The sequence below is a fragment of the Labeo rohita genome, chromosome 14 (assembly GCF_022985175.1).
Source record: "Labeo rohita strain BAU-BD-2019 chromosome 14, IGBB_LRoh.1.0, whole genome shotgun sequence".
In the NCBI taxonomy this organism is placed as follows: domain Eukaryota; kingdom Metazoa; phylum Chordata; class Actinopteri; order Cypriniformes; family Cyprinidae; genus Labeo; species Labeo rohita.
In genome coordinates this window covers 24774766-24918944 of record NC_066882.1, presented here as the reverse complement: position 1 = coordinate 24918944, position 144179 = coordinate 24774766, and the positions used below count along the sequence as shown (strand labels likewise).

The window sequence follows — 144179 nt, the reverse complement described above, 5'->3', positions numbered from 1 at the left end:
ACAAAATAATAAAGTGTGGTGATACCATTTTATTTTAAAATAAAAAGGCAGTATTAAATACGAATATGATTATTGTATAGAAAACATACAAATAAAATTATATTTCCTTTTTTAAATGAATTTTCATCATTTTCAAACCTAAAATTAGCAAGCTTTTATTTTGGCGGGTTGCCGGCAAATAAGTGCAGGTGCTTGGTTTAGTGCTGCCGATTGAAAAGCGATCAGTGAAGAGCTTCAGTGAATGAAATGTATTTTTTTTGCATTGTGCTTTGAAAACGGCAGCCAATAGCCTAGAATTATGCTTTCAGTTTGATTCAAAATCTTATACAAATTGTGCATTAACAGCCGTCAAACATGACGGTACGCGAATGCGTGCTTTGAACTTATTTATACAGCACATTTCTTATTTTGGTCGCGTATACGGACCTGCGGACTACTTATGTGCACCCCTGGTTATTGCATATAGAAAACAGTATCAACGCACCTTCGCTATTGCATGTGAGTGTTTTGACAACCTTATCAAAATAAAACTAATCATTTACTTACAGTTTGTGATGCAGCTGCAGTCATAGCTAGTACCGCTTCATCTTTCAACAAAATGTTGAAATTCAAAAAGTTAGGAGCACCAAATAAAATGTAGGAGCACCCAATGAATATTAAGGAGCACCACAACTGGCTTGGGAGAGGAACGGCAAGCAGGGATGTAAGTTAGACAAGAATATCTTCGACTGAGCGATTGAGGTGTTGTGTTGTTGGATGTAATAATGAACGCAGTGGTCGTCATTTACTCCCGACATCTGAGCCGCTGAAGATGCAGTAGATTAAGTTTGTTTGTGAAGGGAATGCACCTCCCGATCTACATATATCCATCTATGTTCGCACAAATCATTCATGATCCAGCTTCACTTACAGCAGAACTGAGTATAAGGGTTTTTTATGAATCTTTGCGATCGCCTTTCCTAATAATGTGCTAGTTAGCAAGTTTACCGGCTAAACGCGGCTAAAGTAAACAGGCTCGTCACTCCACAGAGAGAAGAGAGGGGCGGGGTGAGCAGAGCTCCTTTGCATTTAAAGCAGCCTCGACCAGAATGAGATGATTTTTGCAGAGCTTATTTTGGCAAGGTAAAAAGGGTGTTGTTTTACACTACCATTGAGAATTTTTAACCAAAGTATATTATAGACTTTTCATTAAGACCCTAAAAAATCATATCAACTTGTGGAAAATGGGCATCCGATGACCCCTTTAAGAAAGGGACAAGAATGAATGAAAATATGAGTACATGAACAAGATTTATTTTCTCTATTACAGGTCAAACTGTCTGTAGCCATTTAAATTAGAGGCAACCACTGCATTTTTAAACTTAATCCACACAAAGAAGCTGCACGCATGAGCCGTTTCTGATTTAAATTAGATTAAATTTCAATATCTGAAGCAAAAACAGAATGGTCTGACAGACTTTAGCTTTGTGAAATTATGCTACATAAAACACCTGGGCCAAACCACACATAAAAGATAACTTACACCAGCAATCAGGCGCTTTCTGATGGGCTTTTTATTTATTTATTTATTTATTTATTTATTTTTGAGTGCGCACGCTTCGAATGTAAGCGCATGTCAGAACAGCACCAGAATGAAATGTTTAAGTGGCAAGGTTTAAATACATGCAATTACTATTCAACGATGTGTTGTTCTGGAGGCAGTATTGCAAATGACTGCGCCCAGCTGACGTCACCTTGCACCTCACATCCAAATGAGACATTTTTGAAGCTTGGTTAAATAAATGCATTGTTTAATTGGGGCGAAATATGTCCGATTTTGCACTGTTTCACACGAACACAGTCTGCTCCACTTTGACTACTGTCCAGAGACACGAAAATACAGAGCTGTAAAACATATAAGACCCATTTGAATTTTTGAAATCCAAAGAATGCTATAATTTGCAACGATATGGATGAGATGGTAACTGTCTTATGCTGTCAATTGCGGCTTTCCTGAGTTCAACGGCTCTGGCCCAAGCTGTTACATAAACAGGACTGCTTGATATGTCCCACCTTGTCTTCCTGTTTCAGTCATGAAACACCCTAGCAACCACCTAAACATCCCCAAAAAACCCCTAGCAACTGCTTAACAGTGTCCTATACAAACTCTGAACAAACATTGTGATGGCAAGTTTTGCAATAGCAAGCACTAGAAATGTTAGCTTTTGCGGACCGTTTAGTGCTGCAACATCTTTTGTTTTCCACCCAATAATGTTCAGTCAACAGAAAATAAAGAGCTTCTGCCGTTCGGAACGACACATTTAGTGCCGCAAGATCATTAATTTGTTTTGCAATAATGTTCAGTCAACCGTTCTTCTTCACAGTCTCTCTCTCTCTCTCTGTGTATGTGTGTGAGTGTGTTTCACATATTTTCTCTCTCTTGCACATTTAGCAGCACAGCCAAACAAACTGCGGTGTTTTTGCTGAGGTGTGTAGTTTATCCAGTAACACACCTTCTCTCCCAAAACGGCAATAAATGACAGCAATAAACCAGCGTACGCTGCTGGATCTGCCTGAACCAAGGCCAATACTTCCCGCGTGTGTGTGAGAGGCAGTAAACAACAAAATCCGATTTCCAAGCTATGTGGAGCGCCAACACTGAATTTACTGTCATCATAGTGTCAATCCAATTTTAATATGAGTTGTAACACATTAATCTTCAATTAAACTTCCGGTACAGTGCACACAGAGGGGGGTCAGTGTTTAACAGCACAATTAAAATCTGATTAACTTCATGGAAGACCGTGTCAGCCTCTGGAGAAAATAGCTGGAGATACGCTGCCATCTACTGCTGCTACACAGATATAACAGAGACCTGAATTAGTCAATGCAAAATAAGGCTTTTTACAAATGCAGTATTCATATTAACATTAGGTTCATATATGGTCGGATTTAACAGTGTTACTGTGTTAATATTTTTTGTTTTGTTAGTATTTTGAATTATATATTCTGTTTTCATTATAATTATTTTTGATGTGTTGTCATTTTTATTAGATTTAGTTTTTTTTAATATCTATATAGTTTTTATTTATTTTTACTATTTATTTTAGTCATTTGTTTTTTAGGTTTATTTCAGTTAATGTTTATTTTATTTCAAATAACACAATTTTTTATGGTTTTAGTTTTATTTAATAATAATAACCCTGCTGATGGGTTAATTCAATGCATATGAGCATACAAAATCAAAACATAGATTTTTCAAGATATTTTTAAAGATTGGGCCATTCTACAGAATTGGCACAAACTGCTGTCCCACAATCAAAAAACACATTTAAAAAGCATTTAAGTATTCAAATCTTAGCTGTTTACTCAGATCCTTTTTTATTTCTTGAAACCCACAATAATATTTAAAACATTAGTAAGATAGTAATATATATAAAATCATCATTTACTGGGTATTTTCAATTTGGAGGTGGCTGTCCCAAACACTAACCCTTAAATTTCAACTTCTGAAAATGATATTGAAATATTTTTTTTTCCATTGTTGTTTTTAAAAGTATCTTTTTGATTATTTTAACAAGTTAAGTTAAAAAATATTTATTTTATATTTTCTCTGTAAATTAACAGAACTTCGCGTAAAAACAAAAAAGTGTCCTGCATTTTCAAGTATGAAAAATCTGTGTGTAACCCTAAGGAACGTCACTACCGAACACCTTTTTTCTGCAATTAAACTCACATTTTTTGGAGTTATTACATAACATTTCGTTTTTATATGTGTACAACTGTTCAGAACGTAAATTAATGGTGGTTAGTTATAATGTCCCTAAATTAGCTATGTTTTGTGAAAGACTAAGTGCCATTCATGTTGACTGTCTCATTCTCTCTCTGTGACACACAGAAAGTTAGTCAATATCAAACGAAGAGTGCCTCAGCATGAGTACAAATGTGATACTAAAAGACACATTTTTTCCAAGATGTTTCCAACTCTAATTACAATTTGACAACCTCAGCTAACCTTAACATGTCAACAACATGAAAACGATTTGATATTTTGCCAGTTACCTCAATTTAATTGTCTCGCAATCAGACCTGGTTTACAATCAAATAATCAAATTCAAATGATTCCATAAAATAATACTGCATGGATGTTAAAAAGCACTTCAACCAGATAAAGAACTGCAGAAATAGAAAAAGTAATTCAGATGTAAAAGCACAAATATCTGTCAGCCTGAAACTGGGTCTTGAAATCATTTTCCGTGTGAATCATTAGCTTATGCAACTGTTTGTTTAACACGTGCAGTGGTTTAAATAGCACAGGGACGTGGCAATTGAATAATCTGTTCAAATCCCAGAGGAAAAACACTGGAGGAGACTATGATCCAACATCACACCACAGTCCAGTGCTGAGAGTCTAGGTCAGGCCACCCTGATCGCTGAACTATGAACCCATGTTTTCACTCAGGTGCGTGTTGGACCGATGACAAATGTGAACAAGAAGCCTGATACTAGTAGTAGTTTACTGCCATATGAGAAAGTACAATGGAACTCTTACACATAAAAACAGACCAGCACTGCAGCGTAACAATAATAGCACAATAAAACGCATATAAAACCTCACAGCACAATAAATACAGTACATAGTAGAGTATAAAACAAACATATAAAAATACAATTATACTGCCCAAATGTTTATTTGTGTGTGTATTTTTCTTACGTAAAACATTACCCTTTTAAGTATTTTAATAAGGACTTTTATTTTAGTAATGATGAATTTTTAATGAAACATTTGGGGCATTCTGGGTGTTTGTGCCCTGTGGTGGGTTAATGAACAGCATGACTCGCTCTTACATCATCCGTCCCTTGCTGAACCCTGTTTTATCTCCGGTATCTTGATAAAAAGTGCTAGATGACATGACATGTGTAGCACTACTATATTGTTAAGTAGGCCAAGTGGATTTATAGTACTGTACTGAAAATCACAGACTTACACTATTGCTTAATATATTGTGGTTGGTTTTGAAAGAAGTCTGTTCTTCTCACTAGTTCTGCATTTATTTGATCAAAAATACAGTAAAAACAGTAATATTATGAAATATTATTATAATTCAAATAACTGTTTTCTGTAAAATGTCAAAGCTGAACTTTCAGCATCATTACTTGAGTCTTCAGAGTCACATGATCCTTCAGAAATCATTCTCAAGAAACATTTCTCACTTAAGTTGAAAATTCATATTTTTCTGAAAGTTATTTGAAATAGAAATCTTTTGTAACATTATAACACCTTTACTGCCACTTTTATTTAATGCATTTTTGCTGAACGAAAGTAAACTTTTTTTTTTTTTCTATTTTTGTCACATACCTATCATAAGGGTGTTTTTATAAATTTTGCTCAGGGCAAGACATATTTTTACTCTGAGTATGTTTTATACACTGTAATATTCTAATAGTAAATTCTGCTAAACATGAGATTGATATGTCTGTGTGGTAATGTCCAATACCTTTCATTTAATTTTGTAAGACTCTATTGTTGTTGCTCTATAAATTCAAACTGCATGCAAAAAATTGCAAATAAATATATCTGCAAGCAGCGATAACCAGGGTTCAAGCGCTTTAAGGCATTTAAGCACATATGAAAAAAAAAACATTATTTAGCAAGCTTGTAAACACCTAAATCAATGATTTAAAAAAAAAAAAAAAAAAAAAAACATTTTTGGCCAATCCAGATAATTTACCATAGAAATATTATGTTTTTTAACAGTTATGACTGTTATAGCACCAGCTGTGGTCCGATCCCCTTAAAACTTTGCACGATTGTTTATAATCTCCTGTCACATGTGCTTAGCAGTTTTCATGAAGTTTTGTGTTTTTCTTTAGGCTTTATAGGATTTTGGGTAAAGTCAGAATGGCCCCTTTTCTAAGCGCCCCCGTTACAGCTTCCCAAAGGGTAAATTTCAACATTTTTTTGATAATTATTGGCTTAGAGAGTCCAGAGAATTGTACTGCAGTGGTTTTTTTGTGAAAGTGAAAAACATCTTCTCTATTATTTAACAAATGATTTGCTTGACAGCAGTGGTTCTAGAGGCAAAGTTGTCTGGAATTAAGAGTTTTATCGTAAGATACAAATATTGTGTGGACGTGCGAAAAAAGCACAACGTACAATCATTTACGCCTCTTGATTGGCCCCCCAGTGGCCAATTTCTTCACAATTTCTCCAAGACCTTTGGGACTGTGAGTCGAACAGGCAGGTGCTCAAAATTTGTCGGCCAATGACGACTATGTTTTTTGAGATACACAAAAATGTTTTTTGAGTCACTTGTGGCACTTCAGACTGTGCACACCGATTTTCATGTTGTTAGGATGAATGCTTGTGTAGTTATAGCCATTTTCCTGTTTTTTTCCCTTTTATAGCACCACTAAGTGGCCAACCTCCGCAATTTTTTCCTGTGACCTCAGTTTCAAGTCTCTGCGACTTACAGTTTGGTCTGCACGATCAGTTTTATGTGAAGATCACTGAGCCGTGACCATTCTAACAATAACAATAGGGTTTCAGTGCTACGCGCTTGAACCCCTAACCATGCAAATAGATATGAGATGTTGTAGTTTTTATTAACATTTTGAAATAATACATTTTCTAAAATAATATATTTTCTGTTTACATACAGGTTTAGTATCTTAGTCAAGTAGCTTAACTTTAGTAGTGCTGTCAAATCGCTATTAAGAAATAGGGGAGAGCGGGGCACAACCTAACACTTTTTGAACTTCTCAGTTTGTGTAAATCCACGTGTGGTTCTGAGTATAATTTTTTATCCAAGTTAATTTCACACTTGTCTTGTACAAATATGTCGCTTTGTTTCATAATTACAGTGCATACGTTTTTCGTTATTTACCTCAAAAAAAAAGGAAGTGAAAAGTGACAACATGCCCCGCAGGTGGGGTACATTGTAACATGTGAGGGGCACGTTGTAACATGACCATATGACAGCTTAAAATGTTATCTGATCGAATGAAAAAAATATATACACGACAAGCTAAAATATTTTGTCAATAAAATAAAATGATTAACTTTTTCAAATAAAATAATGGCGTTTTTTAAGAATTTAAAAATATCTAATTTTTGAGGTTCACAATGAACACATCGCAACCACGCGTGGGACGGCCCTGATCGCAAAAGACAGCTATACAGTATAGTTAAAAACAATGTGCAAAAATACATGAAACACACACAGACATTCAAAAAAAACACTCCCCTCCCTCCAAACACAGCTCTCATAGAACACGAGACATATAAACGAGCCAAAATGCTTTACATTTCTTAAAAAAAAAAAAAATTCTCAACATTAAACATGGATTGCCAGTCTTTATTCACCTGTTTCTTTTTAAAATCAATAAACGTAAATAGTGAAAATTACATGGCTAATGTCATAGAATAGCATAGTGTAATATAGCGGGCAGATTGTAACGCAGTGTTACAACGTTCCCCACCAGCGCGACTGGAATATAAAAGTGATTAGTGTCTTCTGCTGACTTACCAAGCATTACAGTTTTTCTCAGTCACTTTGGTGCATTTCTCAAATCTGAAATGAAATTCTCAAAACTACTTGTTCAACCTCCACATCATCTAGTCACTTGTGCACATCATAATAGCAGTTTCTCATTCTTTTGAACAAGTTGCGATTGCTTTGGTACATTCATGCAATTGATTATGTACATTTGTCTGCGTTTTCCTACATTATCAGTTGCTAATGTCATGTTGCTCAAAATGTATTATATAGTTCTCTGTGCAATAGTCTTACCCCTCAAAACATCTAGTCATTAGTTCATCATATAAGTAATTAAATGCAAAATGGTTGATATAGTTGTCATAAACTGTCAAGTATATTTTCTACACATTCCTGTTAGTCTACTTGTAAATTTGCCATGCATTGTGCAGGTAAATCTTGACTTTCACTAATAAGGGAATGTAGATTAACCAATAACAAACCAGTTCTCTGAAATTCCTCATACAAAAGCAAAGTTCTGCCTAAGGGGTGATTCCTGTGTTTGCCTTTCTAATTTTGTATTTTCGCTTTTGTGCATCTGTCATGTACGAACAGCTGACAGAGACAGACATCTGTAAGATGTCAGTTTCACATACACTCTAAATCATAAACATCTTACAGTAAAGACATCTAATAAAAGTCTATTCGACACCTGGTAGGACACGTGCAGATGAGCGAACACTCTAAAAAATAAATCTTGCAGATGTAAATGTAGATGTAAAATAGACATCTTAGTGATGTACGTGTACTATCAGGGATATTTCTTTTTCTTGTCTATCACAATGACTCTGTAATGTGTTTTTTTTTCTTTTCTTTTTTCCTATCTAGTCTCTTTCACTCAATATCTCACATACAGTAATGTGTACATTTGTACTTTTGAAATAGATGTATGGCACACTTGCAGCCTTCTGCATTTCAATACAGTAACTGTCATGCAAACTATTGCTATAGTTTACATCAGGTAATGCTAATAGAGTACACTGCTTGATTGACAACATGACTAAACATTTTGACATCTTGTTTGTCAACAATGACACAAGGACTTTTCATTCTGATGGCACTGATATGTTCATTGACATGCATACTTTTGATAGATGAACTAAAGATTTTGAATAAGTTACAGGCTTTTGCAGGTAATCCATTGTGTTGTGCTGTTTGTACGAATTGTTTTGAGAAATGCACATACTTCTTTGCAAATGTTAAGGATGATTTGAGAAATTCACCAAAGCGACTGAGAAAAACTGTAACTTTTGTGCCCATCCCACATAGCACATGTCTGCAAGATGTCTGTTAAAGATCGCTTGATCTGGAAAACATCTGCCATGTACAAACATATAATAGACGTCTGTAAAATGTCAGTTATACATACACTCTAAATCATAAACATCTTACAGTAAAGACATCTAATAAATGTCTATTTGACACCTGACAGGAAACGTCCTATAGATGTATTGCAGTAAACACTAAAAAATACATCTTGCAGATGTAAATACAGATGTCAAATTGACGTCTCAGTGATGTACTGTTTGATTGACAACATGACTAAGCATTTTGACTATCTTGTTTGTGAACAATGACACAAGGACTTTTCATTCTGATGGAACTGATATGTTAACTGACATAAACACTTTTGATTGGTGAACTAAAGATTTTGAATACGTTACAAGCCTTTGCAGGTAATCCACTGTGTTGTGCTGTTTTGAGAAATGCACATACTTCTTTGGAAATATTAACGATGAATTGAGAAATGCACCAAAGCGACTGAGAAAAACTGTAATTGTCATCAAAACTTTAGCCATAGTTTACATCAGAACATCCCTCCAGAATACACTGTTATATTGACGACATGACTAAGCAATTTGACTGTCTTATCCGTACACAATGACACAAGGACTTGTCATTCTGATGGCACTGACATGTTCATTGACAGATATTTATTTTTGAGAGATGAACTAAGGATTTTGAGCAAGAAACTGGCTTTTGCAGGTAATCCATGGTGTTTTGCTATTTGTACGAATTGTTTTGAGAAATGCACTTACTGTTTTGCAAATGTCAAGAATGATTTGAGAAATGTACCAAAGCGACTGAGAAAAACTGTAATAAACTATCTAAACTAATAAGTAAGAGATTGGCGATTAAAATAATAGCAGATTTGTCTCATTTTAAATGAATACTGTAACTGAGAAGAAAAATGTACTTTAGTCATTACTGGTTCCATTTACTTCACTTTTTTCTCTGTAAAGTATTGCAACTAGTAAATACTGTAAATTTGGTTATGCTAGCATGTGTGGAAATATCTAAACCACGTGTGTTACAATTAACCCCACCTTAGTATACACCCTATATGTAATATTTATATTTCTGTATGATATAAATCATATATAGGCCTAAACATGAATATGCATGTAGATATTTCTTAAATGAATTAAATGAATGAATGAATTCATTCATTTATATATGCGTTCGTTCGTTCTTTTTTAATATAGACAGTGATAAATCTTTCAAAAACGTTTTATATTAATAATATATTAATATATAACTCATATATTGATATATTGAGAGTGGCGTGGTATCTAGACCTCTTCTTTGGTTTTCAGCTGTAATTGGATGCATGACAATATGTAAAGACTTTTTCTGCCATATGAATTATATATATTCTGCTATATGGAATGCTTTCAACGTTAAACGGATAAAATATAACACAAAACAACACAACACAGCTACAACACAGTGCAATAAGGAATTGAATTTTCAAATGAATTATCGTATTAACCGGTGGCTGAAACGTTTCTCTCTTCACTACAGCAGCTTGTGGCTCTGGCATGCATGAGGCAATATTGCGCAATTCGCACGCATTCCTGTCTAGAGCGCGCATGCGACGCGTCAGCACTTTTTCAGCAGAAGCCGGTGCGCGTGTAGAGCTGAAATTACACGTTACGTTTTCCGCTTGTTTTATAATTCCGTATCACCATTAATAAGTCCAAGGAGGGGCATACCGGCGTAGCTCTTTCTTCACAATTTCACCAATCAGAAAGTGCAAGGATATGGTCCCATTCAGCTCTGACGCCTCCCTCTCCAAACCTCTGTGAACGAAGCCTGACGAAACACCATCCAGTCCAGACGTAAGGTAAGACTGAGGTGGGGAATCCCGTTCCATCATTGCGTATCGTAACCCCAACCCCCCAGTATTTCATTAGCATTATTATTTATGAAAATGCTGGTCTCCTCCCCTCGCCCTAGTGGTCAGCGGAATTTATGAGTCCTGAGCAATATAGACCTGGACAGGACAGCGCGCATGAGTGTTTAAAGAGACTCACAGGCTGACTGAACAAGCTGTTCCGGTGTAAAAGAGTTTGATCAATATCTGTATATTACATTTGTCATTTTATTTTTGATTTTTTTATTTCACTGATCATGGAAAAAGGTAAGACAAAAACACATGAATCTTTTTCCCAATGCCAATATTTTGTCTTATTGCAATATTTTGTCATATTGCTTGTATGAGATGATGCAATTAAACTTGAACATGATCTCTATTTTCAAGCATCTCTCAGTTTAGTCTAACATCTACTCAGGTAATTTTTGGATTTCAATTACAAATGTAGATACATTCTGCAATTTGCATTTTGGTATTTAGGGGATTTTTTTGTAATATAACCAAATGACATAATTTAACTTAAATGTAACTTATTTTACATAATAATTACTCTTAATCTACAAAACCACTCAAACTATGCACTACAATAAAAGATTACTGGAGTACATTTTACAAGAAAATATTAAGAAAATATTTTGTTCTGAAATTAAGAATTTCATATTTAATTCAATGGGTTACTTGCCATTTCTTTGTTTTTTTTTTTTTTTTTTTTTTTTTTTGTGAAACTAGCAATTTATAAATAAAAAATACTTTATAATATTTAAAATGTATTGGCATCACTGGTTCCATGAAGAATCTTGAACATCCATGGAATTTCTGTTCCACAAACTGTTCTTTTTAGTGGAAAAAAAAAATAATAATTTTAAAATGTTCTTCACAGTTCTTTTGGAATGTTCATTGAAAAGTGCTTTGAGAAACCCAAAATGGATTTTCAATGGCAGTGGCCAAAAAAAAAAAAAAAAACTTCTGGAACCTTAATTTTTAAGAGTTTAGTCAATTTTTTTCTATGGAAATAGAAATATCCTCAGTGTCCTTTCTTGATGGGGTTTGTCTCCACAGAAACTGAGCGAAACATGATGACAGAGTTCTGGAAGGAACATTCCAAGTTCGCTACAGTAGAAGAGATGATGCTGGACTCAAATGCTCAGGAACTGACCCAACATGAGCTGCCCGAGATTCTCTCCATGCTCCCGTCTCTGGCTGGTTCTGATGTGCTGGAACTTGGTGCTGGAATTGGGTCAGTGATTACACTATCTTTGATTCCAATGAGACCTGCACATCTTTGATGTTTGGGTCAATCATCCTAAAATGAAAAGACATAATAGCAGTTAATGTTTGCATTAACCTTTTTCCCATGACAAATTTTCCCAAGTTTTAATTACTGTGATTAGGGTTTGGCAGTATACCAGCAGACACGATTAACCAGTAGAAATTTGTCAGTAGCACTTTATTTTACAATCCTGTTCTGTCTGTACTTTCTTAGGTAAATACACACCCAAGTGCAACCAATTTGTCTAGAGATTTTGGACTCTCTACTCTATCACAGTTATACAAGCCCATGTGTGTATCATTTGCACACGTTTTTAGGCATTGCAGTTTAAAAACAGGTGAAACAGCAGCAAAAGAGAACTCATTTCACTATATGTGCACACTGTCTGAGTGCTGTCAGAGAGGCTCGTGCACATAAAGACGTTGCTTAGATTTTATTTTTGGAGCTTTATAGGTCATAAATTGTTAAATACACATTTTATGTGTCAACATTCCCATCTTACCTTGTAAACACAGTAATTTATGTCTTAAGTAAAAGCAAACAGCTGATGATCTGGGCAGCTTTTAAAGTGACTGCAGTCAAATTCATGCTGTCTGTTATTTATGTTAATCAAACAACAAAAGAGAGAAAATCTCATACCATGCCGTATGAGCACTTTAAAATGTGCACTTTTGAGTTATAGCACCTGTGAGATTTAGCAAGAGAGAATTAAAAAAAATATATATATACATATATATATATATATATATATATATATATATATATATTCTTTATTTGAAGGAAATGTAAGGAACAAACAAGGAACATTAAATGCAACAATAGTCATTGTATATAAGTATACAATTGCAGCAATACAATTAGATCCCCCAATTAAAACATGTCATATGAAAATGATTAAAATCTGGTGGAAATCTAATCAAAAGGTTACATAATCTGTTTCTTGGGCTGTACTGAGCTTTTAAGCATGGTTTATTTGCTGCATTGTTATCATGACCTTTGCTCTTTCCAGCCGGTACACACGCCACCTCATTGGCAAGGCTCGTCACGTGACCGCAGTGGACTTCATGGAGAAGTTTGTGGAAAAGAACAGATTGGACAACAGTCACCTGGGCAGTGCTGAATTCATCCAAGCTGATGTCACAAAGCTAGACTTCCCTAAACACAGGTGATAGAAAACATCAACATGTTCAGCCCTGTAAACACAGCTACAGTGCATGCAGAATTATTAAGCCAGATCATACTCTTAATAACTACTATTCATTTTGTGTATAATAATTTATATGCAATATATAATTGTTAACAGTTTTACTGGTAGAATGGGCCAAAAAGATATTTAACACACTGAAAAGTCAAAAATTATTAAATACCCACAAGGAGGATGCAATAATGTAGGCACAAGCACTGGACAAGAAAGCAGCAGAGTCACAAAAAGATATTAACAGCAAAAGACTTAGGTGTTAAACCAAGAATGAAATCATAAGCAAACCTTTATTCTCTAGTGCCATCATTTTCCAAAACCACAAACTACATGGTGTCTCCAGCAGTAGCCTACAAGGTGTCAGGTTCACAGAGACTTTCACAAACTTAAGTGTTATGAAATAGATGAAGACTAATTTTTTTTTTAAAGACTTTCTAGGCAGATTCTAGGTTAAGGTTAAGAGTGCCATTGCTACGATTTAGGTCTGCCATTAACGACTATTTTTATGTTGATTAATCTATCGACTAATTTATTGATTAATCGATTAAGCTAAACGATTAATTTTTCCACAAAAAAAACAACAGTTTTACTTAAGAACATTTTATTTTTAATAAAATAAATTAATTGGAGATGCTTTTATTATTACAGTTTAATGGAACCATTAAAATGGAATCCAGAAAGTAATGGAAAATGCAGAATTTGGTAAAAATGAAACTTTAAAACTCAATTAATTAGACAGGCTTTTTGATTAATAAAATGTAACTCCCCACATTTACTTTGAAAATGCACGTAAAGAACAGCTTCTCCCGGATCCTAATGCTCGTCCAGTAAGGGGGCGCTGTTTGCCTGCTTGTCATAAAATGATGTAACATAAACACCACTCTTAAATATAATGGTGCTTTAAAAGGTTCTTCACAGCAATGCCATAGAAGAACCATTTTTAGTTCCACAAAGAACCATTCAGTCAAAGGTTCTTTAAAGAACCATCTCTTTCTTACCTTTTTATAATCTGAAGAACCTTCTTTCACCACAAAAAATCCTTTTGTGAAACAGAAAGGTTCTTCAGATGTTAAAGGTTCTTTATGGAACCATTTAGACAAAAAAGGTTCTTCTATGGCATCGTGAAGCACCTTTATTTTTTAAGACTGAAAATTAAGATTAAATTTAAATTCAAGCGTTCCTTTTTTAAAAAGCTGTAACTGATGTCATAAAATCTAGAGTATGCTTTGATTTAAAGGCCAGAGGCTATAGCTTACATGAATAAAAATCACAAACATGACACTTGTAAATTAAATAATTTTATATATACAGATTTATCCATTAATGTGTAGTATGTTTTTTTTTCAAATGGGTTGTAACAGTTAAATACAGGGAGCTCTAAAAGATTTTCAGAATTTTTTCAACTCTTTTGCTGTCTACAAATGTTAAAATGTTAGGCAAAAATCCAACTTTGTGCATCCCTATTAGAAAGCATTGGCTGGACAAACTTTTGGATACACCCCTAAAGAGTCATCAGTGTTTTTGGTCCATTTTCCTAGAAAAGAAGGACAGTAAATTGTAAATGTGTATACGGTATGACAACTGTTAGTGTACAAGAGATCACAGCTTCACTCTTATAAAGCTTCTTTGTTGGCATTGATGGTACTATGAAGAACATTTAACATCCATGAAATCTTTGCATTCCACTGAAGTTTCTTTACAGCAGAAAAAAAGTTCTTTAGATTATTATTATTCAAATTTAATTTTGAAGTATAAAAAGATTTGAGAAGAATCCCATCTCATTTGATATCTTTCTCCATCCTCCACTTCATCCCTCTGTCACTTTCTGTTTCAGTTTTGATGTGGTCTTCTCTAATTGGCTGCTGATGTATCTGAGTGATCAAGAGCTGAAGTCACTGGCTGAGAAGTTCCTCATGTGGCTCCGTCCAGGCGGCTACCTCTTCTTCAGAGAGTCCTGCTTCCACCAATCAGGTTAGAGAAACAATGTAATTTGACATGTAATAGCATTTTTTATTTTTGAAGAATGTAATCTTGTTTTCTGATTGGTAACAAATCAATGTGATAAATAAATAGCACTTTATGTGAAAAACTATATATTTGTCCTCCCTATAGTGTAGTATTATTTTAGTATAACTGAGATGCTGTTATATTATTATTAATATTTTGAATTAGTTCTTATATTTTATATAAATGTTTTCAGTTTTTGTTTTACTTTCAAAGTTATTTTGTTGCATGTTTGTTTTTATTTTTATTTTATTTTTTATGTTTATTGTTTGTTTTTTTGACCTCCACAGGTGACAGAAAGCGTGATTTTAACCCCACACACTACAGAAGCCCTGCTTACTACAACCACTTGATGACCTCACTCCTGCTGGATGAATCAGAGAAGACAGAAAAGAAATGCTACGGGTTTGACATGGTGCTTAATAAGACAGTTCATACCTATGTAAAGGTAAACCAGTGGGTTAGCAAACTATTATAAGGACATGAACTCTGTATTAAAAAACTGAAATGAGTTTTTTTTTTTTTTTTGTTTTGTTTTAGATGAAGAACAACCAGAACCAGTTGTGTTGGCTCATGCAGAAAGTTCACCGTGATGTGGTACAGCAGCATCAGGGTGGCTTTTCCACATTTCAGGAGTTTCTAGATAACCAGCAGTACACCAGAACGGGAATCTTGCGTTATGAGAAGATGTTCGGATCAGGATACGTCAGCACAGGCGGAATCAGCACAACCAAGGTCAGGGATGCAGAATATGTAGGGTCATACATCTTCAAAAGTGAACTTAATTCAAAAATACAAAAAAACAAAATTTATTATTAAATACATACCTTTTTGAAAGGTACTTTTTGTACTTTATTTACCCTTAAAAGATGCATCTTTGTACAGTAAAGTTACATAATACCTAAGGAGTACATATTAGCACATAAATGGTACATATTAGTACTTTTGAAAAAGTCCTTCCCCAGTGATAGCTTTTGAGAGTGTATGAATATAAGTTAGCAGTTCAATAAACAACATGTTTATTAATTTTTGCTTAAAGTATATTTAGATACAATATTACCACTTACTTTGTTTATTAGCTTTTGCTCTGCCAGTAAAAACAGATCCAAACAACAGCACAGCAGAACCGTTGCAAAGCAGAGCAATTTATTGGTCCTGAATAAATGATTCAGTCAGACAGTCACTTTGTTCAAAATGCCATACTATCATATTACCTGTATTTTCCAGGAATCTGCTAAATAACTCAAGTATTTTCCAGGAATCTGCTAAATAACTCAAGTACACCGTAATTAATACATAAGCTGTGTTTGGAATGTCATCCTACTACTATACACCTCCTTCTACATTGCAGTATGAAATGTGTGTATACTTTGACACTGAATGGGATACTTTTTCCTTTAATGCAACACGCTTCCTGTGACGTTTCATAATCACATGCGTGAGTGAACTGTATGTATACAGAACATACCTGTATATATGTACATATTCTATATGTACATATATACATGTTACATATATACATTGTTAGTAGGACATAAGTTGTATCTCCTACGACACATTTCCAATCAAGGCAGATGACATCACCTTTATCTCTATAGCACTTTATACAGTACAGATGGTTTCCAAAAAATTAAATAATAATAATAATATTGCAGTAATATAATATATAAATAACATAATATATGAATAAAACTTATGCAGACAAAACAATTCCACTCTAAAGCAGCTCTAAAAAGAAAAGGAGTGTGTATATTTACTTTAAGTGAAAATAGCCCGATTTGTTGGCAGACAAGGTTGCCAGGTTTTCACAAAACCCACTCAACTGCTACACAAAACTAGCCCAGTCGCGTTTCGGAGGGGGTCCGCCAATAAAAATCACGTTCCGGGAGGTAAAATATTTTTTGGCAAGGTTCCTCTAATAAAATTTGCATTCCAGCGGCTAAATATCACATTATTGGGGTCGCTTTAACCTGCATACAGGTTGCAAGCGACTCGCAACAACAGTGTAAAAATAATTGCAAAAGACACGTTTATTGGAAGTGTGAGTGGCGTACCGAGAAACGACCAAAGCATTTGCTCTTGACGAGTTCGAATCCACCTTTTGCCAAACTCGTTTTCTTCTTTTCCCACCACATATGAGATTGGAAAAGCATTTATTTACAGTAAAAATAAAGGGAATATTTGAAAAGCAGAAATAAAATGCCTCATTAATAATACAGTGGTAGGTGAGGGATAAGATTGCATTCATTTAATAATTTTAATACATATGATAATTTACAGACAGTTTGTTACTGCATACTGGTTTTATAATGTACTACAGCAGTGATGTATAAATATCTGCCACCTAACTACTATTTACACTTAGCCTATTGCTAAAGAAAACACTGCTATTTTAGTGTTAACAGAATTTATCATTATTTCCACTTAGTGTAACTAGAAATATTGCTTTTTCCACTTAGTGTACCTGCCAAAAAGAAAATAATATCATTGTTCAGTTAAAGACAGCTCAGTAGTGATTCAGTTCTGTTCAACATGTAAAGTTCATTAATTATAAAATGATTTCAACTGGGCGATATAGCACTGTTTTTGTAGTAACCCTTACAAACAAATCTTTGTAAAAAAAAAAAAAAAAAATGTTTAGCACATTTATTTTAAAGGTAAAAACCTCGACAGCTGTGCTGAATTAATGTGTTTGTCATGTGACAACACTAGCATGCTACTCTGAAACATTATTTGTTGCTTATTGTATTGTTTCACACATTATTTTCAAAAATAGTAGGCAGTATGCACTGTGTACTGGGCAGTAAGAAGTAAGATAGTGTGCTATTTCAAGCACAGCCTCATTTCCATCCTGAAGTAATAGGCGTTTTTTTAATGATTAAGTTGAATGAATGATGTAAAAGTTAATAAACGTTCATAAAAACAGCCACCCGTTTCGTTCCGAGTGAGTATACTTTTGAACAAATCTGATGGATAAATGATTCAGTGACTCATTTATAAAGATAACAGCTTGTTTTGTTTCAAAATGAATCAGCATTTTAAAACGAACCATGGTTGAATGAATTATTCAAAGATTTGTTTGTTAAGACAGCCGTTTGTTTTTCGTGAATTAATGTTTTACACAAATCTGTTGAATAAATGATTCATTAGCTTATTCATAAAGATAGCCACTTCTATTCCTGAAGTAATGATTATGTTTCTTAACTTATTTGAATGAATCATTAATTGACTCCCTTATATGGACACTTGTTGCCACCTACTGGAATATCTATGTAACTTTCAGAAAGGTCACTGAATTAGTATTGCATCATGACTTAGATTTAACTTTGAACATCAAGCGGCAACAAATAAAGTACCAAAATTGTCTAGCAGACTAAAGTGTTCGCAATACAATATGCAATTTGAGTATTTCTCATTTTTGGCTCATGGCACAACAGTGGAGAACTACTGCTCTCTCTGTTATCTCATCATTTTAGTGAATAATTAATGATTTGTTTTCTGTTAATCTGATTGATACATTAATCTGTAACCTATTAGGAGTTTGTTGATATGCTGAACTTGAAGGCCGGACAAAAGGTTCTTGATGTTGGCTGTGGGATTGGAGGTGGAGATTTCTACATGGCCAAGGTGAGCCAAAGATTGACATATGTCGGATATGTGTTGCCCTAAAACATATTTTACTCTCCTAAAGTCTGCTTTCCTCAGGACCTTTAAAGATCAAACTGTAATTAAATATTATAAAATATAAATTCAGTTTCATCTATATTTTAGTGTAAATCTTTTATTCACAGCTGTAGTTTCTGATTACTGTGATTATAAATAATTACTAATTTACTGAATTATCTTTTTTAATGACAGACCTTTGGGGTGGAGGTTCTGGGCATGGACCTGTCATCAAACATGGTGGAGATCGCCATGGAGAGAGCTGTCAAGGAGAAAGTCCCACTAGTAAGTTGATTTTTTTTTTCAGCAAATACCTGGCAACCACTTACAACATCCTAGCATCCAGCTTCACAACTGCATAGAAACACTGTGATAACCACCCAAACACACTTGTAACCCCATAGCAAAGGCAACTCAAAGAGCAGCTTTGCATCTGCATAGCAACACCTTGGCAACCACATGCAACACTGCATAGCACCCAACATAGCACAACCAACCAGACCACCCTAGCCAATTCATAGTAAATCACATACTACTCATAACAGCTTACCAACTGCATAGCAACACCCTGGCAATCACCAAAATCAGTTTAACAACCCCAAAGCAAATCACACAGTGCTAAGAACAGCATTTTTAACTGCATAGCAACACCCTGGCAACTGTCCATAAAATGCTAGTAACCAACCAGCTATAACAACCTAGTAACTGCATAGTAACATCCTGGCAACCACATAGCAAAACCTAATCAAACTACTGAAAACAGCTTAGTAACTACAAAGCAACACTCTAAAAACCACATACAACAACATAACAACCACACAGAAACTCCCTGATAATTCCTGACAACCAGCCAGAAAACCCTAGCAACTACATAGCAAAGCGGAACAAACTAGTAGCTTCACAACTGGTTTTGAAGCACCCTGGTAGCCACACACAACACCCTGGCAACCAACTATTACAACTAGGTTGTTACTAAGTAGCATAAACCTGGTAACCACCCGTAACAACACAGCAACAGCATAGCAACACCCAGATAACCACACACAACACTCTAGTAACCACCTATTACAACTAGATTGTTACTACATAGGAAGACCCTGGTAATCACCCGTAACACCACAGTATCTGCATAGAACACCCTGGTAACCACACGTAAAAATCAAGCAACCACCTATTACAACTAGGTTCTTACTACATAGAAACACCCTAACACCCTGGTAGCCATTCTAGTAACAGCATATTACAACCAGGTTGTAACCACACACAATACCCTGGTAACCACCTATTACAACTAGGTTGCATAGCAACACCCTGGTAACCACACACAACACTCTAGCAACCACCTATTACAACTAGGTTGTTACTACACAGCAACACCCTGGTAACCCACTCGTAACACTCATAGCAACAGCATAGCAACACCCTGGTAACCACACACAATACTCTAGCAACCACCTATTACAACTAGGTTGTTACTACACAGCAAAACCCTGGTAACCACTCATAACAGCATGGCAACAGCATAGCAACACACTGGTAACCACATACAACACTCTAGCAACCACATATTACAAGTTGTTTTTATTACGTAGCAGCACCCTGGTAACCACACACAACACTCTAGCATCCACCTATTAAAACTGGGTTGTGGCTAAGTAGCAACACCCTGGTAACCACACACAACACTCTAGCAACCACCTATTACAACTAGGTTGTTACTACTTAGCAACACCATGGTAACCACAAACAGCACTCTAGCAACCACATATTACAACTAGTTTGTTACTACGTAGCAACACCCTGGTAACCACACACAACACTCTAGCATCCACCTATTAAAACTGGGTTGTTGCTATGTAGCAACACCCTGGTAACCACAGACAACACTCTAGCATCCACCTATTACAACTGAGTTGTTACTATGTAGCAACACCCATTCAACCACACACAACACTCTAGCATCCACCTATTAACCACAGACAAAACTCTAGCATCCACCTATTGAAACTGGGTTGCTATGTAGCAACACCCTGGTAAACAGACAACACTCTAGCATCCACCTTTTACAACTGGGTTGTTACTACGTAGCAACACCCTGGCAACCACTTTAACACCATAGCAACTGCATTGCAATGCCCTGGTAAGCACCCTTAACACCATAGCAGCCACCTACAACAAACTAGCATAGCAAAACCCTAGCATCTGGCACCGGGTTTTTCCACTTTTTATTTTGTTTAGAATAAAAAGAGAACATTTTGAATATGTACAGCTTTGAGAATGAACAGAGCTGCATTCGTTCTGCACTTCCTGATAGTAGGGTAACTGTCTGTCCTTCCTCTGCAGGTGCAGTTTGAGGTTTCAGATGCCACAAAAAGAATGTTTCCTGACACCACATTTGATGTGGTCTACAGCAGAGATATGATTTTGCACATCAGTGACAAACTTGACCTCTTCAGAAAATTTTATGTGAGTGTTTACACAGGTAAAAACACCTGCAAGTGTGCATGTGACTTCATGTGACATCAGTATACTGTGTATTTGTGTGTGTGTGTGTGTGTGTAGGAAGATATGCAAATAATTATCTGTGTGCTGTAGATGTAAATACACTGTCAGTGGGTTGCAGGTGTTCCAGTGAATATATGTGTAGGTTTTTGTGTTTGTGGTTTTAACAGTTAACTTCACCTTGTGCCTTCTTTATTTTTTACTAAGACTCAAATGAGATGACACATTTTGTATGGCTTATAAAAACAAGCCTTTGCATTTGTATTGAACTATTGGGAATACAATCCAAACAGGCAAATGCAATGACGTACAGTAAGCAAATGCTGACGTGGAAAATAAATCTCATGAAATAAGAGCACAGGTCTGCCCTCTACTGGAAAAATTAGATATTGTCATAGAAGTACATGATGAAAGAATGTATATTTGGAGGTAAACTATTTTTAATGTGTTTTTCAGTCATGGCTGAAGTCGGGTGGGAAACTTCTGATTAGTGACTACTGCTGTGGAGAGAAGCCTTGGTCTCCAGCGTTTGAGGATTATGTTAACCAGCGGGGATATATACTCTACACACCTCAGAGATATGGACAAGTACATGGCTCATAAAATCATAGTTTACTATTAAAGCTTGTTTGGATTGAGACTTAGTATTGATCAGTTATGTAATGCTGATATTGGTCACTACAGTGTTGTATGTGCCAAAAAAGCTGGTGCAGGAAAAAAGTGCTTGTTTACGCTCATGCTGAGCGTGTTTGTGTGTGTTCTTCAGTTCCTGAGCGAGGTGGGATTCAGTAATGTTCACGCTGAGGACAGAACAGAACAATTTATTCAGGTCATAAAGGCTGAACTGCAGAGAGCTGGGGAGATGAAAGAGGAGTTTATACAGGTAAACACACAGTTATGCTCATGCAACGTCTACATTACATTTACAACCACACATTTGCATGCTGTAGGAGGAAATATTTTTCCCTTATCCCCCCCTCCACTTTTTTAAGCCTTATTTGGAATCAGTGAAAACGTGTTTTACTTTCATTTAAGGAATTGTTCAACCAAAAATGCAAATGTACTCATCCTCAGGCCATCCGAGATGTAGATGAGTTTGTTTGTTCATAGGAACAGATCTAGAGATCTGTAGCCTAACATCACTTGCTGTCCAATGGAACCTCTGCAGTGAATGGGTGCCGTCAGAATAAGAGTCCAAACAGCTGATGAAACATCACAATAATCCACCTAACTCCAGTCCATAAATTAACATCTTGTAGATTACTTGTGGAATATTGTGATGTTTTTGTCTGCTGTCTGAACTCTCATTCTGACAGCACCCATTCACTACAAAAAAATCCATTGGTGAGTAATCACATACTGTGAAATCTCTTGTAATCTTTGTCTCCTTCACAGGAGTTCTCCCAGGAAGCCTATGATGCCATTGTAAATGGATGGACAGAAAAACTGCAGCGCTGTGAGACTGGAGACCAACGCTGGGGGCTTTTCTATGCCACCAAAGAATGAGAGAGAGGAGCAATCCAACTACCGATCAAATTCAAATCAATACATTTTAGATGCTGTATTAAACTCACTGTTCTGTCTGATTCTGTGAATTGCACAACAGTGCCGCAAGATATGAGTATTTTCAGAGCTGTAAGAACAACATACTGTTATGCAGCATAAATTAATAAAATTCAACTTTTCTTTATTATTTCTGTTTGTTCTTTTGATTTTATATGCTTGTGCTGGATAAAATCCTCACAATCCCATGTGCAATGAGAGTCTATTACTTATAATAACAGCTGTTATAATACACAATGAACATTATAAATTATTAAAGGGTTACTCCACCCCAAAATGCACATTTTGTCATTAATCACTTACTCCCATGTTGTTCCAAACCCGTGAAAGCTTAGTTCGTCTTCGGAACACAATTTTCAATATTTTGGATGAAAACCCGGAAGTTTGTGTCTGTCCCATTGACTGCCAGGTAAATACCGCTGTCAAGACCCAGAAAAATATGAAAGACATCATCAAAATAGTCAATCTGCCATTAGTGGTTCATTTCTGAATTTTATGAAGTGACGAGAATACAGAGTGGTATTTACCTGGCAGTCAATGGGACGGTCACAAACCTCCGGGTTTTCATCCAGAATATCTTAAATTGTGTTTCTGAAGATGAACGATGCTTTTACAGGTTTGAAATGACATGGGGGTAAGTGATTAATGACATTTTTTCCATTTTGGGGTGGAGTAACCCTTTAAAGGGATAGTTCACCCAAAAATAAACATTTTGTTATCATTTACTCACCCTCATTTCTTTCCAAACATGAGTTTCTTATGTTGAACACAAAAGAAGATATTTTGAAGAATTTTGAAGAAAAACAGCTTTTGGTCCCCATTGACTTTCATAATAGGGAAAGAAATACTATGGAACTATCCTTTTAATAACTAGAAATAAACACAGAAATAACTAAAAAAAAAAAAATAAAAAAATCTAACTATAAAATGAAAACATGAAACAATAGTATCTGCAATTTTCTTCTAACTTCGGTTAGCTTAACACAACAAAAATTATTATATAAAATAAAAATAATAATATAAATACAAATAATAAAAACAAAAACAATCATACATAGACACACACGCCCTTGACCTAAACGTACCAGTCACAAGAAACTTTTCTGCATTTTTACTTTCTCAGAAAAACTTATTCTGTATGATTTATAAGCTTTTGTACCCATGAGGACCTCAGTTTAGGTCTCCACCGTGACACGAGTCCCCATGAATGTGTGTGTGGACTGTTGCTCAGTGGTCCAAAGTCCTCTTTTTTTTTTTAGATAAAAGTAAATTTTGCATTTCATGATGAAATCATGATCCCAGAGTCTGAGGGACGACTGGAGAGGCACAGAATCCAAGCTGCTTGAAGTCCAGTGTGATTTTTTCCACAGTCAGTGATGATTTGGGGTGTCGTGACGTCTGCTGGTGTTGGTCCACCGTATTTTATCAAGTCCAAAGTCAATGCAGCCGTCTACCAGGAGATTTTGGAGCACTTTATGCTTCCATCCGCTGACAAGCTTTATGGAGATGCTGATTTCCTTTTCCAGCAGGACTTTAGCACTTGCCCACAGTGTCAAAACCACTTATAAGTGGTTTGCTGACCATGATATTACTGTGCTTTATTAGCCAGCCAACATACCTGACCTGAACCCCATAGAGAATCTATGGGATATTTTCAAGAGAAAGATGAGAAACAGTCGATCCAACAATATACAGATGAGCTGAAGGCTCAATAGTGCCTCAGCAGTGCCACAGGCTGATCGCTTCCATGCCACACCTCACTGAGGATGTAATTTGTGCTAGGAGCAAGTCATTTGCTGTAATTTGAGCTGTAGTGCATAAATGAACATACTTTAAAGAACTTGAACTTTTCTGTTTTGCAAATCCTTTTTCTGATTGATCTTAGGAAATATTCTAATATTTTGAGATATTGTATTTTTGAGTTGTAAGCTCTAATCATCGAAATTAAAACAAAACAACTTTAGAAATGTTTTACTTTACATGTTATGAATCTAGATTATTTGAAAGTCTCAGTTTTTGAAAGAAATTACGAACAAAAAATTAACTTTTTCAGGATATTCACATTTTTTGTGCATTCCAATTAATCTCAATCAAACTGCAGTTGAGTTATTTTAAGTAAAAATAACAATATATATATATATATATATGAAGAGTTCAGAAGCAAAACCAGCTAAAAGCCATCTCGGTCAAAAATGAGATAATGATACTGAGATAATGAGATAATGATACTGATACGTCCATCAAATACTTTTACTTCAAACCCAGCTTCAGCCCAATCAGAAGTACCAGTACTTACATAGAAACCTATACAAAGTAGCCAGAAAGAAATGCAAATTTGAAAGAAATACGTCAGATGGATTTAGGGGCTTTTGCATCTGAACTCTTCATATATATACAGCTAACACAATAAAACACAATAAAAACATGATAGCATAATTAAAACATGATCTTCAAAAATTAATTACTTTTTTGCAAATGAACTCTTCACAGAGAGAGAGAGAGAGAGAGAGAGAGAGAGAAAGAGATAGTATATGTATATATATAAATATGTTTTTATTTCTTTCAATAAATGTTTCTTTAATAATCATTTTACTCTTAAAATTAAAATGTATTTATTATTACATTGTTTTATAATATTAATACTATTTTCTTTTATGATTAAATAAATAAATCTAATGCTAAAATATAGAATACAGTATTACAGAATACAGTATTCAAATAAATACATTTTATTTTGTTTTATTTGTGTAGCAACCAGTATATACAGTATTATACAGTATGGAAAATAAGATCATTTATAAAAAAAAAAAAAAAAAAATGTGATAATGTGTAAAAAAAAAAAACACTTAAAATCATAATAATAAAAACTAAATTCTAAAAAAGTACTAAAATATTTACAAAATGTTTTCAAATTTTTAAAGTTAAGTCTATGATGAGAAAGAAACTACGAAATAGGAAGCACAACTCAAAAAAAAAAAAAAAAACTGTGCAGATGAGATGTGCTCTGTGGAGCTCTGGGTGGGAGTGTCACGTCACACACAATCACACATACACAGACACACACACGCAGACAGACACTGAAGGAGGAAGAATGAACCATCTGCGTCTCTTCTCATCTGACGTGTGTTTTAACCCTCATGATGGCGAGACTGAGCGAACACGGGATCCGGCTGAGCTCTGTGTGTAGCAACTCTTTCTTTTCTTCTCTAAAGTGGTTTCTCGCGCACTACGATGTACTTTACGATGATTATATTGCGTAATTTTGTTTTTATAGATGAGCCCGTCGTACCTGGAGAGCAACTCCACCAGTCACACATGGCCCTTCAGTGCGGTCGCGGAACTCATCGGTGAGCAAAACACAAATGCATTCATCTATTCGGAGGAAAAACTCAGGAACTGGCGATACTTTCGGTTTAAACTTCCTGCTAGTCTCATAGACAATAAATACTCGCATCACTTGCGCACCTGTTGCAGCTCTTTTAAGACAAACTACTGTACCTTACAAACAATGCTGTAATGATAATTAAGGGCGTAAAGTTAAAACGCAAGATGCATGATACATTTTTCGCGGTATATTGTTGTTTTGTATCAAACGGATAGTGACTTTATACCTGATTACTTAAAATGTCTAAATGTCATTGCATTTCATAATAAAATACAGCATAGAGCAACATTAAGATTATGGCTTCGTGTCCCAGTGAATGCATAAACTGATTCAAACATAAGCAAATGCACAAAAGCAAAAAGAGTTGCATTTGATGCACATAAAGACGCGTGTACACTTTACTGTTACTAAAACTGTAGACGCAGTGTTCAGAAGAAGACAAAATGAAAGCATCGTTTCGCATGTGTTTCGTCATTAGCACCTGCGGTTTTTCTGCTAGGATAGATAGATGGTTTATGGTAAAGGCTGATGGAAATATGTAAAGCTTTCAGGATCGGATCTCAGTACAGTTAGAGACAGGAAACTGCGTTCGTGAAATACAGCATTGAGATGATGGTGGAAATATTTCTAAAGGTGTGTGCTTTTGATCACTTATTGATCAAGATTTGAGGTTTAACAAAATCCGTCTTAATATTTCTGCAATTTCCTCTTGACATCCTGTTGAACGGTTTGCATGTCTGTTTTTAGCTTGTAGGTTATAAGTTATATTTAGAGTTCTGGCTTTTTGCAACTGCTTGAAATGAGAAAACAGAAAGTGTTGCACATGATTTGCAATGTAAATAATGCAATTGGATTATATGCATGCGTGTGTGTGTGTGTGTGTGTCATAGATAATGCATCTGACCCGGGCGTCACAGCCAAGAACATCTGGATCGATGTTGTGACGGTCAGAGATCAGTTGTGCCTCAGTTTTATGGACAACGGGAGTGGTATGACGCCTAACAAACTGCACAAAATGCTCAGGTGTGTGAAAACAGACACAAATGATGCCTCAAGTCTGAGTAGAGAGACATTTTGTGAAGAGGAATCTCTCATTTTCTTCACAGCTTTGGATTCACAGAGAAAGGCTCCAGTAAAAGCAGTCATCAACCTATTGGTGTATACGGAAACGGGTTTAAATCAGGTTCAATGCGCCTGGGCCGAGATGCTCTGATCTTCACAAAAAATGGCGGCTGTCAGAGCGTGGGCATGTTGTCTCAAAGCTTCTTACAGGCTATTAAAGCACAGGCTGTGATCGTACCCATCGCACCGTTCAACCAGCAGACCAATATCCTTCTGTTCAGTAGAAATACAGATCTTTCAACTCAAGATTTACATATTTTTTAGTTTGATCAACCCTCCTGTTGTGTACACTTTGCCAAAAATCACTAAAGATTCATGTAGAAACAGAACACATCTATTCTAGCTCGTCAGAGACTACAAAATATTTTTGTTGTCTTTGTCTTGTGGTGTAAACTGGTTTTCTCACACTTCTTTTCAGCGTTGCAACAGTTTTGTAATTGAGCTTACAAAAACTAACAACTAAAAACCACCTTTGACAGATGGGAGTCACTGTGACCCCAACACATCCTAACAATTTTTGTACAGCCTTTTCAAAACACATCTATGTTGATTTGCATGCACATTCTTTACCATAAAAGAGAAATATTCACTGCAATTCAAGAAGCAATTTTCTGAGCAGTTTAAAAAACCAAGTGTGAGTCAAATACACAACAGGAGGATTAAAGAAAAAATAAGATGTATTTGTTTTGCATGCATATGCTTGTACTCTATGCATATAGACTGTAAACTATATGCATAGACTATATACATACAGAAAAAATAGGATGCATGTATATGTTTTGCATGCATATGCATGTACTCTATGCATACAGACTGTAGACTATATACATACAGAAAAAATAGGATGCATGTATATGTTTTGCATGCATATGCATGTACTCTATGCATATAGACTGTAAACTATATGCATAGACTATATACATACAGAAAAAATAGGATGCATGTATATGTTTTGCATGCATATGCATGTACTCTATGCATATAGACTGTAAACTATATGCATAGACTATATACATACAGAAAAAATAGGATGCATGTATATGTTTTGCATGCATATGCATGTACTCTATGCATACAGACTGTAAACAGATGTCTCAGTGGGACAGAACATTGCCTTTAACTCCTGTCTCACAGACGCTGGTGGTAACAGAGGATTCAGAGGCGAGTCTGAGAGCCATCCTGAAATATTCTCTCTTCCAGAGCGTTTCTGAGTTACAAGAGCAGTTGGACACCATTCAGGGCAAAAAAGGAACCAAGATAATCATCTGGAACATCCGCAGGTCTGTCTGCTGCTTTCTCACATGCCAGTTTTCAAACTACTTTGCCAGAGTTGCATGGATGCGGTCAGTCGTAGTGCAAGATGATGTTACAGAGCAAAAGCAGACAGGAGAACCATTATGTTCAGTGCCATCATTAATTTGCATGTGATTTAAATGTTGCACGCAGGTGAGTGTACAGAGACTGTCATAACAACAGACTCCTGATTTGTGTTTGTTTTGAATATAACCCTGAACTGCTTAGTTTAACAAATCAAGTCATTTTAATCACCCTAAAAGCATGCGATTCTCTCTACTCGAACGAACAGCATATTAAGCAATCCGATATGCATCTGGCAATTTTGGAATCATATTTTTGTGTTTATTTGTATGGCTTTTATCTCAGATATGTATGGAAGCCCATTTACTGTCTGAAATAAAAAATAAATTAGGTAATTACGACTTTTTATTTCAAAATTTGGACTTTTTTCGTGCAATTCTGAGTTTATCTCACACTTTAGACTTCTGTCACACAGTTCTGAGAAAAAAGGTTGAATTGCGAGATATACCCTCAGAATCACAAGGGAAAATGTCAGAATTGAGAGATAAGTCACAATTACAAAAAAAAACCCTGCAAGATGCAAATTTGGAATTAAAGAAAAAAGGTAAAAATTCTAAGTTTATCTCTTACAATTCTAAGTTTTTATCTTGCAATTCTGACTTGTTTCTCTGAAGTGCAAGAAATAAAAACATAAAAATTAGCAAAGTTTTTATCCTATCTTTCCACAGATAGACTTTTACAGGACTTTTACAGTGTTTATTTAATGGACATTTTTTGGTTTGAATGGTAGATTTTGTGATAGATGTTTATTAGCCACTTCCTTGCTAGATTAAATGCAATGTGCAACTAGGTTTTTATCTGAAACGTTCTAGATTTTTTCTCCAAAAGCAAAGATTTTTCTCTTTCTGACCTGAATGCAAAAATACTGAAGGACTTTGAATAATTTTTGTCTTTAAGTCAATTTCTTCCTATCGTCTCTGACAGAAATAAGGATGGAAAGCCGGAGTTTGACTTTGACACGGATGCAGAGGACATCCGTCTGCCGGAGATCCAATCGGAGGAGACACAGGGAAAATGGAGGAGAGATTATTACAAGCACCGCAGAGACAGTAACAGTGTCCCTGAGATGGAGTTTTCTCTCAGAGTGAGTGAGAGAGAGAGAGAGAGAGAGAGAGAGAGAGAGACGGCCAACAGAGCAAGAAACTTCCTGATATTTATGGCCTGTGGTTGTTTTACAGTGTGAATGCAAATGTGTGTGTGTGAATTTTAGGTGGAGCTAAGACAATGTTAATGTAGTGTCACTGTGTGAACTTGTGAATTTGAGACTCTAAAGAAACTTTGACAGTTTTTGATCATTATCTCTGCACCACAGAGATAAAGTATTCAAATCATAGACTTTTTTAATCATTTACTTTTAGCACTGAGGTAAAAAAATGTTATTATTCTGTATTTAAAATGTAATTTCTATATATTTATACATTTAAAATAATCAAAAATCATGTTTTTTTATTGTGCTTTCTAATTAATCGCTATCAAACTGCAGTTGGGATACTTTAATATAAAGTAAAAATAACTAAAAAATACAGATAACTAGCACAATAAAACACATTAAAAACATGATAACATGTTTTTTGCAAATAAACTCTTCATATATATATGCAGTATATATATATAGTTATTTTTACTCAAATGTAAACAGTCTTCACATGTGAAATGAGATTACAGTTCATCTTTTTTCCTCATAGAGCGCTTCACCCTGAAGTATTAGTATTAGCATTCCCTTAACAAAAACCCAGTATGAGACCAACAAAAGTTTGATTCATTATGATAATCTTCACAATTTACCACAACTATAATTAAAAAGCTAAACAAAAGCGAATTACACCACAGTCATATGACTTCGATGTCACGATCATTAGCTCTTTTAGGCTACTTAAAAACAATTTTGAGGCAGAATTGTTTGCAAGAGTGTGACTGTAAACGCAATGAGGCTGTAAAACCACTGTACCTGTTTGGTGATGTTTAGTGTTCCCTGACACACTCTGTAGGCCTAAAAATCCCAAATTAACCGTCTTTTTCAAGAAAAGTTCAAGTTTAAAACAAGTGGTTTTACAAGTGGTTTAACTTGTGTTCACCACAGACCTTATTTAAGGCATTTAACCTAAAACTCAGGATGATGGAACCGAAAGAGCTAAAATTGACAGGTTTTGGCCTACAAAAATACATCATATACTAAGTATTTTGGAGGATGCAATTTAGTGATAGCACAGTGGTGGTCATTGGCATCTACACTGTAAAAAAAAAAACTGTTGAGTCAACTTAAAATAATTGTAACCTGGCTGCCTTAAAATTTTAAGTTCAGTCAACTCAAAAAAAAGTTTATTCAACTTGAAATGTTAAATTATACTAAGAGACAACTTAGATATTTGAGTTGAATCAACTTAAAATTTTAAGGCAGCTGGGTTACTTACCCATCTGTTAAGTTTAGCAAACACAAATATCTAAGTTGTTACTTAGTACGACTTAACATTTCAAGTTGACTAAACTTGGTTTCTATAAATGCTATTTTATGGACCTGGAGAAACTTTTAAATATGTTTTACCTCAAAAGATCATGGACCACTTGATATGTGTCCTTCATATCATTGGAGTTGAGAATTGAATGGAAAAATAAACACCAACCCAAATCCAGAGTTCTGTCATGAAACTGACCATCTACAGGTGCAGATTGAGGTTCTCAATCTGATAATGACATCATTATCACATGGCACAGCTGATTGGTCCTTATTGTATGAGCAGCCAATGAGCTGCTGCTTAACATTCAAAATATATGACTAGTGTTTGCTGTAGCAGTTGCAACGAACTTAAGAAACCCTCCACCTTCCCCAGCTCCACCTGTAGAGATCAGCAGCGTAGCAGATCTGTTCCGCCTAGAACACATTAACATTATCACGTACTGTACATTTTGATGCTAAACCCTCCGGGAATTGTCATGTTGGAAATATAATTCCACTGTCTGTCATTCCAGGCGTATCTCAGTATCCTTTACCTGAAGCCCAGGATTCAGATCATTTTGAGACAGAAGAAAGTTCAGACTAAGCTGATTGCCAAGAGTCTGTCCATGATCGAGAACGACGTCTATAAACCCCAGTTTATCGTATCCTTCCACTTACCTCAAAACCTGAATTTATCAACCTGAAATCAGTGTTGTTTTAGTATAACTGAGATACTGTTATAGTTATAATTATTTTGAATTAGAATTTTTATTTTTGTATTTTTATTTATTTTTTTATTTATTTTTTTAAGAATGTAATTCTGGTTTTGTCATTTTTTTTAGTTTTTAAATATGCATTTATTAACATTTTTAAATTTGCATTTTCAGATTATTTTTTCATTTTAATTTAATTACATTTTTAGTAATTTGTGGGTTTTTTTTATTAAAAAAAGGCATTTATTAATGTTTTGTATTCTTTTTATTTTTATATTTTTCCATTAACAGTTAACATTTTAGTAGTTTTTTTATTTAAAATTTCAGTTTTAGTTTTAGTTATTCAAGTGCATTCAGGTTAAACTAAATAAAAATATGAAGATTGAATTTTGAAATTTTGGTTTTAATTTTTAATATTTGAGTTTTATATGATTCATTTTAAATACCATTTTTTATGCTTTTTAATGAACTAAAATAACTTCCTGTTTCTGTGTTTGAAATCCACAGCAGGTTTTTTAAATTAACTGATGGATTTGTTTTCATTTGTTTTCCCCATCAACCCCAGTCAAACTAATTTTAACTCAAGAGTGTTTTCTTTAAACGCTGCCGCTCAGAATGAGAGAGTGAAGATAACTTTTGGATTCAATCGAAAAAATAAGGAGCACTTTGGAATTATGATGTACCATAAAAACAGACTGATAAAGGCCCATGAGAAAGTTGGCTGCCAAATCAAGGTACTGGATCCATTCATGTAGAGAAACAAGATGTAAACAAGTCCATATATAATATGCACATGCATTTCATGTTATTATTAGCTGTTCCTCAGAAATCTCCTCAAAATCTCCCCAGCACAGAAAATGCTGAAAACTTTAATAGATTGTGTCTGGGCCTGGCTATAACTTTCTCCAGATAACTGTGCATTTTGATTCTGTTTGACTCACCACTTCCTGTGTCTCTCCTTCAGTCATCAGGTCAAAGGTCAGGTGTGGGAGTCATCGGAGTGATCGAGTGTAACTTCCTCAAGCCTGCTCATAACAAGCAGGATTTTGAGTACACCAAAGAGTACAGGTGCATTTAAGCAACTTACCACAAATTTTACCCTACAGCGCTACAGCAGCGTCGACCGGCTTCGATAGAAACTCATTTGAATGCCAGACTGATGCTAAATTCAAATCTGCTGCCCAAAAGAAACAAGCTTTGGTGAAACTGAATATTTTGTTGTACAGCTGATCAAAAATGAATGGGTTAAATGAGTTAACATTACAAGTCAAAGAAATGTAACAAAGTTTTTCTTTTTAAGTATTTATTTATTTTATAATAATTTTATATAATTTTTATAAAATATTTTTTTGATCAACTATACAATATTACACGTAAAATATACAAAAATTAATTAATTTTTATTTAATTTATATAAAATATATATATATATATAAAACACTGTATTGTCCAATTGATCACAACAGAACAGTACAAAAAGAGAATTATTTTATTATTATTTATTATTTGTACAGTGATTATCTTTTCTACTGTAAGTGCATACAAATCTTGAGATATATATTCATTTTATATAAATTAATTAAAATACCTATGGGATTTTATGTATCATTTCCATTTTTAACTTTATTTTTTTTGCTGCTTCTCTCATAGACTTACACCTAGCTGCTCTTGGTCTCAAACTGAATGACTACTGGCGTGAAAAGAAAGAAAAGAAAGCAAAAGAGAGAGCGTTTCAAGCTTTGGAGAGGAAAAGCAAAGAAGGAGATACTGAGGAAACAGAGGAAGAGGATGATGGAGAGGAAGAGGAGGAGGAAGAAGAAGAAGTGTATGATTATTTTCCTCCAAAACTTTTGTTGGTGATCTGTTAGTCAGATGGCCAGAATAGTACTGTGGGTTTATAGGTAAAAAAAAAAAAAAAAGAAGAAAGATGGTGCAACCTAACTTGCTAAAAACGGACTATTTGTCTGTTAGACCACAAACCTCGCACATACATACTCAAAAAGAATTTTGTGATGGCAGAGGTCGAGTTGAGCTGTTAAATGCAGGTGGGCGGCGCTGAGAAACGTGAAATCTCACGGGTAAAGCAGTAGCGTGGTTTATATCTCCGATGTTTGTGAGGAAACCATGCAGCACCTAAAACATGCACTGCACATGGCTGATCACAATCTGACAATTAAATTTAATGACTGAGGTTTTTATTAGCTTTACAAAAACATAACATCAGAATACAAGGATAATTTTCAGTCACTGTCAAAGGAAAAACAGGCTTTTTGAACAGACTGCTGCAGTGAAGACATTTTTTAGGTAGATATTAAGCTCTGTGACCAACAAACGTTGGATTTTTACATGTGTTTTTTTTCATCATAATAATCTTCACAGCTTTTGAAGCCTAAATACAATTGGCAAAAGTAAAAAGCTAAATGTAGGCTATAAGTGAACTACACATTAAAGGGGTCAAAGTTCAGTTTTACATGTTGTTTAAACATTAATGTGTGTTGGCAGTGTATGTACAAATCCCTATAATGATAAAAATCCATGCAGTCGTTTTTAATTAATCTGTAAAAATAATATTCCCTTTTTCAAATTGAAAATCAACTGTAAATCAGCTTAAATCAGCTGTAACAGTCCGACCGCCATTGTTTCGATGCTGGAGCACGGAAGTAAGTTAGACAAGAATATCTTCAATTGAGGTGTTGTGTTGCTGGATGTAATAATGAACGTCATTTACTCCCGACATCTGAGCCACTGAAGATGCAGTGAATTACGTTTGTTTGTGAATTTTTTTATGCATCTCTGCAATCACCTTTCCTAATAACGTGCTAGTTAGCAAGTTTCACAGCTAAACACGCTAAATGCGGCTAAAGTAAACAGGCTCGTCACTCCACAGAGAGAAGAGGGGGGGCGGGGTGAGCAGAGCTCTTTTGCATTTAAAGGTACAATTCCTCAGAATGGGATGATTTTTGCAGAGCTCATTTTGACAAGGTAATTGAGAGTTTTTAACAAAAGTATATTATAGACATTTCATTAAGACCCTAAAGAATCATATCAACTTGTGGAAAATGGACAAATGGTTGTGTAGTTTTGTATAGTTATCTCATTCCGTTAAACAGTTACAGCTGTTTTAATAAAAGCGGCCCTGCCCCTTTTGGACATTTTGTTGTCCCTTTGCAAAATTTTTTGATAATTACTGATATTCACTTTCCAGAGAATCTTTCTCTGGTTTGAGTCTGATCAGGCAAAAAACCTTGGACTATTGCGCAAAAGTAGGTTTTTCAAAAAAAACTAAATACCCGGAACTTTTGCCACAGTGATGGATTTCAACGACGTTAGACACTTGAGCCAGCGATAAACAGTTTAGGAGTTATGAACGATTTCGTACTTTGCATTGTTGTGGAAACTAACTAGCTAGTCACAACTGTTTCCCGAACAAGGTCGCATCTCCGTCGTTTGAACCACATTAGTTCAGCAATGTAGGGCCATTGTTAATGACGTCACCGAGTAATAATTTATGCTATTTAACTTATTAGAGATCTCTAAAATGCAGCTATATTAAACATGGCACCTGGTGACTAATTTACCATTTTTTGTTCCGTGTCACTTCGCTTTATTTGATGTTTGATTCATCGTGGGTTCCCTCTTACGTCATACTCCGGGGTTCCCGTAGGCATTTATGCGCATGCGCACTATGCAAAAACGTCGCTTGCAGAGGAATCTTAAAAATACATAGATTAAAATGCATTTATATTTAGACCGAGTGAAAGATATAGATTGTACTGCATGTTAGCTTGCTTTTTGTGTCCAAGAGCATAATTTATTGAGCCCATATGTCTTACTAACAAGGAACTATGCTTCTAACCACAGGTCGAGAGCTGTAGTTCCAACCACTTAAGTTTGTGACGCTGTTTGCAAATGTTCGTTTGAACTATGGTATTGGGAAACACCGAATCGTTGAACTATGTTGGTAACGACGGAACTTGCGACCATAGTTGGCTAACGATGCTTTTCGGAAACACACCCCTGATCAGCTTTACGTGGCGATTGCTGATCCTTGGCCACAATTATAATAGGGTTTCACCGCTACATGCTTGAACCCCTAATTAAAGAAAAATAAAAACCAACTCTTCACTGATTGGCTTCTGCGACAATACATTATGCAGATTTTCGGCTTGAGTTGAAATTTTAACACTAAGTGAAAATAGCGGTATTTTTTGTGATATGCTATTTACACTAAGTGTTATTTAGACTATGTTGAAATAGCAAAATTTATACTAATTGCAAATAGTGGCAATTACATTTCATACAGTACATTTCGAGGGGTGAGAACCAGAAAGGCGGAGGTGACATTTTAAAACAAAAATTTACCATAGTTTGGTCTTTGACTTTGTGTACTGATTTCAGTCCTTTATTTAAGTTTTTATTGAAAAGAGATACAATCCAATACATCTGTTTATGACTTTTGTCATGTTTACATCATTTATAGCTTATATATTATCAAAAAGCTCTTCATGGCATAAAACAGGTCAATATATCTCTTTGGGTTATCTCCCAATTATACAAAAAACTATTTACAAAAGAAAGGGGATGTATAGACAGTACCTATACATAAAACATAGATTCTATAACAAAAAAAACATTTGGTTCAATAGGAGTTATATATTCGATCCACTTGGACCAAAAATCCACAAACATATCTTTTTGGTTATTTATACAGAAAGTAATTTTCTCCATTATAAACATATTTTTAACTGATTTCAGTCCTTTATAATAAAATTTTGATCAAATTTACAGTCGTCAACACATACAATCATTAATGTATGTTATGTCCTAGAATAAAACATAAAAAATATCTTAAGCTTGTGTTAAACTCTGACCTTTTTCAGCCATTTAACCAAACTGACTCATTTAACCCACTGACTTCAGAATGATGGAAGTAGAAGTGCTAAAAAGCTAATTTGACCTACAAAAATACGTCCTTACTGCGGCAATCTATACTACCTGCCTCTGACAAGCAATAGTAAGTAGTAGATCATGGATTTAAATCTGACCTCAAAGCTAGTGGCTAGTCCTAACTTCCTGTTTTTGATTAAAATACATCAACATATTAACAAAAAACAGCTCCCGTCAAGCCATTTCATGGGCATAAATGAGTTTTTATCTTGCAGTTCTGACTTTTTTCCTATCAATTGCAAGCTTACATCTCACAATTCTGACTTTTTTTCTGAGAACTGTGAAATATAAATTAGCAGTTGTAAGTTATAAAGTCGGAATTGCGAGATATAAACTTTTTTTTTATATAAATTTGTGAGTTATATATAACTTGCAGTTCTAAATTTTTCTTGCTAATACAAGTTTATATCTTGCAATTCTGTTGTGTTTGAATTGTGAGATACAAAATTGCAAATGTAAGTTATAAAGTCAGAATTGCATGATATAAATTTACAATTACGAGTTATAAAAACTAGCAATTCTGACTTTTTTCTTTTTTCTTGTAAATGCGAGTTAATCTCGCAATTCTGACTTATTTCTCAGAATTGTGAGATATGAACTCACAGTTGTACGTTAAAAAGTCAGTATTACATATAAACTTGCAATTGTGAGAAAGAATTACGAGATTAAACTTTTTGCAAGTTTTATGTAAAATTGCGAGTTACATATAAAAACGTGCAGTTCTGACTTTTTTTCTTGCAAATGCAAGTTTATATCGTGCATTCTGACTTGTTTTCTCAGAATTGTGAGATGCAAACTTGCAAATGTAAGTTATAAGTCATAATTGCATGATATAAACTTGCAATTGTGAGTTACAAAGTCACAATTGTGAGATAAAAATTCACAATTTTTCACAAATGCGATAAAAACTTTTTTTTAGAATTGTGAGATATAAACTTACAATTGCAAGTTATAAGTTCCAACTCTGAGGGGGGGAAAAGACAGATACGCTCTCAGAATTGTAAGTTTTATATCGGACTATTCTGATTTAATAACTCGCTGTTGCATAAAGTCAGAATTGCGAGTTTGTATCATGCAATTCAGAGAAAAAAAGTCAGAATTGTGAGATATAAACTCGCAATTACCTTTTTAAATTTTATATTCAGTGGCGGATACATGCTTCCATATTAAATGTCTTCCTAAAATATATATATTAAAAAGAAAACTCTGCACACAAGAAGTTGAGCTGGTGTGTTAATGGCTTTTTTGTATCTGAAGGGATGTGACGTGGATCCAGTGTGAGGACTGTTTGAAATGGAGAGGAATCAGCACTCTCCTGTTTGCTGGAAACATTCCTGATCCGTTCAAATGCTGCATGCACCCAATACCACGTTTACGGTGAGTCTGTGCCCATCTGATTACCTTCAAATAAACAGGTATGTTCAGAATGCAGTACTAGTATACTACACATGCACTACAGTCTGTATACTGTGTGCATTTAGCAAGTTTTCTGTGTGAATAAGAAATCCATAATGAACCAATCAAATGCTAAATGTTTCAGAGTTACCTGAATTGCTTGCTGTATTAACATGCAGCATGATGAGACCATGTGATAAACAAAGTAAGGTCATGTGACCGCATAGTACATAGTAGACAGCATGCAGTAAAGACATTTACATAAAATGACTTAAACATAGACATTAACTGTAAGGAAAAGATAACTGAACGGCTGAAATGCAAATATGCTAAAATGTGTATATTGCATAGTATGCTGTAAACCGCACACTCGTATTAAATTTCATAGCGTGCCTTATTTATTCTTATGTTTTTGTTTTTGCGTAGGAGCTGTTTGTTACCAGAGGATACTGAGGAAAATGCTGAAGTCACAACACCCAGCTATGAAAAAACACTCAAAAAACAGTTAAGACAGTAAAATTGTCTCTAAATTTCACAAATGATTGTAAAGAAGTGGCAAGTTAAACATTAAATTGAACATGAACTTTTGAAGCGGAGCGACAATAATCTTTGTTTTATTTACAACTTACGAGCACAAACTGTAAACTAGTGGCGTGATTCCATGTTCTGATATGTGAAATTTGAGTATGAATGCATGTGGTGTTAATGTGTGTTTTGCTGTCCGCAGGGAACATGCCTCAATCAAGAGAAGAGGAAGATCTCTGGAGGTATTCACCTCTATTTGTGTCAGATAAGGAAGTACTCGTGTCTCAGGACAGGAACTTGGGTTTCTGACTCTCACGAGTGTCAGGGTGTGATCTCACCCTCTGTGGGCTTGTTGACTCAGTCGTGTGTGTTTGGTCTGTATAAATGTTTTCTGTAGGTCTGCATGTGGCTGCCTTCTTTTGCATATGGCAGACATGATAAATAATGTGTACGAGTATGAATGTCAGAGCTTTGCCTATGCAAACATAAATTGTTGGTGTGTGTTAGTGTCGGGGAAGCTGCAGTATTTTGATACTGTAGTTTGCCAAGTGACCCAATAATTCATACTAATTCAGACTACAGTCAGTCTGTCCTTAGTGGCTCATTTGTAGTTGATGCATCTAGAAATCACATTTTTTTATCCAAAAAAGTATTATTTTATATAAGAAACTGTGTTTTAGTAGTTGGTTTTCATGACTGCAGTTTGTTCTTTGTAGCTATACAGAGTCGTTTATAAAAATAACCTATGATAATGTGAAATATCACTTCTCATTTTGGTTTTGACACATTGATCTCACTTCGGACTATAATAACTGTGTGTGTGTGTGTTGTAGATGAGTAAAAGCCCAGTGCGTCCTCTCTGTCGAGGACTATCTGAACCTGCATCAGAGAGCAAACAGGATGAGGTCACCGTTACCATGATGACAGATACACAAGATACAGATGAGGATGAAGTCAGCGCCACTGTCATTGAAGAAGAAGAGTCTTCGCCTTCCCCGAGGTCTGAAGTCAGCCATTTACACGCATTAGAGATTCACTTTTGCATTCACTCATCATTAGGGCGGAAGCAAGTACACAAATGCAGATGCAAATCCTTTGGATGCATTATCTCAAGTTTATATCTCACAATTCTTACTTTATAACTCACAATTGCAAGTTTATATATACAGTCATGGCCAAAAATATCGGCACCCTTGCAATTCTTTTAGAAAATGCAACCCTTCTCTCAGAAAATTGTTGCAGTTGCAAATGTTTGTTTATTTTTATTTTATTTATTTATTTTTTTTGCATTGGAACAACATAGAAGAAAAGTCAAATCTGATATAATTCCACACAGAACCCAAAAAATGCACTGGACAAAATTATTGGCACCCTTAACTTAATATTTGGTAGCACCCCCTTTGGAAAAAGTAACTGAAATCAATCTTTTCCTGTAACCATGAATGAGATTCTTAAACCTCTCTGCTGGAATTTTGGACCACTCTTCATTTGCAAACTGCTCCAGGTCATTCAGATTTGAAGATGCCTTCTCCCAACTGCTGTTTTGAGATCTCTCCACAGGTGTTCTAGGGGATTCAGATCTGGACTCATTGCTGGCCATTTCAGAACTCTCCAGCACTTTGTTTGTAACCATTTCTGAGTGCATGTTTTGCAAAGTAACCCCCAAAACATACCATGTTTGACTGTAGAGACTGTATTCTTTAAACTTTGTTTTTCTTTAAAGGATTCATTTTCTTTTCTGTAAACAGTGCCATGATGTCCTTTACAAAAAAGCTCTACTTTTGTCTCATCTGACCACAGTATGTTCTCCCAGAAGGATTGTGGTTTTGTCACATAAGTTTTGGCAAACTCCAATCTTGCTTTTTTATACCTTTGTGTCAGCAGTGGTCTCCTACCATAGCGTCTCTTTTCTTTTTTCGGATAGTGCGAGCTGACACTGTTGTACCCTGTGTCTGCAGATCAGCTTGAATTTGTTTGGAAGTTAATCAGGGTTCTTTATCCACCATTCGAACAATCCTTTGTTGTAATTTTTCCTTAATTTTGCTCTTTCATCCACGTCCAGAGAGGTTAGCTACAGTGCCATGGGCTGTAAACCTCTTGATGATATTGCGCACAGTGGACACAGGAACATTAAAATCTCTGGAGATGGACTTGTAGCCTTTAGATTGACCATGTTTTTCCACAATTTTTTTTCTCAAATCCACAGACAACTCTTTACACTTCTTTCTTTTCTCAATGCTCAGTGTGACACACAACACAAAGCTTGAGTCAATTTTTCTCCATTTGAACTGGTTGCAAGTGTGATTACTATAGTGCCCACACCTGTTACTTGCCACAGGTGTGTCTACATACAAATTACAGGAGCATTTATATATATGTATATGCTCAAAAGTTTGAAGGAATATTAGCTAATATAAAAAATTATAGAACAGTACCCACTGTAATGATGATTACAACTAAAATTTTGAAGAGTTACAGCTGTCAGAAATTAGTAGGAAGTGTAGAGGCCCTTGCTTTGAATGACTTCAGCACATCTGCGGCTGCAGGACATCACTAGTTTCTCACACTGTGCTGGTGTGATCTTGGTCCACTCTTCCTCAACTCTTTCATCATTAGGTAACTGTAGTGGGTTTCGTAGCCATACCTTTTGTCACTTTTCCAGAGATTTTCAATCAGGTATAGATCAAGACTCTGGGCCAGCCATTTCATTATTTCAGTGTTTTATTATGTCAGCTTTAAGGACCTGCTTTACCCATTTTGCAGTGTGACAGAGGCATTGTCTTGCGTGAAAATTGCAGGCTGATCGGGACATGCTTGCAGGGAAGGCAATGCTTGTTGCTAAAGGCGGTTCTGATAAACAGTTGTATTCACCTGTCATCTAACTGTATAAGAGTCCCAACTTCTGCTGCGGAAAACATCCCCCAAACCATGATGTTTTCTCATCTACCATTCATTGACTTTTTTACACACTCAGTCTTTCTTCAGTCTGATGCTGAACAAAATGTTTCCCATCAGACCCAAATAAATTAAACTTGCTCTTATCACTAAAGTGAACTTTGGACCAGTTCTCCTCTCTCCACACAACATGATCCTCAGCAAAAGTGAGTCTAGACCTTTACATCTTTCTGCTAATGAGAGGTTTGGTCACTCCATAGTGCATTTTCATTCCGACATCTCTTAAACATGCCGAGACAGATCCTTACCCTGTTCAGCACTAAACTGGCAAGCAATTCCGGCTGTAGCGTTAAACCAGTTCTCTATTGAGTCTCTGCATTATCCCATCTTCTTATGCATTTGTCTTACGTGGACGACCAGCATTTTTGGGGGACTAGAATTAATTAGTGTCACTGTAAACCTGCTCTATTTGAGAAATCATTGATTTGGAATGACCAGCTTCTCTTGGAATGGCTGAAAGGATGGTCCCATGGCCAACGTCTGGACAACCTTCTGTCGCAGGGTTTGAGTCACCTTAGAGTGGCCCGCCATCTTGCAGTCTTAGTAAAAATGGGAGCAATGCTACCAGTCAAATAGGGTTTGTCATATAATTAAGCTTGTCACATAATTAAATACATTTAAGTTTTTTATACTCTGTTTCAGAATGCAATTATATATATATATATATATAATATTATTATATTATTATATTATAATAATATAATATTTTACACAAACTTCAAAGATTTTTTTACAGTATAACTCGGTCTTTGTACTTCACTGGGTGCCCCATTGGAAATCATTATATTTTAGCTTCCATGGCATCAAGACGTTTACAACCCCCAGATTTAACTAACTTTTAACTAACTTTGCTCACTTATTTTCTAGAAAAAAAAGGAAAGAAACATGTTCAGACACTGAAAAGGACAGTAATTCCCCAAACCATTCTGAAGCTCCAGACGTCCCATCTGAGGGAGAGACAGAAACAACGGACAAAACGCATGAAGAATCAGAAACAAACACCAACACATCACCGACGGCAGATATGGTGGCTCAGGAGGACAGTATTCAGCCAGAGACCACTGTACTTGAGAGCCCTGTTGAGCCCCAGGTGCCTCAGGGGCCGCAGATGCCCAAAGATCAGCCCAGGATCCCCCCTCATCCGCTCTCACCACACTCCTCCACAACCATGACTCAGACGGTAGTCGTCACGCCTCTCAGCCGGCCAGGATTTCAGCCCGTGTCACCATTACCAACAGACAGTTCAGACCGTGCAGCTCTTAATCAGAGACTCGCTCAGCTGGAGCGGGAAGCCAAGCGGCTAAAAAGAATCCTGGGAATCCGTGAGCCGGAGGTTGCCATGGTGACAGAGGCGGAAGGGGGCGGGCCTTCTGATGTCACCTTGGGTGATTCAGTGTCCTGTGACCAAAATGCGGAAAGATTGAACCCAATGTCAAACGAGTCTAGGAGAGAGGAACTATCTATTTGTCAGGTAAGAACGCCAACAGCCAATCAAATTTCAGTGGCTAATGCCAAATCTGAGTGGCCGACTGTTATAAAAATTAATGTATTTGTAAATCTTGTGAAAATGAGTATGTGTACCAATTTTTGTGAAAATCAGCCACAAGGTGGTGCTATAATAAGCAACTTTGCATTTTCACAAAAATCTGATTCTTCTGAATCATTGCTTTAAGCCATGACTAGTGCATATTATGTTTTATTTTATAAAATGTATTATGTGGGGGATACAGTCTTATACAACTCACATCGGGCTGCTGATAAATCTGTCAGGCTTTATTCTGCAATAACAACCTGTTGGATGTACATTATCCCGCTTATTACACGGCTACATGCCACAAAACTACATAGACACTAAATATTCAAACTAGAGGGCGTTTCACCACGTATAATTATGGCAATAAAAGACATTGATTTAAGATGAAAATGTTTTAAAATCTGACCAGTTTTTAGTTATTTTGCAGTCCATTACAGTCATCACAAAATGGCATTAGCTGCGTTTGTATAAAACAAGAGAAAGCAGGTCAACGATACCAGGATGACATTATTAAATAAATGTACACAGTATATTGACTTAAGTTTTAATATTTTAATAGCCAACCAAACGGAAAGTTTCCATGAACAAAAAATATTTTTAGCAAGCAAATAGCGCCGACTGCAGTTACCTGGATAAGCCTGTGTTAAAAAATATTAGCCGTGTAATAAATATTTATAATATATATCCAATATGGATGTAATAAAAATCCATCTTGTTGTGTGATAATATAGTCATATTTTGTGACAATATAAATAATGATGCAGCCAATATTTGCTATGTATGTATGGCTTTGCGTGATTATACTGTAAAGTGAGATGTAATATATATATCAAAGCATCTTTTGCAGAAAATCATGATATCAGTATCTTAATATCTTCATGCTTTATAGTCACATTTAGCAGAGTAGAGCTGGACAATATTATAGTTACATTTTGCGATAATACAAACAGTTCAGATTTTGTCAGGAACCATATAAAATTATGAATGTCATGAATGTTATGAAAATGTTATGCTTGGCCATGAGGTGGCGCTATAATAAGCAACTTTGCGTTTTCGCAAAAAACTGATAAAATCAGAATACTCCTTTCTTCTCAATTCTTGCTTTAAGCTATAACAAGTGTATTTCTTATTATGTTTTTTAAGATTTTTTTTGTATATTTATAATATACATCCAACTTAGATGTGTGAAAAATAGTTATATAGAAAATAGATTTTGTGACAATGTAAGCAATTACACAGCGAAGATTTGCTATAGTATATATTGCTTTGGATGATTATACTTTATGTGGATAAAGTGAGATGTAATATATATCAAAGCAGATTTGCAGAAAATTTTGATATCAGTATCTTTATATCTTCATGCCTACATATTGCATTTAGCAGATTAGAGCTGGGCGATAATATAGTATTATTATATAATATAATATTTTGCGACAATACAAACAGTTCAGATTTGGCTCATGTAAAATCTAAATGGCATACTGTTATGAAAATTAATATTTTTCTATACCATGTAAAAAATGAGTATGTGTACCAAGTTTTGTGAAGATCGGCCTCAAGCCGGCGCTATAACAAGCAAATTTTTTTGCGTTTTTGTATATAATTCCACAATAGTACCGGAAGTCTAAGTGTATCTTCTAATATATATCCAATATTGACATAATGTATATTGAACTTCATATAGCCTTTCAGTAATACTGATCTCATGACGACATAAACAATTGAGCAACCGAGATTTGCTTTAGTATTCATTGCTTTATGTGATTATAATATAGAATGTACTATAAATCAATCTTTTAATATATTGCATGGGCAATATTATAGTTTACATTTTCAATATAACGATAAAGAAGGTGAGAGTTGATATAGAGTTGCCAGTGAGAGTTGAGAGTTGCCAAATCGATTAATCACGATCACTTGCATCCAAAATAAAATTTGTGTCCATAACATATATACTTGTATGTGTATATTTATAGTAAGTATTTACATGTATGTATTTATATTTATATATGATTTATAATGCATATATATATATATTTGTTATTAATTGTTAATACATTTGAGTTATTAATTAGTGAAGAACCCTATTTTGAAACCCCCCAAAAAATTGGTTACAGTGATTTGAAAAATCATACATTTAACATCAGTAAGGCATGATGTGTAGTTTTTAAAGTGGCCACATATTTAATTTATAGTACAAAACATTAAACAAACTAATCATTTTAAATCTGTTTTGTATACCTTCAATCTGTAGAAATCAGAGGAACAGGCCAACAGGCCTCCATCAAGTTCGTCCCCCATCCAGCAGGAGGCAGAAACGAGTCCAAGAGACGAGCTGTACTGGAGTAAGACCTTAGCCAAACTCCAGAGCGAGAACCAGACGCTGTTAACTGATCTGAACGAGCTGAGAACAGAGAGAGACCAACTGCTGAACCGAGTGAGACAGACAGAGAGAGACACACAAGACAGGAGAGACCAGAGCACCAACACACCCAACCACACTTACAATAGGTGTGTAAGACAGCTCAGTACAGATGGAAAAAAGTGCTAAGATAGAAGTCATATCTTATTTATTAATATGTTTTTTATTAACATGTCTCTGTCATTCCTCCCTGACAGCAGTGTGACGCTGGAGAGGTTGCGGTCTGTCCGTCGGAATGTGGTTGCATTATTGTCTTCCATCCTCCCGAACCTGGATATGCAGGGAATCAGCTATGACACAAATGATGTTGACAGCATCCTACAGCAGATCATACAGGCCAACAACCTGTGATTTTTCTACTGGATTACAGAGCATTGGCTGCCTTATAATTCATTTGAAACCTAACAGAAGGCAGAGGTTTAAAGGACAGATTGGCCACTGCTAAATCGGTGCATGGAGAAAAACAGCATTAAAAGGTCTTTTTTTATATATATATATAAACATAACTTATATTGCAGGTTGAAGCTACTGTACATTTCACACATTCAAATAATTCTTCTTCAAGCTCGCATACATAACTTGGATTGTGCATGCATTGATCTGACCAGAACGCTCGCTGTTTCTTCAGCGCTGCAAGTTAAACTACTTTCACAATCGTGTCACGAACATTTGAGGTTTCACACAGACACTTCATGGCTTTTTATCTCAGCTGCATTGCTCTTCTAGTGCTTAAATGCATGCATCTGCAGGCAGCTTTTTGATTATATTTAAACTTGCTGTTTTTAAAGGAATACTTCATCTCAAAAATAAATATTGCTTCATTTACTCACCCTCAGGACATCAAAGATGTAGACGAGTTTGTTTGTTCATGAGAACAGATTTGGAGAAATGTAGAATTATCAGTTGCTCACCAACGGATCCTTTGCAGTGAATGGGTGCCGTCAGAATGAGAGTCAGAACAGCTGACAATAAACATCACAATAATCCACAAGTAATATTATGGAGAGAGAACTAGGGCCCTATGAAATCAGTTTAATTTTTTTCCAATTTTTTTTCCATTTATTTTTTTTGGATTGGTTGTAATTTTCCAGACTCTGTTTTAATGGTCGAAGTAAAAAATATAAACTGAAAAGCATATTTAATTAATATCTAGTTCCAATTAATGTCTAATTAATTGGAATCATGAAACCTACACAATTTAACAGCAATTTATTATTAGTAGTATTACTATCATTTACATTACATAATATATTTCTGTTACAGTTTCTTCAAGTTAAACCGAACTTTTATTTTGACGGGTTGCTGTGAAGACCTTTAAGATTCTGTTTGTAAATAATATGACGATAGTTTCTCACAAAAAGTTAGAGATTATGTTTATGCCTTCATGTTAGGGCTGCACGACTTGGGAAAATTTTGATATTGCGATTATTGAGGTTAATGCGATATGCAATTGCGATTATAATAAATGGTATAGTGAGTCAACTTGATGGGTTTTTAAGGAAAATGCACACACAGACCAGTGATAATGCTGAAATGTGTATTTGTAAAACTAGAAATGCTTTCAAAATAAATTATTTTTACAAAATGAAATAGCATTTGCATAATTAACTTATTTTCTCAAAAGTATAGCTAAATTAAATAAACAAAAAACAAAAATAAGATATTTTAAACATGGGGGGGGTCTATAAAGTATGTAAGATGATACATTTTACATGCTAGTCTACATTTTAATATAAAAACAATTTTAATAGTATAGTTATTAGTTATAATTTTTTTGTTAACTTTATAAATGAGTCCGTTTATAAATGTCTGAAATGTTCTAAATGAGTCCGAGCTTAATTTTCACGTCATAGTTAAGAGGGGTCGGGCTTCGGGCCTGTTTTAGGCTTCTCCTTATTTTTTTTATTACATTATTACATACAGCAATTATGGTGATGAAAATGAGGCATTAGAAAGTGTTTCATGTTTGTTTTCTTTATTTAAATAAAGCACCGTTTGCAACGTTTTGTAGGTATTGTGAGTGCACACAAATAAAAGTAGACCCTTAACAGTTCTGAATGATGTATTACTTTTACCTTTATGAGTAAAAATGACAGCATATTTTAAATTGTTTCCTAATAGCCTGCTAGCACACATTTATCTAAGTTTAACGTTGAAACTAACATTGCACTGTAAAAAATTACCGTGTATTTAACGATAAAAATGCTACAGTAAAAACCTGTTAAATGGTTAACGGTAAAAGGCTGTAAAATTTACAGTGAACAGTGAAATGTCAGTGAAATTGACATTCCTAGAATTCCCTGTGTTACATTTTTGTTTTTAAATTTGATGGGGTTTTTTTGTTTAAATAACCCTTTCTTCTTAGTGTTTTCTTAGCTGTTTTGTACATTAGGGTTCTCTGTTACATCTAATGTTGTAAAATTAATGTTTATGCATTATTTCAGTTTCATGTGTGTTACCATGATGGTGTTTAGTGTTTGTGTGAATGACACTTTGCACCTTCTATATGTTAATATTTAAAAGCTGTTTGTAATGAGCTGTGGTTCATCATTTGACTTTCTCATCACCACCTGTTTTTGGTGGTTATCAGTGTATTACAAAGGTACAAAACAGATTTCAGTACTTCAGTAGGTTGGTACATTAACATTATATCAGTTAATGACATTACGGTATTTCCCTGTAAATTTAAGTGAAAACTGTAAAACATAAAATGTTGCTACCGTATTTTTTACGGTAAAATTCCGGCAACCACATCTGCCGTTTTTTTTACCGTAAATTTTACGGAATATTTTTTACAGTGTGTTTTATACTGTTTATACTCTTTTAGGCTTATATCTATAGATTTTATGTTAGGCAAGTCGTGATAATTTGAGAAGGCAAAATTTATCAAACAGACTGTGTCTGCTATATGCTAAATAAAATCACTTTGCCATTACATGTAGCTAGTATAAGCTGTTTTGGGAGAAGGGGGGAAAAAGACGGGCTCGGGTCGAACTCGGGCCGATAATTCTGATAAGCTGTCAGACAAGGGCCGGGCTAGGGCATATATATGAGGCCCGTGCAGGGCTTTTATAAACATTTATCCCAGTACTTTAGTTAATGTTTGCAACTCAGAAATGTAGCCTATTCCGTGTATTCTGCTCGTGAAGCTTGTTCAAACATAAATCTTAACTTACATGACCAGAGCTCTCTCTGGATCAGCGGTTGCGCGAAAGCAGGTTTAAATATTCGATGTGATTGCGATTTCAAAGGTTTTATAGACGTGGCGAAATTATCATCATATAGCAATAAGATTACGTGTCTTTGAATCGAGATCGCAATCTTTTAATGATTGATCCATATGAATCTATAGCCTATGTATTTTTGTATGTAATAATTTGTACTAGACCTCAAAAGTTACCCGGGCCCAGGCCCGGGCGCCCCCCCCCCCGGTTCCGCAATCCATGAACATCAGTATGTGTAGTACACGAAATAGCGCATATGCGCCATTCGTTCACACAGAACATCCAGGATTCCTATTTAAATAGTATTTCTCTGGCTTAATATTCATAGACACTAGTCCATATCGTGTTTTCACTTCAGTGTACTGATATACCTTTGATTTATTCATCCAAAGTTTGGCAAATTCTGTAACAACCCGCGTTATACAGCAAATCCTCGATTTTGCAGGCGTTTTCAACCATTTAAAGTTAAATATGTCTTGATGATTTAGTTTTTTACAGACATGCAGCTTTCACAAGATGTTAAATACTGGACTTTGAGTTGTGATGTTTTTATCAGCTGTTCAGACTCTCGTTCTGACGGCACCCATTCACTGCAAAGGATCCATTGGTAAGCAAGTGATGTAATGCTACATTTCTACAAATCTACTAAACAAGCTCATTTACATCTTGGATAGCCTGAAGGTGAGTAGATGTTAAGCAAATTTTAATTTTTGGTTGAACTATTCCTTTAAGAGTGTTTAATACAAAGATTTTTTAGTATTATTATTTTTCTATAATTATTAATTTTCTATAATCTTTTTTTAAACAACTTAATCCATAAATTTAACCACTGATGGTCTAATTTTGCAAACGATACTAATACTTTCACCTTGAGTCATTTTTCCTTTGTTAATTACATAATAAAAGTCATCAGTGCTTTATTTTGGAAGAGGTTTCTTGGCACATTTCTTTTAGTCATGACTGCAACGTTTGTTGTGCTTTGGATAACTGTACAGAATGTGCATAAAAGAGTAAATAAGCTCAGATTTTCCATAACTTGATCTTTATTACATAATATTACACAATACTGCTTTCATGACAATAGGTTTTAAAACAACTTTTAAATGAGTGGACATCAGGTGATAACTGCAGGTCACAGACAGAAGCCTACAGAAATAGAAACTCTCCAGCAAGAGAATAACAGATAAAGATTCACTCCTTTCACAAAATACAGATGAAAGTGGAAACAGTGTTTAACAGAGTTAATTAGAAACACAGTGAAGTGAAGCCAGTTATTTTCACAGTTAGACAGAGGTCACGTGGCAGGAGCGGGAGATTCGTTCACATTCAGATTCAAATGACAAAAGTGCGGTTCATAGCGGAGATGAACTGATGTTTTAAATCTATGTATCCACTTTTAAAAACATCTGCCATATTTTAATGCTGCATTAGTGATTTAAAATCTCATTTCTACTGGTTCAAATGTCGTCTTCTGAATTCTGCCCTATTTAAATCACGTTTTAAAGCTTTTTAAACATTAATACTGAAGTCTTTCAGGATTTAAATCCTGAACAGGCTTAATTTAAAGCTAATTTACTTACGTACAAAAAGCAACTGTTAAAAATCACAAATATAGAATAGAAATCAATTACAGGTGACGGGACGAACAAAAGCAGAGCGATACATGACTGAAAACAAACATTGCAAACAATCTGACGTTAAAATTTCTGATATTATAATGTGATATGCAACTATTTACACGTTAAGCAGCTCAACTACATCTGATTAAATGCAAGCATCCAGACTCTTTCAGTCATATGATTAAAGATCAAGATGAAAAGGCCAAGACTGTCCCTAAACAACAGGTTCTAAATTCATCTCAATGTACAGGCCTAGAATAAGTTCCTTTTAACGTTCTAGAACATCACGAGTTTCTCCAGACTAAAGGTTACTGAATTTTCTCTATCTTCATTTGATACAAAGGAAGCGTAGCAATCAAAAAAACAGAAATTTTACTTTTACTGCATGTTCCAAAATAAATGTAACAGGGCCTTTATAAAACACAAGCAAAACGAATTTCTGTAAATTATCGTAAGCCATTTTTAATGATTTTATAGAGAAAAAAAAAAAAAAAAAAAAAAATATATATATATATATATATATATATATATATATATATATATATATATATATATATATATATATATATATATATATATATATATATATATATATATATATGCAAACATCTAAAACTTTTGAAAATTAATTTAATGTTATGATTTATTTAAGAATGATTTAACCAAATTAAACATTTTTGTAAATATAATTTCATGTAATTTAATGCATAACTATTTAAACGCGGATGCACAAAAAAACAAAACAAAAAGAAAACGGTAAACTTCTGCAAATTGATGTGCTGAATTAAATTCAATAATTTACATAATGATTTTTAATTCCATTCATAAATCTAGTGCTGTCAATTAATCGCGTTTAAACGCTTCCAAAATAAAAGTTTGTTTACATAATATACATGTGTGTACTGTATATATTTAAAATGTATAAATAAAAACACACATGCTTGTATATTTAAGAAAAATATGTTGTGTATATATTTAAAAAAAAATATATATATATATATATATATATATATATGTATATGTATATATATATGTATATGTATATATATATATATATATATATATATATATATATATATATATATATATATATATATATATATATATATATATATATATATATATATATATATATATGAATATAAATATATACATGGAAATATTTTCAAAATGTGTACTGTATGTGTTTGTATTTATATATACATAATACATATATAGTATACACGCATGTAAACAAATCTTATTTTGGATGCGATTAATTGTTTGACAGCACTAAAATTTACATAATTGCAAATATATGATTTTTGTTTATTAATTCATGCTATTAGTTATAAGAATGGTTTATCTAAATTCAGATGTATATAATTTAAAAATATAATTTTTGTTTTTTATTCAATGCAACAATTTAACGCATACCAAATATTTGATTTTAATATAAAAGATAATGCATAAAAAACATTAGTAAAACAGTAAACTGATGCACCAAATTAAATTCAATAATTTACATGATTAATTCAACAGTTTACATGATTTCTTAAATGATTCATTTTAATTCAGAGCATCAATTGACATACGTTTACAAATGCTTTTTGTGCATTCAATCAAATTTATGAATGTTTAATTTTTTCAATTCATACACGAATGCCTTTACAAGTAATTTACACTAATTTGCCCTGCTTGAGTTTCACGAATGAAGCCCAGTGTTTGTACCTCCTTCTGGCCTGACAGCAAAAACATTTCTGAGAATAAACGAGAAACCAGTCCTACTTTACGTGGTAAAGGCCATTATAGTGTTAAATTAATCAGCTACATTTTTGACTGCATCTCTCATTATGGTTTGGACGACTAAGATAAGCCAGCGCTGTACCGCTCATGCAAGTAGCTTCTGGCAACCAAACATCTGACAGAACATAACTATAATGCCGTCCTCGCAAAACACCACAACAAACACGTGCAACGCTGTCCGCAACTGTACGCATCTGTTCTTTTAGTAAGGCAATGACCTACTTAAAGCTGATTTTTAGCACAGAAACACGGCTAAGAGTGAACAACTGTTTCCATCTGAGGGGTTAAGGTGGACTCTTCACCTAAAGGACACTTCTTACTGCCAAATACACAGGATATATCCAGCTATAGCACACGTGCAAGAAAGCATTAGTGACGTACATTTTGAGTGTGGGATATTTCACCCTGGGACTCGAGATGAGTGTGCAAATCAAATATTTTTAGTGTAAAGTTTCATTTGTTGATCTCTACGAGGCGTAGCAGATAAATATACAGATATATTTAGATTTAAATAGGCCGTATCCCATAATTCTCCATTGTAGACTTGCTAGTTGATGCGTTCAACCCATCCAAACACGGATAATAGAATGAAACGTGGTTATTACACGGATAGAAAGCTGCTGGGATGGATTTTAAACACTATTGGTTTGACTATGACACAGAAGTATCAAACTCCTATAGATAGTTTCCTGACATACATACACATATGCTTGTTTTGCATTTGTATGTGTGTGTTTATATGTTCATGCATGTTTTTATGAGTGCGTCAGTGTGTTCAGAGAGAAATCGTGATCGCTTGACGTACTTGTCTGTCTTTCCACCGCTCTCAGTGACTTACACGCTGTTATTTTGCTCTGGATGTCGTGTTTTTTCTCAAAGTAGTCGACTAGTGATGTTTCCGTTAGGAACGATGCTAAAACCTGCTCGAACGTGATCGACCAATCGGCATCCGGCGCACTGCCCCGCCTCCGATCCACTCCGTCTCCGCCTACGCAGCCGATCAGCACCGTGTCGTCTGCGATGTCCTCGCACTGCAGCGACCCGGCGCTCACTACGGAGTAGGACGAAACGGATGTGTCGTCTTTGGCCTCTTCGTCTGAGCCAGCCGCTGTTGGAGGTGGCGTTTCTAGCTGCGCCTCCGCCAGGGCCTTGGAGACCAGGGATTGGCCTGATCCTCCAGATGAGTCCTCCTTCTCTGGCTGCAGAGCGTCGACCGCTGAGGGCAGCTGGGGTTCAGTTTTCTTGCCGCCATTGTTGGTGAATTTCTTGCCTACTTCTCCGATGCGCAGCAGGAGACTCGCCACCGTGGCGATGCCGTGATACAACTCCTGCTCCATGGGATCTTCACTGAACATGTTGTAGAGAGTCTTACACATCTCTATGAACTGCTCCTGTTATTAAATAAACACAATGTGTTGTAGTTTTAATACTTCATAACTGCAGTTCCAGGCTGCTACCTAAAGGGTTAGTTCACCAAAAAATTAATTTACCCCATGATTTACTCACATTCAAGCCATTCTAGACAAATACAAAGTTATATATAAAAAGTCCTGGCTCTTCCAAGCTTTATAATGGCAGTGAATAGCTGTTAAGATTCAACAGTCCAATAAAGTGCATGCATCCATCATAAAAAGTGCTCAACACAGCTCCAGGGGTTAGCTTCCACTAACTGTTGTACATTCAGATGACGTGGAATGTAGGCCTAATGTAAGATCTGGTGAGAATATGCTAGTTTCTTGAGAACCAGCTTTTGTTTACAACAAAGGAAAACTAGTCTCCTCTTGGCTTATACTGAAATCCTCCAACATTCTTCTTTAAAAATCTTAGTTTTGTAACTTCTAATTTGTGCTGTCTTCTCTGCGCTTCAGTGTTTGTCACCACATTCGTCTACGCCCTACGTCATCCGTTAGAATGACGCTGTCTTGTGAATGCTTGTAAGACAGTTAGCGGAAGTTTGAGATTACGGTTTGAAAAGCTTAAAATTTGCAGGTTTCGTAAAGATACTGTAAAATGAAATTCCAGGACTTTGAACGACTTCTCAAGCACTACTTTTTACATGACTTCAATCAGAGAGCTCACAATGTCTTCTATTTCAGATTCTAAAAAAAAAAATAAATAAAAATATTATATACACATATATATATATGCTAAGGGATTTGTGTATCCTTTATTCATTTTTTGAGTGTTTTGTTTTTATAAAAATACTGCCTTAATGGTTTGATGTTTTCTACTGTTTAAGGATAAAGGATCTGAAAAAAAGATTTAGGTAATCGCTTCGAAATCCTGATCTGAAACAAATGATTTGTGCACTCCCACCGGTCACTGATGCTCCAGAAGGAAACACAATGCATTAAGTGCCAGGGGGTGAAAATGTTTTGAATTTGAAGATCAAGGTAAATTTTACTTTTTTTGCCTTCTGGGAAACATGTAAGTATCTTCTGTAGCTTCTGAAGGGCAGCACTAAATGAAAAAAATATGATATTTAGGCAAAATAAGAAAAATTTACACATCTCCATTCTGTTTAAAAGTTTTCACCCCCGGCTCTTAATGTATCTTTTTTTTTTTCCCCTTTTGAAGCATCAGTAAGCGTTTGAACCTTCTATAATAGTTGCATGAGTCCCTCAGTTGTCCTCAGTGTGAAAAGATGGATCTCAAAATCATAGTCACTGTTGGAACAGGTTCAAATACACAAAAATGTTGGAAAACCAAAAGATTTGTGGGACCTGAAGGATTTTTCTGAAGAACAGTGGGCAGTTTAATTGTTCAGGACAAACAAGGGACTCATGTCCCTTAAAATTCAACTCTTGTGGACTATAGGTAAACATCTTTTATTTGAAATATCTTATTCAGGTCAGTACTAAATAAAAAATAACATGCATTTTGTATGCTCCCTCACATATTGGTAAAATAACTAACATTTTTAATGATTCTGAAAGGGAGATGCAAACTTTCGACCTTGTATTTGCATAAGGTGATCTGATTGGCTGATGTCTGCGTTGGCTCTTGAAAATTTTAGAAGTTTTCAACTTCTGCCACGAGCAACGCCATTGACGTGACGCAACGTGATGTTCAGCATTGCTTGACGTCACTCCATTTTAATTAAACGAGAGGCGTTGACACTGACGCCCCGTGTGAACATACCGTTACTCTTTTTGTGTCTTCAGCCATGTTTACATGACATTGTTAGACAAGTGCTAGTTTTCTGACATTAACGGAAATAAGCGAAAAAGATGTTTTTTTGAATTGCATGAATTTTGCGTGAAAAGATACATGCTTATTGAAAGTCTTTCAATAATTCAAGCACTTTTCAAGTACCTCTTCAGGAATGTTATTATTTTCAAGGGTTTTCCAGGCCTTAAATTTTAAAAAGTCCAATTCAAGTACTTCAAGCACTTTAAGCACCATCTACAAGCCCTGAAATTGGGATATTTTGCTTCAGGAGGACTATTATATATAATATTATATATTAACCCTTTAGAGACGTGTGGAGTACTTTTTATGATGGATGGATGCACTTTATTTTGCTTCAAAATCTCAACAGCCATTGACTACCATTATAAAGCTTGAAAGAGCCAGGACATTTTTTAATGTGACTCCGACTGTATTCACCTGAAAGAAAAAAGTCATACAGACCTAGGATGGCTTGAGGGTAAGTAAATCATGGGGTAATTTTCATTTTTGGGTGAACTATCCCTTTAATAACTTACTCCTGATTTGATATGATTGTAAATCCAAGCTCATTTGTGAAGAGAAAAATATTATTCTGGCCACATTTAGTTGCAATGTGAACATACAGGAGCCTAAATTTCTCTCCCAACAAATGAGAGCGAGATCAGTCACCTGATTCATCCGAGGCAGATCTTTGATACTCTCTTTCTTTGGCTCTTTTTCTTTGGCCCACATTCTCAGATAGTACTTATAGTCTTTCGGCTTCTCCTCTGAAAAACACATGACTCTGCCATTAAAACAAACACCAGATGAAAACAGAGTCAAAAAATGGAGTGTATTATCACCTTTTTTCTCATCTGTGTCTCCGGCAGCTGATGCGTCTCCTGCCTCCTTCAGCTCCTCACCTGTTACAACATTAATGCTGCATTAATAAACAATGACATTCAGCCATTAACCATTTTTAAAAAAAGTGTTCACCAGAAAGGTTTCATGATATCATACCCATGGTTAAAAATGAAAAGAGCACCACAAAGGTAAGATAGTATCATGTGAAAGACAGATGGTGAAATGATACTGACTACAAAACACCAAAACCATCAGAGGCGGTGGTTAGTGAAAAAAATAAAAATAAAAATTTCTCATCTGTACTGACAGCATCATCTGATGCCCCCAAAACACCAGAGAGACAGAGATAGCATTCGACGTCACAGACAGACACAAACCTGAGGTCACTTCCTGTGCCAGGAAGTCCAGATGAGACAGGAAGGGGGGATCTGAAGTGATCACACAAGAAAGAAAGAAAGAAAAAGAAAGAAAGAAAGAGAGTTAAAAGAGAAAGGGGAAGATAAGGAAGACAACAAATGAGGAAAATAAGAGCGCAGAAGATTAATAATAAGTTATTAGTTATTAAACCTGGACTGAACCATCCATAGACACATGCGGGGAGATCAGAAAAGTCAAAACTATACACAACTATACAGAAAACTAAAAGTTTTCAATTTGTTTGGAATATACTAAATATTCTCTCATATACTGTTGAAATAATAAAATTGTCCAATACAAGTGAAGCTCTAGCAGTACTGTCAATCAGCCCTCCAAAGCCAAAACAGTGCTTACAGAAAGACATTTGGATACAACAGATATAAAAGATACAACAGTGAATAAAAAAAAAAAAAAAAAGTCAAATAAAAAAAATAAACTCTAGACATGTAGTTTTGGCTTTTAAAGTCGGCAGTACGACTGTACTATATATTTACCACATACTGCAATTTTTTTTTAAATTGTTATCAAACAAACAAGAAAAAACAGGGCATAATAATAATAATAATATAATTTTATAATAATACAATTTATTTCAATATCAGACAGATACAACCAAATCCTGCCCCAATTTTTATATATATTTCTTTAAAATATAGCATATATTTATTTGTACAGTTGAGGTCAAAAGGAGAATCTGCAAAATGTTAATGATTTACTCAAATAAAAGGGTTCATTCAAAATTAATATTATTTTTTAATTTAGTACTGACCTGAATAAGATATTTCACATAAAAGATGTTTACATGTAGTCCACAAGAGAATATATTTGTTAAATTAATAAAAATCTTTATAAATCTTATAAAAAAAAAAACTCATATTACAACTATTCCAGAAGGTTCAAATGCTGTCTGATGCTTCAGAAGGAAAAATGATGCATTAATTGCCAGGGGGTGAAAACTTTTGAACAAAATGAAAATGTGTACATTTTTCTTATTTTGCCTAAATATATATTTTTGATTTAGTACTGCCCTTCAGAAGCTACAAAAGATACTTACATGTTACCCAGAAGACAAAATAAGTTAAATTTACCCTGACCATCAAATTCTAAAAGTTTTCACCCCCCATGGTTTTTCCTTCTGGAGCATCAGTGAGCATTTGAACCTTTTGTTATAGTTGCATATGAGTCCCTCAGTTGTCCTCAGTGTGAAAAGATGGATCTCAAAATCATACAGTTATTGTTGGAAAGGGTTCAAATACACACAAATGCTGAAAAACAAAATAAATTTTGGGACCTGAATTTTTCTTTCTGAAGAACAGCAGCAGTTTAACTGTTCAAACAAGGGACTCATGAACAACTGTCACTAAACAAAAACAAAACACAGCTGTGGATCATTCAGGTAACAGCACAGTATCAAGCATATGTAAACTTTTGAACATGGTCACTTTTATCAATTCAGCTATTATTATCTCTTGTGGACTACATGTAAATGTCTTTTATGTGAAATATCTTATTCAGGTCAGTACTAAATAAAAAAATAACATGCATTTTGTATGATTCCTCTTATTTTGGTCAAATAATTAACATTTTGCAGATTCTGCAAGGTGTATGTAAACTTTTGACCTAAACTGTATAACACGTTATATACAAAAACATAAAAAAAAAAAAAAAAAAAAAAAAAAAAAAAAATGCACAGATGAATTGTTCACAATAAAATCAGTAATGCGCACTAATACAACATTTCTCGCCAACTTTAAACTCAAGTACTCAATCTCTTACTTTCATTGCAAGTACGTTATTGTAACCATCAGTTCTGTTTTTTTGCAGAAAACGGCAAAACAACTTTCTGTGCCGCTTAACTAGTATTGAACCTGAAACATTTCTTTACTGTTGCTTATAATGTTGTTTAGGTGTTAAAGTGTCTTGTTCATGTACCCTGTGGAGTGTCATCGTCAGTGAAGAACTGCGTTGCCTCCAGCGCTGACTCTGCCTCTTCAGGACACAACGCTTTAGAAAGAGACACAAGAACAATGAAACAAACAAATACATCAGCACATTACACACACTCAAAATGACTCATCCACACCCACTTTTCAAACAGACAAAAATAAACATCTTAATCTTATCATTTCTACAAATCTTCACATACACACACACAGAGTCCAAAAACAAACCAAGCGCTAGTTTCTCACTTCAATAAGCTTCACACACACATATACACACACAGACAAGTGTTTGCTGAGAGCAGCGATCTGGTTTTCTCACACTGTGCTCGTGTTAGCTGTTCACACAGTTCCTTCATACTCATGAAAACGCTAATGATGTTCCTCAAAAAACCTACTTTGTATTTCTCTTTCTGCTTACACTGTCACAATCTTTCCATGAGTTGTTTAGTAAAGTCTCTGTGACTGTAAACATACCAGGAGGCAGGTGGAGTTTGTAGAGAAGTTTGAGTTTTTCTGTCATATCGCCATGATACATTCCACCTGAGAGACAAACACGAACCAAAAACTGTTATGATGAAGATGTCAAGTAGCTTAGAACAGATACACAAGGTTATAAAATTAAGGCTGAACCTCTGATGTCATGGACTAATTGTAATGATGTCTTTACTACCTTTCTCGACCTTGAACGTGTCAGTTGCACTGCTGTCTACACAGAGTTTTAGAAAGCTCTCGGACTTCATCAAAAAGATGAACAAAGGCCTTACGGATTTGGAACGACATGAGGATGAGTAATTAATGACAGAATTTTCATTTTTGCATTAACTGACCCTGAACCCTATGGAGAGGCTTTTTAAGTCTTAGATGGTCAAACTCTTATATGAAGCGGTAACAGCTTTCACATGAATCAAACTGTGACTCAATCTCCAAGCTGTGGTGTAAATGCATCCACTCACTAAGTCCGGTGACAAACTCTTTGAAGTTGATAAGAGAGTCTTTGTTTTGGTCGAGGAGGCGGAAGAGTCGGCTGGAGAGGGTGTTGGTGTGAAGGCCGCAGCTCCAGGGCGCCAGAGCGGAGAAGAGCTGAATGAACTGGCCGCAGTCGATGCGGTACTGCTCCAAATACGGCAGACTTGGGTCGTGCCGCTCTGCAGCGGTGCTGCTCGCACCCCAGTAACAACTCATGATGTGCTTGGCCTGGGACAGACACACATACACACTAACAATCAGACGATTACAGACAATATCTAGAGCTGGATGGCGCAACAGTATGTGCTGTAGACATACAACAAATGCATGCAGTTTATGCATTTATCTTACCTTAAAAAGAACATACAATTCTTCCAACTCCTCAATAGTGAATGCAGACTCCGTCATGATCGCTCTCACCTAAATGTTGCACAATAATAAAGAGAAAAGTAAGCATAGAGCCCTGATTAATGCCAGGTAACAGTGTTACAGTCAGACAATGTAAGTCACCTAATAGTAACTTCTTGTTTATTCAACTGTTGTATTAAATCAATATCTCATTTACAAACTCCCTTAATAATCATTAAAAGCTGTCACTCATCTTAGTTCATCGCAATCTCACAAAGTTCCATTATTATCAACAAAGCTCTCAACATTGCAAAAACACGCAGTAACCTTTGAAGCTCCCATCAGCGCAAACACAAATATGCTGATCGGCTCATTCTGGTCGCACTAGAGCCATGTAAATGATCGCATGTGGAGATTTTAAATGGTGAAACAAGACTTTTTGATGAATGCACACTTACCACACTTCTCTTGGCTGTGTCTTCTAGTGACTGTATGACCTTTAACCTTTGTTTGAACCTCATTTGTTCGATGACATCGGCACGCAGGCTACCAAACTTCTACAATTAGACAAAAACAACATTCAGCAAAAAGGGATCATATTGGCATTGGTGCATCTCTAGGTCCCTCTTGCTTCGCCCCCTCACCTCATAGGATGCTTTAATGAGTTCGAAGACGTCAATCTCAGGTGGAGGATTGTTGCCACTGGTCAACAGGGCATGAAGGTGGGGAATGGGTGGAGAAACGGTCTGCTTATTTACAACATTATCCAAATATCTGCAGGACAGAGAAACAGGACAAAACTCAAACAAGTATTAATAACCCTGTAAAGCCTATGTTTTTTTTTACATATCAGATCCATCTGGCTTTAATGGCTCATGCAGTATGATATAGTAAGAATTTGAATATGATATTTGGTGCATATGCTGATATTAATATGACCAAAAAGTAAGATGAAATTCTGATGCTTGTATGTAAATCAACAAGAGCTTCAGTATAGCAGATATTTACATAAAATTATATAAATATCAGTTGTGACTATATCTCCAAAAATGCTTCGATTGGTGATCAAAAGCATATAATGCAATACAATGATGATTGAGAGATGATCAAATAAACATACTTTAAAAAGCCTAATGATCATAAATAATGATCTAAAAGAAGAAAAACTTATTAATTGTTTATGCCAATGTCATTTAAAATTCAGAACTGTTAAATTCATCTTGCATTACTGTTTAGGATACAATGATTTATTATCCACACTCACCTGCCCAGAATAGTCATGGCCTCTCCCTCATCTGAACAGGACAGCAGTTGATCCATGTTTGCATGTAGCACAGCTAATGCCACCTGGAGAAGAGCTGATGTTAGTCACATTTACTTGCCACAGACACTGTCCGGGAGCTTATGTTCTTTGGAAAATATTGCTTTAAAAAAAAAAAAAAAAAAACACACACACACATAATATAAACACACATATATAAGGGTTGTCAAGTGATTACATTTTTAATCTAATTAATCACATGGTGTGCCGTAGTCAAACATATTCACATATTTACATAAATATTTACATATACTTACATAGATTGTTCAGGAATGAATGAATGCATTTACACTGCAGTAGATTACACTCTAGTAGTTGGTAGCAAGTCATTGTGTGAGTTCAGGCATTCATTTAACTGATTCGTTCAAAGAGCTGATTCATTCAGAAATTAATAAAGTTACTGTCTTTATGAACGAGTCATTCGGACAGTTCTGCTGTGGATTTATTTAGAACTGTTTTTGTTGTGACAATATTATGTCCAAAATGTAATAACATGTACTACTTGTTTATTGAAATGTTGTATAAAAACAGTATCTACTGTGTAGATATTCTGGAAATCAGCACTCTTGCTTGTGTGAGATTGCTGAACTATATTATATGCAGTCTCACGTAGTCAGACCTTCAGACTGACGGCTTTAAATGGCCAAGACCCACCCAAGACGCAATTTGACTGACAGGTAAAGCAACCAATCACGTTTCGTTTTGTGGTGCATCATATTTAGGGTCATGGAAATGTTGCTACAATAACAGACCGGTGTGTAACATATTGGGCATATTTTAAAGATTCTATGCGGTGACATTTAAATATTTCACATACTTTTGAAAATCCAGAGTTTAGTTGATACTGATAAGCGCTCATTGTCACAGTTGTAAACACGACAGCCTGAGGGAGTTTGGCGTCACGCCATCTTTGTTTCCAGGTGGAACGTTAAAGAACACGACACACACGTCTCCCAGAAATCCTGTATAATTTAACCAATCTGATGACTCATACGGGGCATTTTTTACCTCATATCTTGAGTGTTACACTCATATAACTGCATTCTATAAACTACATCACACAGTTACTTGTCCTGCATCATGTTCATTAACAACTGCATGTAATGTAAGATTATGTATAACAGGCAGTCATGCTAAATGTCTTAAAGGAACAGTGTTGAAATATTTTATGCATCCTATATAAAAGAACTGAAGAAGATACTTTGCGTGTTTGTGAAAGTTACAGTAGTCAACATTTGAAGTGGACCAGAAAAGTTCATCAAAGTTATTCTAAGACAAGAATGGAGAAGAGCTGACGTTAGTCACATTTACTTGCAACAGACACTGTCTGACAGCTTATGTTCGTTGGGAAATATTGCTTTAAAAAAAAACACACACACATACACAATTACATTTTTAATCTAATTAATTACATTAATTACATTGTTTTGATTTAAGGACACCTTTGATAAAAGGTTTTGATGGACTTGAAATGTTGACTACTGTAGTTTGCCTCATACGCAAGCTGGGTGCATTTTAAAGGCCTCAAGGCCAAACTAACTGACTGTGTAGTCCCCATGGCCTACGTGACTACGCTTATGAATACGGCAGGAATGTAGGTACGAAGTACTGGAGGTGGGAGACGCCACAGGATGAGATAGTGTAGAAACAAATAATGTGTGTAAAACTTAAGAAAATCCCGTCAGCTCATTAAATTCCTAAAATGTATGTGCCTTAACCTTGAGCACCTGAAAAGTGGTAGATAAGAAAAGTTATTTTGAAAAAGATTAGCAGGTGGTTTTCTACAATGAAAGAAAGCATTATGAAAATTCAAACAACTGTGGAAAAGTACTGGGGATGATGTATTAACAAGTGATCTGTATGCTCATTAGACAGTGACTGGTAACAAAATTGTATCAAGATAGTATCCTGCACAAAGACAAATTCAGATGTTCTGCAGGCATCTCGCCTTTGTTGTCTACTTGCAATAAAGTCTAATTTTGACTTCTGGAATTCTGACACCTGAGCATTATTTGGCAAAACTAAAAAAAAAAACTGTCATTATTTACTCCAAACAAGTCAGACCTTCGTTCTTCTTTAGAACACAAATTAAGATATTTTGGATGAAATCTGAGAGCTTTCTGACCCTGCATAGACAGCAATGCAAGGCCCAGAAAGGTAGTGAGGACATCAGATGTGTTGCTGTCTATGGAGGGTCAGAAACCTCTTGGATTTCATCAAAAAATCTTCTGAAGATGAACAAAGGTCTTACGGGGTTTGGAATGACATGAGGGTGAGTAATAATGACAGAATTTTTGAACCATCCCTTTAATAATTTTAAAACATTTTTTTTTTCATTGATAAACATGCAAAACTAACATTTGTTGTTTGCATGATGAAAACCTGTTCTATGTATGTTTTAGGCAAAACTGTCCAATATTTGCATGCATGCAAAACCCTCAAAAACTTTGTCAGTATGTGATGCACCTACTAATCCGCACCTGGAAAATGACTTTAATGCCCTCGTAGAAGAAGCAGTCGACCAGCAGCACCGCGCTGTCGAAAGGCATGACGGACAAGAAGAGTGTGAGAAACCAGGACAGAGAGATGGTGGAGATGACGCCCAAATCCTGCATGTGCTCGTACAACAGCGGCAAACACTCACGGGTGAGCTCCTCAAACACACCCTGATCCACCAGCGCTCCTGATACAGATCAGAAAATAATAGTGAGTACAAACTCACTTGTGACTAGTTACGACATTCATCGTGTGTTTATATTTGCCTGACTGACCTACAACTCTAGTGTTGTAATAGTCAGGCAGCATCCGTTCACACAGCGCCACAAGCAGCCAGAACGCCTCCTCTTCAGTACAATACAACAACAACACGGACGTAACAATGTTCATCGCCTGGAGAGAGAGATGAAGCAGAATGACATTAAACAGCAGCTCTATCACTTTTCCACAGACAGACACTGTGCCCTGCTCGGCATCAGGCTGGTGTGTTTGTGTGTTTGTGCACCTGGCAGTATCCGATGCTGGGGTTTCTGTAAGCGTAGGCTGTCAGGACACGTCTCAGAGCAGCGATGCCCATCTCGTTCTGGAAGGCGTGATGTTCAGGCATGGAGCGGTGCAGGTCTCTCTCGATCTCCTCTGTCGCTAGAGTACATTTACCCATTGCCTGCTCAACCAAACTGGCATAGTAACCTGGGTGTGTGGACATCTCATTTTGAGCACCTGAAAAATGGGAAAAACAACAGGTTTTTAATGTCATGTGAGCAGCTCCATGACAACAGCAGACGGTCTGTTTTTCTCTGACAGCGTGAGATCTCACACTGATGTGTTAACGTGACGGTCACACACATGCAGCATAAGTCAACTCTCACACACAAACACAAACACTCACGCATGTGTGGACAAGCTAATACTCATGTGAACTCTACAAATTCCGTAAATTATGTACTGCTTTTGCCAAATGTGCAAAACATAAATAGTGCACATAAAGCAAAATACCCTTGAATACCCCAAAATGTCCTTAACTTGACCTGCCAGTTTTTTTTAATGGTGACTTGCTAAGGTACTGGAGATGAAAATATTGCTATGGCTAACTATTGGCTATACACAGCATCAAATGGAAACATTTGTGTTTAATTTTTTACATGATCCCTTCCAAATGAATAACTACACTTGCAATGTGATAAATGAACCTGAACAAACTCAATTTTTTTTCTTGACAAATTGGATTAAAAATGCAAAACTACCATATTTCATTAAAAAAAAACAATCATGTGACTGGAATGTAGTACCTGTTTTGTTATTGATAGCTAAAAAAACCCCCTAAAACTAAAACCCCTCAAAAAAAAAAAAAAAAAACACCTAAAACTAGTTTTTCTAAAACTAATAAAGTTTAAAACAGAATAAAGAAGCAGTCAAAAATGTTTACAAACATTTTTAAAATATTTCACAATATTTTTGAGAAATATTGCTAAATAACTGAAATAAAATAAGTTTAAGTTGAAATTACTAAAACATCAACTGAAAAGCAACACAAAAAAGTCGTTCATTGAAATAACTTTAAAACAGAAATATTTTAAAAAACAAAAGCAAATAAAAATAATCTAACAAAATGTAAACTACAATACAAAAAAAGTAAATATAAAAGCTGTATGTGTATGACTTTCTGATCTGACAAAAAAAAAAAAAAATGAGCGAGCAGCACCCCCTAGTGTTCGGAAAACTCATTACCTGAGAACAGCAGCCACAGTTCTCCTCTCAAACTTTCTGGTATCCCATTCAGAACCAGCTCTCTGGTCTTAGACGTGCGGTACATACAAACTCCACGGCCAAACTCAAAGAAATGTATGTTCCATGATTCCTCTTTCATCTTCTCTCTCGTCTAGAGGAGGAGAAAAAGGAAGGTCAAAACAAAACCAAGAAAACACCCAACAGCTGATGCCTTACATAGCAGTGATAGTTTACATTTCTGTCCCTTCAAAAGTTGGAACAGTGTTATTTTAGTATCATGGATGTGTTATTATTGCTTTGTTATTTTGTTCTGTTTTCACTTTAATTGTAGTTAAAGTTTCAGCAACTTTTTAAAAAAAATTATCATTTTTTGGAAATAAATTTTATTTCTTTTTTTATTATTTTATTACTATTTCCAAAATGTGTCTATAAAGTATTTACAGATTTTTATTTACTATGTTTTTTAGTTTATTTAAACTGAGAAATGCTGTTGAAATAAAACAAGTTTGTTCTTTATATTTTATTCAATTTCTGTTAAAAGTAATTTTAAGTAACAAAAATGTCCCTGGTTTGCGTCAGTAATTTTTTGTTTGTTTGCTTGTTTAAAGAAACTTGTACTTTTATTTATAAGAACACACTAAATTCTCACCACTTTAGGCCCCAGCTCCTCCGGGACATCCTGCTGGTAGATTTGCAGTAGGCCCTTCTTGGCAGTGGGCAGACTGGGGCTGTAGTGTTGGTTTTGGGGCATCTCTCCAAACCCCAGGACAGGAGGGGACGGGGGCAGAGAGGGAGGCGTACTTGGACTGGGATTCTCCTGGAAGCAAAGACAAATGTGTAAACAAGTTACACTTCAATAGTACAAAAGTCTGCAAGCATGAAAAAGTAAATACTCTGTCAACCAGTTTAAGGTCAGTAAGACTTTTGAACTAAACAAATACCTCTATTCAACAACGTATTTACTTAATCAAAAGTGACAGTAAAGAGCTTTATAACGTTACGAATGAGTTATAATTCAGATAAATGCAGTTCTTTTTAACTTTGTATTTATCAAAGAATCCTAAAAACTAAAAATATAAAAATATTTTTCCCACAAAAATATGAAGCAGCACAACTGTTTTCAACATTGATTATAATAATAAATGTTTCTTGAGCAGTATTTCTAAAGGATCATGTGACACTGAAGACTGGAGTAATGAAGCTGAAAATTAAGTTATTTTAAATGATTACAATATTTCACAATATTACTGTTTTTACTGTATTTTCGCTCAAATCTGTGTTTTTGACTGCTTTCAAAAATCGTACCAAACCCCAAACTTTTGATCAGTAGTGTATAATAAATAAAATACTCTACTATTCGAATAAATTCTGACTCACGGATTGAGTGTTTAGGCCACATGGCTTGTCAGGCGTGCGCTGCAGGAAGTCAGAGATGCGCTGTACCAGGAAGTCACGGTCTTTGAGGTTGGCAAACAGGAAGGTCATCTTGTTTTTAGTGCTGATCGACAGTGGACTCGGCAAAACACTACTGCTGTCCGCTTTTTCCACTATAGTCACCTGCAGAGAGAGAACGAGAGAGGAAGTGTGTGTCAAGCTGTTGTAACTTTATGTGTGTGTGAGAGTGTGTGTGTGTGTTTACCTCTCTCAGTGGAATGATAAGTTGACACAGATCTTCCTCTCGACTGGCAAAGCAGATGTAGTTATTAGAAACAAACATCTGACCTACGACATGCATCTTAGCGAACGGCGTCCAGAGCGTACAGTCGGTGTGTCCATCTAAACGCTCGTCCTGTGTGAGCCGGAACAGCGCTCTGTACCGCTCGTTCTTTGCACGTGCGTCCAAGTCCCTGAAACATGTCCAAAGAAACTCAACTTGAAAAATATTATTACAAAATAAAACCTGACAGTTCTTATAAACAGGACGCTCTGTTTATACAACGAAAGTTAAGACTCATCCAAGACCTGGTCAAACATGTGGTCTGCTCACCTCTTGAGCGCAGAGACATTTTTCAGGGTCTTGCAGGGTTTGGGGAGCGAGCGGTCGGCGGAGAAGCTCTCATTGTCCAGCAGCTGTCTCATGGCGATGTTGGCCAGCTGCTCCATCAGTTTAAAGGTCTCGTTGATGTTGAGGAACATGGAGAAAAAGTGCTCGGTGTCGCGCGTGCTCACGCGGATGCTCTCGGGGAAAACCAGCGTGGCGTTCTTGTCCAACTGCGTGACATCCGTCCACTGCACCACCAGCGAAACTACAGGGTCAGGAGGTAAAAATAAACATGAAAAAGGACAGGAAGAACAGATTTCATTATAAACTAACACAATTACACATTAACTAAAGAACACTTAATTCAATATGAAACAAAGCCCGTTTCACAGAGCATTTCAATTCTAAGATTCTAAGATTCAAAGATTTCAATTCAAATCAATATTTCATAAAAAGAAAGGAGTCACAAAATTTACTTTTTGCTACAAAAAGTACAAAATATGCAGGCCATTCTACAGAATTACTGCAAACTGCTTTCCAACAACCAAAAAACACATTTAAAAAGCATTTAATTATTCAAATCTTAGATTTTTACTAAGATCCCTTTATTATCTACTGAAACCCACAATAGTATTGAAAATATCAGTAAGCTTAATATATATCAAATCATTTAGTGGGTACTTTCAGTTGGGAGGTGGTTGTCCCGAACCCTAACCCCTAAATTTCAACTTATGAAAATGACATTGAAATATTTTTGCATTTTATTCTATTGTTGTTTTTAAAAATATCTTTTAAATAAAAATATCTGTTTTAGTTTTTCTTTGTAAATTATGAAACTTAACGTAAAAAAATGTCCCGCATTTTCAAGTCACTACTGAATCAGTGTATGTTTTAGTCCTGAGACTAAGGCTGAGATTGATTTTAACTACACCCCTACATTTATGATCAGGAAATATTTGTGTCACTCTCTCTCATTGCTACATGGTGAGTAGATGGGCTTCAACATTTTGAGGTAAATGTGTTCAAAAGTCTGAAAAGTCTTTGTGTAACTTTAAAGAACATCACTACCAAACACAATTTTTCTGTAATTAAGCACACTTTTTTGGGAGTTATTCCATAACATTTAGTTTTTATGTGTGTACTAGCTAACCATGTGCTGATTAGCACCTTTGAACTAGCTTCAAAAGTATCTAAAATTGTCACATTTGTCAAACATTTGGTGAAGTTTCGGTAGTGACATCTTTGTTTTTCTGGGTGTTATTCCATAAAATTGTCATGACTGAAACATGTCATGATTGTTTCGGTAGTGACAAAAGGGAACACATAATCCTGTATTTGGGGACAAATAAACAATTTTGGTACAGTTATGTAGATTTTTAGTATTTTAGTACATTTTAGTATGGGAGTTAAAATTCATAGGATGAAAAAAACATAGGATGTTTTGTCAAAAATATATATAGTATACTGGATTATCAACTAAGACATTATGATAGTGTTTGGTTTAATGTATACTCAAACTAACGAATCCTTAAATGTGAACTCCACTTCCAGAACAACAATTCACAAATAATTTACTCACCCCCTTGTCATCCAAGATGTTCATGTCTTTCTGTCTTCAGTCGTGAAGAAATTATGTTTTCTGAAAAAAAGCATTTCAGGATTTTTCTCTATATATTTGACTTCATTGGTGCCCTGATTTTAAACTTCCAAAATGTAGTTTAAGTGCAGCTTCAAAGGCCTCTAAACGATCCCAGTCGAGGAGGAAGGGTCTTATCTAGCGAAACGATCAGTCATTTTTTTTGGAAAATAAAAATGTGTTTACTTTTTAAGCACAAAAGATCGTGTAGCACAGGCTCTGGGATGGCGTTCACATACTATTGAATCACGTCGAAAGGTCACGTGGAATGTAGGCGGAACCACAGACCCAGTGTTTACAAAGCGAACATGCTAAGACTAAGAAGTGCAAGTAAGCCAAACGCTGTTTTCAAACAAAGAGGTACAACGATGTCTGAAGCTGTAGGAGAAAATAACATGGAGCTTTTCGATATACTCTACCATTCTGAGCCGAAGTACACAGACGATGAACTTGTGTTGATTTGAAGACGTGATTTGTAGTAGTGATGGGAAGTTCAGATCATTTTACAGACTCAAAATGAACAAATCTTTTTTCGAGTCATTTCGTTCATTTTAGCAAAATCTGCATCACGTGACAGCCCCATAAGATGAACGAACGACTCGAAAAACCTGAAGAGTCGGAACAGGTGAACTAATTCCAGTACAGAACCTAATAGGATGTTGCGCATGCGCAACTGAACGAATCACTCCCTGAGACGACTTGTTCTTCCCGAGTCATGAAATGAACGAATCGTTCAAGAACGACCCCTGGACGCGCATCCCAGAGCCTGTGCTACAAGCGCTTTTGTGCTTAAAAAGTATACAAATTTTTATTTTTCGAAAACAATGACCGATCGTTTCGCTAGATAAGACCCTTCTTCCTAGGCTGGGATCTTTGAAGCTGCATTTAAACTACATTTTGGAAGTTCAAAATCAGGGCACCAATGAAGTCCATTATATGCAAAAAAATCCTGAAATGTTTTCCTCAAAAACCATAATTTCTTTTACGACTGAAGACAGAAAGACATTAACATCTTGGATGACAAGGGGGTGAGTAAATTATTTGTAAATTGTTGTTCAGGAGGTGGAGTTCTCCTTTAACTTTGAAATCAGTATGATCACCGTTTGCCTTTTACAAAGAAAAATAGGATTCAAAATACAACAAATCTCATAAATCACACTTGAAATATTGTTAAAAATTTAATTGTTATTGATTTACCTCCTAAAACTTTTTAATAAAATAGATCAAATATATATTTACAAGAAATATGTACACAAAATCTTTACAGGTCAATATAACCCTTTTAATTAAATTATTATTACTGTGTTTCGGTAGTGACAAATTTTTTGGGGAAAGGACAAATAGTCCTTTCTGAAAATACAATATGAGAATTAAATGCACAATTACTAGAAATGTGTACCTTGGATATTATACAATTTGCATATCTGTGCAAAAAAATAAATTTTTAAAGATATTTCTAACTCTGACTGAAGCAATTCTGTAGAACAGCCCATTTATAAAAAGATGGAAAATATAATGCTGGTTTTTTCTAGATGCGTTCAATTTACTTTTCTCAAACAAATTTAGTTCCACTGTACATTTTGAAGTATGCATGAAGAATGCATGTATCTCACCTTCTTTTCCCAGCAGGAAGGAGTAGAAGCAGAGGTGATTTACAGACAGGTAGATCCAACCCTGCCGTGGGACTCTGCCCTTCCAGTAGCTGCAGGGGTAATAGTTGACCAGCTTCTCTTCCTCCGGCATTCCGAACAACTTCCGCATCTTCAGCTCGGCTTCACGGAACTTCCCGGGATCCTCGTCTTCCTGAGGTTTGCCACTTTTATTCTCTTCAGCAATGATGCCCTATGAAGAACAACAAGTTGAAGTTGTGGTGAAAAAACGTTTAATTTTTTTGTGAAAGAAGTCTTTTCTCCTGTTTTTATTTGATTAAAAATACAGTTACAACAATATTATTGTGAAATGTTATTATCATTTAAAATAATTTTGTATTTGAATATATTTAAACATGTACTTCTTGTGATCAAAGCTAAATTTTCAGCATCATTACTCCAGTCTTCAGAAATTAATTTATCCTAATTTAATGGCTTCAATACATGTCTTTACCTTAATGAAATAAAACGAATCGCACCTGTATTTTGCCCTTGACGAAGGTGGTGATGTCATCATCGTTGTCAAAGATGGACAGAGTCTGGAGTAGGTTTGTCTCGAGCCACTCCCAGTGTTCAGTGATCTCCTTCCGAGATGAGCCTGAGACATACACACACACAAACACAAACGCAAACACACATCCATCACAATTAACTGTGTCACAGCCTTTCACATGCCACTCAAATTCAGAACGGCTGTTTAAAGGTCAGCTGAGGTTTACACAGGAGAAACAGCCGATGTGACTCAACACAGTCACTCTCTAGATTCATCACTGCAGACGACGCTGATATGACTACAGTTTCAGTCAAAGATTAGCTGTTTAGGAAAAGATCAAGACAGTTTCCTTTGTTATCTGTCATGACTAAAATCCAGACTAATCAATTCCTCTCAAGAAAGATAAATCAACTATTAGCTAGACTGAGAGCTCTAGATCAACTACTGTGTAACACACAATCAGGACTAGTTTACAAATATTTATCATTTTAATTGAGTACTTGACTGATTCATCTTTTAAAGGGGTCATGAACTGCCTTTTCCATTATTTTGTACTGTTCTCTATGGTCTACTTATAATGTTATTAAGATTTTTACATCAAATACATCATAATTTAGAACTAATAGCCTATTTTGTGTCACGTTTTGACCCCGTCATCTGATCGCTCTGTTTAAAAAGGTGTGGCAGATTGTAGACTCGGAAGTAAACGCCCACTGCTATGATTGGCTAACACTTGTGTATGTTTGACAGCCTACATCCTTCATAGATGAACGTATAAATACTCAGTACATATCAAACGATCAGTAATAACAGACAAAGCAATAGTGACCATGTACTTAAAAGTTACTCACACTTGTGAGTTTGCTACATTACTGTCAGACACATTAGAGTTGGCACAGCATCGTCTTTTAGTTTCAATCTTTCTGAAAATTCTGCGTCAAATTGTGCCTTATTTGTAAACGAACTCTCTGTAAAATGAAGTGAACAAAAGACCAAGTTCTAACTGATGTGGTCTGGAACTTCATTCGAAATAAAGTTCATCCACTCTTTCCTAATGCTGGGATCAGAATTGTATTCGAGCCATCTTCATAGTTTGGTTTCTGCATAGACCTGTGTTTGCCTTTCGTTATTTACACTACATGCGTAAATCGGTGGGTGGGGCTAAACAGGCAGTGATGTAAAAACAGGCGTAGATTTTTTGTTTGCCGCATGTAGTTTTGGCAGATTGGCTTCATCTGCTGTTTTTTGGGCTAACAATAAAGTTTTGAGTTCTGAAACTTACATGATGTTTTTAATAGTACAATGACCTCTTAAAAAAAAAAAAAAAAAAAAAAAAACAAGGGCTCATGTTCATGACCCCTTTAAATGTGTAGATGGAGAGACTTATGTCCATTAACTAAATCCACTGAAAAAAATCTTTACTTACAATAACTACAATGACACAGAATCTTAATTTACAGTACCAGTCAAAGTTTTTGAACAGTAAGAATTGTTTTTCAAAGTCTCAAAATATTTTTCAAAATAGTTTTTCAAAATATTTTTACTATTTAAAATAACTGTTTTTTATTTCGAATGTTTTCAGATTTATTCCTGTGATTTCAAAGCTGTATTTTGTGCATCATTACTCAAATCACATGATCCAGAAATCATTCTATTATTCTGATTTGCTGCTCAAAAACCATTTATTATTATTATTGAAAACAGATGAGTAGTATTTTTTTCAGTTTTAATTTGATGAACAAAATTCAGAAGAACAGCATTTATCTGAAACAAAAATCTTTTGTAACATTATATTTATGTCTTTATCAACACTTTTGATCCATTTCGTTGCTAAATAAAAGTACTCATTTCTATCATTTCTTTCGTCCAATAAATAAAGAAATAAAAAAAGCTTTTTATTTTAATATTTCAGATATTTTTAAAAAGCTTTTTATTTCCAATAAACGCTGATTTTTGTATCTTTCTATTCATTAAAGAATCCTGAAAAAAATCTACTCAACTGTTTTAAATACTGACAATAATAATAACACAAATATTTTTTTGAACAGCATATCAGCATATTAGAATGATTTCTGAAGGATCATATGACACTGAGGACTGGAGTAATGGTGCTAAAAATTCAGCTTTGATCACAGGAATAAATTACATTTTAATATATATTAACAAAGAAAGCAGTTATTTGATATACTAAAAACATTTCACTGCTTTTGCTGTATTTTGGATCAAATAAATACAGGCTTGGTGAGCAAAAGAGAATTCTTTAAAAACATTAAGACCTAGTTTCACAGACAGGGCTTAGACTAAGCCAGGATTAAGCCATAGTTCAATTAGGACATTTAAGTAATTTTTATAAGCGTGCTTAGAAAAAAAAAAATGCTGGTGTGCATTTTGAGACAAAACAAAAGCACTGATAGATTTTAAGATCAGCCAGTGCAAGTTTCTTTCAGCTGAAACAGCTCAGACTGACATTTTAATCTAGGACTAGGCTTAAGCCTTGTCTGTGAAAGCAGGAGTAAAAATCTTACTGTTCAAAAACTTTTGACTGGTACATATATATAAAAAAAAATAATAATAATAAAAAGGTAAGAAACACACAACAAAATTACCAAAACTAAAAACAAAACAGAACATATAAACAAAATCTAATTTAAAATATGAACAAAAACTATAATAGTATATAGATATTAAAACAACACTGTCTGTTACTATTTTAAATGTTTTCATATGCATTTGGCATATGCATTGCAACTTCTGTCAATGTGTCACATATGTGTTGAGCATTCAATTGTATTTTTATTGAATGGAAATACAAACTCACTGAATGAATATACTGTATTTTGAATATACTTTCAAATGTAATTTATTCCTGTGATGCAAAGCTGAATTTTCAGCATCATTACTCCAGTATTCAGTGTCACATGATCATTCAGAAATCATTCTAATATGTTGATTTGCTGCTCAAGAAACATTGTGAAACAAAGTGATGCTCCACAGTGTTAAATACAGACCACAAGCAATATTCCAGAAGATCTGCGACTCTCCCGTCTGATGCAGGATCCTGTACGGAGCCACGCGAGCACTCGAATCCAACACCACATCCAACGTACCCACCAGCAAACCTGAGAGAAAAACAAGAAGAGAGAAAAGTTCACAGGTCTGAAGAGAAAAAAAAACATCTTAGTCAATAACAGGCGTCACAGCGCAGTGGTTTCCTTCAGTTCTCAGTGCTGACACACACACATACTCAACCAGATAAACACTAGTGTGTGTGAGAGAGAGTTTCAAAGGAATTTAAGACATGACATGCCATTTGCCACACACATCTTGACTTCCTCCTAAAGCATGATCACATGTTCAGTTAATGTGTAGTTCTGACAAAAACATAAACACTAAATGGCTTCTTCAAAAGGAATTAAAGTGTTGTTGGGATGTGTAATCTGTTAAATATTAAACAAGCATGACATTAACACACAACACACCTAATAAGATATTCACTGAACTATGACAAAACACCCATATGATGCAACTTCCAGACAACAACAGGGTAATGCTGAAGTCTTCATAACGTAATTGAGTTTATAGTTGGGTTCAGAGGTGAATGCAGTCATTCTGCTGTCATGTGAGCCACTTGTCTTAAAAACTGCCTGTTTTTGTCTGTTTGTTTTTAGGAGCTAAGGAAACGCATATGAATATCAGGAGGGAATAAGAGAAGTTAATATATTGCCCCACAATACAAACACAAACCAAACAAAGGTTTGTCTTCCATGAAACTCAAGATATATATATATATATATATATATATATATATATATGCGCAGTACCAATATATGGAGAAGCCATATATGTTATATATGGCAAATATTAGGTTCCTAGAAATGCTAAAATGATCATTTCAACCATCCGTAATTTATTTATCACTGTTTCTAAACATTAGAAAAATCAACATTAAACCATACACCTATAAATTACAAACATACGATCACACTTACGTCATATATAAACTTATATCTCTTAAACATGTCAGATATAAATAAACAGATGACGCAAACATAGTCAGCATCAATGAAGAGATGCGACCAAAACAAACCCACCTAGAGATTATTCCACATGTTACAATGAACCATCAGCAAGTATGACTGTCTTGAAAAGCTGTATTTTATTGTGCATGAGTGACCTGTCATGCACAGGGCCTCGTTATTTATATATTTAGATGAATATCTGGCTCATACCCGTGATGCCTCCTCCGCGCCCGTGCCCCTTCCTTCTCTGCAGGATGAAATACGGATTCGCCCGTTCGCTCACCCACAGCGCGTTGGCTAGTAACACCTCCTCCGGGGTAATCCACATGGCTTCACGGGCACTTTCACTCTCTGGATGCGGTAAATATGTGAGTTTTAATCATGCCAGAATGGACGGGACTCAGCTGACGTTTGTCTGCATGAGCCGCCCAACTCACTGCGGGCGAAACCAGCTACCGTGGAGCCAAAATGGCCTCCAGAGCGCAAAACTTCAAAATAAAAGCATCACCGATAATTGTATTATTATTATTATATATTTATGTGTGTGTTTTTTTAAGTGTGCACTGTAAATACATTTGAATACGTAAGTTAATATACAGAGAAATGTTTTTTTTTTTCACTCTTACATGTTTTACACCGTTTTTGCATGTTTTCTTGTCCTGTTTGGCAAATAATCTGTTGCTCGATCTCACACCTGTTTTCCGAAGGTACCCTTAAAAGCATTTAAAACGTTTTTTTTTTTTCGGTTTATATGTTGTTTTACGACGTTAATTAAATATATTTAATGCAATTATTGTTTAAAACATTTATACAGTCAGTTTCATAAATCAGTGAGCTGACGCGTCATCAATCAGCCATATTGGCGGCAATGACGGTAAACAATGCTACTGAACCGAACGAAACTTCATATTTGGCTGATTATTGCTGCTGAAAATGGGCAATTATTGTCATATTTTGAGCTGTACTAATTGGTTGGACAGGGAAAAACATTTGGAGTACTATAGACTGCCAAAAGTTATAACAAATCAAGGAGAAAAGTGCAAAAAAAAAAACTGTCTGAGGAACAGTTTGTGTGTTTGTGGTTGACCAAACTGAACCAGGATTTCCAGGGCAAGAATTTTGACAAAATCCATGTTTGTTCTTATCATTTCCGGTCAGGTAGGTGAAATATTAGGCTGATATCTTAATTAATATTGCTCGTATGTATCTTTACTACCTATTAACTTTAGTCTGTCAAAATATTGCGCCCTTTCCTGCTAATTAAGTCCTTCTCTATATGATTTAGCAGTTTCCACACATTTTTTTTTCTCCATGGTTTAGATACCATAAATTAGCAGAACAACATATTCAGTAGTACATTAACTACGCAATAAGTGCTGTTGTTTACATACGAGTATGTCCAATATGGCCGCGCATCCGGGTAACTTAACAAATCGTGACATAAGTGCCAACCCTCTAGTGACAGACCTAGTTTTCACCAGATTTTTTTGGAATGAATTGTAGTGCTATATAAATATGATTTGAGTTGAACAAGTTTCTTTTCAGATTAACACATTACTTTAATACCAGACGGGAAACAAAGATATGCTTTAAACGTAATCCAAATAAATATTTTCAAGATAAAAGTAAAATATGTTAAGTTTGCAATATACAACCCAGTTATTTAATGTAGGGAATAACATGTTGCCTTTGTAAAATCACACTATGAAACTTTGTTATAAAGGAGCTCACAATCATCTTTTTGGGGTCCTTGGCAACAAAATAAAACCTTATTTAATGCTGTCAAACGATTAATCGTGAATAATCACATCCAAAATAAAAGTTTTCTTTACATAATATATGTGTGTATACTGTGTATATTTATGATGTATATAAATACACACACATACAGTATATATTTAGAAAATATTTACGTTTTCATATAATTGATATTCTATAAAATATTTTGAATATACAAACAACATTTTCTTAAATATATACATTTATACATTTATTAACACATGTATTATGTAAACAAAAACTTTTATTTTGGATACGATTAATCCTGATTAATCATTTGAAAGCCATACTTAAAATACTAATATGATCTATTCACTAAAAGAGTTCAGATGTTGTATTGAGTATTTACATGCAATGCATATTTATGTCCACGTTGTGGCAGTATTGTACACTAAAAAAATAAGCGGTTCAAATAAAAAAATTAGATATACCACAAACTTAATATACAAATTCAAATCAGTAGGCTATATTGAATAAATGAATGAATGAACAAATAATAAAATCAATCAATCACCCAATTTTCCCCACAGTTTAGCCCTGAATTTATGTACTTTTTTAGGCATTTTCTGTAATCATTTATTAGAATTTCTACATTTCTACATTTCCAGCTTTAATGTTTTTTTGTATAAAACAGACAAGTAATAAATAAAAAAAAAAAGTTCTATTCAATTTTACTGAAAAACGTCTCAATTTTTTCAGGTCTTGAAATATTAATTTTTAAAACATCACTCATAATGTCATGTATTGTAGCATACTTTCACAGAACATTTCTAGCGTACTTGTATACAAAATACCTGAAGCATCTTCAGAGTGAATAGTACACAAAAATACAATTCCAATTCTATTCTCATTCTCACATATTAAAGATACATGAGCTCCCTGTAAACATTTTCTCCTTCGCTGACACCTGTAACGATCTCCGTGTCAGACTGAAGAACTAAAAACACCAGATCCAGAGCTCTCCTCCAGGCTTCAGACTTCACTGTCACATTATCATACACACCAACCCCATCCATACCCCGTGATATGGCTTCTCCATCTGTATAGGGTCTCATCTGATGTGCAATAGCCGTCCAAGCCTCTGCTTTAGATCCCACCGACCCGCTGTTCAGCATCAAAGTGGAGACATAATCCATCCAGGCTTCAGCCATCAGCTCCAGAACCACAGTTTCCTGTGGGTTTTCCATCTCTGTCTGTTTAGATTGATTAAGCTGCTGGATGCACTGGAGTTCGGTGGTTCCTGCGCCACGCAGGACCTTCCTATCTACAAGTGCATGGTGCAACCGATGAGCGCAGCTCCAAAACTGATCCTCCAAGCTTTGTAGTTTAGCAGATACAGAGCTGCATAAGACCGCCGTGACCAGAGATGTGCTTGCAGTCACAATGCTGACCATGACTAAATCATTTTTTCCACTGAAATCTCTGCATGGACTGAGTGTAACTCCCCATCCCACGCAGCTCTCGTTAATCTGTGTGATGTACGAAACCGGGACGGCGCCTGTGCATGTGCTGAAATCTTTCAAAATGTTAGTTTTAACACCTTCGATAACCAAGACGTTTGCACCAAGGACTCGGTTTTTGAGTTTCACGCTAGCTGTGCCACTCACAAGCACAACATCTATACTGAATTCATGCAGTTTTCTTAATGCATCCTCAATCCAACGATCTTCCAGACTCATGCTTGACACGTAAGTACAATCTGTGACGTGCACAACATTCCCAGGCCTGTTGAAACCCACGTGCCGATACTTCTCGCACAAGTCGCCGTTCACCAAAGCGATATTTAATGAATGACCCTGAAGGTGTTGAACCACAGAGGCCTGTTCGACTGACAGCAATGTGACGAAGCCATGCAATACGTGTGATTTCTCCTCAGACAGGCCTGGAATGAGACACATGACCAGTTTTTGAATATCCAAAGATTTGTTTTGTGCATTTTTGTATTGCAACTTCCATGCTTTTAAAACTAAAAGCATGGAGGAGTCGCAACCGTGGTTGACGGCTTGCGCTATGCGAGTTATGTCATTCAGAACCGTTTGTGCGTTTTCAGTTTGTGCATCTTGTAAATTAAAGTGTCTGCTGTGTTTGAGTGTCAACCTGAGATTCTGAGAGAGTTTAACATCCATGCTTGTGTCCTGAATTTTAGATTTAAGAGCTGAGGTAGGTTTGTGTTCTTTTAGTTCTTCCACACTTACAGCTGATCGTTTGCATACCTCCAAACACACCTCTAGTCCTTTTCTCATGGCTGTTTTAATATCCAACACTGTTATTCCTCTGTTTAGACACTCTAATGCAACTCTACTCCAGACTCCAGCTAGAAACACCAGCGTGCCCGTCCCGGAGTGGAAGACCTTCTGCTGCGCCTGTACCGTCTCATGTAGCAGTTGTCCAACTGAGCCATCCAGGTCAATACGCTCAAGCAGACGCAAACTGGAGCTGACCAACACCGCATCCCCGGCGTCTTCATCCTGGATGAACTTGGGCCGTTTGTTGGGGCCTAGAAAACCACGTATGGTGGCAGCTAGGGCATCTAACTCCTGGAGTCCAATGTGGCGGCGCTGAGCAACAGTGGCACTTCCAGACATCTGTGGAAGAGGATAAATAAGATGCTGGTTAGTTAATATTTACAAATGTAATTTAGCTGTGTGTTCTGAGAAGAAAAAAAATCAATGCTAAATACAAATAATAAAATTAGGGGTCGATATTTGTTTTTCAGGGCCGACGCCGATACTTATTATTACAGATCAAGTAAACCGATAACCGGTATTTTAAACCTATAAATATGCTTGGTGTAAAAATTAAAATTCATGTCAAAAGGCTCTGACAAAAACTTTCTTTAAATGGTTTTAAATTATTTTTTTGGCAAAGCGGTTTTGAAAATGACAGATCAGTTGACCCATAAATAAAAGGCAATCAACCATGTAATAAAAATAATAAAATAAAGCTGAAATAAATTAATTAAAATTACCCAAGGTTTTTTCCCTTAGATAATGTAGTCCTTAATGTATTTTTGTATTAATTCACACATTTCTGTGTGAATTTTCATAATCCTTTATTAGACCTAATAAATTGTACTGTAATTTAAATGAATTTTTGCTATTAAAACTACAGATTATTACAGGTCAACCAGACTGATAACAGATACAGCGCCCTCCACTAATATTGACACCCTTGGTAAATATGAGCAAAGACGGCTATGAAAATAAATCTGCTTTGTTTATCTTTTTGATCTTACATTTAAAAAATTCACAGAATGCTAACCTTTCATTAAAGCAAAACAATTAAAAGTGGGGGGAAACAAATGTTGTGAAATAAATGTTTTTCTCCAATGCATTGGCATCCTTAGAAATTATAATGAGTAAAATATCTCTGAAGTATATTCCCATTCATATTTGCATTTATTTAGCACACTAGAATGACTAGGAGTATGATATTGTCTAGCCATGACTTCCTGTTTCACAGCATTATAAATATGAGGAGCACAAAGGCCAAATTCCCTTAATCATCCATCACAAGGAATAAAACCAAATAATATAGTTCTGATGTGCAGAACAAGATTGTTGAGCTTCACAAAATAGAAAGTGGCTGTAAGAAGAGAGCTAAAGCATTGAAAATCCCAATTTCCATCATTAGGACAATAATTAAGAATTCAAATTAAACTAAAGATGTTACAAATCTGCCTGGAAAAGGACGTGTGTCTATATCGTCCTAATGCATGGTGAAGAGGAGAGTTTAAGTGTCCAAAGATTCTCCAAGGATCACAGTAGGAGAACTGCAGAGATTAGTCGAGTCTTGGGGCCAAAAGACTAAAAAAAAACATTCAAACAGCCCCTACGTCACCACATGTTGTTTAGGAGGGTTTTAAGAAAAATCCTCCTTGCTCATCCAATAACAAACTCCAGCATATTCAGTTGTTAGACACAAATTGAATTTTAAATGGGAATGGCTTCTGTGGTCAGATGAAACTAAAAAAAAAGAGCTTTCTGGCAGCAAACACTCAAGATAGGTTTGGTACAAAAAGTACCCCATGCCCACGGTTAAATATACTGCTGGATCTTTAATGTTGTGGGCTTATTTTCCTGCCAGAGGTCCTGGACATCTTGTTCAGATACATGGCATCATGGATTCTAGCAAATACCAACAGATAAAAATGTAAACCTGACTGCATCTGTTAGAAGTTCTATAATGAGCTGTGGTTGGATCTTCCATCAGGACAGTGATCCAAATCAAACATCAAAATCAACACAAAAATGTGTCACTGAGCATAAAATGAAGCTTCTGCCATGGCCGTCCCAGTTGCCTAACCTCAACCCTATAGAAAATGCGTGAGGTGAACTGAAGAGAAGAAGCACCAGCATGGAGCTGGGAAACTGAAGGATCTGAAGAGTTTCTGTATGAAGGAATGGTCTCTGATCTCTTGTCAGGTGTTCTCCAAACTCTTCAGGCATTAAAGAAGAAAACACAGAGCTGTTATCTTGAATAAAGGACATTGCAATAATTGGGTGCCAATAATTGTGGTCAACATGAACTACAGAAAAACATTTATTTCATAAAGAGATTTTTCCCCGGCTTTCCATGGTTTTACTTAAATGATAGGTTAGAATATTGTGAATTTTTTGAATAAAAGATTAAAAGGATAAACAATGCAGATTTATTCTTACAGCCACCTTTGCTCATATTTACCAAGGGTGCCAATATTAGTGGAGGGCACTGTATTTTGAACTGATATATATGTTCTTTAAAAATTAAAATGCATGTCACAATTAAGAAAAACAAAGGCTCTGACAAAAAAACTTTCTTTAAATGCTTTTAAATGACTTTAGCGGCAAATTGGTTTTGAAAACAACCAATATGGATAACCATAAAAATCTTTAATATCAGCGCCAATAATCAGTCGACCCCTAAATAAAATGCAATTAACCATATACATTTTTTTTTTTAATGTTTAACATTAACACTTTAATCTGACATTGAGAAAATGTAGTCAAGTCGCATTAATATAGCACTTTATACAATTCAGATTTTTTTCTTATAAACAAAAAGAATAAAATAAACAGGAAAGTCAGTTTTTAAGTTTCAAAATTCGTTGAAGTGCTATTTTTAAGCTCAATGTACACATTTTTGTGTTCTCATCCGTCAGTGTCAGCGCAGTAAGATCAATAATATGTCTTTGAGGCCCTATTTAATATTTAATAAATAGATGGATGATGTGGATGCTGCCACACACTTTTCCCACAGATTGTTGCATTTAGTTTAAATGCATGAAGTATGCATAAATTAAGTTGGCAAAGGCATCAAATGCTCTTATATTAGATAAAAACGAGTAAACCGACTCTCTGTATGAGATAACAGTCGAGCTTATGCAGTCTTATTAGCAAATTAGCTTCTTTTATAATTTATGCGGGCAAAACAAAACTCACAAAATTCAAACCGTCTGGGTGTCATTGGGATCAAATGTCAAGTCAAATTCGAGTCGTATGTACTAACTCTAGCGTATACAATGTCTAAAACAAACCGAAGCTACAAACCTTGACCGCTGAGCTGCATTGTGCTGCTGGGTCCACATTCTGAAGTGCGCATGCGCGCTGGATTACCAGAGGCTTGCTGCAGGCTCGTTGCTAAGTGACGGACGCCAAACGAACCAAACCGTCAATAACATCTAACATATCCCGCCCGCTCATGTTTGATTGGTAGAATACCTACTAGAAAGAGAGGCGACACCTGCTATTGGATCAATCTGCTGTCAATCATTCGGAAGCCACGCCCGTCCAAACGCGCTCAAGGAAACCAACGACATTGACAGCATTTCCTACTGTTGTTTACTAACATTTCACGCAAGCTGCAAAGCTGTAGTTTGATTCTGCTTAAACTTTTGAGATGGTAAGTACAGATTAAGTTACTTTTAAAACTTTGTGAATGAATTCACGTTAGCAGAAACTAAATAAGAGTTTTTACGGTGTTTGTTAGGCTAAGCTGTTAGCTTGTAGGCGTTATTGTTATGGAAACCAGCAGAGACAGTCATTAGCTTCATTTGTTGAGATAAAAGGCCAAAAACAATACGCTTCTTTAATTTATACAATGGATAAACACTTTTATTGAGGTAAACATAGACACTTATTCTTTGTTCTTTACAGTAAATGCGCTTGCTTGAGTCTAATTAATTAACTGGAGTTTTGTAAATCTACGTATGTGATTATGAAACTAATCCAGCTCGTAAAATCTCTCAGCAAATACAGATTAACCTGTGAATAATTTATGTAAACATGCGATTTAATTAAGTAAACTTTGTTTATCCTCGCAGAAGAAAGAGGCATTGTTGCAGGAGCAAAATAGCACAAGAATAATATTTTTAGTTTAGTTCATAATCTAAATTTGAGATTTTTATGTAATTATTTGAAACAAAACTCAATAAACAGTAAGAATATGAAGGACCAAAATCTGCAGAAAATAAATATAAATAATAGGAAAATAAATAAAGAAATAAATGACTTGATAAAACAAATACAATTCATATTAACATTTTTTGTATTACTTTTCACCTTATTTTCTGTTTATTTTAAACTTTATTTTTATTCTTTACTTTATGTTTATTTATGCATACATTTATTCTTGTATTTATGTATTCCCAAATGTACGTATTTCAATAATTACTAATTTATACATTTGTACATTTAGTTATTTTTTACTTTTCTGTGTGCAGCATGGAAATGAGGGAGGTGGTGCTTGAGTAGCTCCAGTGCATTGAGAGCTCATACAGAAGCATTTATAAAACATACAGTATAAGAAAACCATGCTACAACACCCCCTGGTGGAAGCATGGCTGAATCGCTCTTTCTGTTTTTTTTTTTTCAAGGCTTCCAGCTTCAGGAAACCCAGTGCCACCACGAACCAGCGGAAGAGAGCAGGCCCCAAACCAGAACTGACGGAAGAACAGAGGCAGGAGATCAAAGAGGCGTTCGATCTGTTTGACACAGACGGGTCTGGAAACATAGATGTAAAGGAACTGAAGGTAAAAAGCCTTTGAGACCTGGAGCCCTAATGTTATATTAGACAAAGGCCTGGACAGCATCTAAACTTAACCTAGGAATGACCTAATCTTAAAATCCCATCTGAGTGACTAATTCTCTGTACCTACTGGTAGCTAATGAATTTGCCATGACCCTAAGGTTATAAGTATAAGCAGTAACTATCATTAACAAGGATTTTATTACTTTAAATAGACTGTTATTATATTTTTAATACAAATGAGAATAATGTATTAACCAAAATTACACACACACACACACACATATATATATATATATATGTGTGTGTGTGTGTGTGTGTGTGTGTGTGTGTAATTTTCTCATTTATTCTCATTTGTTATTCTCATAAAATCAAGCAAATGATATATGAACAAACCATTGTTTATTTGCCTGTAGTGTTTTGCCTAGAGAGTTAAAGTAATAGTTCACCCAAAAATGAAAATTCTGTAATTAATTACTCTCCCTTGTGTTGTTTCAAACTCATAAGACCTTCGTTTATCTTCAGAACACAAATTAAGATATTTTTGATGAAATCCAAGAGCTTTTTACCGGTTGGACACCGACAAAAACAAGACCATAACAAAACAAAAACTTGTTTTGAATGACAAAAACTATGATGAAAATTTATTAACATTTTCAGCGACAAATAAAAACGAGACAAAAATGTTAGTGAGGTTAGTGAGTGTAACACAGCCTATTGATCTATCCGGCAGGACATAAGTTGGCATACTTTTGCTGCCCGTCTCATAAAGTGTTAAAAAAATTAAACAATTAAAAATGTCAATATATGGGAGTAAGAGAAGAGCAGACATATGGATAAATTTGATGAGGAAAAAGAGAACTCAATTAGGTTCGGTTTTCTGAGCACAGACACCGAAGCAGCATCTCTCACACAGCACACGAGTACTCTTTTGCATCGCATGAAAGGCAAAATGCGCGCAAAATGATATCGAATTGTCCATTTTGAACAGTATTCGTGTAAACACACATTCGGTTACGTCTTAGGTAAATGTAAATAGTTGGGAGAATATCAGATGTGCATTAAAGGAGAACTCGACTTCCAGAACATCAATTTACAAATAATTCACTAACCTCCTTCTCATCCACAATGTTCATGTCTTTCTGTCTTCAGTCGTAAAAGAAATTATGTTTTTTTGAGGAAAACATTTCAGCATTTTTCCCCATATAATGGACTGCTGTGGTGCCCCGATTTTGAACTTCCAAAATGCAGTTTAAATGCAGCTTCAAACGATCCCAAATGCAGTTGTAAATGAGCCCAGCCGAGGAAGAAGGGTTATCCAGCGAAACGATCGGTTATTTAAATTTTAAAAAATCCCTTGCTGTTCCTTCTCTGTGTATTCTGCTTCATGACAGTTCGGGTATGTCGAAAAATTCCAACTGTATTTTCTCCCTCAACTTCAAAATCATTTCAAAATCATCCTACTTCACTGCAGAAGTTTCGACCCAGGCTTTGCAAAGTGAACATGCAAAAAAGATCAAACACCCTTAACAAAAAAGCGATATAGGGCGATTTTGAAGTTGAGGGAGAACATGAGATGGGAGTTTTTCGACATACCCTAACTGTCATGAACAGGAACAAAAACAGTCCAGGCAGAGTAAGACAAGACGAGCATTTGGCATTAAAAAGTATATAAACTGTATTATTTTTATTAAAATAACAATCGTTACGCTACATAAGACCTTGGCTGGGATTGTTTACAACCGCATTTGGGATTGTTTGAAGCCGCATTTAAACTGCATTTTGGAAGTTCAAAATCGGGGCACCTCATCAGTCCATTATATTGGGAAAAATGCAGAAATGTTTTCCTCAAAAAACATAATTTCTTCACGACTGAAGAAAGAAAGACATGAACATCTTGGATGACAAGGGGGTGAGTACATTATTTGTAAATTGTTGTTCTGGAAGTGGACTTCTCCTTTAATACACTGCATCCATGCATTTGGTTTTAAAGGGACAGCAGCCTAATTTAGTTGCTATTGTCTATCCCTTTAAAGGTTTAAACATGTTAATAATGTGAATCCATTCAAATATGTGTCCAAAGACACTGGTATCAGAGTAATGGTACTAACAGAGTAATTGACTTGTTGCCATAGGTTGCTATGCGAGCTCTGGGGTTTGAGCCGAAGAAAGAAGAGATTAAAAAGATGATTGCTGATATTGATAAAGAAGGATCAGGTGTAATCAGCTTCAATGATTTCCTTTCTATGATGACACAGAAAATGGTAAGTCTGCCAACTGAATGATGACACAACCAATCGAACAACTATCTAGCCACTGTCACGAACCTAAGATGTTTGCATGGAAAATTACATCAATAAAATATCAAAAAAGAAATGTATCTAGATTATAAGGAATTTTCTGTCAAGTGGTGTTATTAAACAGCAAGACTAACCATTTTATAAAGTATTTTTGGTAACACTTTACAATAAGTTGTCATTTGTAAACATTGGTTAATGGATTAACCAATGAAGAACAATGAAGAATATATTTATTACACTATTTACTTATCTTTGTTAATGTTAGTTAATAAAAATAGTCGTTTATTGTTCATGTTAGTCCATAGTGCATTAACTAATGTTAACAAACATAACTTGTGATTGTAATAATGCATTAGTAAATGCTGAAATTAAGATTAATAAATGCAGTAGAAGTATCGTCCATTTTTAGTTAATGTTAACTAATGTAATTAACTAATGTTAACTAATCAACCTCATTGTAAAGTGTTACCATATTCTTTATTTGTAAAGTATTCAATATATTATCCAAAAATAATCTTAACTACATGGTTATGTAATATATAAAATGTTCATCTGTTTAAATTGCTGGCAAAAATTAAAATCAAATATATTACTCATACTGAAATTTTGGTTATACTGTATATATAAGGAAAATAATAATGACATTAACAGGTAATAAACAATAAAATAACTCAATGTTGTTTCAGTAAAAAAAAAAAAAAAAAATGTTGCAGAATTCACAGATTTTGAAATGGTGAAAAAAATAGTGCCTTGTCAGTTATTTTTTATGAAGAATCTGAAATTTGGTTACGTTCAAAATAAAAACAGAAAGCAATCAAATAAAATGAAATGCCTAGTATTTATAAATTACTTAAAGCAATAATAGATTTAATAGATAAATAGTGTTTACCACTATAGCCAAATGTTTATTTGTAATAAACAAATAGCCAAATGTTTATTTGTTTAAATTCCCAGCAAAAATAAAAGTTTTGACGCTGTATATAAAGTTACTCAAACTGTGATTGTGGTCATAATGTCCACTCCCACACTGAGTTTAGCTGTGTCATTTATTTTTCACAACAGAGTGAGAAGGACTCGAAAGAAGAAATCCTGAAGGCTTTCAGGCTATTCGATGACGACTGCACCGGCAAAATCTCTTTCAAAAATCTCAAGCGGGTGGCGAAAGAGCTCGGGGAGAACCTCACGGACGAGGAGTTACAGGTGCGTCTGGTTCCAGATGTGGGGAAATACGCAGAAAGAGGACGTTCCTGTGTGTAAAACCTCACAGACGAATCTGTCTCTCCTAAGAAACTGGCTGGTTAGTCAGTGGGTAGTGGATGACATAAGATCAGATAAGATCCCTCATCACGGAGCAACAGCTGACACCGTTAGGAAACACTGCACTATAACAACATGTTTTTGACTATTGTTTCGTAACATCATTGTGTCTCGGGTTTTTTTTTTTTGGAACAGGAAATGATCGACGAGGCCGACAGAGACGGTGACGGAGAGATTAATGAGCAGGAGTTTCTACGGATAATGAAAAAGACCAGTCTGTACTAAATCCCTCCTTCATGAAAGCTATTATATCTATAAGCCTCTTAAAGAACTTAGTGTTGTTTTGTGTTGCCTTCTTTTCTTTTTTTACAAGGTTGTAAAAACGTTTTAATCTATACATATTTTGTACAGTATTAAATAAAAATGTATTTGCATTTGTGTGGTCTGTCTCCAGAAGTGTACACAATATTTACGAATATATAAAAATGTAGGATATCCTTTTGAGTTTCGAGGCTTAAAGTGGAAATCGCCAAGTGTTTGCCCATAAAAAAATATACTCTTCTTGGTCTTCAGCAACTTTTTTCTAATAAAATCACATAAACAGCATTCATATAAAACTCAAATAAAATATTTTGCATATAGGGAATATCCTTTTTACACTAGAAAGTACTGAGCCAAATAATGTTAAAATAATACTTAAAAAAAAAACAGGAGTGTATATGATAATAAATCCATGCAGTACCCATTGTGACTTATAGAGGGTAATCTTACGAGATTTTGCTCATATTTACGATTGTTATTATTTTTTTTAAAATTAATTAATGTATTGCTTTCAAATTTTAAAAGAACATTGCGGGCTGATAGATAGACAGATAGACAGACAGATAGATAGATAGATAGATAGATAGATAGATAGATAAATTTTCAGCCAGCGATTGACAACATCCGTTAAAAACCAAATATAACACGAGTTGACTGTGATATTTGCATTTTAGTTTAAGATGAAATAAAGGTCAAATCGAGAGTGAGTGTTGAACTGGGAAACACCTCGACATGCGTTGGATTTTTTAACTTTCCCACGAATACACTAAAACCAGAAAAACTGACATTTTAAGAAGTCGTTAAAAAAAGGGTTTGTTAAAGTGCTCATCCGCCCATGCAGTAATACAAATTCTGTCATCGTCTATTCACCCTCATGTTGTTCTAAACCTGTGTGCATTCATTTCTGCTAAACATGAAATAAGATTATTTCTATATGTTGTTAACCAAACAGTTTCAATTCCCATTTTTTTGTCCATGCCATGGAAGTCAATGGGAACCGAAACAGTTCAGTTACTAACATTCTTTACAAAATCTTTTGTTCCAAAAGGTGAATGAATTATCACTGATTTTTCATTTAAAGTCTGAGTTAAGGTAGGATTTAAATGTAAATACTGAAGCTGTCAAATCGATTAATTGTGATTAATTGCATCCAAAATAAATGTTTGTGTTTACATAATATATGTGTGTGTACTGTGTCAGTTTCTATGTATATATAAATACACACACATACACACAGTACACACCAGTGGGGTGCAGTGCTGTTCTGTAATGAGAAGTAAAAGTCCTCACATCTTTTTTTTTTTTTTTTTTTTTTTTTGCTCATGTCCCAGTTATATTTTCTTGGTTAAAAATTACTTACACTACCAGAATAAAAATCTATATTGTACTTTCTCATTAACAATGTAAATAACAGGCTATTATATTTATTAAAACCAAGTATAAATCTCATCAGTTTAATGTTTTTAAGCATTTTACATTTATTCTAAAAATAATAATTCAAGGCAGTAACAATTTAAACAATATATTTTATTTAAACAATTATTTATTTAATTATAAAATGATGTTAAGCTGTTCTATTTCATAATAAACTTATTTTTGGATCGACAGTCATCAGAGCTCGGTAAACACTGGTCACAGATGCGCAGATGTAGGCCTACCTTTAATTTCAACGAGCTGATTGCATACTTAAAAAAAAAAAAAGAAGATTATGTTTTCAGGCCATCTGAAGTCTTATTATGATGTAACAAAGTGGTGATATCTAAGTGTGTGAGTTGCTTACTTGAGTCATTCCACAAAACCGGTAGGATTTGGACTTACACATTTTTAGATTTTTTATTAAAATGTATTACTTTTCTGAACACCCCACAACATTAATGACATATTTAACTTCCAGAAAAACATATTTTCCCATCTCAGGCATCAAATCCCTATTATTATTGGTCATTATTTTAAGATATGGGCACTATTAGTCTTCAGCCTCGTTACAGACACTATGGGAGCTCGCTGAATATGATTATAAAAAGTATTTGTAATGAAATCAACATTTTCCCATTAATCAGATGTCCCTCACACTAATTAAATATTTGCAAATATAAAAGTTACATAAAATCTCACACTTTTGCTATACTAAAGCCTGAAATTGAACTTTTTGTGAAAGCAAACCTCATCATTTTTGATCAAAGAAGCAGCTTGACTTCAGAATTTAAAATAAAGTCAGTATTCTTATGATATTCTTATGAGTTCAACAAACATTCAATTATTTTTTCATAAACTTAAAAAATAATTTAAAAAAATGTAGGTGTGATGGGGTTGAGACTAGGGTAACGGGGGTTGAAGAGACAAATACATCTTAACATATAAATAGTTGTTTTTTAAAGCTTTAACATGGACATTACTACATTCAACATACATGTGGTATAAGACTCTTGATCAAATGTAATAATTCATTTAAATGACTAGATATAACATCTCACAACCCCGTTATAATCAAATAAGTAACAGGGTTCAGTGTGATGGGTTTGTGATTTTTTGCTCTAAATGGCTAATGCTCTAAATGTAGTTAAAAACAGGTGAGCACATTACATGCATGACATTAAGAAAACGTATATTGTTAAAATATCAAAGATCATTTTCACAAGTAATAGTTTTCTATCTTTATTTGATGTAACGGGGTTGAGTTGTTAAGTTTGACAATCACAATATCACAATATTAATACGCACTGCCTCCTCTAACATGACTTTTCCCCATTCATTCTCAATTACCCCCCACCAAACTCACTGCATGCTTTAGGAGGTTTGTTAAAACTCAATGGACTTAGGGAAGGCAAGAGTGATGCAGTCTGCCGCTGTAATTTTACCTGATGATGTCGCTTTTGAACAATGTTTCTTTAGTAAAACAGATTTTAAAGTCATATTTTGTAATATTTGCATTGTTTTATTTTTGTACTATGAATTTTTATTTTGACACTGCCTCCCTTGCCTCCTCGAAGGAAATGGCCCTGGTACACACACATACATTATGTAAACACAATATGTATTTTGGATGCGTTTAATTGCGATTAATCAATTTGCTTTTCTAGTTATATATTTAGATGTATATTTTTCAGAAAATGTCAAACGAACCTGCATGTGCATGTGTGAAAAATTTGCTGTAAAGTTTAAAGAAGTTCACTTCCAGAACAAAAATTTACAGATAATTTACTCACCCCCTTGTCATCCTACACTGTAAAAAATAAAAAACACAATTTGTTGAGTCAGCTTAAAATAATGTTACCCTGCTGCCTTAAAATAAGTTTAGTTAACTTGAAATGTTAAGTTGTACTAAGTAACAACTTAGATATTTGTGTTTGCTAAACTTAACAGATGGGTAAGCAACCCAGCTGCCTTAAAATTTTAAGTTGACTCAACTCAAATATCTAAGTTGTCACTTAGTATAATTTAACAGTTAAATTTTAAGGCAGCCAGGTTACAAATTATTTTAAGTTGACACAACAAATTGTTTTTTACAGTGTAAATGTTCGAGTCTTTCTTTCTTCAGTCAATAAGAAATTATGTTCCTTGAGGAAAACATTTCAGGTATTTTCTCCATATAGTGGACTTCAATGGTGCCCCCAAGTTTGAACTTCCAAAATGTAGTTTAAATGCAGTTTCAAATGGTTCTAAATGATCCCAGCCAAGGAAGAAGGGTCTTATCTAGTAAAACAATATGTCATTTTTTTAAACAAACTGACAATTTATATACTTTCTAACCTCAAATGCTTGTTTTGTCTCGTCTCTGTGATGCGCACGCGTGGTCTGTGTAATCCGGGACAATACAGTTAGGATATGTCGAAAAACTCCCATCTCGTTTTCGTCTTCAATGTCAAAATCGTCCTTTCACTATTTTACCATTTTTTTGTAAAGGGTGTTTGATCTTTTTGCATGTTCACTTTGCAAAGACTGGGTCGGAACTTCTGCAGCGATGTAGGAAGATTTTGATGGGGAAGAAAACGAGATGGGAGTTTTTTGACATACCCTAACTGTCTTGTACGTATTGAACTGGAAAAAAAGTTTATGCAGACTTAGACAAGACAAGCGTTGTAGGTTAAAAAGTATATAAATTGTCAGTTTGTTTACAAAATGACCGATTGTTTTTGCTAGATAAGACTCTTCTTCCTCGGCTGGGATCGTTTAGAGCCATTTGAAGCTGCATTTAAACTACATTTTGGAAATTCAAACTTGGAGGCACCATAGAAGTCCATTATATGGAGATAATTCCTGAATGTTTGTCCTCAAGAAACATAATTCCTTATCAACTGAAGAAAGAAAGACACAAACATTTAGGATGACAAGGGGGTAAGTAAATTATCTGTACATTTTTGTTCTGGAAGTGAACTTCTCTTTTAAGGTGCTTATGTTGTTTGTAGATTTGTGACCACTTTCCTTAATAAACCATATAATTTGAGGTAGTGTGATTTAATGTGATTTTATCTAAATGTTAACCCTAAAAAATGAGCAGTGGGAGAAAATACAACCAATTATGCTATCTGTAAATATTAACATGCAAATTCTATAGTGGGGTTGGTGATCATGACGACGTCCAAAATCTGTTTCAAACAAACTGTAGAGATTGTGTGCAAATATGTCACGTTTGTGTCCGTTTGAAGGTGGGGGAAGAACCGAATCCAGTAATGACAAACTGACAGGACTAAGAAAGAGACTGAGAGGAATGTAGACATGCAAAGTATATGTTGGGTTAAGCCTGGCTCACACTGCAAGATTTTTAAAATCCTAACCGATTATGAAATCTGGTTGCAGCACACACATAAGGAGAATCTTTGCAGATTATCTTCCCTGAAATCTTAAACATGCACACACTACAAGATTTGAAAACTGTGGCGCATCACACACTACAAGATATTATTAAGACTCCCATGCTGGCGGGAGCGCCTCATGTGATCTTATGCAACAGATCGTCATTTCAGCAACTATGTTTACATATGTTAGCTGGCTTGCTAGCAGCTTTATGCACTCACCTGGTATGTTCAAAACTGAGAAGATTTCACTCCAGAACTTTCCTTACTCCGTGCGGTTGTGGTATGTTTTCAACATATTATACAGACAGTGTTACTGCAAAAACATAAGCTGTTTCCTCCATCTCCACTATCTAATGGACCGTAGAGCAGCTGTTTTGCGGTCGCGCATTGGCTGTTGTGAAAGTACTGAAGTAAACATAGCCGTGATCATCCCGACTTAAAATCCTGAATATCAAACATGTTTGATATGACTGGGGCGGCCCCGATTTGTGTGAGAGCAGATCGGGAGATGCAAGATTCGATCTGTGAACGTCTCACATTACCAGATAATCCGTGCCGAACATCGGGACCGATCCAGGTGCTCGACAAGATTTTTGCTCCGATTCTCGGGAGGGGAAAATCGGGGTAAAATCGGGCTAAAAATCCTGTAGTGTGAGCCCGGTTTTAGGGTGTGTGGCTAAACAGTCAAATACACACAAAAAAGGGAACCCCAAAATGTAGTTTAAATGCGGCTTCAAAGAGCTCTAAACGATCCCAGCCTAGGAAGAAGGGTCTTATCTAGTGAAACGATCGGTCATTGTTTTCGAAACACAACAATTTGTATACTTTTTAAGCACAAAAGCTCATGTAGCACAGGCTCTGGGATGCACGTTCTTGAACGATTCCTTCATTTTGAACGAATCTTTAATGTGACTTGGGAAGAACGTGTCGTCTCGGGGAGTGACTCGTTCAGTCGCGCATGCGCAACATGCTATTAGGTTCTGTGCTGGAATTAGTTCACCTGTTTCGAGTCTTCGGGTTTTTCGACTCATTCATTCATCTTATGGGGCTGTCACATGATGCTGATTTTGCTAAAATGAACGAAATGTCTCAAAAAAAAAAAATTGTCCATTTTGCTGAATGAGACTCAAAGGTCAGAGTCGGTAAAATGATCCGAACTTCCCATCACTATTACGAATCACGTCTTCGAATCACCACAATCGAATCTACCGTCTGTACTCCGGCTCAAAATAAAAATCTTATTTTCTCCTACAGCTTCAGAATCGTCCGACATCGTTGTACCTTTTTCTTTGTAAACAGCGTTTGACTTACTTGCACTTTCTTAGTCTTTGCGCATTCGCTTTGTAAACACTGGGTCTGTAGTTCCAGCGTTTGAAGGTCATCCTGTAGTTCCACTTATGTCCACGTGACCTTCCGACGTGATTCAATAGTATGTAAACGCGCATCCCAGAGCCTGTGCTACACGAGCTTTTGTGCTTAAAAAGTAAACACATTTTTATTTTCCGAAAAAAATGACCGATCGTTCCGCTAGATAAGACCCTTCTTCCTCGGCTGGGATTGTTTAGAGCCCTTTGAAGCTGCATTTACACTACATTTTGGAAGTTCAAAATCAGGGCACCAATGAAGTCCATTATATGGAGAAAAATCCTGAAATGCTTTCCTTAAAAAAACATAATTTCTTTACGACTGAAGACAGAAAGACATAAACATGTTGGATGACAAGGGGGTGAGTAAATTATTTGTGAATTGTTCTGGAAGTGGAGTACTCCTTTAAGACTTGTGTGGCTTAATATAATGTAAATGATGTCTCTTACTAAAATATGTAGTAGAAAACCCATGAAAGATTTACGTCAGTTAAAAAAATCCACATTGTTTTATACATATTTTGGACTATGGGGGCGCCGTTATTTTAGTGATGTGAAATGGTTGCACTCAGTGAGCTACTGCCGCTACCTGTTGCTATTTTTATCGAAGCACAACTCGGAAAATACTGATAAAATGCCACACTGTGTGGCTTTTAGTTGTAATTTTCAGTCGAAAGAGAACAAGAGAAGCGATGTAAGTCTTCGCTGCTTTCCTAGAGATAAGAAGAGGAGAAAAGAATGGGAAGATGCTTGTGAAAGAAACTTCCTAAAGACCCTAAAGATTTCTAAAGCTTTGTTCTCTCCACTTTAGTCCTGATGCCTTTGAGGCTTTTAGTTGACCACAGCTACTGAAAGAGCTTACAAATGGCAGAGACAAGAAACGCTAGATGCCATCCTGACAGGATGTAAAGCCACCTGTAAGCTCTTTCAGTAGCTGTGCTCATCATAACAGTATATTATTTACCGAGTTGTGTTGTGGTACAAAATACCAAGAGGTAGCACCAGTAGCTCACAGAGTGCAACCATTCGACATCACCGAAATAATGATGCCACCATAGTTCAAACTATGTACAAAACAACATGGATTTTTTAAATAATGTAAATCTTTCATGGGTTTTCTACTACTTAAGCCATACAAGTCTCAATACCCGTTGTTCCCCTAATCAAACAACAAAAGAAAAAGAGAAAATCAGTACTTGACAGAATCATATTTTGTAATAAAATCAGTATGTATTTCATCCATACAGTGTTTACATTTGATTACTTTATTAAATTTCTGTAGTATTCGTAGTATTCTTAGTCATTTGTTTCTTTGAGCTTAAGAACGTTTTATTTATATTAGTTGCTAATGATATTTAATAGTGATATTTTTGCCATATCACCCATAGATCATTATAAGATATTAAAAAATCACTTTATTTAACAACAATAGATGTCTATGGTGTGTCTGTTTAGATGTTAAACTCGTTCAAAGGCCTGTGAGAGCAGAAACTTTAAAGACCATCATACCACCAGTATGACTCAACCTCTGTTATAGAAATGAATGATTGCTTAATGAAATGACTGAACGCAAACCCTGATGACTAAGGTATCAGTAAAAGTGATTTTGCTCTTTCTGTCTAAAAGTGAAGCCGCAAAGACTCACTGCACTACCCGACCCCTAATACAGGCCGACAAATCTTCACCGCGACCAACTAAAGTGAGATTTTCCAGAAGCCAAAAATAATTTAAAAGTGCATAAACAGGATTTCAGTCACAGTTATTTTTCCAGGCCGTCAAAGGCGTCGGCGGATCTGCTTGCATCAAGGTGAAAGTTTGTTTACAAGTTTCAGACACTAAAAATTCTAAATGGAAAGTAGGAAACGGTAACGCAATTTGCGTCAAGGTGCCAAAATTTCGTCGCTGCCTCCGTATCTGAAGGTCGGATTGCACGACTGATGGGCGTTTGATAACAGGCCGGAATGGGTCCATCTATAACCTTTTTTAGTGCAACGGATGTTTTAATCCACTTTAACTGCTTATTAACGGATTGAACGTTTTCTCTTCAAACTATATGAATCACAAACAAGAAAACAGCAACAGATTGATGTACTTTTACTGTAACCAGAACTAAAACAGTATGTCAGGAATGTATTTGTTCCCAAAATTGTGAAATAGTACATTTGTTTCACAATTTTGAATCATTTAAATGAATCATCACAACTTTCAAACAAAACCTAGAAATCTATTCATACCCTGTACATTTACCAAAATGGTACCATGTACCAAAAAATACTGAAACTGAACACTTATTCTTTATTGTACATTACCAAGACAAAAAAAAAAACATGTTTTACCCTTTAAAATCGTGGTATTCCCTCATAAAAGGGATATTTTTGTATAATGATACATTAAAATAGTACCAGTACCATGATAAAATGACAGTATCATATGATTATACCATAGTGTCACTAAATGAACACTGTACTCATAAACAATTGTGGTACATATGTTGTGCTTTTTTTGTAATCATTCAATACCATGCTAAGGCCACAGTACTTTTTTTGAAGTGCACTGACCCCGTTTTTTCCCCAAATTAACTGTTTAACTGCCGAATAACCTTTAAAAGCGCAAACAGCGTACCCTGCATGATCTTGTGCCCCGCTCTTATAGGAAAATTAGCTTTGAACTCACAAATAATACTCCCACATATGGGCCTCTGGACAGGAAACTGTGTCTTGTTTCTTCTAAATCACTGCGTTTCCATGACAATGTTGTTTTCAGAAGCGGCGATCTGTTAACCCCTAAATGCCAAGGAAATGTCACTGTTTCAGATATGATAAATATAGTGATAATTGAGTGCGAGACCCCTTTAGTTTTCTGTCAGACAGCAAAGCGATTGCACTGTGAAGAGCTCAGGCTCACGGCATCGACTGGTATGTAAACGTGACTGTTTTCTTGCTTTCTGCTGCTTGTTTTGGCATGCTGTTGAGTAAAAATAGCACAGATTAAATATAAAAGGATGAGTCAGTCACTGAAATTGATGTTTGAGCTGATTTACTTGTGTTATAATTTATTCAGTGCCATGTATGTACTCTATAGTCAGTATGTGTTTTAAACTGTTTATTTGGTTAAAATGTTAATTTGCAGTGAAAATATTGATGCGTAGATGTACCTGTTGGAAACAGAAAGGGCGTGACTTGCTTACTGAAGCATTTGAGACTTACAGTACAGTGGAATTACAGTACCTGAGAGAAGGAAAATCTACGTCACCTGTACACATCAAACGTTTTCTTAAAACAATGACAGAGAAAGCAGCTTAGCTGGTCGGCCAGCAACATTATTGCATCACTGTTGCAACATGATTGCTTATGTAAACAGCATATTTACTTTTAATTAGCATGATACTAAGACAAAATCTTTGTGATTTCTTGAGTGTCTACAGTGCATTTATGATTTAAGACATAAATGTTCATATAGATGAAATATTCATGTTATTGCTTGTTCAAATCATAATTCATTTATTTAAATTAAATAATAAATGTAATGTAATTGTTTATATACATACTATAGTTCACATCCGTTTTACTGTAATTTAGGTAACTTAGCAATGTAATTTTTTTTTTATTTTTTAAATTGTCATTGTGTAATAATAATTCTTGTGATTGCTTGAGATATATATAAATATATATATATATATATATATAAACATACATACACATACGTTTTTGTGAATAATTCTAGTGAATTATGTAAGGTGCACTGGGATGCCCTTTTGTGCATGTGATATTTCAGTAAATAAATAAATCAATAAATAAATTTTATTTGAATATAAATAGTGAATTAGCGAAATTTCTAAGTAATAATTCTAATGAATTATGTGAGGTGCACTGGGGTGCCCTTTTGTGCATGTAATATTTCAGTAAATAAGTAAATAAAAAAATATAATATATGTTATATATATATTTATTTTAATATAAATAGTGAATTAGTAATTTTTAGGTAATAATTCTGGTGAATTATGTAAGGTGTACTGGGTTGCCTTTTTGTACATGTGATATTTCAGTAAGTAAATAAATAATAATAAATTCTATATATATATATATATATATATATATATACACACACACACATTAATATAAATAGTGAATTAATAATTATTTTAGGTAATAATTCCAGTGAATTATGTAACATGCACTGGGATGCCCTTTTGTGCAATTGATATGTCAGTAAATAAATTAGTTAATTAATTTGTTTATTAATTTAATCGGGTACATGTCGAACGTCACCTGATCAAACATGGAAAACAGGTCTCATCGCTTCCGCTTGTTGCAGAAATAATGCTGATATCAATTGCCTTTTAAGGTAATCAGTTAAACTAGCTAGCTGTTTTTATTGTTTACGTTTTATTCGATATTTATATATAAATGTTAGTAAAAATAATAAAAATAAAAAACTGTTATATCTCAATCTACATATGTGATGGACATTGGTTAAGATCATCTTTGGTATCTACTTTGAAGGCATCTGGAGTAAAACCGGAAGCAACGAGACCTGTTTAACAGAATATGGAAATCTTAACCCCTATTTCATATAATGAGTGAATTGGTGATTATTTAGGTTTATGTAACCTAATTATGTATTATGTAAGGTACACTGGGTTGCCCTTTTGTGCATGTGATATTTTAAGTAAATAAATAAGTTCTTTTAATATTAAGAGTGAATGAGTGATTTTTTTAGGTAATAATTCTAGTGAATTATGTAAGGTGCACTGGGATGCCCTTTTGTACGTGTGATATTTCAGCATAGTCAAAAAAGTGTTCCTTCTTTAAAAAGTCAAGTAGTGATTTAAATATCATGACCACACATTTATCACTTCAACATGGCACCAAAATCAGCAAAAAGAGAAGTAGGACACAAGGAGCCGCACGCTCCATAGCAAAGCGTAAACATACAGTGGCTCTATTCCCAGCGCACACACAGCCAGATTGGCCGTCCCCCGCCCACATCGCCCTGTCTTCCTGTGCGCTTACCGTAATATCCGCAAAATCGACATGCCTCTCGCTCTCAGTCTGAATAAGCCGGAAAACTGATTCACCTGTGTCCTCACACATGCCCCCAATATCAGCCGCTTTGGTCCGCTGCTGCCTTCAGCTGGCTTTGGTTTGGATCCATTGCGGCACCGGAGGTTGTTGTGTCTGCGTGTCTGATGCGCTAGAGAGAGAGAAAGTGAAAAAGAGAAAATTTACAGTCAACTCTCAACCTACTCTCAAATGCAACTCTCGGGGCACAGCGAGCTGCATGCTAATGTATAGAAAAAGGCCCACGTATAGAACAGAAAATGCAACAATATGGTTCACGTGATGAACAACCTGAAATACTCACATAATAACCTTAAATCACCCTTCACATAACTCATCTAAACATTTTAGTCTCTAAAAGTGATCTAAGATTTTACAGAATGTTGAGATGGTTATAAATGTTATAAAGTTGTGAAAATAGTTATCCTAAGTTAATCTTGTATTAGTTTGGATGTATTTTGGTCTCTAGGTCAGTGGTGTTCTTTCAGTCACTTGGACAGTTTTTTTAATGAAAAACATCTGCGAATGTACTAAAACAAGTGACAAAATGACTAAAATTAATAACTTAGGGACTTTTTGAGTTGCCAGACTCCCAGAATTACTTGATGGGACATTTTAATATAAAGAATATGGTGATTTAGGTAATATAAGTAATGGTTTTCCAGTTGTATTTAGTGTAGTTCCAATTTGATGCTTTCACTCTGGTGATTTATTAAATATTTCTGTTTTGAAATAACATGCATGTTTGAAAGTAAATAAATACAATGTTGAATTGATTATGCTTCCAACATGTCACTGCCTTACAGTTGATTAACTTTACACTTAAAAACAACCCAGCGCAAAGTGAAATATGGACAAATCAAGTGATTGGGTTGTTTTGATCCAGTGGTTGGGTTAAATGTTTATGTATTTTTACATAAACATAACTCAGTTATTGCTTAAAAGTTACGGTTAACGGTTAACATTAGTTAATTAGTAGTTAACATGAAGATTGAACAATACTTCTACATTTATTAATCTTAGTTCATGTGAATTTCAGCATTTACTAATGCATTATTAAAATCACAAGTTGTTTTTTAACATTAGTTAATGCACTCTGAACTAACATGAGCAAACAACGAACATGTTTTTATTAACTAACATTAACAAAGATAAATAAATATTGTAATAAATGTACTGTTCATTGTTTACTCATGTTAGTTAATTAACCAATGTTAACAAATAACACCTTATTTTAAAGTGTAAACAAAATTACTACTATATTTCTTGCTTAAAATGAACCCAAAATAGATTGTAAATTAACATTTATTAATATGTTCAATAAATGAGTATATTAATAAAACTACCCAGAAGGCTGGGTTAAACATTTAACTTCACCACTGGGTCAAAACAACCCAATCACTGGGTTTTTGAGTAGAAGATATTATGTTTTTGGAACATTAATATTATTATCTGATTAAAATAAAAAAAAAAAACTAGTCAGCAAACTGACTGCCGTAAATATCACAAACCTAAATGGTTCCCGGTTCGTTTTGATTTAGACATTGATTCTTATTTTTTATTTTTATTCCTTGAGTCTTAGCTTCACGCCTTTAGGACACAAAGAAAGAAACTGAGATCAGAGGAATCGAAGCAAAACTTATTTGTATTTTGAATTATTCTTCTTAAGCTGGTTATTTAATAAATTCATAATAAATAATAATTAAGATGCCCTGTTGAAATATGTGAAATGTATAATTTATTTAAACTGATACACTCATCATGGATAGGTTTGATCGATTTGTGGGTCACGAACCAAAGAACAAATGAGGGAGCGTTAATTACGGTGTTAAGATGCACTAGTAGTAGGCCCACAGTATGTGGTAATTTTACTATGGTTTGAAACACAGCTGCTGATTTTACTATATATATACATATACATATATATATACATATATATATATATATATATATATATGAAGAGTTCAGATGCAAAACCAGCTAAAAGCCATCTCGGTCAAAAATGAGATAATGATACTGAGTGAATGCTCCTGACACATAGTATATGTCCACCAAATACTTTTACTTCAAACTCGCTAAATTCCAGCCTCAGCCCAGTCAGAAGTACCAGTACTTACAAAGAAACCCATACAAAGTAGCCAGAAAGAAATGCTCATTTTAAAGAAATACGTCAGATGGATTTAGCTGGTTTTGCATCCGAACTCTTCATATATATATATATATATATATATATATATATATATGTATATATATATATATATATATAACAACTCTCAGTTCTTTTTCCAATTTTCATTGTCATAGAAGTCTGTATGTTATTGTCTTTTATTGTCTATGGCAACGTCAACACATGATCATGAATTGACATGAATTAACATCATCTAGTATATTGTGATTATTATTTTAACTAAGAATTTAAGCTGTCACTTAAACCAAGTTGAGTCATTTTATGCCAAATTTAAAGTGCAATGGAAAGCACTTCTGAAGTGGCATTTAAGTGTCTTTACACAGTTGTCGGCGCCGAAAGCCTTGGGGTTAATGCATCGACATACAACGCAACTGGGCTCACAGGTGACCCGAGTTCAATTCCCATCTTGAGGTCCTTTGCCGAACCATGCTTTCCTGTCAGCTCTCAATTTTTCTCTCTCTCATTAAAGGCATAAAAAGCCCATAAATATAACTTTTAAAAAAGTATCTTTACACAGTCTGTTTAATGCTGCTCAGAGGTGGTCATAAACGCATTTATACAGTGATTTTGCAGGTATTATGCTACGTAGAACTGTATGCTTTGATACCAAGGGCTGATGTGGATCAGAGCAGACATAATTTTTGACATAAGTTGTGTCTTTACACTGAATTTAGAGCAGGGACAGGGCAACTGTACAAAAATGCCTTCAATGTTTGTTCCTCCAGAGATATACAACAATTAATAAAAGAGTAACATGACATTAATTACAGTATCTTTGTTTTGTTTTTGAATCTAGGTGAATGAATGTTCTGTTGAGCAGTTTAATTTAAACTACTAATAAATAACACTTTTTGTAAAATATATAATACACATTTAGTACCTTGCATATCAACATAACACATCAATATCTGTCATGCATGTTTAGTTATGCATTACCGACTCACAGTTTTCCTGTTTAACACTGTAAAGCTGCTTTAACACAATCCGTATTGTACAAACCACTACATAAATAACGGTGATTTGACTTGACCTTATTTTATAGTAATGTAAAGAGTATGAAAAAATCTGTCAAATGAAGGAGATGTGACTAAAATCTTCTACAGCTGTACTAAATTAAATTAATAGGACTTAAAATACATTTTCATAAATGTTACACATTCATTCATGCTGCATTTTTAAGAAATGATTCCAGAATGAAAAGCACATGTTATCAGAATGGTGCCAGTATCCAAAAACAACAACAACAAAAATAGTGTAGTATGATTCAAAAAGAGTATAGTATGATTCACAGTATTCATTCTACAGTAGTCAAAATGTATGGATGACATACTACTATCTGCAATATTTTGAAGTATGCATACAATGGATATAGATATAGAACATGATATAGAACATATACACTACCAGTCAAAAGTTTTTGAACAGTAAGATTTTTAATGTTTTTAAAAGAAGTCTCTTCTGTTCACCAAGCCTTAATATGTTTTCAAATGTAATTTATTCCTGTGATTTTTTAAAGCTGACTTTTTAGCATCATTATTGCAGTCACATGATCCTTCAGAAATCATTCTAATATTTTGATGTTATTTGATTTTGATATTTTGCTGCTCAAAAAACATTATTATTTTTTTATGTTGAAAACAGCTGAGCAGATTTTTTTTCAGGTTCCTTTGATGAATAGAAAGTTCGGAAGAACAGCATTTATCTGAAATGGAAATCTTTTGTAACCATTTAAATATCTTTATCATCACTTTCAATTTAAAGCCTCACTAATTATTTTCCTTGCTAAATAAAAGTACAAAAATACTGACTCCAAGTTTTTGAATGGTATAGTGTATAATGTTTCAAAAGCTTTTTATTTCAGATGAATGCTTATCTTTGGATCTTTCTATTTATCAGAAAATAATAATAAATGAATCAGCATAATTGGCATATTAGAATGATTTCTGAAGGATCATGTGACACTGAAGACTGGAGTAATGATGCTAAAAATGTAGCTTTGATCACAGAATATATTTCATTTTAAAATATATTTAAATAGAAAAAAGTTATTTTAAGTAGTAAAAATATTTCAAAATTTGATTGGTTTTGCTGTACTTTTGATCAAATAAATGCAACCTTGGTAAGCAGAAGAGACTTCTTTAAGAAACATTAAAAATCTTACTGTTCAAAAACTTTTGACTGGTAGTGTACCTTTTTATGTGAATTCAGACACATTTTACAACAGCTGTATGTTGACATACACTCTTAAAGGAACTTTAAGGAACCATCTCTTTCTTACCTTTTTATAATCCTTCTTTCACCACAAAGAACAGAAAGCTTCTCTTAGATGTTAAAGCTTCTTTATGGAACCATTTAGTCAAAAAAGGTTCTTCTATGGCACCGTGAAGCATCTTTATTTTTAAAAGTGTACCTATGTGTGTATAAGTGTATGAATTAGGTCTAAATGAGTGTTTATACAGTAGCACATGTATAAAATCCCTTTGAACAGGACAGCTGTACATGTCAGCCAAATCAAAAAGTAGAAAAAGTCTGGTTTGAAGATTCAGTATATCAAAGTAAACTGACGGAAAAATAATTCACGGACGAAAACATATTTGTGACCCTGGACCACAAAACCAGTCATAAGGGTCCATTTTTTGAAATTGAGCTTTATACATCATCTGAAAGCTGAATAAATAAGGTTTCCATTGATGTATGGTTTGTTAGGATAGAACAACATTTGGTCGAGATACAACTATTTAAACATCTGGAATCTGAGGGTGCAAAAAAATATTGAGAAAATCACCTTTAAAGTTGTCCAAACGAAGCTCTTACTAATGCATATTACTAATCAAGAATTAAGTTTTGATATATGTGACCATGGACCACAAAATCAGTCTGAAGTCACTGGGGTATATTTGTAGCAATAGCCAAAAATACATTGTTTGTGTCAAAATTATAGATTTTTCTTTTATGCCAAAAATCATTAGGAAATTAAGTAAAGATCATGTTCCATGAAGATATTTAGTAAAATTCCTACTGTAAGTATATCAAAACTTAATTTTTGATTAGAAATATGCATTAGTAAGAGCTTCATTTGGACAACTTTAAAGGTGATTTTCTCAATATTTTGATTTTTTTGCACCCTCAGATTACATATATTCAAACAGTCGTATCTCGGCCAAATATTTTCCTATCCTAACAAACCATACATCAATAGAAAGCTTGTTTATTCAGCTTCCACATGGTGTATAAAGCCTTATGACTGGTTTTGTGGTCCAGGGTCACATATTTACAGTAGGAATTTTACAAAATATCTTCATAGAACATGATCTTTACATAATTTCCTAATGATTTTTGGCATAAAAGAAAAATCAATAATTTTGACCCATACAATGTATTTTTGGCTATTGCTACAAATAAACCCCAGCGACTTAAGGGTGTTTTCACACCTGCGTCATTTAGTTCAGTTGAATCGCACTAGAGTTTGTTTTCCCTCTTGGTGCGGTTCATTTGGGCAGGTGTGAATGTAGCAGGCGCACTCGAATGCGCACCAAAAGCGGACCAAAGAAGCGTACCGAGACCTCCTTAAAGAGGTGGTCTCGGTACGCTTTCAAACGAACACTGGAGCGCTTCGGTTGTAGTGAGAAAACAATCCGATCCAATGGACCAACGAACCAGGCTTTATCACACTGTATAATGGGTAATTACAGTTCCATGAACAGCAGTAGCTTTGTTGTTTTGCTAATACCGCTTAAAATGAACCTGTGTCTGTCTGCGCCATTCAAAATCAAAGCGCGCCTTTTCATTTTATGCCGTCTTATTGCTTTGTTTGTAGGAGGTGTGTTTTAAAAATGTTTTCCTGACGAATCCTGGACTCAAAATTATAAATTAATATAACCATACCTAAAAAAAAAAGCCTGTAAAGTTTTTGTTGTTCCATCCTAACAGGTGAGAGCTGAGCGGAATCCCGGAACTTTGACCAGTGAGAGGACAGTTTATTCGCACGTGACTTGTATTAACACATTTGGTCCATTTAGAAACTTTGCTGTGTGAAAGCGAACCGCACCATGAATAAAAAACAACACTGTAATAATTTTAACCCGTTTCGGAACAAAGCAATCGATCTACAGGTGTGAAAGCACCCTAAGACTGGTTTTGTGGTCCAGAGTCACATTTTACAAAGCTTGCAATATTTCTGTTGTAAAAACAGTCCTGTTGACTAGAATGGTTTTAATTGCTGAACTAACTGAATTCACTGAAATGATCAAAAAGAAAATGGTCTGGATATCACATTGACCGCTATATACCAATATATAGTATATGTATAAACATCCCTTTTGAAATTTAATTTAATGTAAAGCTTGATAATCATGGAGGGTCTCTAGGACTGACAACGTTACGGGTGTTTATTATTCATAAAAAGCCATGAAACCGTACTGCACAGTTACTGTAAAAAATGAATCATGGGTCTTGCAATTTTCATTTTGAAAAAATTAGGGTGATAATTAAAAACAGTGTGTATATTTCATTAAAGAAATTGTGGTTCAGTGTTGTATAGAAAATATTGAGAACTTTTCACTAATAAAACCAACAAGACATGTTTTCCTTAATGTTTTTAAGGTTTTTTGGGGGGGGCTTAAATTGAGGAACTGATTAAACTGGAAAAAAAAAAAATGTGGAAAGAAGGTTACGTATTTTAAGAGAATTAGCTTAATTATGGTGGCAGTTGTTAGTTCCCAGCATGGCTGGATATGGAGAGTAAATATTGAAAATAAGTGCTACTTTATGTGATTTTGAATAAAGGGAAACATCTATTAATGTTTAATGTTTTGATAAGTTTGATATTTGAAAGAGTTTCTATTCTGTTGAAGTTTCTATTGTTACCATTGTGCAGAAGAGTAGAGCTTATGGCTGTGGATAACTGCATGTTAATAGGCTACTATGAGGCCTGATGATTTGTTCAATGAGCAGTAGCTTTGCTAATGCTAGTGCAGTAACACATTTTTTCCTCCTTGAACTGTCCGGTTCCTGTGGACTGTTTTGTGTGTTTTCCCCCATGTATGCCCTTATTTGGTCTTCCTGTTCCGTTTTCAATCATTACGTCACTGTTTAATCGATTACACCTGTCTTCCCTTGATTGGTCCTTGTATTTAAGTTTGGTTGTGTTCACTGTCTGGACGTCGGTTATTGTATTGTTAAGCTTACTCTGTTATTGTCATGCTCAGTCTGTTTAAGTCTCTCCAAGTCCGTTTATGTCTCTCCGGTTTAGTTCAAGGTCTGTTCGTGTCTGATTACGTTGGATTCCCTGCTGTTCCTGTCCGTTCCTGCTCGTTATTTGGATTATTTAATAAATGTGCATAACTGGAACTCCTCGTCTTTCCTCCTCATTACCCGCACATCCACGACTGTTACAGTTGTATACAGACAGTTCAAGACTTTTTATTGTACATAATAACTCAAAGTCAAATACAAACAGGCCTTGCTCAAAATCAATCACAACTTTTGAGAATCAACTTAAAATAAATGAGCACATTTCACTAATAATATTAAATTTATTGTGTCATAGGTTTAATCATTTATCAGATTTTATATGATTTATTCAGGTAGATTCCAATAAAAAAAATCCTTAAGCCTTACAAACTACTCAAAAATATTATGGGCTGGTTTCATAGACAAGGCTTAGACTAAGCCAGGGTTAGGCCATAGTTCAATTAGGGCATTCAAGTAATTTTTATACTTTATAATACTATTAGTGTGTAATCTTGAGACAAAACAAGAGCACTGACATGTTTCAAAATCAACCAGTGCAAATTTCTTTTAGTTGAAACAGCTCAGACTTACATTTCAGTTTGGGACTAGGCGTAAGCTGTTTCTGTGAAACTGGGGGTATGTGTAATATTATTACCATATTTAAGTAGATAGCTCATACCATTTTTACAGTGAGAAACAGACATCTCAAATGTACAGCAAACTTATATTGTGTAGACCAAAACATACATTTTTGACAAAAACAGCTTGAGGTCAGATTGCAGATTTTTCTATGTGCAATAATTAGAATTTGAAGATTTTTTTCCATTGACTTGTTTTGCTTGTTAATGTTAAAGGGCTAATGACCAGATTTTCCACAGATATTCTACGTAACATTTTTGATTATTTGTGTGATCGTGAGCATTTGATTGTGTGGTTTAAAAAGCAGCAGAAATATTTTGGCTTTTATTTATTTGTATGAACAAATCTTGCTTAAATCATAATCATTTATAGCTCAGAAGTTCTCAGCTTAATGTGATTCTCAGTTATGTGTCATTTAGACACAAATGAGTCAACAGTTGTCAAGCAGTAAGATTATAAAGCTATAAAATGACTGTTAATGCCATGAAATCTGTTTCTCATTTTGTAATTTTTTGTGCTTTTACTTTCATGTTTTATAATTATTTATAAAGGAAAACTATGTATTGTTGTACAATAAACAAATAACTTAAAAATAAAGATTTTTTAATAAAACAAGTAAAGTAAAAAAATAATTTGTATTTGTTGTGTTTTTGCTTTCATATTTTCATAAGTATTTTCAAAGCAAACTATTGTTGTACAATACACAAATGTAAAAAAAAAAAATGTAGAATAAAAATATACATTTTAGTAAAACCTGAGAGAAACAAAAAAGTATATTTATTTTATACTTTTTTGTGTTTTTGCTTTCATGTTTTCATATTTTCAAACATATTATTATTTAATAACATAACATATTATTTTAATAAATCATATAAGTGACATAAAACATTTATATTTATTTTGTAATTTCTGTGTTTTTGCTTTCATGGTTTCATAATTATTTTCAAAGCAAAACTATCTATGATAGTATCTATGACACCCTGATGAAAGCGAGTTAGCCGCAACGCATCGGTACACAAATGTGTTGTTTTTAAAACTTTAAAGCCATGTGAATAAAGGTTTCTTATATTTTTTCACACTAAGTGCCTTGGATTTGTGAGTATTTTGATGTTATAAAAGAGTCCTGCATCCAAAGAGCACTGATTCATGGATTTTTTTTTTTTTTTTAATGTACAAAACTATCTATTGTTGTACAATACACAAATAAATTGAAATAAATTTTGTCATTTTTAAAGCATTTTTATTAAACGAATAAATTATGTAATCTAAATGTTAACAAATGTTTTCTCTGTTCTGAATAACTGAGTGACTGAGCTCTGAGTAACTTTCACATTATAGCACCAGGGATAGGCAGTATTTCAGATACATGTATTTAAAGGGGTCTTATTATGCTCTTTTACAAAGTCTTGATTTTATTTTGGAGGTGTACTAGAACATGCTTTCATGCTTGGTGATTTGAAAAATGCATTATTTTTCACATAATTTACATTATTACAATACCTTTCTCCCCAGCCCGGCACAAATGGCTCAATTAGTTCTGGGTTTAATGGCGGCCCACTTTCCGAAAAATGAAATGTGTTGTGATTGGTTAGCTGTCCCACTGCGTTCCGATTGGCGAACAGCTTAGATGGTGTTTCAGTACTGCCACGTCCCTTGCCAAAGCAGTTAGCGCAAGCTAGATTAAAGTGATTCTTACATTTTAAAAATGGATTACAAATTTTTTCTTACAAAAATGCATCAATTTGCTACAGGAGACCCCCGGAGATGTGTGATGCACTTTATTAGACTTGTTTTGGACTGATGAGGAGAAACACACATCTATGCCGTTCTAAAGCTTGCGAGTGCCAGGATAAATTTTAGTATAACTCCGATTGCATTCGTCTGAAAGAAGGAAGTCATATACACCTAGGATGCATGGAGGGTGAGTAAATAATACGCTACAGTAGTGTTGAGTCCTATCCTCAGCCTGTGAGATCGCCAATACATGACATTATTGTGCTAATTTATTTAATTATTTTACATACTTAGTTTCATTGCCCGAAACCAGCTCCAGCATAAGGCTAAAAGCAGCTTCACATTAACATTATCAAAGAACATCATCACTGATCAGCCTAGCCTATTTTAGTGCAAGTTTATGCATTTTAAAAGTGAAGCTATCCACACTGTAAGGTGAATAAATTAAATCTGCGCGCGTTACGACTTTGACGTGGCCACTGGAGTAGATCGCGGCGTCAGCATGTGTTTCGACATCTTTATGTCTTTATATCGTACTCGTTGAAGTGGCTCTCCGCGCTGCATCGCTAAAGTTAGGCTAATCCCCCACCTCGTCCCTACACACCCTCCAACCATTTGAATTTCCTTAGGCAGGATTTATTTTAATGATATTCTAATGGAGCACATAGTAACATCATAACATAAGGAAAACAAACGTTGTAGTCCAAAAGACATTCGTTGTAGTTCTTGAAAAGGGATTTTTTACAAACGAAATATCTCCTTTTGGACTTTGGGATTTGTAGATCTTTTTTATGCCCAAACATACACACCACACTGACTAAAATTCAAAATTGAAAAAGCATAATTGGACCCTTTTAAAATAAAGTACTTTAATTTTAAAGCCTTTGAAAAAAAGCCATTTGATTTATTTCCAGCCTAGTTTTAGAGCCAGGTGGACATTCAGCTGGTGCAACTGGGCCCAAGGTATCAAAGAGCCTCATTTAATTCAACAGCAGTGCTAATGTTCAACTATAAGGCCTGATATATTCAAGCAAAGTTCTTTGTTCATTCTTTGTTTAGGGGGAAAAAAGAAAATGACATCATGATAAAACAGCAGTTCAGAAAGCATTTGATCATAGCGCAGTCATGTGAATATTTTTGCATGAGTTATGTTACGTTACATTTAATTATAAAGTACTTCATACAATATTTTGCAGCTTTATAGTATTAAACATGAAAACAGTATTAAACAAGTTCACTTTCAATTAGATTAACAACTTCAGTTTCTGTTATACATCAGCTATCCTGGGTTTATGTCTTTACTTGTGGACACCTGATCTTGATAAACTGAACAGAAGGAATGCATGCAATCACAGAAATGCAGTTTTCTGCATTAAAGGCGGTGGAGCCCCAGACCTCAGATGTTCACACATTAAAGGGATAGCTCACACAAAAATGAAAATTTGATGATTATCTGCTTACCTCCAAGGAAACGAAGATGTTTAACTCAAACCATTGCAGTCTATGTGCCAGAGCACGTTGACGCGTCATGCGCCGGCTGCTCAGGACAGTTGGACATTGCAGTGGATCAGAGCTAAAAATAAAATTACAGAAATCCTGTTCAGTTTCTTGCACAGACCAATTGTTTTGTGTCTTAACACCTCAATTTATCGTCATGAGCAGAAGGGTTTAATTAGTATGTTTTTTTGACTCTCAAAGCCATGCCTGCCATTATATGACTGACAGACTGCAACGGTCCGAGTTAAAATTTTTTGTTTGTGTTCTACTGAAGAAATCTTGGATGCCCTGGGGGTAAGCAGATAAACATCAAATTTTCATTTTTGGATGAACTATACCTTTAACAACAACTTTGATGAAAAGTTTGATTAGTTATGTTTATACATTTGCTTTTCTTGCCTAAAATTTGCAAAAAATTGCCTAAAAACATAAACTAACTAATCACACATTTTTTCTGAAATTAATTGCGATTAATCCCCCAAGTTTTTAAATGTACTTTTACATTGCTATCATTTCATGTTCAATCTTCAAATCAATGTAGAAACAACATAAAGACAGTATTTTTTTTTTTTTTTTTACATTTGTTTAATGCATCTTTTTTATGACTGAAGGTGAGAATCACTGATACCAATATTACTGAGGTCTCAACAAAATTGTTTTTTTCCCTTATATTTAACTATTGACTATAACCAATTAACATTACAGTATAATTGAGAGCTATGAATATAAACATTTATTAGACTTTAAAAAATAACAACTTCTAATTTAAGGAAACCCATTATTTATCAGTGCCCTTCAGCAAGTAGGAAATATACAGAAATTGAATAAAGTTATCAAACACAAAATACTAAATTAAATATAGATGAATCCTTAAAGCTACAAAAGTTAATGATTTCCTCTTTTTTCTTTTGTTTTTTGATTAACAGACATCACAGCAGCTGGGTTATTAGGTTATATTTGGCTGCTATTAGTTTAAGAGCTATATTTAGAATTAAATTATGCCTCCATGAATTTTTTTCATACAATATCTTTTTATATTTTCAAAATTCAACTTGTCATTGTCAGTTCAACATCAGTATACTGATGCTACTGTCCAACACTGCTGAAAATCCCTATAATTACATATGAACTCTGACATACACAACTTTAGTTAGAACAAGAATAGGAACAGGAATAAGTATAAAAATAGGAAATGTTAGTTTGCAACTGATTCTTGGAATTAATGGAATCAAACCTGGAATCAAGTTGATTCCAAAATTTCTGGAAGTAAGGTAAGTTGAGAATCTGGCTTGTTGCAGAAACAAAAATCTATTATTTCATTTTCATTCCATTAAAATGCTGAGTTAGCTATAGTATACTCTTCACCAGTCAATATAAGCAAAATAGAACCAACCAGCCAGCTATGGGCTAATCTAACTATCAATAATGATGTCACTAATTATCGTTGAAAAAAAATCACCATGGCCGTGTGAACACAGTCCAGTGTGGGCAGGAGGACTGGGGAACTATTGAACTTCAACCAAGTGTGAAAGCACCCTTAAATCATCCATAACCACTATATATGGATATATGGTATTGTGTAGTGTATGCCAGACATTTACATATAGTTTTTGTTCCTTAATCTATGTTCCTCACTGATGTTTAAACAAGAAGTTCATATATGAAGTTGTTCCCTGATTTAGCAGCTTGTAAAACCATGAACCATAACGTGACTCAGTCAAGTCAAAACTGTTTGGTCGAGACTTGTTCAAGTGTGAGTCAATTTGTTTGTAACCAGCTGTTTTGTTTTGTGGGCTGCATGGCATTTTAATACAACTCAGTAACCCACCTCAATATGAGCATGTGTGAACCTCCTCCACAAAACAAACAAATTCTGCTTCCAGCGAGGAAGTTGAACTATTTAGCTAAAATTGTAGAAAAAGACATATTTACATAATTTACATGTATAAGGAAATTAGGTCTGACTATAAGACTTGTTTCACCTGCAGAAGTAAACGTGTTTTAGTGCAGCCTCTGATATTTAAATGATGCGGTTCACAGGCTTGTTTTAACAGAAAAACAGTGAGTAAGAATTCTGTTCAGAATTTTGCTTAGTTTCATCTTATGATGGAAATATGACAACAGAAACTGACTCATAACTTAAAATATTCTGTCTATCTTAGCTATAGGTTATCTTTGATCAGTTTTAGGGTCTTTCCCCCACATTTAATTAAAGATTCCTCGTTCTTATGAAAATTCACACCGTTTTGGACTTTTAGAAATTCAACTTTATGTCAAGCTACTAGCAATGCCTGCATGTCAAATGTGTGTCAGATTTAGTGCTGCGGTCGATTAAACTGTCAAAATACATAAAGGTACATTTTCCTTCAATGGAAATATTGAGTATCACCTTTTAAGGTAAACAAAATGTTCTCAATCTCTTGCCTCAGATACTCAGACTCAATTTCCACTGCATCGCTTTATTTTTGTATGCAAATATTGCATAAGAATTTGGGACTTTTGTGATGTTAGTCATCATAAATGGTTAAAGTAAAGGAAAAAAGTGAAAAATGGAAAATTGTTCTTGTGTGTTTGATCTTGCAAAAAACGGACTTTGATCGAAACAAATTTGCAAAAACAAGAAAAGGTATGATAAAGGTCTATTGTATATATGCAATGTTCTAGATTATGACTAACTAACATTTGACATGAAATATTTCATGCATGCAGCCCTTACGATATATATAGATATAAACATAGATATATATAGATATAGATATATATATATAGGTTCCAGACATCTTGTAATATAATACCTAAAAGTGTAACTTTCATAGTGTGAATCATTGGCAGTACTTTCTTGCGTTTTACACCATCAGCCACAGATAACACTGATCTATATCACCTCTGCTCACATACTCACCAAAGTCAACATGAAACAAACAACACTCACAAGCTGTTCTGTCAAGTGGCATGTTTCCAAGTGAATATTTACAATGACGAGAAAATAGAAATGTATCTAGCAGAATCTGATCGGGTAGCGCAAAAACATCTCTATGCGTTAAAAACAGCCGCTGACATCAACCGAAAGTGAAAAGGAGCATTTATTAAACATATAAATAGGGCTGATTTAGACTTAATTTTGACCTTTTTCAGGCCTACACAGAATCTGCAGAGAATGTTTCCACAGAAATGACACCCGTCATTCATTTAAATTCTACACATCCATGGCCTTTTGAGTGTTTTAAACTGTTGTCAGTAACAAGACTGTTTAAAATTATAACTAAATTATACATGTTAAAAACAGAACCTCATAGGGCTGCAATATTATCATTATTGTAGATTACTGCTCATTATATTGTAATGATTATTAGTATTGATGTAGAAAACAATAAAAACTTTTCTATTTTGTGTCTGCGTTTTAGGCACGTCACATTCTGGCTTCATAGATAAACGTGTTGGTCCATGACATTAGCTTAGTGTAGCGCAAGTTATGCAAAAACTCCCGTTATAATCACCGAACATACAAAGTTAATATTTTTTTTAATCATTTACTTCATATCTACACTGTATTGTTTATGATAAGGGAATTCGTGAGCTTACGCACTCAACACACCTTAAGCATTTTCAGCGCTGACTAATCTAAGTGTCTCTGTTGCCATAGGTTGAATCAACCCCAAAATCGGGGAACCCGACAAAGAATGTGAATTTTATCCCCAGAACACAATTTTTAACAGTTCATTTTGGTGGCATTTTTGCCCTAAAATAAGAACTCGTGCTTGATGTGTCTTTTTGCTGTAAAATCTTTACTGATATTTACAAAAGTAAACATAAAAATGACTTTGATATTGTTAGTAACATTTTAAGATGAACCTTTTCTGGACTGAAGCAGCTTAGTTTTACTTGATCATCCAGGAATCATTTTTTAGAAAAATCAGTGAGTATCAAATATGACCATCAGGCTTTTGAGGAACGTTTATTTGTTCATTTCTCGGTCATCGTTGTATTGCATTGCTATAAAAGTTTTGATCATCAAACAGACAAACATGTCGGTCCATAATTATTTATTTTTTTATCATTTACATAATATCCGCACTGTATTGTTTATGATGAGGGAATTCACGAGCGCTGACTAATCTAAGTGCCTCTGATTGGCCAATGCATTCCTAAGATCATTCAGAAACACATTTGATTGGTTATCAGGCTCAACGCTGCACAAAACAGCGATCTGATCAATGTTGCCAAGTCAGCGGTTTTCCCGCGGAACTGGGCTACTCTAAAACTGTTGCCGTAGGTTGAATCAACCCCAATAATGTCATATTTAGCCCCTGAAATGCAAATTTACCAGGGGGACCCCAACTAAAAACATGTATTATATCCCCAAGAACGTGATTTTTAACAGGGAACCCCCCCCTCAAATCGCCGCTGGGCTAGTTTTGGACTAGTTCTGAGTCGCAATTGGGCGACTTGTTTTTCATTGTTGTGAAAACCTGGCAACCCTGGGTCTGATGCAGTGTGACAGCATCAGACCCAGGGTTGCCAGGTTTTCACAACAAAACCCACCCAGACCCTTTTTTTTATCGTGACAGCCGTAATACATCATGTAATTGGGCAGGGGCATTTTTGGCTCATTTGTCTTAAATTTATGCCGCATTTTTGTTCATTTTAGTGCCATTTTCGCACAAGTCTTCATTAATTTCCGACCCTGCCCTAAATAAGAACTTGTGCTTGATGTGTCTTTTTGCTGTGAAATCTTTACTGTATAAGTAAACATAAGAATAACTTAGATATTGTTAGTGATATTTCAAGATGAACATTTACTGGACTGAAGCAGCTTAGCTTTACTTTCATCCAGAAATCTTTTTTTTTTTTTTTTGAAAAATCAGTGAGTATCAAATATGATCATCAGGCTTTTGAGGAACGTTTATTTGTTCATCTCTCATTTGTATTGCATTGCTTTGTTAATCAAACTAAGCATATCTGAATAAGCATAAGCATGATATGAATATCTTCTTAATAAATACATATTATTGGAGATACAGAGTGACGACTGATATTTATATCATATTATGTAAGTACCCGCTATACTAGTATAAGCATCTCATTTATTTACATTACAAGCATCAGCATTTCATAGTTTTTGTCAATATAGTGTACATATCAGTATGTGCACAAAATGCTTTTTTCATATTATATCATTCTATATGAACCATAAAAGCCTGATGTCTCAAATATGATTCTCAACAAAAAAAAACATAGTCAAAATGTTTATATATTTTGTTTAAAGGTTCAATAAACTGTTCTATTTTAAAAATATGACATATGTTAGGCTTCAATTCATTGGGTATTTTTGCATATTCCATTTAGCCCCAATCACTTATCTTCACACACTTTCTTTTTCTGGATGGGTTTTCATCATCAGCCACAGAAAACACATCTGTGAAATCATTAATTGGAAGATGACATGCTTTATTGATGTCACAATATTGATTTACCCCTAGACCCCCACCCACATTCTCATGCCTCAACCCACACACACATTGTGCTTTCCAGGTTGAGGGAAATCATTCAGATCTAGACATGACTGGCAGAGGAAAGTTTTGAATCATTCAGTATTCAACCTGAACAAAATTGTCTTCCATGATCTTCGTAAAGGGAGGAATCCCCAGCATGAACCTGTCCTGTCTGGGGGTCACTAGGGCCTTCCCCAATAAGTATGACAGCCACCAACCTCTGCCCACCACTTCCCGTTCAGCGTGGCCTACGATTGGCCGCCGATGGGGCTCGTTCACAAGCCCGTTGTGATCTCATTTCCTGTTCTGCCGCGCTGAGCCTTCGGGTCTTTCGAAGCGTGTCGTGACACTGTGGAACTGAAGCCACAAACCGTGTTTTTTAGTATCGTCGAGATACTATGATAGTTTCTATTAAAATGATGAAACATGATGTTTTTGTTTTTGTTTTTGTTTTTAGTTTCCATTTTGATTTTAAAGTGGTAGTAACTGTGTTGTTTTTTGTCTAATTTGTCTAAGTTTTTATTAATGTATTGATTCAGTTTTGTCATTTAAATTTTAATTTTTAGTCATTTAGTTTTATTATTTTTAGATTAGAAATTAGACGTTTTTAAATTTCAGCTTCAGTTAGTTATTTTAGTACATGAAGTCAAACTAAATGAAAAGTGAAATGATGCTTTAGCAGCTACCTGAAATAAAATAAATAAATAAATAAATGAACGTATATATATTTTTGTAACTATAAAAGCCCTGGCCGCAAGCAGGTTAAACATCCAAACACAGGTGCTCTTGTATTTCTAAAGGCCATATACCTGATGTCATTTAATGCCCTGCAGGTTTTGGGTGCAAATATTTCATTTCCAGGTCGATCTATTCTTATCTCGCAAGAAGAAAAGTACATTAAACTTCCTGTTTTTGTCTATAATCAATATGGTTTGTGTGGGAAGCCACAAAGAAAAAAGCACCTTTTCATATCCACTTGCTTGATGATGCCGCACCTAAGTCACACACACACATGTTTCTGGTGCTGATTCAGAATGAGAAGAGGAACTGACAGCATTTTGTAGTTTCCTGCCAAGTGTGCAGAAAGTCTGGGTCAGGTTCACACACACACACACACACACACACACACAGAGAAACACACACAGTGCATCCGTACACCCCCGCGCACGCGCCTCTCGATTACATCTTCGTCAACTGACAGTCGTGACGAATGGCCAGTGGAAAAGAAAAACTAATTAGTCATTGTAAAATTGAGTTTTCCAATCTCCACAAGAAGCGGTTTTCCAGCGTCCTCAAGGATTCTTATATAAAGGTGATTGTGTACCTGTTGACAGTATGACGGACATCAATCCAAGTAGCTTTAGAGAAGATACAGAAGAAACTTTGCAGCTTCAACATGAAGGCGTCTGTGTGTTTTGTGTTTGCAGTGGTTTGTTGGCTCGCAGTGCAGGCAGAGGAGTCACAAAAGATGCTCATGCTTGGCAAAGTTATACATGAACTCGACAAGATCAAACAGGGAATGGTAAGCTGGCTTCTAAACATCTACGGATTCCACATTATTTTTACATAAAATTGATCAATTTTTAATCCACTTTTTCTTCTGCTTTTAAAAATAAAGGTCAAAACCACAACTTTGAACTCACCGACCATCAATGATCTGCAGGTAAGAAACGATTTGTCTTCTCTTCTTTTCCATACATTCAGTATCCACTGGATGTCATCGGCAGTCTAATATGACCACATCATTAGGCTTGCTTCACAGCGGTTTCTGCATGACTCAGTGATTCGGCCTGCCGTAATATAGACACATTTCTGTCATTATACAGCCCACCTTACAACACAGGACAAGTTTCAGTACAAACACAACTGATTTTCAAACGTGGGTTGATTACATTCAAATGATCTACATTTCACTGAATCCATCAATCGGTACAGAAATAACGATTTTTAGTCATGCTTTTCTTGGCAAACACCCTCTCGTTTTGTAATTGCTCCCTTTTTTAGATTAAAAGTCATTTTGTGCAAGTCGGTCAGGAGAAAGTATGCTTCATTTAGGAGAAATATGATGAGTAATACGAGAACAGCCGAACGGGGAGTGAGAATAGAGCTGCTAAAACAGATTTGGCCTATTTCATAATTGCACTCTTTTTTTCATATTATTATTATTATTATTATTATAACTACATATAATGCATAGTTGCATTTGGTGCTCACCGCCTTTATGACAAAGAAAAAGTACACTCTCGACTCGGAAAACATTTTGTGTTTTTCTGCGTGGAAAGAAAGTGTTTCCTCAGAGTTTCTGTGAAAACTGCTAGAGCAGAAGGGAAATTTAGCGTCAAGATGTATAGATTTCTGCATACAATACAGACAGGAAGAGAAAGAGCTCGTGGCTGGGGAACCGAGAGCCTTTAACGCAGGGTTTGCACAAAAAAACATTCCAATCTGACTGCAAAACTCATTAAGATGATAATGGCTGTTAGGGAGCATTCTCAGTTATGACCAAGCGTTATTCCAATGATGTCAATAGAATGTTTGCAGGCTGTTAAATGGAATGTTTGTATGTAACAAAGTAACAAAGTTTTTTAAAAATGGAATGTTCAGAAAACATTCAGTAATTATGTTTCTTAACATCAGCAAAATGTTCTTTGAACATATTTTTGTTTGCTGGTTTTTTGTTAACAGTTGGCTTTGTTTCTTTACACAGGACTGCTGTGTTGCATCTGCTCTGGAATGTTTTCGCTCCCAAGTGAATCACCTGTCAGTCACTGATAGCAAGCTAAAACGGACACAGAAGTTCATCTTTAACGAGCTTCGCAAAAAACTCATTGTAAGTGTGTGTTTATTATGTTTTTGGGCATAGTGCATTGCTGTCAATGCATACATGATTTTGCATACCTGTGCACCTCAGAAATAAGAAACGCTCATCTATTTCTCGTTCTTCTTCATCTTAACAGGTGAACGCTGTGTCCACTTGCAAATCTGAAGAGAAACAGGTGAGGAAAAGCAAAACAATAAAAATAACTGCTGGACTATTTTGTATAAACTGTAATAATTCAATGTTACTGCATACAGTTCTGACTTGTGCAATGTTCTGTTTCAGAAAGCTCAGTGCAAATCATGTGACGCGTACAAGAAGGTTGACGACGGAATATTTGTGGAGAATTTTCAAACTCTGCTGGAAAAGGTTAGTTCAATACAATCCTGAAATGTCCCTCAATTTCTTCACGCACACACATATATATATATATACATATAATTTTGGTTTATACTTTCTAATATTTTCTGTTGATTTTGATGTTAAAGTTTTGTGTCCACCTTATTCTTCGACGCCTAAGTAAGCCTATTGGCGAGACTTCCGGTTTATTAGCCGCTGAGTAACAGCATGTAGTAAACCGTAAAACTTTTTGCACTACAAACCAGTGTGTTCATAATTAAGATATTACATTAAAATTATATGGTAAAACACACCAGTCTGCAACATCAAGCAGCAAAACAAGCTGTTTTGTACGCTAAAAAGCTGGATGTGGATGAGACCGGAAGCCAGACCCATAAAATTTACAAATTGCCGCGCTCGATCTCACAGGAAAAATAAGGTGGATAAAGAACTATATAGTTATTTATTTATAAGTTTTAGACGTCTAAAAGTGGTGCTTTTCTTTAGCTGTTCATTGTAATGAAAAAAGGTCCTTCTGGAGATAACAAGCGGTGTGTTAACGACCTACTTTTCTTTTTTCTAGATCTATGCCAGTCAGGTGTAGAGATGAAAGAGTGAAGAGACTGTGTGTATGACACTACCTGACCAAGCCACAGCAGAGAAGAGGCTCACATGCTCCGCTGCTCCTGCTGTTCTATTTATTGATTATTTATTGAACGTTTTCTTGCTTATTTTAACTTGAGGATCTGTTAAAGGATTGTTCATAACATGTTTTTAGGAACAGGGTAACAGCTTGTTTAGGTAAATAAGATATCAGTTATCTACAACATGTATTCATTTTGTTATACCATCACCTTGTGGTGAGATGCCAGCACTGCCACCCTCATAACAGCTCCGTTCCTGGAAAGAGAGGTGGTTTCCCTGATTAAGATTGAGCCTTATGCAACAACACAGGGGCTTTCGAGTAGATTTTTCACTTTGTTAAGTATGCTAGGAATTTCAGTCTTAATCTTTGTCAGGAAAACCACTCATGTTACCAATGTATCGTTAAAAAGCAGATTCCACACTTGTATGTCTCACACTGAGATGCTTAATATATTTTTGGATTATATTTATTTATCATTAAAAGATTTCTATAAGTTTACATCATGGTTGTGATGGTTATTTGGGGTGGACTTTGAATTCTCTGTGCATTTTAAATCTTTAGTGCCTGAGCAGATGTGACAGAAACATCATGAATGGTGAAGTGTTTGCTCTCACCTAACACTAAACCTGATGACCTGGATCAGCTCCAGCAAACAGCTCTAGTTTTTGTGCAAACATACACCACTAGTTGAAGTTCGCAAACAAGTGTTATCAAAACAAAAGTCCTCATGAAAATGTTTTAGACCATACACATGAAAAAAAAAGGTTCTTGAGTGGTTTTTCAGCGGTTCATTGAGGTGGTTAAGGTGTTATATACACTGTAGCTCCACTGTCACACAACTCTCTTAGCCTCTTAGTTTAGCTGGGGAATGGATTAAAAAAAAGACATTACAACAAAGTCTATTTCCTGAAGATAACATGTTCGTCTTATGGTTCTACATAGCTCTATTTGACTATAACACATTTAAAGACAGGTGACATACAGCGCTAAAAGTGGTTACCCTATGATTACGAGCCAATGAACCACTTTAAGTGCTATTTATCACCATTTTTGTTTTGAGTGTAAGAACCATAGGCAGTCTCTCACATTTTTTTTTAGTACAAACTGCAGTTAAAAAACATTTATCTAACTTACAAGTTGTCCTTGTTGCATCCTGTCCTGGTCAAAGACATTTTAAATATTTTAAAGTATAAAAAATATTTTATATACAGGAAAGCATTCATTCACTCATTCATTCAAGCATGTATGTATGTATTAATTAGTTTGTTTGTAAAAAATAAAATAACTATATTTATTTGTATTCAGATAATAATGACTGTAAAATAAAATAACCATCAACAATTTAAATCTAAACATTTCTGTACTCCTATTAATCATTATATTATTGTGGCAATTATTTATATTTTAGGCTTGAGCCATTACCTTAAGCATATTCAATTAGTTTTAGATACATATTGCATAAGGATTTCAGTTGCGATTTCCTATATATATACAGGTGCATCTCAATAAATTAGGATGTTGTGGAAAAGTTCATTTATTTCAGTAACTCAAATTGTGAAACTCGTGTATTAAATAAATTCAGTGCACACAGACTGAAGTAGTTTAAGTCTTTGGTTCTTTTAACTGTGATGATTTTGGCTCACATTTAACAAAACCCCACCAATTCACTCAACAAATTCATCTCATCTCAACAAATTAGAATACTTCATAAGACCAATAAAAAAACATTTTTAGTGAATTGTTGGCCTTCTGGAAAGTATGTTCATTTACTGTATATGTACTCAATACTTGGTAGGGGCTCCTTTTGCTTTAATTACTGCCTCAATTTGGCGTGGCACGGAGGTGATCAGTCTGTGGCACTGCTGAGGTGGTATGGAAGCCCAGGTTTCTTTGACAGTGGCCTTCAGCTCATCTGCATTTTTTGGTCTCTTGTTTCTCATTTTTCTCTTGACAATACCCCATAGATGCTCTATGGGGTTCAGGTCTGGTAAGTTTGCTGGCCAGTCAAGCACACCAACACCATGGTCATTTAACCAACTTTTGGTGCTTTTGGCAGTGTGGGCAGGTGCCAAATCCTGCTGGAAAATGAAATCAGCATCTTTAAAAAGCTGGTCAGCAGAAGGAAGCATGAAGTGCTCTAAAATTTCTTGGTAAACGGGTGCAGTGACTTTGGTTTTCAAAAAACCCAGTGGACCAACACCAGCAGATGACATTGCACCCCAAATCATCACAGACTGTGGAAACTTAACACTGGACTTAAAGCAACTTGGGGACCTTGGTTTCCAAATGAAATATAAAACTTTCAAAAAGCTCTCATCTGAAAAAGAGGACTTTGGACCACTGGACAACATTTCTTCTTCTCCTTAGCCCAGGTAAGACGCCTCTGACGTCGTCTGTGGTTCAGGAGTGGCTTAACAAGAGAAATACGACAACTGTAGCCAAATTCCTTGACACGTCTGTGTGTGGTGGCTCTTGGTGCCTTGACCCCAGCCTCACTCTGTTCCTTGTGAAGTTCACCCAAATTCTTGAATTGATTTTGCTTGACAAGCCTCTCAAGGCTGCGGTTCTCTCGGTTGATTGTGCATCTTTTTCTTCCACTCAACTTTCTGATAACATGCTTGGATACAGCACTCTGTGAACAGCCAGCTTCTTTGGCAATGAATTTTTATGGCTTACCCTTCTTGTGAAGGGTGTCAATGATTGTCTTCTGGACAACTGTCAGATCAGCAGTCTTCCCCGTGATTGTGTAGCCTAGTGAACCAAACTGAGAGACCATTTTGAAGGCTCAGGAAACCTTTGCAGATGTTTTGAGTTGATTAGCTGATTGGCATGTCACCATATTCTAATTTGTTGAGATAGTGAATTGGTGTTTTTTTGTTAAATGTGAGCCAAAATCATCACAACTGAAAGAACCAAAGACTTAAACTACTTCAGTCTGTGTGCATTGAATTTATTTAATACACGAGTTTCACAATTTGAGTTGAATTACTGAAATAAATCAACTTTTCCATGACATTCTAATTTATTGAGATGCACCTGTATATATATATATATGTGTGTGTGTGTGTGTGTGTACTGATGACCACAACACTGAAAAACTCAACTAAATTATTATTAATTTATTAATTATTAATTAGTTGCAAGGGATGAAAAACTGACAGTAAATAAATAAATGAATAACTTGCACTCAACGTCTCAGCTTCATTTAGGAAAAATGAAATAGATAAACCAATGGTGCCCTCTACTGGAGAAACCTGATAGTCAGCAGACTCAGCCAGTAATTAATTGTCTATGGTCTTACTGACTTAATGATTTTGAACTGCCATTTCGTGAACTGCACATGGAATTTTCTCTTTTTAAGTCAAGATATCAATTTATATCTGTATTCTAAATTAATTTCCATGCCAATCCTTTCTTTAAAAAAAAAACACATAATGATGTTAAAGCATGTTGTACTCTTGCTCGTCACTAGTTTATCTGTATAAATAGATTTTTTTACATACTACTTACCTACACTTAACTTCAACTCACGTACTTTGACATACAAAAATAATTTACTTAGATACTGTCCTCTGTTGTGGGGTCAGTTGCAACATTTCACTTTGTCTATTCAAGTGTTAATTGTACGTATATTATCATATGTACATGCTGCAGCAATGTGGGTGAGTAGCTGACAGATGTGGCTTTATTGTATTCAAATTTTGGTTTTCTATTACAGTCTCTGAGAAACTAAAGGAAATGCAAAAAGTGTTGCAACCCTCCCCGCGCAATCTACTTGAAGGAGCGCGTGACAGATGTGAGAAGATGCTGCCATCTGGTGGCCAGAATATGGTATTGTTATTTTGACCTCTGATTGTATATTTATTCTCAAGATGGTCAGTGAGCAAATGTTAAATAAATATTAAGAGTTAATTTTCAAAAAAAGATAACTTGATCTTCTTCGCATGTTCACTTTGCAAAGACTGGGTTGGAACTTCTGCAGCGATGCAGGATGATTTTGAAATGAAACATTATGGGAATGTTACATCTGAATATTCAATTTTAGAATTCTGCAAACATTATTGGAACATTGCGTTCCAATAACGGTGTATAAAAATGATTTTACTACCATTATTGGTAGAACATAACATTGAAAGAACATTTGAATGTTCTATGAACATTCTAGTAGTAACATTTGGAAGAAAAAAAAATAGATGAACATCTAAAACATTTTAGAAATAAAATGGTTTGTAAACAATATATACATAACGTTTTCGTGCTAACATTTTAAGAACATTATCGAAGACCACAGAACATCTATGTATGTATTAACATTACTGGAAGAATGGAAATTTAAAAGATCCTTAAATTAAAGATTTCCGATTTTGCTAACATTATGGGAACGCTGCATTTGAAAGTTCTCAGAATGTTTTAAAACAACTAGTAACATTTCAAAAATGTTAGACATTTAACTAAAACATTTCAGAAATATAACATTCCATTAACAACGTATAAATAGTTTTATGCAGTCGTTATGAGCACTTTATTAAAGATCAGATACAGTAACTCTAAACAAACGATTCTTGAAAGAACCTTAAATGAAACATTCAATTTTATAATTTTGCAAACATTATGGGAACGCTACATCTATTATTATTAATTATTATTATTATTAATTAGTATTAACATTTTTTAAATGTTAGATGCAACATCCAACTAAAACATTTCAGAAATAAAAGACAAAGACAACCTTGCCAGAAAAGTTCTGTGATGTTTTCAGTTTGCTGGAAACTGGCTTTTAAAAAGTTAGAGCTTGTGCAGGTTTTTAATTTCTAATACCGTAAGTTATTACTGAACTGGCATATGTGTGATGTTTACTGCATGACTTTCATGCTTTTCTAGGTTTACTGGAATGTATTTGCTGGCGTGCAGTAGCTTTTGAAGCTGTGAGGCCAGGTGAAACAGACTGAAACAAGTTTATGCAATGTCAAAAGCCATGACTATGTTTTTTGCGGTCCAGTGCAGGTCGATTAACGAGTGGAGATAAAGATATATGTACCAATGTGTGTCAGTATAAATTTGCTTACTAATGTTTATGGTAAAGCGACCAGATATGCCACTTCCCAGCAACACATTCTGCCCAGGATTCCTAAACTGACTAAAATAACCAGGTTTTGGCTGTTTGTGCTGCACAGGTCGATCACTGTATGACATGTAAGTACTGAGAGAGCTGCAGAGAGATAAGCAGATGGCTCCTTACACTTTCGAATCGATCTCGTGGTACTTTGTTGTCATACAACAATCAATCTGCTCAGCGCAAACAGCCAAAACCTGGTTATTTTAGGCAATTTAGAAATTCTGGGCAGAACGTGGCACATGGGAAGTGGCACGTCTGGTGGTCACCTTAGTTTATGGTCACAAGGGTCTATGTATACAGTATGTGTATTTTTTAAGAAGACACATTAGCTGTGTCCAATTTAGAGCCTGCGTCCTTTAAATACTGCATTTGAAGACTGAATGCATCACAGTGGCGTGATGAAGGCTGTCCCAATATAATGAATTGATCCTTCACGTCCCAAACTATTCCAAGATTCCAGTGAGGACATGGGTCATTCATGGGATTCGACACCTCAGGCATTAACAACCTTTTATTATTTTCAATTATTTTCAGATTGAGACACCTTTTTTTCCTCAACCTCGTAATGGACAAAATAGGATTGATTTAAAAACATCTACTTAGTGCTCACTTAACATATCAGATAGTAATCAGCAAGACATGTTTTCATTCTTAAAAGTGCAGTGTGTAATATTGAGGAGGGTCTATTGACAAAAATGCAATATAATATACAAAACCATGTTTTCAGAGGTGTGTAAAGACCTTATATAATGAGCCATTATGTTCTTATAAACTTAGAATGAGCAATTTATATCTACATACACAGCGGGTCCCCTAACATGGAATTCGCCATTTAGCGCCGCCATGTTTCTATAGTAGCCCTGAATGGACAAACTGCTCTACAAAGCGCGTTTCATCAGTAAGTTGTTCTACTTCTTCATTGGTGTTTTTAGTTTAAGTTAAATGCGCACGAAGAATAGTAGTGGTAGTATTAGTAAGTCAGTAGTGTTCGTCTGGTAGAAGTAAGAAGAGAAAATGAGAAAAAAGAAACTTACACAAATGAAGGATCACGCGTATTATGCACAAGCAGAACAGAGTGTCAGTTAAAAATTAAAATAAAAATTTGATGCACGGGAACAGTGTTGGGGAAAGTTACTTTTAAAAATTTGTAATTACAATATTGAGTTACTCCCTAAAAAAGTAACTAATTATGTTAGTTACTTTTTATGGAAAGTAATGTGTTACTTTACGTTTGCGTTACTTTTTAAATCTGGGCAGGGCTTGCTTGTATGTTTTTAATAAAAAAAGTTCTACTTTTGGCAAATGTAAAAGCTTTTTCACACCAAAAGCCTCAGGCTTTGATAAAAGTAAATTCACTTTAAAATGGGATTAAATGCATAAAGGATATTTGTATTATTTAACATATATTCTGCGTTGAATTTCACTGTTTTTATTCATTTTGAGGAATACTGAATCTGTGAGATGAATTAATGCATGTTCATATTTATTCTAGAACTAACATCTTACTCCTGATTTCTCTCAACATGGGGACAGGAGAGCTTTTAATCAATAAATGGGGGGAAAGTAACTCACGTTACTTATTTGAAAAAGTGACTCAGATATTTTTTTGTCAATTAAAAGGTAATGTGTTACTTCACTAGTTACTTGGAAAAAGTAATAATATAACGTAACTTGCATTACTTATAATGAGACTACGGCAGAAATCCCGGATAAACATCTCTGTGGCTTCTCCCAGATGAAAGGCGCTGATGCGAGAGAAATGTTTTCACAGCCACGGAGTTGCCTGTTTTCTGCTGGACCGGTAAGTTAGTCCAGCTTTAGCAATAATAGTGAAAACTGTTGTTTGATAGCTTTAGTTGCAAGATGGGCATAACTGGCGAGACAAATAGTGTTTTTTCCTTGTCAGTATTGAAAAGTATGCAGTTGGATTATAAATTCATGTAATGTTAACAGGACTGAAAAATGTAGACTACTAAACTACTAGCGTCGCTACAAGTACTGTCATCCAACACTGCTATCAAGCAGAGGTCACGCTAACGGAAAATTGTCCATCATTGTCAGAATTTTTTTTATTAGTGATGGAAAAATCTGAAGGCCGTCCGTCACTTTAACAGATTACACTGAGGGTGATCTATTGTAAATTGTAGCTGTAAGTCCCACCCCTGTCCAGTTAGTGGTGAGTAAACTCCAGTCTGGCAGCAGAGCACGGGATCCAGAACAAAAACGAAACTGTTACAAATGTTTTCAATATGTGTTTGATTATGCACAGGCAAGTACACAGAAGCAACATCGATCTATCACGCCACATTAAAGAGCGCCAAAAGTGTATTTATTGCTGGAATTTCCAAATGAAATGAACAGAATTTGAAATCTGGGACTGTTTCATATCAAAAATAAAGCACAGAGCTCAGTCTATTGAGATTTGTTTTTTTTTAACCCAGCCCTAGCGTGTTTGTTGTTTTTAAACACTGTGCTGTCGTCCTGTTAATGTCTGCTGCTAACGATATCTGACTGTCAGATTAAATGCCCTGAACCAGCTCGCTGTTCACTACTCTTACTAGCTTACAAAAACATCTAATTAAAGTCATCAAATAAAACTGAGACAATGATGAACAAGTTACAATAATATTCGCAATAACATATCGGTTTACTGAATAATTAGGTGAATATAATTCCTTGATGTACCTTCGTACAGAAAACTCATGGCTTGATTGGCTACTGTCAGGTGTAACAGACGACGACATTTTTGTCCTGTGTCGACTTCAGTAGCTTCCCTATACGCTTCGAAAGGGCGGGGTGAGTGGGGGACTGAGCCGTTGGTTGCAATCCTCACCGCTAGATGCTGCTAAAAATTACCCACTGTACCTTTAATTGTCTGTCTTTAAGGGATAGTTCACCCAAAAATGAAAATTTGATGTGTATTTGCTTACCCCCAGGGTATCCAAGATGTATAGGTGCTGGTCATACAATTAGAATATCTTTAAAAGTTGATTTATTTCACTAATTCCATTCAAGAAGTGAAACTTGTATAATGTATACATTCATTCCATACAGACTGATATATTTCAAGTGTTTATTTCTTTTAATTTTGATGATTATAACTGACAACTAATGAAAACCCCAAATTCAGTATCTCAGAAAATTAGAATATTACTTAAGACCAATACAAAGAAAGGATTTTTAGAAATCTTGGCCAACTGAAAAGTATGAACATGAAAAGTATGAGCATGTACAGCACTCAATACTTAGTTGGGGCTCCTTTTGCCTGAATTACTGCAGCAATGCAGTCTGTGGCACTGCTCAGGTGTTATGAGAGCCCAGGTTGCTCTGATAGTGGCCTTCAGCTCTTCTACATTGTTGGGTCTGGCATATCGCATCTTCCTCTTCACAATACCCCATAGATTTACTATGGGGTTAAGGTCAGGCGAGTTTGCTGGCCAATTAAGAACAGGGATACCATGGTCCTTAAACCAGGTACTGGTAGCTGTTGGAAAATGAAATACGCATCTCCATAAAGTTGGTCAGCAGCAGGAAGCATGAAGTGCTCTAAAACATCCTGGTATACAGCGGCGTTGACCTTGGACCTCAGAAAACACAGTGGACCAACACCAGCAGATGACATGGCACCTCAAACCATCACTGACTGTGGAAACTTTACACTGGACCTCAAGCAACGTGGATTCTGTGCCTCTCCTCTCTTCCTCCAGACTCTGGGACCCTGATTTCCAAAGGAAATTCAAAATTTACTTTCTTCAGAGAACATAACTTTGGACCACTCAGCAGCAGTCCAGTCCTTTTTGTCTTTAGCCCAGACGAGCCGCTTCTGACGCTGTCTGTTGTTCAAGAGTGGCTTGACACAAGGAATGCGACAGCTGAAACCCATGTCTTGCATACAGCTGTGCGTGGTGACTCCAGCTGCAGTCCACTCTTTGTGAATCTCCCCCCACATTTTTGAATGGGTTTTGTTTCACAATTCTCTCCAGGGTGCGGTTATCCCTATTGCTTGTACATTTTTTCTACCACATCTTATCCTTCCCTTCGCCTCTCTATTAATGTGCTTGGATACAGAGCTCTGTGAACAGCCAGCCTCTTTTGCAATGACCTTTTGTGTCTTGCCCTCCTTGTGCAAGGTGTCAATGGTCGTCTTTTGGACAACTGTCAAATCAGCAGTCTTCCCCATGATTGTGTAACCTACAGAACTAGACTGAGAGACCATTTAAAGGCCTTTGCAGGTGTTTTGAGTTAATTAGCTGATTAGAGTGTGGCACCAGGTGTCTACAATACTGAACCTTTTCACAATATTCTAATTTTCTGAGATACTGAATTTGGGGTTTTCATTAGTTGTCAGTTATAATCATCAAAATTAAAAGAAATAAACACTTGAAATATATCAGTCTGTATGGAATGAATGTATACATTATACAAGTTTCACTTCTTGAATGGAATTAGTCAAATAAATCAACTTTTTGAAGATATTCTAATTATATGACCAGCACCTGTAGGTGACTTTGTTTCTTCAGTAGAAAACAAACAATGATTTTTAACTCAAACAGTTGCAGTCTGTCAGTCATGCTGTATAATGGCAGTCAATGGGATCCACAGATTTGAAAGTCAAAAAAACATACACAGACAGTCCCAAATTAAACCTTGTGGCTCGTCATGACACATTGAGGTGTTAAGACACGAAACAATCGGTCTGTGCAAGAAACTGAACAGTATTTATACGATTTTTTACCTCTGATCCACCGCAATGTCCACCTGTCCTGAGCGCGCTCACAACAGCTGATCAAAAACAAAAAGATTACGTTTGCTTGTGCGAGTTGACTTTTTAACCTTTCATACTGTTCAGTTTCTTGGACAGGCTGATTGTTTCATGTTTCAACACGTCAATGTATCTTGTGTTCTGCTGAAGAAACAAAGTCACCTACATCTTGGATGCCCTGGGGGTAAGCAGATAAGCATCAACATTTTTATTTTTGGGTGAACTATCACTTTAATGTGAAAAGGTGTGGCGGGGTTGAAATCTGTAAAACACTGCCTTCACTTTTAATTCTCTCATACTTCTCATATTTCTGTCTCAACATATCTGCATTCCCAACACTGTCTTTCTGCTGCAAATGTGGGTGCAATTTCGGATGTAGGATGCTTGTCAAAGTTTAAGTGGACATATTACACAAATACATATGTTTGTGGCGGGTTGAGGTTGAAGCCACTGCTTCTCATGTAGTTAGGAGAGCAGACCATACATGGCAGCAATAAATCACGTATATATTAAAATAAGATGTTAAAAAAGAATCATTTTCCATCTTAATTTTATGTGACAGGATTGAGTTTTTAAGCTTGACAGTACCATCCCTGAGTATAATACGCCTCAAAAATATGAATAAAAAGTATGATACTACTAACCATTTTACGCACCACTTTTTAAGTGACCTGAATTATGTCATTTCTGGTAAATAATGTCACATATGACCAGAGTCTAAATTATTGTGGGCATAGAATGGTTAGTGTGATGGGGTTGAGTTCAGACTGAGGGACATAATTTTAAAATCTCTTTTAGAAAAATATTCTCCACAAGAAAGGAACATAAATAAATGCTTACATTAAAAAGACTAGCTCTTTCATCATGTAGTTCGGGAGGCTTTCTCAGCATCTTCAGTCAGACACGACTGGAAGTACAAACTCAGTCAAGTACTTCAAGGACATGACAAAATGCTTGGTTTAAGATAGATATAAGACATTATTTTATGCTAAAAAAATCTTAAAATGCAAGAATTATTTTTATTTATTATAATGGGCATACCAAAGTATTGTGAAAAGCTTTTAATTTTGGTGAAGCACTACTTTAGAAACTCTGGGGGACTGATATATTACTGAATCCCAGGAATGACCCACATGATTTTTTGGGAGAGTAAATGACATAACAGTTGGGTTCAACTTATTCAAATATCTTTAAACGTATAGTATAGTATATGCAGTGAGCTGGGGCACAATTTTGCCACAGTCATTCTGAGGAAATCTTCTTAATTAAATTTTTTATAATCACAGATATAAATACTCTTTTTTTAAACTTGTTTAGCATTTTAAATGAGTTCAAAATGTGTTTTATTATCAAGTGAGTACATATAAACTGCTCACCCTTCCACATCACAGACACACCTCCACATTCTGAATTCAAAATAGGTCAATTGTGTCATTCCTGTAGCTCTGACAAACTTTTGAAAACTCTTTTAAAGTCATATTATAACTTTGTATGAAGAAAAACAAATGAAAATCTTGTTCTTAGCAGCTGAAGATTACAGCAGGGTAAAATATTCAAAAAATAAAATTTTAACATCTATCCTTTAATTGAAGTAAAGCAATTAAAAGTGAAATATTGAAATAAAGGTTTTTCTCCAATGCATGTTAGCCACAATTACTGGCCCCTCTAGAAATTCTTATGAGAAAAATATCTCTAAAGTATATTTCCATTCATATTTACATTTTTTTAGCACATGACTAGACCATTAAATTGTTCAGCCATGAGTTCCTGTTTCACACGAGTATAAACGTGAGGAACACAAAGGCCAAATTTCCGCAATCATCCATCACAAGGAGTAAAAACAAAGGACACAGTTGAGCTTCACAAAACAGAAAGTGGCTGTAAAAAAAGAGCTAAAGCAGTGAAACCCCCCAATTCCACCATCAGGAAAATAACTAAGAAGTGGCTATCAACTAAAGATACAAAGTTACAAATCTGCCTGGAAGAGGATGTGTGTCTATATCTATATCTATGGCATTTGAGTGGCCAAAGACTCACAATAATCACAGCTGGAGAATTGCAGAGATAAGTTAAGTCTTGGGATCAAAAAGACTAAATATTAAGCAGCTCTTTTATCATGTTGTTCGGGAGGCTTTCAAGAAAAATCCTCTTCGCTTATCCAAAAACAAACTCCAGCATTTTCATTTGTCAGACACGACTAGAACTCCCTCTGTTAGAAATCTTATGATGGGCTGTGTTTGGATCTTTCATTAGGACAACAACCCAAATCAAACATCAAAATCAACACAAAAATGAGTCACTGAGCAAAATGAGGCTTCTTCCATGGACGTCCCAGTTCCCTGACCTGAACCCAGTTTAGAAATTGAGTGGGATGATCTGAAGAGAAGAAGCACCAACATTGAATATGAAAGGTCTGGAGTGATTCTGGATAAAGGAATGGTCTCTGATATCTCTGGTCAGGCATTATAGGGGAAAACTCAGAGCTGTTATCTTGGGAAAATGACGTTGCAATAACTGGGTGCCGATAATTGTGTCTGTCACGAATCCTGTCTGTGGTCTTCCATCTGTTCACCACTAAAGGTTGCCTTCCATTTATATTCACTCTCACACTACACAGACTGTTACACATCACTCTAGACCAGGGGTTTTCAAACTGGGGTCCCTTGGGGGTCTGTGACGTAAAGCCAGGGGGTCCGCAAAAAAATTAGCTATACCGTATTTTCCAGACTACCATTTTTTATCTTCTGAAATGTGCTATGGTTTATATTCCAAAGTGACGTAAAATGCAATTAATGTCAAATAAGCAAAAGCAAAATGTAAACACTTAAAAGCGGGCATGTGAAGGTTTCTATAAATATATTTTTCAAGCTGTGTAACAAGTAGACAGTATCGCTGAGTTTTTCTTCATTTTAGGAAGAGGTTCACAGAGACAAAGACGGCAAGCACATTTTGTTTGATTTTCTTTATTTTACAAAAGCACAATGTTTCATTGTTATTTCGAAGGACACAAATAAAACAGACCGTTTTGAATGATGTCTTGCTCTTATTTGACAGATATCACATTTTTTTGCTGATTTAAGGAATCCAAGTGTTTGCCGGTCAGCGTGAGATCGCCATGCCGTGGTATTTTTCAAAACATGTTATTTGCGTATGTGAAGGATGCGGTTTTAAGTAGATATTCGGAGAGAGGAGAAGTACAAAGCCTTTTTTACATAATAAATACTAGCTTGGCAACCAAATGTTACACCGCATTGTGAAACAATTTATGCCGAATGACAGCTATGTGAGCACAGTAACCCCACCACGTGGATTAGTTTTATTTTTGTTTTCAGTAAGTTTGTTATAGATTTAGCATTTAAAATAAAAGTTGTTTGTAATGAATGACACTATAATTTATTTTTATTTTATACATATATGTATTTATTTTTGTTCTGTTTTGAATGCCATTAAAAGTAAACGATTTGGAGTGAGGGGAAGTAAAATACATGTTTATGGCGTGTATAATGATTAAGGTTCTGTATAATGTCAGTATCAGTATAATGAAAACTGGTATAAAATATAATTAGAATAACATATGGTACGTTTAATTATATTATGCATGCTGTAGTATTAAAAAGCATATATATACAATGGGGACCATTTGCACCAATAAAACAATCATATTATGTTCATTACTCCCACTCACATTAAACTTTAGTATTAAGTATTAAGTAAGTATCTTTTTTTGCAATTTAGTATCCTCTCACCCTGGCTCCAAAAAGTTTGAAAACCTCTGCAATATACTACACATTCCATGTTCCATTGCACTGATTGCACTCTCACCTGCAGCCAATCAGACACTCTGTAAATACGAGGCTCTAACCACCATTCAGGGCCGATTATTGTTTAGTGTTTATCGCTCTCCTAGTGATAAGATACATTACGGAGCCAGTTCCCTATTCCCGGTTCCCTATTCTCTATTGCCTGTTACCTGTGTCTTGATTCTAGCCTGTCTTGGCTTAACACTTTGTCTTGCCGTTCCGGACTCTGTTCGCCCCTCGTCTGAACTGTCTTGTGGAATACCCATTTGCCTTGTCCCCTGCATTACATTCGCTATTGATTGACCTGTTTACCGGACTACTCTTGTGTCTTGCCCTCAATATATCTGTTTGCAGGTGTTGACCCTTGCCTGTATATGACCACGTCTAGTAATAAAACTTTTGCAAATGGATCTGCACATTTCTCACATTTCACAATGATTTCCCCCCCACCCCACTTTCAATTGTTTTACTTCAATAAGTTAGAATTTCGTGATTTTTATGAAAGATCAAAAGGATAACAGATGCAGATTTACTTTCACAGCCACCTTCGCTCATATTTAGGGTGCCAATATTAATAATAATAATAATATTAATATTGCCTTTCTATGGGTGGCAAAAGTATGTGAAGGTTACTAAACCATCTCTAAACAGTTTGGACTCCACAAATCTACAGTCCACTGATTGTGTACAAATGGAGAAAATTCAAGACCATTCATGCCCTCTCCAAGAGTGGTCGACCAACAAAGATCACTCCCAAAAACAATATAGTCCATGAGGTTGCATACAACCCCAGGGTAACTTCTAAGCAACTAAAGGCCTTTCTCACACTAAATAATGTTAATGTTCATGAGTCCATAATCAGGAGACCACTAAACAACCATGGTGTGCGTGCAAGGAGCAAGCCACAGCTCTTTAAAAAGAATATTGCTGCCCGTCTGCAGTTCATGTGGACAAACCAGGGGTGTGTTTCCCAAAAGTAACTATGGTCACAATTTCTGTTGTTACCAACAAAATTTAATGAAACCTGCGCCCTTAGCTAACATTGCTTTTGGGAAATGCATCCCAGAGGACTACTTGAAAAAAGTTTTGTGGACGGATGAGACCCAAATATAACTTTTAAAATATGTTACATTTAACGAAAGAAAGACACTGCATTCCAGCATAAGAACCTTATCCCATCATTCATGGAACAATGAATTCTGAATTACACCAGCAAATTCTTTTCATAGGAGGAAACCCACCAAAATCACTAAAATTCCTACAAGTCAGCAGTTACAAAAAACCTGCAGTTACTGTTGCAAAAGTGGGTCACACCAGATACTGAAAGCAAAGATTCACATATTTTTGCCACTTACAGAAACTGGATAATTTTTCTCAATTAATAAATAATAAAGTATGTCTCATTTGTATGACTGGATTCTCTTTGTCAACTTGAAAATCTGATGATGTTCGGGGTCATATTCATGCAGAAATATAGAAAAATTGAAGCTACGACACGTAGGGCCCTATGATTTCCGCAATGCGGAAAACGTGGACGGAATCGCGGAATCCAGTCATAAAAACGGAATTTACTAAATAACGTGGAATGTCACAGAATTTGTCAACTTTTGAATGAATTAATCAAAAGTAGGTCATACACTTAAATCAAACCACAATATGGACTAATATCTGTAAATATCACGCCGCAAAAATACCATTTAAATGTGAATCCTGCATGTTCTGCGTGTCTCTGTTTTAATGAATGGAGCAGACCAGCGGTTTTGTTTACTACACACGCTGAAGCACGCGTGACGCTCGCTGTGATTTCAGCATCTGTCATCTCACTAAATGAGGACGTAAATACATTAACAATATCTGCTGAGAGTCACTTCATGAACATTTCACCGTTCCATTTTAGGAAAACTAGCGTTACATACAGAATATACACAGAAATGTATATAAATATATATATATATATATATATATATATTACTATTACTACTACTACTAAAGTTAAACAAACATTTTTTAGGGTATAATTTATTCTAATTAAAATATGAAAATTAAAATGCCGGGTAATAATAGATTATGACAACGTCATAGATTAGATTATGACAACGCATATTTTTACGACCCTGTAAATATATATATATATATATATATATATGTATATAGCATGCATGCATGAGCAAAGATCATTTTAAAAAGTCCCTCAGACTGTTACTTTTTGCTTGCAATATCAGAATTTTCCCCTAATACCAGCTTTACTAACACCTGGAGATGCGCACAGACCAGACTGAAACCTTTTTGTGGTCACAAACACCTGATTTTTTTTTCTTCTTTTTTTTGCACTTTTATAATCACACAACATTTCTTCCAAGTTTTAATTTTAATAGTTAATTTGCCAAAAAAAGTTTGCTTAATTTTCAATAATTAAAAGATAAATGAAATTAATGTTTTATGCCTTCATTTGATAACCAGAACATATTAAATACACAACAATGAATTTCTGAGGGTAAAAAAACCTTTCATAATGCTATTTTGAATAAGTTAAGTATGCATTCAAATAATTAGACAAGCTAAAACACAGAATTTGATAACAATAAAACATTTCATACGGCCCTAAACATTTTTGTTAAACTATTACTAAATTGATATGAAATTGTATTAGTTTCATGATTTTAATTAATTAGACATGCTCTTTGATTAATAAAATTTAATTTAACCATTAAAAAGGAGTTGAGAAAAATGAAAACGGGAAAAAAAGGAACGCAGAAAAATGAAAATGGAAAAAGCGGAATTTGGAAAAAAAATAAAATGGAATTTGGGAAAAAAATAAAACATATTTCATAGGGCCCTAAACGATTGATCACACCACATTAAAGAGCACAAAAACTGTATTTATGGATTGAATTTCCTAATGAAATGGACAGAATTTGAAATCTGAGACTTTGTTTCATATCAAAAGAAGCACAAAGCTTGGCCTATTGCTATTTATTGAAATGCACTATGTACTGTCATTCATCAACTGAAAACAGCATAGACCAAAAGTTCAATTGTGATTTAAAAATCGATATTGGTTCATTAAAATGAGAATCTATTAAAATCGAGAAATCGAGCGTTAAAAATAAAAATGTGAACAAAAATAAAAGCAATTAAATTTATTCTAATTAAAATATGAAAATTAAAATGCCGGGTAATAATAGATTATGACAACGTCATAGATTAGATTATGACAACGCATATTTTTACGACCCTGTAATATATATATATATATATATATATATATATATATGTATATAGCATGCATGCATGAGCAAAGATCATTTTAAAAAGTCCCTCAGACTGTTACTTTTTGCTTGCAATATCAGAATTTTCCCCTAATACCAGCTTTACTAACACCTGGAGATGCGCACAGACCAGACTGAAACCTTTTTGTGGTCACAAACACCTGATTTTTTTTTTCTTCTTTTTTTTGCAATTTGCAATTCGAAAAAAACCCTACAAATCAATGAAAAAAAGCAGAGAAGCCTTTTAATTGCACACTCATGAAATGTGGTTAGCCACACCACAAAATTTTCAAAGTCTGACAGCTGCAAACAGCTTCTCTCAGCAGGTGTTAAAAATTTGTTTTGTTGATTTAAACAACAGCCTTGTGTGATTTCCAGCCGGGGGATTTCAGAGTTTCAGATGGCCACAAAAAAACCTTCTGCAATATACTCACAACACACAGAAGGTAAACAACCACCAAACAGCACAGTCAGGTCACAGCCTGGCCAATGGGAGATGAGATACTATGATGGGATATTATTTGTGCAGGTACTGAGTAAGTACCAAAGTACAGATATGAGAGAATGAGGGTCACATCAAACCACATAGAGTCCTCTAAATTCACAAACATAAAACATGTTAAAGACAAGTGCAGGTGCTGCCTAGACATGTAGAGGCAAACACTCCATCAGCTTCTGAAAGGTGAAACCTCAACTATGAAGCTACGCAATGACCTAAGAAAATACGACATCAGTGCTGCACAAGGATTATTGGGTCACTCTTCATTAGTCATCTAGAGAGAAAGTTGAGTTATATCCACACTGCCTATCTGGCCACTTTTCCTCTACAGGTGTAAACCTTCCATTAAACTCTAAAGGTCAATTCAGACTCATTTTACAACATTTCACCCACCATTAACTAACAACCAACTAACTAACCAGTGTAATATCTCTCTCTGCATCTATCTTTCTATCCATCCATGTAATGTCATGGAAAAAGTTTTCAAGTCAGATTAACAGATTTCAATATTAGACTTTATTGGTGGGATGTTATGATGGGATATTATTTGTTTGTTCATATTATTTGTTCAGGTACTGAGTAAGTACCAAAGTACAGATATGAGAGAATGAGGGTCACATCAAACCACATAGAGTCCTCTAAATTCACCAACATAAAACATGTTAAAGACAAGTGCAGGTGCTGCCTAGACATGTAGAGGCAAACACTCCATCAGCTTCTGAAAGGTGAAACCTCAACTATGAAGCTACGCAATGACCTAAGAAAATACGACATCAGTGCTGCACAAGGACTATTGGGTCACTCTTCATTAGTCATCTAGAGAGAAAGTTGAGTTATATCCACACTGCCTATCTGGCCACTTTTCCTCTACAGGTGTAAACCTTCCATTAAACTCTAAAGGTCAATTCAGACTCATTTTACAACATTTCACCCACCATTAACTAACAACCAACTAACTAACCAGTGTAATATCTCTCTCTGCATCTATCTTTCTATCCATCCATGTAACGTCATGGAAAAAGTTTTCAAGCCAGATTAACAGATTTCAATATTAGACTTTATTGGTGGAAACAGCAAAGACAAAATGCCATCTATCTATCTACCTATCTATCTATCTATCTTTCTATCTATCTATCTATCTATCCATCCATCCATCCAGGGCTGTGTGCATGTGTACGGCATGAAGGGGACTGTTAAATTTTGGGGTCCTTGGCATGATCTAACAGTTTCAAAAACCACTGATCTATGGACAGATGACAGAATTTTCACTTTTGGATGAACTAACCCTTTAATATAACTTATCTATCATTCTGTCATCCAACCAATCAATCTGTCCATCCGTCCATCATTTAGCTTATCAATCTATACATAAATTTGTCTAGGATCAAATCAGAGCTCCTTATCATTATTAATGTTCCAATCATCATTATGATTCAGCAGCACCCAGCAACACCCTTGTGAAACTAAGTGAAACTGATTCTCCCTCTTGCTCTGATCATGCCATTTTTCCATAGTTCAGGTAGTTTGCCCTGACGCAAATGTGTGGGTTTTTCGAGGAGAACTTTTATATAAATGAGTATTATCACTTGCAGCCCACAGCGGTTATCATGATCAGGCCTGACCCTGCAGGCCTGAGCCCCTCACAAGCGGCTTTAATGCTGAAACCACTTCAGGAAGTTATATCATGTGGGGACTTCCTGCCAACCTACTTATGAAAATAAAAAAAAACTGCCTTACAAACATGCAACATGGTGACATCAGATTATATGCGCAATACATTGCATTACGTTTCACCGGCCGCTTCTATCCAAAGGTGTACATTCAGAAAATAAATAACACTGCCAATTTGATTATACTTTTTATTAAGAGTGATTTATTAAGGGCGAGTTCCTCAAGTTAAAATATTTTCCAAGAGTGAAGGAATGAAGTGAAAAAAGTTCCTTTGAGCACCTGAACTGGTTGTTTAACGGAAATAAATGAGTACAGTCTAACTAATATTCATGACCTACGCACTCACCATATTATATTATAATAAAATATAAAACAAAACAAACTTCATTCATGACGTCATTCAAAGTGTTCATAGATTTACGTTGACGGAAATGAAAACAAAGCTGTGAGAGGTAGAAGTACAGTCTATTTAATGGACTGTACAGTTGTTTAACAACATACTGATTGTCCAGCTGACTAAATGTCTTTAAAAAAAACCCAAAAAGTTTTGAAAATGATGTTATGTAGAACCTTTAAGCAGCTCATCAAATTGGAAAAAGAGTAAGTCTAATTCTCACAGCCTTGCTTTTATTCCACATGAAATTTGATATGGCATCAAATGTCTGTTATGTGTGGAAGCCAACTCCCGCCACTGAATAAAAAATGTAAAAAAAAAAAATGTTATGCAAATTTTTCTCACAATTCTGACACTTTTTTCTCAGAATTGTGAAATATAAACTGGCATCTGCGAGTCATAAATTCCAGTTTTGTTCCAAAAACAAAACTGTTCTCAGAATTGCAGGTTTATATCTCACAATTCTGACTTTATAAATCACAATTGCGTGTTATGAACAGGGTTCCTACACATTTTCCATTTCAAAATTTTATATATTTTTTCCACTCCTGCAGTAGACTTTCAGACCATATTTCGCATAAATGCTTCATACAGCATTATTTTCAGCTTTTACATTTGGTATAAAATACAGTTATGCAAATAGTTTGATTTTCTCAGGGGTTTTTTTAGGGCTGTGCATTGCCAAGAATTTGGCGATACAATACGTATCACGATACAGGGTTTCTTATTTTATGATTAGGACATAATTTTAGGAAAGCTGTAGTAACACACTTCCATATGCAATGTTACTGAATCACTTTTTGTGCAGTACGAGTAAAAGGGGAAAAGATTCTTTAGTTATTAAATGTATAAATGTAAGCTTTTATAAACAGACCATATATATTTTAGACCCTGCTTTACAATTTAAGTTTACAGTTGTAACCATGTCATAACATTTTGATCTGAACTTAAGAATTACATCTGTTTAATATCAATAAAAAAATAAACTGCTTGCAGGATTCCTAAAGAAAACAAAAGAAGAGAGCTTGGGAATCTACGTCACTGCACATTGCATTCTGGGTAGTCGCCGCCATGTTTTAGGACACGTTAAATAGCGTACAATGACAATAAACACAAATCACTAGAGGAAAAAACGACTGTATTTGCGTTAATGATTTTAAAAGCTGCTTGCACTTGCTTAGAATAATTGTACTAATATTGGAATCCATTGCGTTTATTCGAGCACTCAGTCGTGTGGCCAGAACACAACACATACACACTCACAGAAATCATACGGCCGCCTTCTACTGTACCACACACAGGACCGAATTAATTTCTCTTTTTCAGTTTTTAATAACTAGGTGGCACTGATATATCTGGCAGACAAAATAAACACACCATAGCTTGATCTCAGCCAGTTGATCATGTAAGTGAACCACCGCTCTGCACATTTTGTGTGTATCTCAGATGTCTGTTCTACTCAAAAGTAAGTGCCCTGCGAATCTGAAATATTCCGCCCTGATTCCAGTTCAAAGACAGCGTATATGTTCCATTCAACGAGCATTAAAGTGTGCGACATGAAGACATGAATTTAAATTATATTTATTTACAGAGGTATATTATGTCACGCTTCTCTAGTAAGGTTAGTCTGTGTGTAAAAACGATGCAGGTGGTGGCGTAGCACAAATCCATAAATGAATATTCCTAAGTAAAGTAAGCACAGATGTATTTAATCATATATCATATCGCCCTAATTTCATTAAGGGATGAAGTTTTACTGGACTTAAATTAAACAAATACAAGTGTCATACAACGTGTTATTCATAGCCTTAGCACATCAGAAATTATGAATCTGTAATTAAGCTGCTTTCACCATTGTGTTGTTTCAAGCCAAAAAGCATAAAATTGCGCTTCATTTTGGATCCGTTCTCCACTCCGGTCATGACAGCAGATATGGCAATTTATGTCACAGCAAGCGTTCTCCATTCTAATGTGTTTTTAAATGTACAATATAAATTTTAACATTTACCTCCACTATTACCCAGTCTAGACTGTAGTATCCGTGTCCGCCGCTTGCCGCGTCCTGGAGCGAACGTTGCCTCAAAAGCCGAAATGACGTCACATTTTACACCGAGGCAGGAGCAGGAACTATTCTTTCATCCTCCATTAACACTAACATTAGTGGCGTGCCTTTATGCTAGTATTTCCTGTCACTGTTTAAGTTCAGAGATAAGAAGACTGCAATCTAGAGGTCAGGATATACGCTCAAAACGAAGCAACTGTCATGAACCTTGTACGATTTTTTTTTTAAAATATCGATATTCCATTTTTGAGAATGTGAAGTATCGCCAAACAAAATATCGCGATACACACACACCCCTAGGTTTTTACATTGATTTTATCAAAGTGAAAGTATGTTGTAAAATAAAAATATAAAATATAAATAAACTAAAAAAAAAAAAAAAACAGTTTTGCATGCACACATGCCCTTGAGAAACTATTCAGTTTTTGCACACTTACGCATTACAAATTCTTGTTTTATATAAACTATTTCCTTTGTGCATCACTGCCACCTTACTATGAATAAAACAAGAGCATGGATGTGTAACAGAAGGCAGCTGGTAGGTGCTGTGCAGGTAAACCTCACTCCCCTGATCTCAAGATAGACGCTAGTGGCTGCAGTCTTTAGCCTCCCTGTTAGTGCACCCGCCTCCCATGCCCGGGTTCGGGAGCCGCTTAGGAGTGCGTTCCCAAAAGCAACGTTAGCCAACTATGGTCGCAAGTTCCGTCGTTACCAACATAGTTAAACGATTCGGTGTTTCCCGAAACCATAGTTCAAACGAACATTCGCACACAGCGTCACAAATGTACGTGGTTGGAATGCATATGAGCACAAAAAGCAAGCTAACATGCAGTACAATCTATATCTTTCACTCGATCTAAATATAAATGCATTTTAATCTATGTATTTTTAAGCTTCCTCTGTAAGCGCCGTTTTTGAATACTGCACATGCGCATAAATGCCTAAAGGAACCCCGGAGTGTGACGTAAGAGGGAACCCACGATGAATCAAACATTAAATAAAGGGACATGACAGGGAACAGAAATAGTAAATTAGTCATCAGGTGCCATTTCAGAGATCTCTAATCAGTTAAACAGCAGAAGTTATTACTCCCTATGACGTCCAGTGTTTCCCCTGTCATTATATTAAGAGCACCCCCCCCCAACGTCACCCCCGCCCCCCTTAAAGGTCAAATAAACTTTATACTTTCTATATAGCGCCAGATCACAACAGAAGTCATTTAAGGTCTATACCTTGTTTTTTTATTAAACAAACAAAATAGTCTTATGTTATTTATCTTATTTACACAACGGCATGTCATTTCTGTCTCTGCGTGGATGCGCCTCTACAATTTCTCTGCGAATACGCAGATGGGATCGCAGAGTCCATTCATAAAAACAGATTTACTCTATGGCATGGAACTCGTACATTTTTGGATGAATAAATCAAAAGTAGGTCTCTCACTTATTGAATTAAAACACACAAGAATTTCTGAAAAAAAGTAAAGAAAACAATTGTAGGGCCTTATTGTCCAAAATGTTGAAATTGAGATTTTGGACTTTTGGACTTTTTTTCACTGATATAAATGTACAGAGAGTACAGAGTAAAGTAACTGTTACCGGAAAAAGTACCGTACCGTACCGTACCATTGATACAGCCTCCCCCCACGCCCAACAAAAACCGGAATCCTAGGGGAAACACTGACGTCATTAACAACGACCCTAGACTGTTGAACCAATGTGGTTCAAACGATGGAGATGCAACCATGTTCGGGAAACAGTCGTGACTAGCTAGTTCGTTTCCACAACAATGCATCGTACTATGGAGGTTAATCAGTGAGTTACGTCATTGTATGGAAAACGCACCCCAGAGTGGGGGTGAGTACGACCTGGGAAGAGCGGTTACAGGTGCACATAAATTAATAGAGATCTACTTGCTCAAAATTTGTCTTATATAATTTAGTTTATATAATTCGCCTTATATAATTTAATGATTTGGCTTCTAATATCAGGCCGAATGACCACAGTAACATGACACGAAATGGGCTGATGGCATAATACAACTACTTGCAGTGGTGGACGAAGTACACAAGTTGAGTACTTGAGTAAAAGTACAGATACGTATAATAAAATATTACTCCAGTAAAAGTAAAAGTGCTCCTTTTTCAATTTTACTCGAGTGAAAGTACAAAAGTACCCGATTTTTTATGTACTTAAGTAAAAAAGTACTGATAGATTAATTTTGCAATTTTAAATAGGCTACTTAATTGAATTTTATATTAGCACATATTTGTTTTTATAATCCTACTGCTCAAAAAACCTGGGATTTTCCCAAAAAATACATTTTTGTTGTTGATATGGACTATGTTGATGAAAGTGATATAGTAATATTCAATGTGTAGCTTACACTGCAATGTACCGAGACAAAACAGATTTGACAATCATATTTTCAACAGTAAGAAAAAAAAAAGTGTTTTAAAGCTTGTTTTGCATAACGTCACGGTTATATATGACATGAGAATAAGGCCTAAAGTTAGGGAGAACATTTTAAGGAAATATTTACATAATGATTATTTCCTTTCCTTTGATAATTACTGTAGTTACCATGATCTGAACATCACATCCTTTCTTTTTCCCTCGGATGTAATCTATCTAGGTGGTTGAATAAAAATATGTGGACTTTATATCTAAAAATGATCTCAACTTAGCACCAGCAAGCAGCTAGACAGTTAGCATCAGCTAACAATATTTACTTATTTTCAGTATAGTTAAATAAACATTATATCTGTCTACTCTAGCTGATCCAAACAATATAAACATTTATACTGTTGCAAAACAA

The 144179-nt window shown here is 35.1% G+C and overlaps 6 protein-coding genes across 13 annotated transcripts; 4 read left to right on the top strand and 2 right to left on the bottom strand.

The window, feature by feature from the left end:
• Positions 1 to 10467: 10467 nt before the first annotated feature.
• Positions 10468 to 23004, top strand: pmt (phosphoethanolamine methyltransferase). 3 transcript variants are annotated; one of them, XM_051127198.1, is made up of 12 exons: positions 10468 to 10644; positions 11734 to 11911; positions 12954 to 13109; positions 14977 to 15113; positions 15437 to 15594; positions 15687 to 15881; positions 18684 to 18773; positions 19005 to 19094; positions 21153 to 21275; positions 21768 to 21899; positions 22078 to 22194; positions 22707 to 23004. In XM_051127198.1, exons 2-12 carry the CDS (start codon positions 11748 to 11750, stop codon positions 22815 to 22817), a joined length of 1473 nt encoding a protein of 490 aa, XP_050983155.1. In that variant the 5' UTR covers positions 10468 to 10644; positions 11734 to 11747; the 3' UTR covers positions 22818 to 23004. The 3 variants fall into 3 exon arrangements, with proteins under 3 accessions (XP_050983155.1, XP_050983156.1, XP_050983154.1); XM_051127199.1 differs by lacking the exon at positions 10468 to 10644 and adding an exon at positions 10684 to 10941 and having other exon boundaries at positions 15437 to 15561; XM_051127197.1 differs by lacking the exon at positions 10468 to 10644 and adding an exon at positions 10686 to 10941.
• Positions 23005 to 25905: 2901 nt separating this feature from the next.
• On the top strand, positions 25906 to 50732 carry zgc:152774 (uncharacterized protein LOC553526 homolog). Its single transcript, XM_051127214.1, has 17 exons — positions 25906 to 26053; positions 26149 to 26221; positions 27150 to 27282; positions 27366 to 27587; positions 28515 to 28661; positions 29683 to 29842; positions 31726 to 31854; positions 32520 to 32639; positions 32870 to 32975; positions 33556 to 33730; positions 38110 to 38229; positions 38674 to 38751; positions 38975 to 39014; positions 39606 to 39772; positions 42595 to 43198; positions 45516 to 45772; positions 45881 to 50732. Exons 1-17 carry the CDS (start codon positions 26012 to 26014, stop codon positions 46032 to 46034), a joined length of 2727 nt encoding a protein of 908 aa, XP_050983171.1. The 5' UTR covers positions 25906 to 26011; the 3' UTR covers positions 46035 to 50732.
• Positions 50733 to 52063: 1331 nt separating this feature from the next.
• LOC127175883 (TBC1 domain family member 9B) lies at positions 52064 to 75772 on the bottom strand. 2 transcript variants are annotated; one of them, XM_051127190.1, is made up of 23 exons: positions 75533 to 75772; positions 74312 to 74422; positions 71290 to 71408; positions 70775 to 71003; positions 67532 to 67790; positions 67184 to 67391; positions 66922 to 67101; positions 66194 to 66361; positions 65545 to 65695; positions 64322 to 64536; positions 64092 to 64209; positions 63801 to 64003; positions 61264 to 61346; positions 60644 to 60773; positions 60458 to 60556; positions 60003 to 60071; positions 59639 to 59879; positions 59160 to 59225; positions 58675 to 58746; positions 56703 to 56753; positions 56325 to 56384; positions 56152 to 56249; positions 52064 to 53702 (listed from the first exon to the last, which is right to left on the bottom strand). In XM_051127190.1, the coding sequence occupies exons 1-23, from the start codon at positions 75648 to 75650 to the stop codon at positions 53067 to 53069; spliced, it is 3684 nt and encodes a 1227-aa protein (XP_050983147.1). In that variant the 5' UTR covers positions 75651 to 75772; the 3' UTR covers positions 52064 to 53066. The 2 variants fall into 2 exon arrangements, with proteins under 2 accessions (XP_050983147.1, XP_050983148.1); XM_051127191.1 differs by lacking the exon at positions 56703 to 56753.
• A 1600-nt stretch (positions 75773 to 77372) lies between these two features.
• bbs12 (Bardet-Biedl syndrome 12) lies at positions 77373 to 97771 on the bottom strand. Of its 2 annotated transcripts, none has more exons than XM_051127193.1 (2): positions 96818 to 97771; positions 77373 to 79686 (listed from the first exon to the last, which is right to left on the bottom strand). In XM_051127193.1, the coding sequence occupies exon 2, from the start codon at positions 79684 to 79686 to the stop codon at positions 77962 to 77964; it is 1725 nt and encodes a 574-aa protein (XP_050983150.1). In that variant the 5' UTR covers positions 96818 to 97771; the 3' UTR covers positions 77373 to 77961. The 2 variants fall into 2 exon arrangements, with proteins under 2 accessions (XP_050983150.1, XP_050983151.1); XM_051127194.1 differs by lacking the exon at positions 96818 to 97771 and adding an exon at positions 82630 to 82672.
• Positions 82850 to 89163, top strand: cetn4 (centrin 4). The gene is made up of 5 exons (XM_051127210.1): positions 82850 to 82981; positions 83955 to 84110; positions 86242 to 86370; positions 87469 to 87606; positions 87859 to 89163. The coding sequence occupies exons 1-5, from the start codon at positions 82979 to 82981 to the stop codon at positions 87946 to 87948; spliced, it is 516 nt and encodes a 171-aa protein (XP_050983167.1). The 5' UTR covers positions 82850 to 82978; the 3' UTR covers positions 87949 to 89163.
• il21 (interleukin 21) lies at positions 97000 to 120414 on the top strand. 4 transcript variants are annotated; one of them, XM_051127208.1, is made up of 6 exons: positions 117326 to 117508; positions 117605 to 117649; positions 118694 to 118816; positions 118944 to 118982; positions 119090 to 119173; positions 119727 to 120414. In XM_051127208.1, the coding sequence occupies exons 1-6, from the start codon at positions 117383 to 117385 to the stop codon at positions 119745 to 119747; spliced, it is 438 nt and encodes a 145-aa protein (XP_050983165.1). In that variant the 5' UTR covers positions 117326 to 117382; the 3' UTR covers positions 119748 to 120414. The 4 variants fall into 4 exon arrangements, with proteins under 4 accessions (XP_050983163.1, XP_050983165.1, XP_050983164.1 ...); XM_051127206.1 differs by lacking the exon at positions 119727 to 120414 and adding an exon at positions 97000 to 97059 and having other exon boundaries at positions 117414 to 117508; positions 118944 to 119699; XM_051127207.1 differs by having other exon boundaries at positions 118944 to 119173.
• Positions 120415 to 144179: the final 23765 nt, after the last annotated feature.

Excerpts from the sequence above, each read along its gene's own strand:
- zgc:152774 (XM_051127214.1), top strand. The coding sequence starts at position 26,012 with ATGATGGCGAGACTGAGCGAACACGGGATCCGGCTGAGCTCT. Across the intron at positions 26,054-26,148 it reads ACGGGATCCGGCTGAGCTCT|ATGAGCCCGTCGTACCTGGA; the intron begins GTGTGTAGCAAC and ends TTGTTTTTATAG. Across the intron at positions 29,843-31,725 it reads AGATGGAGTTTTCTCTCAGA|GCGTATCTCAGTATCCTTTA; the intron begins GTGAGTGAGAGA and ends CTGTCATTCCAG.
- LOC127175883 (XM_051127190.1), bottom strand. The coding sequence starts at position 75,650 with ATGTGGATTACCCCGGAGGAGGTGTTACTAGCCAACGCGCTGTGGGTG. Across the intron at positions 71,004-71,289 it reads TCGTCAAGGGCAAAATACAG|GGCATCATTGCTGAAGAGAA; the intron begins GTGCGATTCGTT and ends TGTTCTTCATAG. Across the intron at positions 60,774-61,263 it reads GCCATGACTATTCTGGGCAG|ATATTTGGATAATGTTGTAA; the intron begins GTGAGTGTGGAT and ends TCTGTCCTGCAG.
- cetn4 (XM_051127210.1), top strand. Across the intron at positions 84,111-86,241 it reads TAGATGTAAAGGAACTGAAG|GTTGCTATGCGAGCTCTGGG; the intron begins GTAAAAAGCCTT and ends TTGTTGCCATAG. Across the intron at positions 87,607-87,858 it reads TCACGGACGAGGAGTTACAG|GAAATGATCGACGAGGCCGA; the intron begins GTGCGTCTGGTT and ends TTTTTGGAACAG.
- pmt (XM_051127197.1), top strand. Across the intron at positions 18,774-19,004 it reads GAGATTTCTACATGGCCAAG|ACCTTTGGGGTGGAGGTTCT; the intron begins GTGAGCCAAAGA and ends TTTTAATGACAG. Across the intron at positions 22,195-22,706 it reads TGAAAGAGGAGTTTATACAG|GAGTTCTCCCAGGAAGCCTA; the intron begins GTAAACACACAG and ends TCTCCTTCACAG.
- bbs12 (XM_051127193.1), bottom strand. The coding sequence starts at position 79,686 with ATGTCTGGAAGTGCCACTGTTGCTCAGCGCCGCCACATTGGACTCCAG.
- il21 (XM_051127205.1), top strand. The coding sequence starts at position 117,383 with ATGAAGGCGTCTGTGTGTTTTGTGTTTGCAGTGGTTTGTTGGCTCGCA. Across the intron at positions 117,509-117,604 it reads ACAAGATCAAACAGGGAATG|GTCAAAACCACAACTTTGAA; the intron begins GTAAGCTGGCTT and ends TTAAAAATAAAG. Across the intron at positions 118,817-118,943 it reads AGCTTCGCAAAAAACTCATT|GTGAACGCTGTGTCCACTTG; the intron begins GTAAGTGTGTGT and ends TCATCTTAACAG.